The sequence below is a fragment of the Blennius ocellaris genome, assembly GCF_963422515.1.
Source record: "Blennius ocellaris genome assembly, chromosome: 18".
NCBI classification, from domain to species: Eukaryota; Metazoa; Chordata; class Actinopteri; order Blenniiformes; family Blenniidae; genus Blennius; species Blennius ocellaris.
The window spans coordinates 6,611,402-6,752,804 of record NC_137667.1 but is presented as its reverse complement, the minus strand read 5'-3'; the positions used below and the strand labels follow the sequence as shown (position 1 = coordinate 6,752,804).

At 41.6% G+C, this 141,403-nt stretch overlaps 11 protein-coding genes across 18 annotated transcripts; 5 read left to right on the top strand and 6 right to left on the bottom strand.

The window, feature by feature from the left end:
• Nucleotides 1–3,074: 3,074 nt before the first annotated feature.
• On the bottom strand, nt 3,075–10,778 carry stx7l (syntaxin 7-like). Its single transcript, XM_080514331.1, has 10 exons — nt 10,724–10,778; nt 8,234–8,326; nt 8,055–8,124; nt 7,798–7,888; nt 7,523–7,660; nt 5,803–5,852; nt 5,601–5,691; nt 5,397–5,469; nt 4,749–4,831; nt 3,075–4,209 (listed from the first exon to the last, which is right to left on the bottom strand). The coding sequence occupies exons 2-10, from the start codon at nt 8,316–8,318 to the stop codon at nt 4,114–4,116; spliced, it is 777 nt and encodes a 258-aa protein (XP_080370457.1). The 5' UTR covers nt 8,319–8,326; nt 10,724–10,778; the 3' UTR covers nt 3,075–4,113.
• A 3,238-nt stretch (nt 10,779–14,016) lies between these two features.
• On the top strand, nt 14,017–16,222 carry LOC308143260 (protein LEG1 homolog; the record flags this gene model as incomplete). Its single annotated transcript, XM_080513999.1, has 8 exons — nt 14,017–14,314; nt 14,439–14,525; nt 14,637–14,710; nt 14,865–14,969; nt 15,191–15,309; nt 15,421–15,562; nt 15,660–15,756; nt 16,071–16,222. The coding sequence occupies 8 exons, from the start codon at nt 14,017–14,019 to the stop codon at nt 16,220–16,222; spliced, it is 1,074 nt and encodes a 357-aa protein (XP_080370125.1).
• A 5,880-nt stretch (nt 16,223–22,102) lies between these two features.
• On the bottom strand, nt 22,103–44,407 carry dpf3 (double PHD fingers 3). Its single transcript, XM_080513692.1, has 12 exons — nt 44,337–44,407; nt 35,985–36,145; nt 33,400–33,507; nt 29,904–30,037; nt 29,032–29,127; nt 28,845–28,917; nt 28,390–28,431; nt 27,384–27,521; nt 26,798–26,926; nt 23,375–23,487; nt 22,343–22,424; nt 22,103–22,195 (listed from the first exon to the last, which is right to left on the bottom strand). The coding sequence occupies exons 1-12, from the start codon at nt 44,366–44,368 to the stop codon at nt 22,128–22,130; spliced, it is 1,176 nt and encodes a 391-aa protein (XP_080369818.1). The 5' UTR covers nt 44,369–44,407; the 3' UTR covers nt 22,103–22,127.
• A 517-nt stretch (nt 44,408–44,924) lies between these two features.
• Nucleotides 44,925–50,500, top strand: wdr21 (WD repeat domain 21). The gene is made up of 13 exons (XM_080514472.1): nt 44,925–45,321; nt 45,908–46,077; nt 46,315–46,472; nt 46,786–46,868; nt 47,284–47,386; nt 47,515–47,658; nt 47,756–47,805; nt 47,993–48,072; nt 48,347–48,439; nt 48,945–49,042; nt 49,155–49,331; nt 49,778–49,892; nt 49,981–50,500. The coding sequence occupies exons 1-13, from the start codon at nt 45,209–45,211 to the stop codon at nt 50,223–50,225; spliced, it is 1,629 nt and encodes a 542-aa protein (XP_080370598.1). The 5' UTR covers nt 44,925–45,208; the 3' UTR covers nt 50,226–50,500.
• A 121-nt stretch (nt 50,501–50,621) lies between these two features.
• zfyve1 (zinc finger, FYVE domain containing 1) lies at nt 50,622–57,547 on the bottom strand. Of its 3 annotated transcripts, none has more exons than XM_080514579.1 (13): nt 57,430–57,527; nt 56,465–56,574; nt 56,055–56,298; nt 55,709–55,969; nt 55,373–55,587; nt 55,171–55,277; nt 54,263–54,371; nt 54,088–54,185; nt 53,830–53,947; nt 53,383–53,553; nt 53,014–53,194; nt 52,804–52,917; nt 50,622–52,089 (listed from the first exon to the last, which is right to left on the bottom strand). In XM_080514579.1, the coding sequence occupies exons 2-13, from the start codon at nt 56,534–56,536 to the stop codon at nt 51,857–51,859; spliced, it is 1,923 nt and encodes a 640-aa protein (XP_080370705.1). In that variant the 5' UTR covers nt 56,537–56,574; nt 57,430–57,527; the 3' UTR covers nt 50,622–51,856. The 3 variants fall into 3 exon arrangements, with proteins under 3 accessions (XP_080370705.1, XP_080370704.1, XP_080370703.1); XM_080514578.1 differs by lacking the exon at nt 57,430–57,527 and adding an exon at nt 56,719–56,843 and having other exon boundaries at nt 56,465–56,638; XM_080514577.1 differs by having other exon boundaries at nt 56,465–57,547.
• A 615-nt stretch (nt 57,548–58,162) lies between these two features.
• pigh (phosphatidylinositol glycan anchor biosynthesis, class H) lies at nt 58,163–60,750 on the top strand. The gene is made up of 4 exons (XM_080513715.1): nt 58,163–58,545; nt 59,673–59,882; nt 59,962–60,045; nt 60,156–60,750. Exons 1-4 carry the CDS (start codon nt 58,369–58,371, stop codon nt 60,228–60,230), a joined length of 546 nt encoding a protein of 181 aa, XP_080369841.1. The 5' UTR covers nt 58,163–58,368; the 3' UTR covers nt 60,231–60,750.
• An 11,968-nt stretch (nt 60,751–72,718) lies between these two features.
• Nucleotides 72,719–75,235, bottom strand: rhov (ras homolog family member V). The gene is made up of 3 exons (XM_080514475.1): nt 74,937–75,235; nt 74,784–74,842; nt 72,719–74,461 (listed from the first exon to the last, which is right to left on the bottom strand). The coding sequence occupies exons 1-3, from the start codon at nt 75,139–75,141 to the stop codon at nt 74,015–74,017; spliced, it is 711 nt and encodes a 236-aa protein (XP_080370601.1). The 5' UTR covers nt 75,142–75,235; the 3' UTR covers nt 72,719–74,014.
• Nucleotides 75,236–76,023: 788 nt separating this feature from the next.
• Nucleotides 76,024–81,170, top strand: vps18 (VPS18 core subunit of CORVET and HOPS complexes). Its single transcript, XM_080513664.1, has 9 exons — nt 76,024–76,377; nt 76,465–76,606; nt 76,733–76,824; nt 77,457–77,707; nt 77,794–78,147; nt 78,239–79,501; nt 79,615–79,824; nt 80,062–80,298; nt 80,393–81,170. Exons 1-9 carry the CDS (start codon nt 76,275–76,277, stop codon nt 80,687–80,689), a joined length of 2,949 nt encoding a protein of 982 aa, XP_080369790.1. The 5' UTR covers nt 76,024–76,274; the 3' UTR covers nt 80,690–81,170.
• Nucleotides 81,171–82,413: 1,243 nt separating this feature from the next.
• ino80 (INO80 complex ATPase subunit) lies at nt 82,414–116,145 on the top strand. Of its 6 annotated transcripts, none has more exons than XM_080513797.1 (37): nt 82,414–82,533; nt 83,534–83,597; nt 83,818–84,009; nt 84,309–84,463; nt 84,626–84,693; nt 84,902–85,048; nt 85,150–85,270; nt 85,344–85,549; nt 85,656–85,709; nt 85,809–86,012; nt 86,181–86,385; nt 87,014–87,081; nt 87,157–87,384; nt 87,492–87,572; nt 88,425–88,520; nt 89,223–89,282; nt 89,372–89,514; nt 90,200–90,284; nt 90,396–90,513; nt 90,909–90,994; nt 92,082–92,249; nt 92,661–92,794; nt 93,154–93,221; nt 93,356–93,449; nt 93,704–93,908; nt 96,588–96,728; nt 97,275–97,500; nt 105,121–105,248; nt 109,260–109,354; nt 109,845–109,917; nt 110,058–110,216; nt 110,454–110,556; nt 110,663–110,751; nt 110,965–111,120; nt 111,514–111,685; nt 112,867–113,082; nt 114,750–116,145. In XM_080513797.1, the coding sequence occupies exons 3-37, from the start codon at nt 83,858–83,860 to the stop codon at nt 114,956–114,958; spliced, it is 4,713 nt and encodes a 1,570-aa protein (XP_080369923.1). In that variant the 5' UTR covers nt 82,414–82,533; nt 83,534–83,597; nt 83,818–83,857; the 3' UTR covers nt 114,959–116,145. The 6 variants fall into 6 exon arrangements, with proteins under 6 accessions (XP_080369923.1, XP_080369921.1, XP_080369920.1 ...); XM_080513795.1 differs by having other exon boundaries at nt 111,475–111,685; XM_080513794.1 differs by having other exon boundaries at nt 84,309–84,469; nt 110,968–111,120; nt 111,475–111,685.
• Nucleotides 116,146–119,930: 3,785 nt separating this feature from the next.
• Nucleotides 119,931–121,646, bottom strand: chac1 (ChaC, cation transport regulator homolog 1 (E. coli)). Its single transcript, XM_080514608.1, has 3 exons — nt 121,032–121,646; nt 120,873–120,908; nt 119,931–120,758 (listed from the first exon to the last, which is right to left on the bottom strand). Exons 1-3 carry the CDS (start codon nt 121,200–121,202, stop codon nt 120,375–120,377), a joined length of 591 nt encoding a protein of 196 aa, XP_080370734.1. The 5' UTR covers nt 121,203–121,646; the 3' UTR covers nt 119,931–120,374.
• Nucleotides 121,647–125,747: 4,101 nt separating this feature from the next.
• On the bottom strand, nt 125,748–135,385 carry dll4 (delta-like 4). The gene is made up of 11 exons (XM_080514372.1): nt 135,082–135,385; nt 134,664–134,924; nt 134,197–134,254; nt 133,275–133,538; nt 130,743–130,803; nt 129,544–129,674; nt 129,133–129,302; nt 128,825–129,044; nt 127,612–128,350; nt 127,331–127,439; nt 125,748–126,859 (listed from the first exon to the last, which is right to left on the bottom strand). Exons 1-11 carry the CDS (start codon nt 135,133–135,135, stop codon nt 126,854–126,856), a joined length of 2,073 nt encoding a protein of 690 aa, XP_080370498.1. The 5' UTR covers nt 135,136–135,385; the 3' UTR covers nt 125,748–126,853.
• Nucleotides 135,386–141,403: the final 6,018 nt, after the last annotated feature.

Here is a 141,403-nt window from a genome sequence, read left to right as displayed (position 1 = left end):
TCACTGTTTATCCCAACGGGCTATAGGTATAGGCCTAAAAACAGTGACGCTGTGCAGCTACAGACAAAAAGGTAAAAACAGGAGAGAAGAGAGGAGACGAGGGGAGAGAAAAATAATGATGATATGCCATTCTCATGCCTTTCGTCCTCCATCAGATAAGAATCCTTTCTGATTTGGCCCTTGGAGAAAACAGGGATGCATTGTCTCAATCAAGGACACTTCAAGTTCAACATGACCCCCTGAAGGACTTGAAACTGAGCAGCCACATTGAGGGAAAGTCTGGACTTTGATCGGAGGCATTCCCCTTAAAATCACATTTAAAGGTACTCCTATCAAAACAGGTGTATTCCAAAAGGACTTGTGTTATTGTTATTCAATGTGTGTCAGTCAGGAAATAAATACCTGCAGTAAACAGTGATCAGCAGAATGGATGCCGTGATTTCCTTTCCGAATAGTCTATCAAAGCATGTTATGTACATTTCGACATGTGCATTGTCATAACAGACAAAAACTGTAATAGCGTAGAGCGTCAAAGGTGAAAACCTGCGTTGTTGGTAATTCAACACTGCCCCCTAACGGCAGCAGAGATTACCTGCTTGTGATCTGATTTGAAAAAAAGGAAAGAACGAAAGATCAGTTTACAAAATATTCAACAATGTGCAGTTTTGAAAAATGCATTTCAACATTTGGCTCACAACACTACCCATTCTGTTTGAACAAGCCTGGAAGAGATGTCAAAGGGATTCTATGATTCAAATATGAAACATTGATTGATAGAGCATTTATTCATCTCGCAAACTGAGACATGTATTATTATTTATTATCTTTATTATTATGAGGAAAAAACAATTAAAATTGAGGGCATGGAGTTTGAAAATGCGTCTTTTCTCAGCAAGTGTGACAAACTATGCAAGCCAACTGGTTCATGAATAAAATAAAGGTTCATTTAAAGCATCATTTGAGCTTTTAGAGCTTTTTGTTGAGGGGCTACAAACAGCAGCAAAGCATCATGACAAACTGATAAACGCAGAGGGTAAAGTATCACTGCAGTGTAGTGATCCATCCATCCATCCATCCATCCATGTCACCAGTCCAGCATAGAGCAAATAGGGAGACATTCACCCATCATCGTTTGCCTCACATGAACCCAGACTACTTGGAGGAGACCCATTCACACCCTGGGGAATACATGCATGCTCAACACAGAACTGCCTGGCCCAGATTTGAACCCACAACATATCAATTACAAAGGTCCCAAAAAAATTTGCATTTTTTTTCTTCTGAATTTGATTCCTAATTTTAATGAAAAGATATAAAACAATATTCTACAAATATTTACATTAATTGAACTGTTTACAAAACTTAAATATAAACAACCTGAAAAATCAAATGTTTCCATTTGAAATCCCAGACTGATGCTCTCTCCAAATTGATGTTAAAAAACCCCGTCTTTTTCCTTGACTGCAATCTCTACAGCTTTTTGTGTGGATTTTTGCACAAATGGATCCTCACAATATTACAAGCAAATACAATTTCAGTAATAAGGTTTGAGCTTTGTTTTGCTGTTGTATTGCTGCCATCTGCAGTTCAGGTCTGGCTGAAGTTTTGTGTTGTTTTCCTTCTATCAATATTGAAAATACTGTAATACTATGCAAACATCTCATTAAGTTTGATTGAGAGACAAGAATGGACTTGGATCTACAATTGACTTCTTAATTGTTTTTGTTCAAGCTACTTTTCCAAAGCCACTCAAAATTACGCTGAGAATTCCAACACAGTGTTCCTCTGAGACTTTGAATTATTGCTATAATTTGTAGGCAACATGTAATCCATTTAAGCTGCTTAAATTGAAAAAAAAATTTCCAACAAGCAATTTCTGGCAAGTGAAAAAGAAGCCAGCATTTTAAGTGTCAGCCTTTATTAAAAACTGCAAGTTACTAATAGAAAGCAAAAACAAGTGCAGCTTGTTTTCCCCCCCTTCTATTTCCAATGACGCACCAACAAACCTGACTTCAGTGTGCTCATTGTTTGCACAGATGAATTATTTTTTCCTGAGTAATTCCCATCATCGCAGACTTTTAATGGCTGTGTGAAGGAGAAATGAAAATCCATGTAAACACCTGGTTAGTCAAATTTCAGTTATTTTTGGACTGCTATTGCAGAAACCCTCTCTACGCTTCAGGCATATTGAGCTATTAAAATGAGAAGTTAGGCAGAGTTCAACCTCTGTTCTTGTGATTTCAGATACTGTACAATAATGAGTTTTTATCTGAAAAGCATCCTTAATTTTCAGTGTCGACCCATCTGCATCTATTTTTCACCTGGGCAATCTTTCCTCCACCACTGCGGCATTTTTGTCAGGAGGGAAAATCCTGCTCTGCTCCTTGCAGAGCAGGATTGCCTGTCACTTTCTGTGAGTAAGCAAGCCCAAAAATACCTACTGTCCCACTGACGTTGGGTTCAACCCATTCCTCGCAAAGCCAGTGTCCAACTAGTTTCCCCCACATCTCGCTCACTCTGCCAAGGAAACTTGCCTTCTGCGTCACAGCGGTGTGTTACTTCCACATCGCCATCCAGCCCCTGAGCTGTCTGCTGTGACACGTAAGAGCTAACTCCTGTCTGCCCGCTGATGTCATTCTCCCATGGATGTTTTTTCCTTCACTTGACACAATAAACAAGGAGATGACTCACTGTGTTTGCAGGTAAGATGGAGAATGAATGTTGTTGGTTGTTTTTGTTTTTTAAACCCAGAATATGTAGATAAACCCCACAAAGGCAAAAGTAGAACATGCAAAAAAAACAAAAACAAGAAAAAAATTCAGTCAAATCAAATCAATCAAATGTATACATTAAGTTTAACATATCAGATCTTCTTCACGGTGCTGTAGTGGTTAGTACTCATCCCACACTGAGAATATCCCCACTTTTTACCTCGGCTGGGGGATCAATATTAAAATCCTAATTATTTTTTTACTACATTCTTTGAACGTTTTAAGCTGAATCTTCTATATAGACATGGAGCAACAATATAACTTCACTGAAGGTGAACAAAAAGCTCTTTTCTTGCTTTGGTTTCAGCAATTTATTCAGCAAGTAGCAAACAATTAGGTCTCAGTATCAAAAACATACACATGATCATTTTACATCTGCGCAAAAGCATTTTGTCAAAAAGCAGTATTAGTGTTTGCTCCAATAAGCAATACTGATTATCGTCCTAACTGTGCTTTATGTTAGTATGTTTTGGTTTCTCTTCTGGATTCTTTGTAGGTTGTGACAGTGCAAGCATAATAATATCACAAGCTCCTTTATCACAAAAGGCTGTCCTGTTACACAAGCGATTGACACACAGCTTTCAAATCGATTTACCCACAGATATCTCAGGTTGTCAGGTCATGTCAATGAAAGAATAAAAGAAACACTAAACTCTTTCACTGTCTTCTCTGTGTATTTGATTATTTATGTCATGATCGATTCAATACAATAACAAAGTTGGTTGCTCACAAACTAAAATAAGCATCACTTCATCAACTTCTAATTCCGACATGTGTAATGATTGACAGCTGGAGTGTAATTTCATGTCATGAATGCAGTTTTTAAGACTAAGAGAAACTGAAGTTCTTCACAGATAATTAGAAAACAAACATGAAGGAAAGGCAGCCCATGAGTTATCAAATGCTACTAGCTCAACATTTGATAGAACTTCTAAAAAAAAGAATGAATCTCACAATGGATCGAATCTGCATTTTGTTTCTTTGCAGTCAAGTGGATTTGTCAGGTTTGTCATCGTCATGACTGCCACTGAGGACAGTGATCCAATTGCGTTTCCTCCTCCATCTAACAGCCAGGCGAGCATAAAGCGCCTCCTTCTGACACAGATCATATTAAAGCTGACAATAACAATATCAATAACCCTACCAGTGCTACTTTCTTTCAACAGTGAAGGATGTCCAGTGCATCCAGTAATATCAACAACAGATTATAATCAAAGACAAACAGTCACCTTGATCTCTCACGTGATGTGGGATTCAGAAAAAGAGGACAACAGAAAGAGGTTCATTCATCATTTGTGCAGGTTGACGGTCAAACGGGAGACGTGGCGGTTTGAAGAAGCCCTCATTGTTTGACTGATCCCCAGATGATAAGTCCGATTACAACGCAAGCTATGGCGAACAGTATCATAATGATGCACATCTTCTTCCGGGAACTCCGCTGAAGGAGAAAGAGAAACAAAGTTGGAATAAATTATCTGAATAAACTACTACATGCAGATTCTGATGGATGTTTGTGTCGAGTGACTCACACTCCCAACCAGAATCCCATCACATCCTTTGTAAATAACTTCAACCCATTTCCTGTACTTTTCCACGACAATCGTAGGTCATACAAGTACTATAATTTGATAAAGAATAGTGTTCAAGCATTGCTGTACTTAAATTATGCCCATAGCTTGTTTCTTGGTTTCCACCAATAAAATGCAGTCTTTCCACATCGGAATAACTACAAAATTTAGATCATTAGATTTGTGGGAGTGGAATGTTTTTGATGCAAAGCAATAGAAGTACACAAAAAGAAAACCCAAAATTTGGTTAAATTTTAATAAGTCAGTTTATGCGCAAGAGATGAGCAAGTCAAGCACTTTGTAAGAGAAGCCTGAAGGGACCCGACTGCAGAAAAGACTGCTTTGCTCATTCACGCGTTATAACAACACTTGTACAATCGAGTCTACTTCCCTCCATATCATACTTCACCTGGTAGTCTGCGGCTCGTGCAAGCTGCTGCGTGGCACTCTGGACGTGCACGTCTGCATTCTCCACATTAGCTTCTATACTGTCTGTGTGAGAAACACAGAAAAGAAAATGTGGATGCGGCATAAAAAGAGCAGGCAGTGGAGCTCGTATTTTACTACTCCGCATATTCTTGTTCACCCAGCCTTAAACCAATAACAGCTGGAAGGATGTGTACACATTTTTGAATGTAATAAAAACTATTCTAGTACTGAAAAACAGAGTTTTGACACCTGTACAGCAAAAGTCTGCTAAATTTGCAGGGGTTTTTTTTCCATCCAAAACATAAAGTCATTACACCCACAAAAAATTATAAATACTTTGCACTATGTGGATTTGTTTTTTGTGGATTTTTCTCTCACCACGTGAGAGAAACGAGGATCACGTCACATCCAGCTTGATAGAAAAGCAAAATATGCACACAATTCTAAAAAAAACAAATTTTTACAAATGTTCCCTTGAGTTTAAACAAAGTAAATTGAAAGAATTAAGTGAAATACAGAATCTCCAAATATAAAGTCTCTTAAGTTGTTTTTATGTCTGGACAAATTCCATGTAGGTAGAAACCCTTAAGACAGATAGAGATTCATAAAGTCAGTGATAAAAGCTCACCTATCATGTCTCCCTGCTCATGGACCATCATTCCCAGATCCTTGAAGATGTCATTTATGTCTGTGATATCGGACTGATAAAAAAAAAAAAATATGAAGAGTGACAGGTGATATAAAAGTGTGGCAGTCTTTGTGCTTTACGATGACACGCAGCCTTGGAGCGCCACAGTCGCACAACCTTGGGCCACCTGATTCATACTAATACCTCTAACTGTCTGATGGCGGATTCTCTCTCCTGGATCAGCCTCAGGTCCTCTTCAGTGATGGCCTCAGCCTGGGCCTGCACTTGAGAATCACTGCAGGGACACAAAAATGTATGTATGGATGTATGTATGTATGTACGTGTGTATGTGCGTGTGTGTGTACAGACGAGGAAGGATGTTCATGATCACAAACAGTGACCTTACCTGAAAAACGGGGGAACATGTTGTTCAAAGCCATCTTCAGCTTGACCTCCCTGTTAAAGACATCTATATTTTTAATAATGTCAAGCTGAAGAAAGTCTTTTTTTTTTTTTTATACAGGCATAGCAATGATTCGGTATGTATAGGGTGTGATACCATCTGTGCACCTCATTAAATGGAATTGTATTGACTGTATGCTGAACAGTTCACTGCCAAAATGAATGTATGACAGCAAACAAAACCGGCAGCCAGTTCTTTGGTTTTTTTTAACAGCAAATATATGTTCCTGTCCAGCTTTTTCCAGGAGAAAGTCACAGTTCCTGCTTATCAGCATGAACGCAGCAGATACAGAGAGTTTTCTGAGATAAGTGGTGAGGGAGCAGAGTTGCCAAGCAATCGGCTTCTTATTTGGGAGGCAGTCAAAAACGGTCACAATTACAAGGCACAGCGATGGGATCATGTGAATACTTACGAAATACTGGCATCTGATGACGTGACCAATTAAAGTGAAGAAGGATGATTGCACTACAAATGCACTGTTTTATAGTAATAGAAGCAATATATAAGCATATAAACATTACAGATTTACTACTCGTCCCTAAGGTTTGCACTACATTGATTGTTATCTCATTTGTCTTGTTTTCTCCGATGTTTGTTAACCTCTGCTTTGTACAGTCTGTTTGGCCACATGAGGACCTTTGACTGTCCCAGACAGCCTGTGAAGGGTCAATATAAGTTAAAAATCAATAACTAATTGTGTACATAATGCATTTAGGACATCTGCCATGCTTTCATTTTGGAGAATGTATTCCAGGCTTGTGTATGCAGCTCCACTGTGTCTTGTGAATCCCCATAATTAGACAAGTATAGAAATATATAGACAGATAAATATTGTGATAACATATTAGTGGTCTCACAAATTCACAAAAAAATTGTTAATTTTAAGTATTTTTTTCCCTTATCTTGGTTGAAGCTGATACACTTTTGTTATATTTTACATCCAGTGGTGACTGGTCATGAGTGGCAGGTGGAGCTGAGCGCCACCTGGTGTCATCAGAAAGGACTGCATGCAAAGTATGCTGTTAATTTTTTAAGATAATCTACAATATTTTCTTGTTTGTGAATAAAACTTCCTCTTACATAGTAAATAACCACTGTGTGAGGACTGGACTCTCTGGTTATTGGTCTCCTCTTGCTGCTTCAGGCTTTGTTTTCTACCAATCCACTCCGATGGTTGAATGCAGCGTGTATTGCACGCAGTGAAGTATAAATGCGCATGCGCCGGCTGTGGCTCCATTCATTCAGATCACGTGATTTTGATGCCTCGTGGGGCTTGAAGCCCGAAGCCCCACTAATAATGTCATGAGATGCTCAGAGCTGATTGACTGGCACTGCTTACAGAACCAGAGCGAGTCGTCACAAACACTTTTGTTTTCCCAAAGGAGGTCATAATTATCACAAATTAAACTTTTTAGTTCATGTTATGAGTTAATGCGGGGCCTTATTGTGAGGAGTTTGGCTGTTCTCCCTTTGTATGCATTGTTTGTTCTTTTCCCCCCTAAGTACTCCAAATTCTTGTCACAGTTCAAAAACATGTTTGAGGCTAATATGTGACTCTGAAATTGTCTGTGCATGTATGTCTCTATCCTGTTCTGGTCTGGTGGAGCCGCTGATCAGCTGATCTACCTGCCGACCTCAATGGATGATTCTGGCTGTTACTCACCGACACCCTGGAGTTGGCTCTGACTCTCGCCACAAAATCCCTCTCCTTATTGGCCGCTTGTCGCTGCGTCGTCTGGAAGCTGTTCAGGGCGGCAGAGAACTCATTCAGCAGACGTTCTTTCTGCAGCTTTCTCTGCCTCTGAAAGGGAAACAGGTATGGTCCAAATATCACATAAGTGCACGTTGAAGCTGTGGTCATTTAATTAATCTGGTGTGGGACACGTGTGAGGTAAAGGGTTTGATTGGCAGTGACGACAGAAACAGGTAGTGCAGTACCTGGTCAAGGCCAACAGGAAGTGCGCTGAACGCTTTGATCAGCCGGTCAGTCTCCTTCGCCAGCTGGTTGCCTTGTTGCTGTTTCTGCTGACTGGAGCCAAAACACATAGCCATGAGGTTTTACTTTTCTTTGGGGGGGGGGGGGGGGGGGGGGGGGGGGGGGGGGGTATAGCAGAGAATTACCATCACTGAGAGGGGATGTGGTATTTCCAGTCAGAAAAGATAAATAATATAACTATGGAGCCCCGTTCACTCACAGTGTGTGTAGTAGCTGGCTGCTGTCCTGCTCCGTTCCCAGCAGAGACACAGCCCTTTGAAGCTCAGAGGCTGAAAGTACAGAAAAAGCACTTACAGTTTGTTTATTTGGATTGAAGCGTCTCAGACATGCTTCACATAGTGGACTCCCATCAAGTGGGTGGTGTGTCGTGTGCATTACTCAGTAGAGTGAGTCTCTGGATGTTAGCGCTGATGTTGTTGACCAACACATTGGGCTCCCCTGGAGACCCGGCTTGGTAGGCCATGATGAGAGCTGCGAGGAGACACAATAACAGCCTGTCATGACGCACTAAAATCTAATAACTATAGTTACTGTGGTTAGGTCACCGGTCTCATGACTGGCATGTGAAAACGCCTCTGGGCAGCCAGGCAAACATTACTGATTTTAGAGATATACCCCCCCCCCCAACACTTTAGTGGGGGTCATTGATTTCAGTATTGGTTTGCCACAAATCAAGTTATTCTAACAGGCAGGGACAATGAAGATAATGCCACAAACAATTATCATATTGCGTTGTTTTAAACCTTGCTTTTAAATGTGCTTTGAAAAAAAAAAAAAATGTGCTTTGGCATTCGCAGTGCTGATAAGACAATTGATCCTTTCGATGAGGGATGTCAAACATGTGACCTATGAGCCAGGACTAGACAGTCGAAGAGAGGACGACCTTTAAAACTAACTACAGTTACATTGATTTGAACTCACTGGTGATCAAAGGGTGTTCTAGTAAGATAGATCAGCGAGTGTTGAAATGTAGCCCCTGTTTCACAAGTAGCAATAACACCAAAGCCATACAATAAGAGTGGGTTTGTGAAAACGAGCCACATTTCACTATATTTTGTACAAGAAGGCATTGCAAAAAATGACACAATGGCATCTTTAAAATGTCAAATGTCTTAAGGTTTAGTGGAAAAGCAGTTTCATAAATGTTAACCTCAAATAATGAGAATTTGTTAAATAATACTAGTAGCCCAAAAACATTTATGTTATTATGCTAAAATTTTCCCAGCGAAAGTTGAAATTCATCTGTATGTGGGCCTCTTGACTAAAATGATTTTGAAACCATCAACTGACAATTGGAGTCCGGAGTTAGCAAACCTCAAGTCCAATCAATGAAATTGTAATAGAGCCATCTGCAGAGTGACTGAAAAACACTTCAACCTTTGCACGTGCTGTTTATAAGGACAATCAGGTTATACGAACCATACATTTAACCAAAAAAAAAGGATTACCGGTATGCATCGGAATTCCTGATATGCATAGAAGATGTCACACAGTGACATGTATGAGCAAGTGATCCTTCGGTCCATCGTTACACAACTGTCCTCAAAAATGCTGATTTAGCCATGCGAGAAAGATTTGTTCCAACGGTTCTGCATCATGTTCAGCAGCTGCTGAAGACCTTGGTTTTGGTTACTGTTATTGCCAGAAGAGGTTCAACCAATTGAAACTGAGTGTTTTACTCTTTTGGGTATTCTTATCTAGTTTAAAATGCTTTGTTACAATAACGTTTTGTTGCAAACTTCTCAGTTCTTCACAGTCATCATCATAACTCTGCATCTGCTGCCTGCGTCTTTAAGAGTCAAGGAGTTATGAAATGCATGCAAAGGGGCCCACATTCATTGGAATGGTTGTTTGCAACTGAAGTTTCATTGGTAGAGCTTTTCATGGGCATCATATGTCTGCTGTGCATATTTGTGCCAAATGTAGATTTTAGATTTGAACACATCAAAGAAAACTAAATTAACAAAACGTGTTTCTCAATTTTCCCCACGGTAATATTTGTTATCAAATCACACATCATAGACAGGATTTTAGCCCATACAGGCAATCTAATGGGACTACAAGGAAATAAATGACCACAAATACTGGTGGCATGCATGTTTTCTTGTTTGGATTGTTTATGGAGCAATATCTCATTATGCAACGTGTTTGAGAAGGACAATTACAGGTGGCAGATACCGTATTACAAAATATGTGACGAAAGCAGCCATAATCATCACTACACTAGTCCAGATTTAGTGTTTACTTTTCAGCCTATCCTAACACATGAGACATTCCCCTCTCATTTACAGCTTAAGAACCGGCAGGGTTGGGTCAGGATCGACTACAAACCAGTCATGCAGACTTCCTGCGCAAAGTCACAGAGTAATGAAAGCAATCCACATATGCAAAACATCACCTGTCACTACACTCATCCATGTATCAGGGGTTGTTATTTAATCATTTATACACAATGACAGTTAATCATGCCTCTTATAATCCGACCTGTTGCAAACCTGAACGTTTGCCATGCGTATTTGTGCCAACTGGGGGGAAAAAAATGCGGAAATCACAGGAGTTGCCGGATGACAAGAAATTAATCGCAACAAATGACCACCAGTCACTAATAACATACGCGTTTTTATCCATTTAAACCTTTTTTTTCACGTGATCTTCCGACCAGCTCTTCATCCAAACATGTACCGAGCGCAAAAGTCAGTAATTCCAACCAAAGTCGCGGCGCACTTTCATGGAGATCCTCTGTTTACAGGAGTTGAATCTCTCTTACAAGCTCACTGACACCGCGAGAAAGAGGTAAGCATGTTAATGTGCTACTTCGGATGGTGGATAAAAGTACATGGCAGCTATATTTAAAAGTTTGAACGTTACCTTTTTTTTTCTAGAGATTTGCAGCCGCTGTTGTTTCCTGATATGGAGCCACTCCTCCGTCACATGATGCGCTGCGCCGCGCAGAGGGCAGACCATTCTGCAGGAGGAACTGAAAACAGGACAATACTACTACAGTTTTTTTTTTCTCCAGTTGCTAAAACGCAATTTGAAACTAGTGTTGTTTTATCAAAATACTTAACCACACACCCAAACTGCACCCAATACCTCCTATAGCCTGCAAAATTAAGCACTGCAACCAAAACTGCATCGTCAAACTCAAACGTTTGCACCAAGTGCGTCATGCATTTTACAAGATGTTCGTCTAACCAACTACACACTGTTGGGCATAATGTAAAGCACTCTCATCTTTGGTATGCTTGCCATAATACTAAAATATTTCAACTTATATAAAAAAAATCCTCAGATTGTTCACATGCACATACATATTTGCAGATAGGCACATGCTGTTGAAACATTTTATTTTTCCCCTAACAGGACAATGCAACATATGCACAGCAGATATATTTACATTACATGAAAAAAAAAACATGCTCACAAAAAAAAAACAGTAAACCGAAAAAGAAAATTCTAGAAAGTGCACATTGTGACGTTCCCACCTCTAATGTCTCTGTGGCCAATGGTGTTTCTTCCCCATCTTCTGGTCTTTGCTAGGTTGAAGCCAGCCTCATCTATGAAGATAAGTCTCATCTATGTGGGACTGCATGAGCATCCATTTCCAAAACTCCCTGAAAACAAAGAACAAAAAGTCAATATGGTTCCAGTACACTGGAAAAAATGTTGCGTGTAGTGCACTGCAGTCAATATTGTGCTTGCATTCACATATGCAGATCTGAGCTCTTTGTTTCTTTGAGAGTTTCTCTCAAAAGACACCTTATAAAGTTGTTTCAGTCTGATTTGGTTTCGCTTGAGAATGCGAGCCAATGTGGACAGACTGACTCGTTGAATGTTGTTGGAATGTTATCGTTGGAAATGTTCATTCATCCTACAATCAAGGAACCTCTAACTACTAATGTTTCTTCTTTTAGTTAAAAGCCCAACTAAATGTTCCCTCATGTGATGCAAGCTATTAAGAAACACAGACAGACAGCTACAGCTGCAAGAAATTGCACAAGGGACAATCAAAATTAAAAATTAAAAAATTAAAAAAGGTACGAAGAGATGCAAAGAAAAAATACCAAATGGGAAACAAAACAGCCAGAAATATGTGCAACGTCCACAAAAATATACAAAATAATCACAAAAGGACTGAACCAAACGAAAAAAGAGAGAAGGTAAAGAGAGGTTGCAGGAGGCTTAGGCTCCAAGGAGATGGAAAATCACCACTTTACAGACACAAGTAAAGCAAACAGAAACCTAAAAGAACATGAAATAGACACATGGTGACTTAAAACAATGTGGGAAGATTCTGGGCAGAGGTCAGGAGATTTTTGTGACACAGCTCATCTTATCTTGAGAATAGTCTGCAACACTTCACAAGTTCATTTTTAGGCATGCACCATCAGTTGAGAGGAATGGCTGGATAATGGAGAGGTCATTTCTTTTTATTTATGGATGTGGCTGTGCAAATGCTTCTAGAATCACCAAAATGAGAATACTACCGAAACAAAAATTGTGCAGAATGGAGTAGAGGTAGCCAATACAGTGCATGTGGACACATGGTGACTTATTTACAGTTCTTCCATCGACATGAGACTCACAAAGTGAAACGCAATGAGAGTACTTCAGAAAAAGTATCAAACCTGGGCAGATTAGTTCCCTAGTCCATAGTTATTGGGTCAATTCTCTTATATTTCAGTGCAGGATATTTGGTCAAAATGCATTTTATACTGATATGCTGGTAGTTTCTAACCCACTTCCATTACATCCATCGGTACACCTCTATCATAGACCAAACACAAAGAGGAAGACTAGATCCCTACATCATCCTGATAAGCATATATTGTGAACAAAAGCCATTGAAATAGTGAATAATGTGACACTGGGACAGGATATGAGACATCACCCCACAAAAATGGTCCCAAACCGGAATTGAACTGGATCCATGTTAAACAGTCTTTTCCTACTTAAACATTTGTTCTGTTTCTTTATGTGTTTGGGGGTCGTTGTCCAAGATCTTCTTCCTCAATCCAGCGTTCCGATGCTGGACACCACTCTTGGCCCAATAATGGATCATCAGGTTTCATCATCATTCATCTGATACAAGGAGTCTCTCTGGTTCTTTTACTTATTATTATTATTATTATTATTATTATTATTGCGAATGAAAGAATCATTGTTGTATCCCTAACGCAGGCTTCATATGCCTATAGAACACTTTTCCAGAAAGGCCATGGCTTATCTATGGCGGTTTATGTCAACATTTGTATTGACTTTTTTTTTTTTTTTTTTTTTTTTTTGGGTAGTGGTGTATTCACCCATCATGTCCCGCTTGTTTTAGTGTGCAGTTTAAGGTATAGGTTTAAACCACTAATGTAGATTGTTCAAGCTGAGTTTGAAACATTTAAAATGCTTGATGTGTTTTTAGAGATATTTTATAGCTCCATGTTCCAGTAGCATTTTGATAGGGCACATTTCCGTCTTTGTTTTTCTTTTTTTTATTTAACAATAGAAGAGGGTTTTGTGTCAAAACCTTGGCTCATTTGTTTTTTGATATCATCATCAAACAACATTGGTTAATATTTGTAACCGTATTCTATATTGTGTGTAGGACAGCAACAGTCCAAAAGAGAGCTTTTTTGGTTTGTAATTTTGTTGAGATGTTATTCAGGTTTAAGATGTTGATGTGTTCACACTTTTTAAGTTAGTTAATCCATATGTTTTACAGCCCTCCTTATTTTTTACCATATTCTGAGTCCACTTTGCGCATTTTGACAATATTGGCTTATTGGCTTGTATCTGTACACATTATCTTATCTGTCTGTCAGAGCAGGTCCAATGAATCAAAGGTCATGTCACGTGACATGTTGCACATTACATGATATATGTTATTGTATTGTTTGTTTGTGTGTGTGTGTGTGTGTGTGTGTGTGTGTGTGTGTGTGTGTGTGTGTGTGTGTGTGTGTGTGTGTGTGTGTGTGTGTGTGTGTGTGTGTGTGTGTGTGTGCGTGCGTGCGTGCGTGTGTGTGTGTGTGTGTGTGTGTGCGTGCATACGTGTGTGTGCGTGCATGCATGTGTGCGTGTGTTTGTGTATATAACCAGTCTATCTCTGCTCAGACGTCAGTCCAGTACACGTACTTGGCTCGGTTGTTCTCTGCAGATCCGGTGAATCAACCATGCTGCGACCGGCAGTCCTCGGCCTTCTCCTGGCTTGTGCAGCCACCCTCAGTACCTCTGCTGTGGTCCTGGAGAACGGCATCCCCCTCCTTTGGGCACAAACATTTAGCGAAGTGAGTGAAATTCCGAAGCAGGGAGAAACGGTGAATCCAAACCCATGGCTCTACCTTCACCGCATGAGCTTGTACCGGCTGATGATCGCTTCAACAGATCCCTTCATGGGAAGCATGGGATCAAAGGCAACAGACAGTCCGATGTGGGGATTGCCGCTGCAGCTTTCATGGCTACTAAACTCAGGTGGGAATTGTTTTTTGAAAGCAGTAATACTTCTGTAAACAGCACGTCTTAATGTCAGAGTCATAGCCACATAATCATATTTTTATTCCTTGTAATTCAAAAATCCCAAAATACATTTCTGTAGGCCGTCTTGCTGATCCAACTGGTCAAACAAAATGCGGGGTGCAATCAGAGGAGCCCATGTGTGTTTCTCCTAATAGCTGGTGGGCTTGTAAGTATGACAAATCAACAACAAACATATACATACACATACAGCACTCATTAAGAAAAAAAATGTATATATATATTTTTTTTTTTCTTTTCTTTTTTGTCTCATCTTTAGGCGAGAACTACTATACCTCTGTTATACCATTCCTGTCTGCCGCACAGCAGGGCATGCTGGGAGATGGACTTCTGGTACATGTGCAGCTGGATTAATCTTTAGACTGTTTTTGGAGAGAAAAATATGACATAAAAGCAAAAGAAGATTGGGAAGAATTCTGTCTGCTGGTGCGACATAAGTCATTAATTTGAATGATAATGCAGATGTCTATAATGATGAATCTTCCAGGTTGAGATGCAGAAACCCGCAGGTTTCGAGGAGTACTGTACTACCTATACTGAATGCTCAACTAGGTACCCTGACGCCATTGCTAAGTGGGACACCTTCTATCAGGTATTTGAAACTGGACACAATTGTAAAAGGGGGATTTAACTGATCATATAGAACATGATCAGATAATATTTTCCGGCATGGTACTGATCCCAGGCCGCATTTTACCTGATAATTCCAAGTGGGTGTGGGAAACTGTTATCCACCAATATATCACCATGACGACAGTCAGAAGATTGGAATCACATTGTTTAATGCGAAGCTGTCAATACTTGTGTTCGAAGGGTCTCAAGGCTTCAACTGACTCTCCTCTTCCTGACAACGAGAAGAAAGACATTATCCTTGGGCAATTCTGGGAAGCCCAAATGGCCTCAATTTATGCTTCTGCAACATGCCAACCCAAGTACGGAGTTGACCTCTTGACCTATGTATAGCTGCAGTTTAAGAAAATAATACAAGATAATATTTCCTAAAATGATGAACTCTGGTTAACCTGTCCTCTTCTTACCTTCAGGCAGAGCTCCTATTCCTCTGTGGAGGTTTCTTTCGCCAGCAGCTGGATGAACTCGGCTGAGTATGTAGCAGCTGCGCATTTCCAGTCTAACCTGGACAATGCTGCCATGTTTATTGCTCCTCTGCCCAGTCGAATTCTTCAGGTAAATAATCCTCTCACATTCCTAAGTTACGGGTTGCATTTCTCCAGCCTCTCTACCTTTTGAATTCCTCTCATTCTGGTCTTCTATGCACCTGTAGGAGGGCGATAATCCACCTGACATTGCTGATCTTACTACCGAGGAGAACCACACACTAAGTACCTTCTCCTGGATGAAAAGTATCAACAGTGTCCTTGGTAAGACACACACACACAAATTCTCATAGCAAAAATTAAACACACAATTTAGTGAGGAAAATATATGTGACGGTGTCTTTGTTGGGAAATTAAACAACATACCACCTATAAAGCTTACACACATTTGAATTTCACACTGACTGATTCGACTTTTGGTCCCTGTAATGTTTGCTGTCCTCACCACTTAATTGTGTACTAAACATGTCTAAGTCCCTATAAGTACAGCAATACCAGCCCACCTGCTCACACACACAAACAATACAATAACATGTTCCAATGTGTGATCATTTATTGAGATTCCTGTCGTCTCCCAGGTGGATCGCTGGTGCGTATGTGGAAACGTGCCATGTGCTCTGTAGGCACAAGAGAGAAGGGCAAAGTAATGCTGCAGCAGCTCATGCTGAACCCCGACTTCGCCACGGGCACTTTCTTGTCCATCATCAGTGAGATGACAACAAGCTGCTGAGAGAAACATTCATAAACCACAAGGCGGCGTCTCTTCATAGATAGTGGCTGTCACATATTTACCATCATTTCAAAGCTCAAGAGTACACCTGCTTTTTATCCGTGTATGTCTTTTTACCTTGTCTTTATACAATTCTGTGCCAGTAAACAATAAACAAACCACTTTTTCTGCCATCATTTACCTTTTTGAGACATCATTTCATATCATTTTCATGTGATTGTAAAGAGCAAGTAGAGCTGTCACAGTTTGTTTTTTTCAATTGATTAAGCGCGATTTTGAAAACTGATCCCGTTGCACACAATTAGCACGCCAAACACCTAAATAGCAGAACATCTCAGACCCTTTGCGAAATGAAGCACTCTTGTCAAAACTATACACCAATTGATTAAAACGGATTTTGTCACCATATGAAACACACACACGCTTCATATTACTTAATTCTGTATGAACCAGTTAAACACGGCTGTTCTTAACCTTAAACACTTTTCGCAATTCTACTTCTCAGTGACTTGAGTACTATAGTACACAGATGAAGTGCAAATATACAATAAGTTCACCAAAACACTGGACAAGATCAATGCTGCAGACTGAGGAAAATATTATTTATTTCTCTCCATACACTTAAATCAGTCAACGTGGAGAAAAATGTGAATATGTGAGGTGTATTGTAAAGGTCAATTTTTTATTTGCTCAGCATCCATCTGTAGAAATCTCCGTAATACAGTGAGTGACAACATCTTGTCGTTCAGAATAGATCTAGCATACAGTAAATGTACATGTTAAAAGGTCATGTGTGCAGTATGCAACACCACAGTGCAAGAGTAAAGTCAAAAATGCATACCTCCACATACTCGTGCCGCAACCGTTTGACCCTCTCTGAGTTCCACTCAAAAGGCACTCATTTTGTTAAGGCAGGTGAGCTGACCTGCTGCATTTTTATAGTGCTTGAACATGTGTTTGAGCATCTGATGGCTGTGTTTACTGTTTGGCTCACAAGGTGTGGTAATTTCACGGTCAGTGCTTTGGAATTGCAAGGAAGTGACTTCATGAAATACTTGTGTGTCTAATATATACAAGTGAGTGTTTTGCAAATCACTGTGTGTATTGTTTTGCAAAAAGTGTGAGGCTGAAATTGTGCTTACAGTGGTGCACATCTGGGCCATGTTTTGCTTCTTGCGTGTAAGATTTTGATCATTTTGTACTACTTTCAATTTTAGTGCTTCAGCAATCGGAATAAAACTGTAAAGTGGAAAGAATCAGAACTATCTTAATAACCAAAGTACGTTATTCAAAAATATATTGCAATGTAATGATGCCTCCCAAAAGTCTTTCACCCTCTGGAGGTTTTTTTCCTACTTTCCTCTCACTATTTAACATTATCTGTCTTCTGTAAGAACAGCGCCCTCTAGTGTCACAGAAGAGTAAATTGCATAAGTAGGTCAGTCTAACCTTATTTTGATGGCTTCCTCCCTTCTCAATTTTTCTATTGCACATTGAAAGTGTTTGTTTTTAGAAGGCCTGCATAAAAATGAATCATTTTAGTTACTTTAGTTCCTCCAAAGGTATCCCCCTGCCTCTACAAGGTCTCTGAATGTTTAAACACATCGCAAACTTAATAATAATAATAATAATAATAATAATAATAATAATAATAATAATAATAATAAAGATATTATACAGGCAGACAGACATCTGTTACTTTTATACCAAATTATGAAAGGCTCAGTTTTATTCAACTACTTTTTAAAGATTCAACTAGTAACTGTAATCAACAAATGTTCTGAAACTTATGTAACACAGCTTGCAGCAATATAACACTAAAGGTTTAAGACTGCACAACAAACTGATGATACAGATTTTCAAGCGTTAGTTTGAACCATCATATAAATAGGCTTTTTTTTTCTTTTTGTTATATTGACTTACATTTTTGGTAATTCATTTTTAGAAGTGTTGAAAAATAACACAACAATCAGACTACACACAAAAAAATAATAGCCAACACTGTGCTACTGCATTTTTTTTTAAGGTAATGTTGGCAGCCACTTTACTCAGACGACAAGGTTTTGCATGATCCTGTTGCACACATACTGTTATGTGACTGTAAGGAATTTAGAGGTATTGTGCCCTAAAGGGGGGGGGGGGGGGTTAATGGGGCAGGGGCCATTACAAAGGCTCTGAACATGTGTTTTGGGAAAGAAGATACATACACAAAGGACACAAGGTTAAAAACATCATTGGTGGTTTATTTTTGTAGAAGGTGCAGACATGCATAAAAGGAAATAATGTTGGTAAGATTGCTTTGAAAATGCTATTACCTGTTTGTTTTGCCTCTGTTGGTGTGGGAATCTGCCTCAGCTCTGCTTTGTGCCTCCAGACCGCCCTCGTGCTACTTTGACATGACAAGTGTCACAGTGACATTTGGTTCAAAGAGGACAACCAAACATTTGCGCGTTTACCTTCTCTTAGTTTGTTTTGATACATTTAAGAGCTTGTCATTCATTATCACATTCAATACATGTGCTGACAGACAAAGCCGGACTCAGAATGGACACCAAATTCAGTTTCTTGAGGCTCCTGCAGAAAAGACGGAAAGTCACTATTTATTCTGCATAAAGACTAAATGGTTAAAACTCATTTGGATCTATGATCTTAACCCTTGTATTGTGTTTTTAAAAAAAAATTATTAACTATGTTGTGGGTCATTTTGACCCCTACTGTGTAAATCAATTCAAATCAGTCAGAAAGTCAGGTTAACCCTTGTATTATGTTAAGGGTCATTTAGACCCGTTTTAGTTTTTGTGTTGACTAAAGTACTAGTTACCCTTATTTTTTCTCCATGTAAATTTGTGACTTTTCCAGTTGTGTAAAGTCTGTACTTTGTTTTGACTGCCTCTGAATAGCCATTTAGAGACCAGAGACCCAGGTGCCTGTTTTCTCACCTGTCTTTCACTTTTCTCATGGCATTTCTTTGACGAACACAAAACAATGAACTCCAGATGATTTGCAGTCAAAGAAAGTCACTCTTTGTTTGATATTACACAGATTTGAGGGAACATCCACACAAAGCAGCTGGAAAAAAAAACTGAAAAGGAAAGTCATAGTAGACATCTGTCTATTTCAATTAACATGAAATTACATATTTTTAAATGTAGTCATTTAGAGCGATATCTGAAAACCTTGTTTTTATATGAAAATACAGGAAAACAAGAATCATAGACATGTTTTTATTTCAACATAAATTGTAACATTTACCTAAATACAACACACAACAGGCATCAAATAAAAAAAGACAAAAATTCCAAGGACGGCGCAGAGCCATTATACCCACCATAGAAAAAAAGCACAACATAACCCTTGTGTGTTATTTACAGAATGTATCTATGCTACAGGCAAAATGATTGTCGATGAAAAAGCAATATCAAATACGAATTCACAATAGCAAAACATAAATGCAGAATGGGATATTTTATCAAGACTCACACACATTGTGATCTAAGTTGTTCTCTTTGTGTCTCCTGAGCTTCGTTTTAGGCTCAAACCACTTTATGAAGTCTGTTGAGTAAGTAACACGTTAAGCAAACAAAATGATGCATTACATTAATGGCTTTTCACAGGTTTTAGAATTTGGTTTTCGACCAAACCACTAAAACATATCAACCTGCTTATCTATTTAAAAAAAAAAAAAAAAAATGTAATTGCCAACTGTCCAGCAGATGTTCATAAAGAGACTTTAAGGGGAATCACAGCAAAAATAATACTGCTTCCTCAGGCGTGTACCAAAGAGATATGCATGGAGGTTGAGAACACCCATGTTGCAACAGTGGTTCCCAAACTGTGGTATAGGGCCCTCTCTTGGAGTGCTGAGGTATTGCATGAATAATGACTAATCATGATAACTAGAGACGATTTCCAAAGCAGATTAGAAAAACAAAAAACAAAAACAGGTGTGATTGACACCATTAACTGCATTTCCTCTTTATGGAGGTACAGCTGACCTGATGAGTTTTGAATAATAAACACCTGAAGTGATTTCAATAGAACTGGTATTTGGAATACACAGGCTAAGGATGTGTCCTTTTATTTGTGTTTTTGAACTCTTGTTTAAGACCAAAAACAGAGGAGCAAATTTTCAAGTAACTGATCAAACAAGGCATTAATCCGCTCTGCAATGAGATGCTTAACCTAGAGTTGCTTTCAGACTCCAAAACTATATGATCAATTGTGTTGAAAACTTAAAAATATATCAAAACCTGTTGAGGATTGTACATGTATAAGTAGGAGCCAAGAAAACATTAACTCATGTCACTGTAATTCATAGATGGGTAATTACAGATCAAATGAAATCAAATGACATAATAAGCCATAATATGAAAAAAAATTTTAAATGTTGTTGAAAATTTACATTGCCAGATTTATTTTGTTGCACACCTTTAATTATGTTCTCGCTTGCTCAGCTTTACTGAACCACTCGCTGAATGAAAGCTTGAAACATGGGTGCTTTGACGTGAGTTTGTCAAGTAAGATAGCAAAACACCAACGAGACAAACATAATCTGCAACAAGGGAGCTGTTCCTCCTCACAATATGTGCAAACGTTGCACTTTAGTTCACTATTGATTTTGTATTTTGTTTTGTTTTGTGACAATTTGGGCACAATGTTTGGGAACCACTGGTTTACAGCACCGATAAGCCTGGACCTGTAATGCTGGACAAATTGGTGTATTAGGATTATTGTTCAATTTGTAAAGAAAACAGAAGATCGGATGTTTTTGATGGATGTATGGAGGGGGGGGGGGGGGGGTGTCAGATAAAAACACATTTAAGTGTAAAAAATAAACAAAAAACAGAATGATTTACAACTTCATGTAATAAGAAAACTGTACGTAATAAATATAATGATGGAATACAGTTGAAACAAAATGTAAGAACATAAATGTTACATATGGACCTTTTGCTGTTGTGAAACGGTGTGAGTTTGACTATAAGACATTTATTTTATGGAGGTTTTTTTTGGATCAGTCTGCTGGTGAAGTACCTTTAATGACTGGAGGGAGATGAATTTTATCTCCGACCCAAAGGTAATTCAGCAGAGGGGATTATAAGTAGGCCAGATGAGAGGGACTACAACCCCCCCAAATCCCTCCCTGCATATCGTACCCCGACGAGGATATGGAAAAATACACAGGCATGGAGGAGAAATTACACCATGCGACACAGGGAATGATAGCCAGGCCTACTTTATAGCCCCATTTCCTTTTAGCAGTGGCGATAAATTTCACAGAGCTTGACAAAACCTTTGAAAGATGGCATAACTAACACGGAGTCTGTCCAGATATAAAGAAGGAATGTCACTGTAAAGTCTAAACAAAAGAGAGGAGCAGAGCGGCACGGAGAAACTCAAACAAACATCACTCAAACTCGTTTGCTTTCTCTCACTGGAAATCTTCCGAGAACTAAAGAAGGAAAGTGGTGCACCTTAATAATCACCCTTGGATGATTTCAAATCAGGATGTGGGCGTGTTTTAAAACAAACGTGTATCACATACACGTGTATCACACAGTGTTGGCCAATATCAGTCTCGCTTTGGCTTTTTAAACTTTTTTTTTTTTTTGCCGTCTGCTAAATGGTGAGGTAGAGAAATGACTGAATGGCAAACTTGCTGTTCGCTGACTTCACGCCAGGATTTCGCACTAATGGCATTTGCATGTGTTTAGTGTTGCGCGGTTATATGAGAGGTAGTGGATGTCTGTGCCTAAAACAGGAAACTGCCCTGAGCCTGCTAATGCACTGGAGCATGGGTGAAAGTGTTTGACGGTCTCAAAGAGAAAGTCTCTGCGGATGGCAAAGAATTTATGTAGAAACATATATGTGTGAGTGTGTGTGGAGATGTCTTTCCAGGGTTTCATTAGGCCTCTCCGTAGGCTGAGGCCTTGTCTTTCAACAAGTCCAGACACAAGTGGCAGCTCCAGCTCCCTGCAGAGAGAAAGACAGAGGCTCAAATCTTTGCTTCTTCCATATATAGCCTTCGTCTGTAGTCATCCTCACACTTACAGAGCGCGACATATGTATATACGTAGTGTCAGTGCAGTGATGTTTAATAAAACCTCTGCGCTGTGGTACCTTCAGGAGGCTGGGTCATCGGAGGTTTCAGGCAGTACATGTGGTATCCTCTGTCGCAGTCGTCGCAGAACAGCAGCTGGTCCTACATGAACAGTACGGGACAATTCAAAGGAGGAGTACAGTGAACGTATTAAAATCATGTGACGTGTGATAGTGATAATGAAAATACTGCATGAACAACTTAGGTCTTCAAAAACCCAACATCAAGTCAATCACAATCCTCACAATAATTAATCATGATTCATTGCTTAATATGCAAATTTCTAAATTCAATGCACAGGAATTGTCTTTTTTGGAACCTTTTGGCTTAAGCGGACAGTGAAGGACCTTTTTCTGTTACGCCTGGTGAGGGGATGCTTGTTTCTTTCATATTTCATTATCATAAAGAAGCTGGTCTGGTTGTAACTCGTTCAAACTAGGAAATACAGTAATCACTGTGAGGAATGATCATGGTGGGATATCTGAGTTCAAATTCTGAAATATTGATCAGCTTCATTTGACATGTGTGAATAAGACATTGACGTCTGAGCTGAATTCATTGGAATTACATTTCCCTATGCTTTGACAGGAAGACTTCTATTTTGGATTTAATATTTTGGAAAAACCAGATTAAAGTCCTATATGACAAAAACAAATTCTACCAACACAGAAAAGCTCATTGTCAATAAAATCCTCATAATGATATTGGTTTACAAAAACATTGTAAGAGGAAGATTAAACCAAACTGAATTAAATATGCATGACAAAAACAGAGCAGATCTTTAATTGAGCAACATCAGACAAATGTTTTTTTTTTTATGGTTTCTTTTTGCTGTGATTCACTGTGTGAGGCCGTTTTCTTTTTTCAGATGACAAGGTTTACCCCAAAAGTTCAAGCAAAGGAGGTATAATATTTTCTTTGTTTCACCAACATGCATGTTGGTGAAAGGTCATAAAAAGCAGAACAATTCAGATTTAGGTTCCAGAGCTAATCCAAAGTGAGCACTGACATGATGTAAAGGAACAAACAAGATCTCTTTGTCTGATACGTACATCGTTCTCCGAGGTGCCGCACAGACTGCAAGACTTGCACTCGATGCACTGCCACTGGTACGTCCTCACTGCCTGCATCATGTTGTCTGTGAACTGCAGACAGGTGGGGTGTCCTGTGAAGGCACGATGTGGGAGATCTTTAAGACGGTTCATCCTGCAAGGATTTAAATGCTGCTAACTTATTAATAATATCTCAGGAAACATGTTTTCTGAAATATTCCCACTTATCAGGAAGCAGTTATTCCCCAAACCATATCAGCCTCCATTCGAATTCCTTCGTTTCAAGGGGCAAAGTCATTTACCCTAGTCGTATAGCGAAGTACATGTGTGTGTACATCTCGATTTGTGTATGTAAATGTATATTTGTGTGCGCACAATAACATTTGTGTGTCTGTGAGGATGTTCGTTGGTGAATAATCAAATCAGTGCCTGCACAAATTGTGATGTGCAAGTCCAGATTTGAATATGCCATGTGCATTTGAATGTCAGTGAGTGATTTCACTCATGCATTTACGTGTGATATGGTTGGTGTGTGTGCCTTCGATAAATGTCTCTGCCTTCACTTTCACCTCACTCCCTGAGGTGGAGGTGAAGAGAGAGACTCTTACAAGTCCCAAACATATTTGTAGTGTGTGGATTGGGGCACACTTATATAATTAAATAGACAGACTTTGCAATGCAAATTTGAGTACTAACATGACATTTGAGGGAGACACTTACAAATCTGTGAAGGTTTTCTAATCTACAAGTCAAAGTGTAAACAAATAACCTTCTGTAGAGACACACAAATATCAACCACAATTATATATATATATATATATATATATATATATATATATATATATATATAATTGACACACGTGCATACATGCACAGACATACACACAACAATAGCAAACAAGTATATAATAAGCAGTTATATACGATCTAAAACCTGTGACAACACAAAATGACACTTGGTATATTGAGGTTAATATGCGATATTATCTTCTTCTATTTCATGTGTACAACAGCAACACAACGCTGTCACTACAGTTATCCCAGTGCTGATATCAATGGGAAGTCAATGAGCCATGAATGAGCCACAATCAACGATTCATGTCTGGAAAGAAGCCAAAAATACTGATCAGCCTCTAATGAGTGAATAAAAGAAATGGGAGTGGAGCACAATTAGAAAGCCGAGATGGTCAAGCTGCTGCTTGCAGAGATTACAGTTGAGAGGAAATCGGTTGTGGCAGTTTTAATAGATTAACTTTAATTGTTGTTCACTGACAGCAGGCGACACGGTGGGCATTTCTCGCCAGCATCTATGGATAAAAGTCATCCAGATAGACAGAGAGGCGCAACAGAGTGGCGACTGGCTCTTACCTCTCGGCTCCCTGTCCTCTTGAGCCAGTGGGGTGACTCAAACGTCACTTCTCCCTGTCATGCCTTTATTTGTTACGGAAAAGTTTTGGTTGTTGCTCCTTATTTTGTGGTCCCTTGTGCAATGTTCCTTTCCAGTCCAGCCACAACTAAAATGTGGCAGCTGTGTTTAGTCTGTGAGCTTGATTTTCTGACGCGAGCAGAATATCTCTGTTTATTATTGATGAAGACAAATGTAATATTATTAAGCATTAAAGTCTTTGAGTCCAATAAATAAAAAATATTGCTGTGTCCAAAAAATGTCCAAGAAGAAAATTTGTGTACAAACAAACAAAAACAAAAAAAAACCTCTTCCAAAGGATAAAAATAGTCCGGTGACTCTTTAGAAATGTCTTCAGGATGAGTCCCTGGAGTCCATGATGTGCCTTCAAAGTTTTTGTTCCCTCAATAATAACCTATAATGAGAGAATGCCTTTTCTCGCCACAAGGACGTCCCATCGTCAGCTGTCTGATAACCAAAAGTCTTCCAGCTCCGCATCTTCGAAGCCATGAAACGTGGAGGCCTCGCTGTCTGACGTGTTGCCGAACAACTCTTCGAGAGCAATCGGCTTCCTCCCATCCTTCTTCACTCCTCCTCTTCCAGCTACCATGAAAACATCAGCGTCAGAGCAACACAGACAAGGCCACAAAGTCAATCCAAAAACATCTCGCTCAACTGAACACCCTGTGATCTGACTGCTGGTGATTCAAGAGAATGCTTTGCTGAGATTTTCCGTTGATGCGTCTTTTTGGGGTGGGGGGGCAAGTGTGCGGAGAAAAAAAGGGGGAGGGGAAAAAAAAAAAAGAAGAAAAATACAGGCAGTTGTGCCGTAGGGTGATGCATGAAAACCGAGCAACAAAAGAGTGAAGGCATGTCGTCTAAAGGTAGAAGTCCTTGCCGATGGGCGAGGCAGACATGGAGAAGCATGCAAGATGGAAGCAAGCAGCAGATTCTCTGAAGTAATGTCAGAGATCAAACATGGCAGGTCTGGAAGTCTTATGATGCGCGAGGCTCATTGAAAACCCATTGAAAACACACAGAAGCAACCTGGATGCTTCCTTCACTGCAGAAATATCCGATAGCATCCATCAAATGAGCTAAAGACACAGCATGGTTTACATTTGACAGCATCTGGCTAATGTTTAGAGTTTAAAGATCGCACTAGATGTTTTAAATGAAGTCCATTTTTAATCATTCCAAAGCATACTCTCTGTGATTATTTTCTGAGTGTGTGTTTGATGCACAAACTTCATTACTTTTATAGCAATTTCAGACACATGGTAAAAATTCACAAAGAAAAGATAAACAACTGCAAGAAAGCAGAGAACACACAAAAACAAGGCTGTGGACAAAAAAGAAGTAAAGAAAAACAAAAATGAAATGAGTAGTAGACACAAAGTATAGTATGAGTCTGGCAGACTTTTTTCCTGATTTCATTTTGTTTGATTTTAATGGAATCGTCTTGCAATACCGTTGTTTCTTTGCTGCAGGAAGCTGTGTGAAGACCCCGATAGAACTCCATGCAATGTTTCCCACTTACCTTGTCCACAGTAATATGGGGACATTTAACTTGGTTCGCTGCCATCCACTTACTTCACATTATACTTTTACTAAAAATAAGCTCTTGAAATAGGTTAATTTAAAAATTGAGGATTAAAAAAAAAAAAGTTTTTCGGGCTCTTTAAAGTATCCAAATCCTTCCAGCAACTCTCTAAAGTTTTGAAAAAATTTGCAAAAAAAAACCTCAAATGAAAACCAAATTATTGTTATCTTCAGACAATTCCAAGCAAACTACTTTCAGCTGTTCCTAGCATTTGGATGAAGCTAGACTAAGCTGCTGGTTGACGTAGTTCTCTTCGCTATGCTGTGACAATTCATATGAGTGGTGTTGAAAGTGAATAAATACATGCATATCACGTGTGTATTTTACCACCTTTCTGAATTGGCATCTTGACGGGAAAGAAGACGCGGCCACCGAATGCAGAGACAATAACATGGTGCAGTAACTGGGCACTCACCAGAACGTCCACAGTCAGAGCAGGACACCAGCTCCTCGGCCTGCCCTGTTTTTCTGTTGGAGTCCTGGTCTCCCAGGCAGAAGTCACAGTAGTCATTGGGGATAATGGTGCCGTCTGGGGCTTTCTGGGCTATGAGCAAGAATAGGAACACGTAAAGGGAGGTACTGTATACACAATCTGGAACTACTTTCTTTGGACAGTTTGAGGTCAGCTGGGTTTATACTTAATAGGACAAAGTCATGGCGTGGAGTCTGATTTGTGAGGGAAACCATAGGATAAGATGTTTGCATCTGGGCGAAGAAATTAAAATATACGGATGAAATGGACCTTAAAAATAGTCCTTACATTAAGACAGTAATGTAATGAATGTTATCTAAAACATGCCAATTGCCAAATGTATTCTTTTGTGAAAATATAAAAAGATAAATACTTGTCATGTGAGTTCAGAATTATTTCATTGGACTATTACTCACAAAATGCCCTAATATCACTTTACCACTCCATTCCCACTGCAAATTGCAGCCTGGAGACAGCATCATTATATTAAAGTTATATATTAATGATTAAATAGGACCATAGATCTTACGCTTGTGGTTGTCGGAGCTCTGTGGAGGAGATGGAGCCATATCCGTCTCCTTCTCTTCCTCACCCTCTTCCTCTGCCAGGTGAGTGTGGGTGTAATGGTAGCTCAAGCCCGGCCGGTTCTTGTAGCGCTTTCCACAGACTACAGATAAAGCAGCACACGTCCATCACGGCCACACAAATCATTTGACACAGGAATCATCGACTTTCTTGTTGAGAAACCAAATTACTAGTGTACGTTTAATGATCTCCTTCATGTTTGACAGTGAGTGAGAATGAGTTAAAATAAAACTGATCAAGACGATACGAGAGACACACGGCAAAATGTAAAATCAGGCATTTAATTGGGTAAAACTATTCACCGGCATATTTCTATTTCACGAGGAAATCTTGAGTAACAACCAGTCCTATTGACAGTTAAATCACAGCGGTCACAATGTAAAATAAACTAAAAGGAACAAATACGTGTTTGGGATAAGAAACTCTTGTCTTGTCTCAAATTAATTTAAACACATTTTACAGAGAGCACACGGGGCTGTAGCCATTATAGAAGTTCTCCGTCACACAGATCACCAGCGCATTATTTTTGTCAAACCTCCACACAAAAACAGCTCATATTGATTCAATAAGTGTCTAGTTATACTTCTCAAAGATGACTAGCTGAAGTCCTCTCAGTACAAACACTTCTACAATGGCTACACATGAGAGTCACACCACATAGTGGCCTACAGGACATGCACGTCTCACTGCCGTGTTAGCTGAACTGCCGCTGAAGCATCATTCGGCGCATGCTTTGCGATGAGAGCAAGCATGGAGGCACATAGCGTAGCGTTAGTGTCATGCAGTGCTTGCGCTGTATTCCTGGACTAGCACGAAGCATCTAAAGCATTGCACAGATCCAAAGAATTAGCATTCAGGCAGCCATTCCAACAACAGGCCCCCTTTTTTTGCAGAAAGACAAAACGATGTGTTTCCTCCTAAAAAGACAAGATGGCGATAGGTGCAGATACCTTCTTCAGTCTTTTTTGAGTTAAACTTTTGTTTGTATCTATCTGGAACAGAGAAGACACAAAAAGCAAACAATAACGGAAAAAGACAGATCAAGGCACAAAATGAGGATGGGATCGGTTTGTTGGCGGCTCAGTCATCCAGTATCTCTATCACATCCCCATGGCAATCCATTCTTTTTGGATTCTGTCCAAGTATATAAGTGGCATGCTAGTCAGGGCTGAAATAACAGCAAACTCTTTCTTCATGCTGCAGAGGACTGCAGAGGAACAGACAGAGAGAAGGCTGTCACTGGAAGATGAAAGAAAAATACTTTATCCTCGCCTAACCATCAAAACCGAAGTATTCCTTCTATTTCAGGAAACTCTCCGGCTTTCGGTACACCAGGTGAAGAACAAGCTAATGACACTGATCACAGCATGGCACTGTAAACAGAACAAAGTTAGTTTTGCCTTACTGTCACAGACGTAAGGCTTATCCTGGTCGTCCATGTTAACAGGTTCCGTCCTTCTACGACTTGATCCTCTGTTCTGGGACGGAACACAACAATGAATATGTTTTCAATTACATACTTTCATGAATTATATGGTAATTCTGTTTTCTGATTCACACTAAAAACTCTGGTTCGAGTGTTTGACACTCACTTTGCCTCTGTTTCTGTTCTTTCTCTTCGGAGTATCTACTTCAAAATCGTCCTCGTCGTGGTAGCTGTCCCCATTTTCTTCTGCCTCCAGGACTCTCTGCAGAAAAAAAATACAATTATGCGAAGGTATCAGGCCACACAGTGGTGTAGTGGTGAGCACTCTTGCCTCACAGTTGGAATTTACAAGTTTCAAGTCTAGGCTTGGAATAGATCGACACATGATCAATACAGAGAAAATCAAGATTCACTTTCTTATTCTTTTGGAGGACATGTGGAACTGAGGTATCAATTAATAAAAGGATGTTGTATGTTGACCCTGTGAATACATGGGTAGTCAGATTTCCTCACACAGTCCAAAAACGTGTGGTAAAGGTAATCTGGGACTCTGGATTTCCTATAGGTATGCATGACTGTTCATCTTTCCATGTTTGCCTTGCTTGTCCAATGATGGATAAAAGGTATAAAAAGCTATAAAGATTTAGTGATTCACTTAAAGTTTTGTTTCAACTGAAAAAAAGTAAACTGAAAGAAGTTAAAATGCTAAGAAATGTATATTATATATATATATATATATATATATACATACATACATACACATTTATATATATACATACATACATACATACACATATATATGTATACATACATACATACATACACATATATATGTATATGTATATGTGTGTGTATATATACATATGTATATATATATATATATTTGCACAGATTTAGACAGACTTGTGAACAATATTTGAGCGAAACAGGCCTTTTGTCTCTATAGAAAATGTTTTACATCATTGAGTTAAGCTCATGAAAAATGGGAGCAAAAACAAAAGTGTTGTGTTTATATTTTGGTTCAGTGTATATACTTACTTGTATTTCAAGCAACGTCTCCTCTTCCTTGGTGATGCTGTTTTTTTTCTCCAGCAGACTGTCGGCCCTCAGGAGGGCCTCCAGGGCTGTGGCCTCCCCTGGTGGTCCCTCGCGCTTGGGGGCCAGCTCTGCTTCTAAAGAGAGAAAACAGGAGAAAGTAACAGAATGAAAGGAAAAAGAGCACTTGCGGCGTGTCTGTGTATCTCCATATATCACAAGCTGAATGTGATTTCTTCAAAAGCTCGTGAATCGCAGAGTTTAAGATTGTTCAAATCAAATAGACACTGCTGAAGTTGGACTACGGAAATACCTGGAAATGAACTATTTTCACACGGACACTGCACAAACCGAGGACACTTTTGCTCTTTGATACACCAGAAGAAAGAAATATATGAGAAAAATCATGCCGAAATCTTGTTTTAAACGTTACCTAATTTTCTTAAATATGATTTTACATTACGATGTAATTGAGCTGCTCAACTTTCATGTAGTTCTGTGTGTAATCCTGGTTGCTGCTGACACCTAAATTTAGCATGCATGATACAATGTTTAAATGCTACCTCATAAATGAAACACATGCTTTTAAAACCTTGCAGAAAACAAGGAGACAGTAAGTGACTATTTGACGTTATGTCCAGACTTATTGAGCTTGCTCATGACAAGTCAGCCTACTTTTATGGCTAAAACTCTGAGCATATGGGTTTTTGCAGTTATTCTATCAAGAAAGTACTTTCAGAAGTCTTGGTTTTTCATGAGCGGCCCAGTAATTTAGACATAATTACCATAATTTGACTGCCAAAGCAGCCAAAGCAGAGTCAAGTTATCAGCAACAGTGTGGACATTGTATAAATGTTTCCCCTCCATGGGTAATATGGGGACTTTTGGAAAAAGTGGAAAGTCGGGAAAACCAGATTGAACCTCAGCAAAAGCCAACATCATGTCAGGTGTAAAGCAATATATACATTTTGATTAATTTGACTATATTCCACTTATTCTTTATTTCATATTTCTTTTCTCATTTCATTTCTGTAGGGATGAACAGGCTGTAGCGCTCACTCCCTTTCCTCTCCTTTCAACTCTACTACGAAGATGAAAACAGAACGAAAGTGCAGATGAGATAAGAAAGGCAGCAAGCAGCAGCACGTCCGCAGAGAACAGAGGAAACGTATTGAATACAGAGCAGCCTCTTCCTCCTCCTCCTCTCATTTCTTTGTGGTTTTGACTTCTATACTTTGTCAGTCTTTTTGCTATTCATTTTAGTTGCTCCCTTTTGTATCCTCTCCTTTCACACCCTTTGAAATTCCCCATGATTTCTTTGACAGGTTTTTTCTTTTCTTTTGCACCACCAGCATAAAAGATTGTTGAGCACTCCACTTCATATCAACAAACACAGACGCTTATGTGAACCCTGTTGATCTGAATTGAGTTTGAGCTTTTTAGTAGCAGGCTGCAGTTTTTTGGGGGGGGTTTTTGCAGTTGAGTATATCCCTCATATTGATTTATCTTCTTTGTTTTTCTACAATAGAATTAATGTTTTTAATTTATTTATTTTTTTTACAAATAAAGCTCATAACAATCAGGCATTTGTCTCATTGTTCTTAGAGTGTTGCTTATTGGAAGTTTCCTATAGTTTATTAAAGTAGAATCATAGCTTCCAGATATCAGGTTTCTTTCATGAGGAACCATTTTCCATGAGGAAACCATTAGGCTGCTATAGGTATAGGCTGCTGGGAGACCTTCTTCATTGCACTGAGCTTTTTTCCTTTTGTCACCCACCATGCATTTATTAGTCACCAAATATCACTATTATTCTGTCTCTCATGTAGTCTGTGCTCTCTTCTCTCAGTCCTTTCTCTGTTTCTTCCCCCACAGGCATCTGTTTGTGGAAGTGGAAGTGTGGTTTGTGTTTGGAGCCTCCTCAGCGTTTTATTTTTTTATCTTGCTAAGAAGTGTAATGAATTAAAACAACATTTTCAATATGAATTACTCAGCATGTTAAAAACAAAAATACAACACTGGTGATGTCATACTTGTGTTTTTAGTGATTTAGCGTTTTAATATTCACAATAATATCATGAACTTAAGCTAAGAATCTCTAGTTTTAAAGTTCACCTTTCAGAGAGAGACACTTCATCGTAATCAAACGTAGAATCACGACTCTGCTGATCATGTTATTTTCAAAATGTGTTTATTGCGAGTCCTTTACCTCTTCTTATTCAACAAGGGCAAACATAGGTGACTCTTTAAAACATGCATATTTCACTTTCCTTTATCTTGAATTTAAAGCAACTACAACAAGCTGCTTTAACATGCTTAGGAAAGCAAAATGGCTTCTGACAAGCAGCTCCTGAAGTGAACTGGAACATGGAAAAAAAAAGTGAAGGGTCTATGAAAACAAGGAAGCCAATCGTTGCATCAGATTCTTTCAGGGTAACCTTGTGGCACAGCTTGAGCGTACCCACATGGAGACAAACCTCTCTTTTCAGGAAGCATTAAATAAACATAAAGCATTTGCTAAAGCCAGAGAGAACAGAAGTCGCATTCCTCTGCCATTTTATGATAGATATCTAGGCCAAACTGCGCAATTGGATGTCTGAAAAACCAATCTGAGGAGTTTTTTTTATTTTTCACTTTCAGTCTTTTTAACTTTGGTGTACTGCTTGATTTCTTTTTACGCCCTTTCCTTTTCAGTAGATTCAGTAGTTGGTCAGTTGCTTATTTTTCAAGGGACTCCCATCCCATCTGTTTAAAGTGGAATCAGTCTGAGCAGGAAAACTCTGCAGTATTATATTGCATCTGGAAGACAATGAAAGGGACACAATGGAGTCGAAAAGCTGAAACAAATACCAGCCTATATTTCAAGTTCTTGGGGCATTTCTGTCTTAAAACCACCCTCTATAACACACATACTGTATGCATGCACCTTTTTTTTAAAAAGCACACACTTCCACCTCATAAGACTCACTTACATTGTAATGCCTCATGGACAAATGATTATAGAGGCCCAGTCAGGGTGCTTCTGTGCTGCAGCGGGGAGCGGGAGTCATGTGTGGGGGGTGTTTGTGTGTGTGTGTGTGTGTGTGTGTGTGTGTGTGTGTGTGTGTGTGTGTGTGTGTGTGTGTGTGTGTGTGTGTGTGTGTGTGTGTGTGTGTGTGTGTGTGTGTGTGTGTGTGTGTGTCTCACAAAACAGTGAGAGAGGGCATTGATTCAAGGAAGAGAATGAACCTGGAGACCTGGCGAGAGAGAGACTGGCTAACCAGAGCCAGATGGCCAGATAGTGAGCATTAAGCTTTGTGCAGCTACACAACAGCCCCAAACAAAATATATCACATATATCAGAGTCACAAGTAGACAACTGGAACCTTAAAAGTTGAAGAAAAAAAAAAGATACATTAGTTGCAGTGACGTTTAGTGTGCAACTGTGGATCGATACTGATGTGTCCGCTGTGCTTGTGACTGCTTGGCCCTCTGTGTGTGTCTGTGTTGTTTGTCTCACCGAGTCGAAGCTCGCACAGACGGAGCTGTGGATCCAGGGGTGGGTGGAGTCGCCTCTTCTTTCTCCAGCATCGAGCAGGGTAGGTATACATCTGTCCTGCTGCCTGACCTGGATGTAGACCCATACACACATACCCATATATAATATGGAAAGACACAAAAGCATACAGGATGAATTTAACAACCATGCAATCAGCCCCTTATGTGCTCCAACACACTGACACAGAGGCCTCGATTGTTTTCCAGATTTCCTGACACCCAATGATCTGACTTTAGCTGAGCTTATGGTACCTATATGTTCAGAGAAATCCTGCTCTTATGGTCAGGTTCCCGTTCATCCCTCATAAGCTGGATTCTGATGTTTCCAGGAAAACAAAGTCAACTTTGCATGTCATTTGGACAGAAGACGTGTCAATATTCTAGATCATCACCATATGATCATACCATACACATTTACTTTGTTCCAGTCATTGCTGTGGCCTTTACTCATATTCCATCATTAGCGTGGGAGAAGACAGCGATGAGGGTAAAGGGGAGTTTTTATGTCTGCATGAGCAGAGAAAAAAAGAAAAAAAAATCAAAAGAGGGAGGGGGCAGGGATAAGCCCAGAATAAATGCATATAATGTGTGTTAGGTCTGCCACAAAGTATAGGGTGTGGCCTGAAGGGCTTTGCATACAAGATGGAGTGCAGGCTATTTGTGTCCAGCTCTCGGTAAAGAGCGGATTGTTCCCTCCGGCTGAACAGACAAACCAGATGTGCATAACGCATTCTGACTGCTTGTTTCAGGATAAATCAGCAAGTGGTAGCTCATAAAATATACAGAGGAGGGGATGGCAGGCTTTTTTTTAATTGAGGAATGATATTCAGAGAGTTTGTCCTTCATGTCTATTGTATGCTTGCAAAATCATTTTCTAAATGTTGTTATTTACTTTCCTATATCCCTTTTTTTGCTTGGAACGATCGATACCACTCTCAAGTCCATGCAGTCCATGTAAGGTACGAACCAGCACCTTGTTGGCTTAGTTTCGCTTAACTGTAACACAATGGGACTAAAAGGACGTGGTTGTGTTCAAAGGGAAAACTAGGAAGCTTGTAAAATAGCAGTACTTCTGCAATTCGTGAATTAATATGTCACAAAGTGACTTTCTGGAGTCAACTCTGCTTTCTACCCAAGCTCATGACATCTATAAAAAATTGCTGTAATTCTAAAAATCACAAAATGTGAGGCAGAATTCCAGTTGCGGCAGGAAGAACCTCTGGTTTAAATAGTAGCCACAGTGGAAGTTGCAAAAGAAAGCAGTAAGACTAAAAATAGAGGCTGGTAAAAAAACAACAACAACAAAAAAACAAGCAACCTCTGCAAAATACTAAATAATTAGTATTTTGACCCTTTCGCGTGTATGTTCATTAAGGACTCAATAACGTTTAGCATTGTGATCACAACATGACGTTCAATGAATAAATAAACACTTGAGTATATGATGCTAATTACTTTGTGCATTGGGATTTGCACTTGCAGATTTTACCAGCTGCAACTATGCCATGTTTGTTTCACTTGTATATCAAATTTGGATTCTGAGTAGTGACTTTGAAAAATCCTACAAGTGTTGTTCAGCCAGCAGAAAGGATAAAATATGTCAAAGAACCAAGGTGAGGCTAACTTTAAGGTTAGGATATGGTATATTGTCCAGCACAAACAGGTTGTTGTTGTTTTTTAACTCAATTTATGAAAATATCTTGTTTTTCAAAGTTTTTCAAATGACTGTTCACTAGGTATTTCAAGTGACAGGAACTCACAGAAAACAATGGGACTCTGTTGCCTTGCTCCACTGCTATCACAAACACAGAGCAGACGCCGCAGGCTTGTGAGAAGCCGTTTGAGCATTTAAGGATATGGAATAAATGCTCAAAGAGCTTTCCATAGAGGCTCGGAGCAGGACTACTTCTAATCTGCCCATACAATGTCAAAGCATAAATGTTACTGTCTGAAGGAACTGAAGAAAAAGACGAGAGTATACTGAAAGTAAAATACTTATGAGTTGGAATAACGACTAAGAACATTATGTCACATTGTTTATTTTGTCATTTGCTGAATAATACTAGATAATAGAAGATATTAAACTAGAAGAGAGAGATTAAAGAACCCGAACTGAATGTTCTGCTTATAACTATACTAAAAGAGGTGTAATTTGAATATGTGAAATTCATAAGGCATTTGAGGAACCTTCAAGTATCATTTAAGTATCAAGAAACCAGTACAATAGGCCTCTTTTTAAAAAATCAAAACACGGTGAGGATGAACCCTCACCAAAATAGCATGGGAATACTGCTGCAAATATTCCATTTTTGTTAATTTCACAGTTTTTCATTCAGAAATATGGAAACAACTCCAATACCTTTGATGAATAAATGTGATAAGTTTATGTACGTCAATATGAAAGATATGGAACACGCTTAATTGGTCTATCTTGTCATATATGAGCACAATCTGGCTTTTTCTCTCCACTCCAGGCCAACTGCACCAAGCTAAAAAGCCACAGTCTCCTAAAATGTTTGTTGGCTAGTGTTCAGCGGTGTTTCTCACCTGGCTGACGGTGGCGTTTTTCCATCCAGATGTAGCAGTTGTTTTGTGCCACGCCGGTCTGTGAATCCAGGAAGGGCATGCGCACGCTGCGTTCGGCACAGAGTCGGGCATTGTAGTTACGGCAATGTTCGATGGCTTCCTGGTAGAACTGATCCCCAAGCCTGAGCACAGAAAGAGGAATGGGAAATGATCATACGCAGGGTCAAAGACAATGGCAAATAAACTGTGGGACGCTCCAGAACTAAAACTGTTGTGATTTTATTGCAATGCATCAGAATTATTATTTAATTCTGCAACAACTGTTTCATGAATTCAACACTTTAACTAATGCAACCCACACTCCCATGTATGTCAATCATGTCACAAATGAAGATATAATATTCTTTTGCAATAAGTATTATTACAACTAGGAAATGTTTTCTAATGTTTATTGGGGTTTTAATACCAAAAACAAGTACAAATGGGGCAATAATTTGACATGACCTTGAAATTGTCTCTGGAAAACACAAACTACCCATGTTTCGACCCTGACCATTGTTTAATGTCTAATGTCGTTGCATAAATCAAATGGCAGCATGAAAGCTGCTGAGCTGAAAAGAAAATGCCAATACAATATGAGAACAATGTGGGTAAGCCCTACAGGAAATGATGATGATGAATCGTAACAATAGGAGAATTGCTTCATCCTCTCAAATTGATAGATGAGTGCGGGCAGCCGATCGAAGCCCGTGCGACAAATGGGGAGCACACAGTCGCGCACACACACGCTGTCAACTGACAAGGTGGCATAAATCAGGACGCGAGCCATCGATAATCTCAGCGGTCTCAGTCTGGAGGCAGGATTGTGCAGCTTAGGTCATTAGAAGCAGTCAAAACAACCCCAGATTAGCTCATTTTTACAAAAGATTAAAAACCCTGGCAAATGAGACATGCTTAACGGAGACATTCTTCTTGTGTAGCATTTCTTCAGTGATAAAGAGGTTGAACATGTTTTACTCCTTTCTAAATACCAGAGGAACTGCAGTTCACCCAAAGCAACAGGATCATACCTCATTCTCTGTTTATGTGTTTCCCTGCCCATCACCCATCTCTTTCCCTGACTGGGCGGTCTCCAGATACTCCGCACAGATATGTAAAGAATGCCAGGCTGGACAAAGACCGGCACTCTGGTCATACTGAATCTCACAAAGATGTGCAGTGTTTGGAGATGGAAGGAGCAGAGAGTGGATGGAGTATCATAAGGGTAGGGGGAAGGGTGAGGGAGTGAGGGGTTGAGCAACGGGGGAGTGAAACAGGTAGGGCATGCACAGGATGAAGGAGGAAAAGGGGCTGAGAGTAAAGGAAACACAGAACTGAATAAAATGGAGTGTTCTCTGACTCACACGATAGCGCAGCTCTTACAAAGGATATATTCCTGTTAATTCTTTAAAAGCTCAACCGTGTGAACATTTGGAAATGAAGGAAACTCACTCTGAGGAGTTGTTCAAAGATTAAAACACAAATGTAATGATTTATGAAGCAAATAAACAACATGTGTTATTTCCATACAAAACTGACCAAAATCATACTTTTTTCCATCATAACTTCCGAATACAAACCAATCTCGGTTTAGTTTAGACTTCTAAATTCTTAAGCAAATTCTGTTATTTGAGAAAACTATTCTTCACTAGTCACTACCACATGGCTCTGCAACTGTGTTGCTTTAACCTGACCTCCAGTGCAGCACAAATGACTTCAGACTGATGTTAGAGAGAGTCGCCTCTTCAAAGGAAAAGGCAGCCAGGTGTGATCCCTGAAACTCACAGGATCTGGATTAAAAAAATAGTTCCTTGGGAAACTCCTTCGAGGTATTAGGAGACGTTGGCACGTTTGTACTCAACGGTTTGAACCAAGTTGGTTCCTTTCAAAACTGCTGTTCTTTTTCTTTACTGTAATTGACACTCAAATCTACTTTTGACTTTGAGTGGTAAGAGCCTGGGTTCAAATCCCGCTTGCAAGTCCTGACACTTAAAGGTCCATGACACTTAAAGCCATTTGATTCTATGATACACAACCCGGTGATCTAATCCTCACAGTGGTTAGAACCCAGCTGAAACACTAGTAGAGCCACAGCAACTGCTGTCTCTGTGTGCACCTTTAGGGCCACAGTGTAATGTATAATGTCTGGGCTTAAATGCATGTGGCAGTGCTCGCCGAGGTTTGTGCCAAGAGACCTACAGAAATGAAGAATGCAGCTGGTGCTTTTTGGTAACACGTGTTTTTACAGACCAGGAGTCGTATTAATCCAGCCAAAGTCAAATCTCCAGAAGAGACTTCCTGTCACATAACTCACATTCCCAGAGGTAGAGTCCTATCTCCGCTGTCACTATTTGTTGCTTGAACTGGAGCATATACGTATGTGTGTGTGTGTTTCTGTGTGTGTGTGTGTGTGGACCTGCAGGCATTTGTCCTCATCTTTCCTCATTTTCTTCCCGTCCCTGTGTCATCCTGTATTGCATGTATGTGTCTGTCCCATTTCCAACAACAAAGCGTCTGCATAACGTCCCCGGGCAGCTTTATAAACTCTTACATAAGTGCGTTTGTGCCTGCCTGTTCTCAGTGCATTGGTCTGTGCACCGTATTCATTACATGAGAGTCAAGAAATGGTCGATACGAGTGTCTCTAAGACCATCGGTGCATGGCAAGAATGTCTTCTGCACCAACAAGGCCATGGAGGCAACCATGGGAAATGTTACTGTGCCCCTGTTTGTACCCATTAGTTGACTGCTGATCTCATTGATGGAGCTTACATAAGTTGAGCTTTGCATGTCGGGGAAAGGGGGAACGCATTCCTGTTGGACAACAGTTTCCTGGATACTGATGGAATCTGCAGTTGCTGTTCGCGCGTGTGTGTGTGTGTGTGTGTGTGTGTGTGTGTGTGTGTGTGTGTGTGTGTGTGTGTGTGTGTGTGTGTGTGTGTGTGTGTGTGTGTGTGTCTGAATTGCTCCCATACTAGTACAGAGGAGCTCTGTGTGCAATAGTTAATCACTGGACTACAAAATAAGGCTATGATAGGAAGGACAGCATTTTATCAGCTCAGGAGAGGAGAGGAGAGGAGAAAACCTCAGCATTTTAGTCCCCATCATTTGCCCCCTTTTTTTTTGCCATTATTCATACAGTTGTCCTCTAATCGTTTATCAAAAGAAAACACCATTCAACAATGTAAAAGGCCAACCTCATTTGCTTTGAACTTCAAGTACTTTTAGTCAAGAAACCCCCCCCCCCCCAAAAAAAAAGCCTCTTCAATATTCAAACATTCAAACATATATTTCTTCATTATGCCATGAACCCATGATCCATCAGGTTCACACCTATTGGCTCTCTGTCTATAATTCACAGGCCTTCCTCTTACTTGTTACCCAGGAGAATAATAAATCACTAAGGCCCACAAGTGGAAGCATAAACCAGTCGGGTTTTTTGGTTTTTTTTTTTTTTTATCTTTCGCCTCCCTAATCTTTTCCTTCCCGTTGAGAAAAGTTAGTTCTGACAAGTGAAACAGCCTGAAAAGAAACGGCTTGTTGATTAGATTTAAAACTATGTCCTTTTTCAAGCATAAACATTTAAAAGTGATGTCTTCTGAGATATCCAGAATAAACACTTCTTTTTTGTTCATCACAGCATAGCTATTAAAACATCATATTTAGTTCCTGTCTGAGACTTTTTGGCTGACAAACATGTTTCGGCATTTTATATCTGATCTTCCAGGCTCCTCTGTCTCCTGTCTCCTATTCCTCAGTCCAATCACTGGCATCAACCATGATTATTTTTCTTAATTGCGTTAAATAAAACTAAACTAAAAAAGCACTTTCCGCTACGTCCTTCCCATTTGAGAAAATTCATCATGTTTTTGTTTTGTTTTTTTGAGGTGAGGGCTCCTTTGAGAACATCACAGTAAGTTTATGTGATAATACACCACAAACAATATGAAGCAAAAATAATAATCACGTAAAGATATCAACTTGGATTATACCTGGTACAGGAAAGTCTTAGGTGCACAAAAACCAACATATAATTTAGTTTCACATGGCTCACCACAAAGTGATGCCACAAGAACTTGGCTTTCAGTAGAGCGTGTGTCTGGGAGCTGGCATGTTTGCAGGCATGCGGCCAATGTGGTTGGTCAGTGTGGAGTACAACTTAGCAACTGTTCAATTTTGCTCTCTGTTGCTGCATTTTTCCACCATAAAGAATCTTATGATAAAACTATCCATATTATGTTAGCACTTTGATCAATCTCTTTACACTTTCTCCTTTCCGTTTTTTCTTTTTACCATAAGAGCTCCATAATTCATTTAATATGGCTCAAGATTTGTTAATTTTAAGCCTTTTGTACAAACACCGAAATGTTCCATTTTCAAAGTTTTCAGAGTGGTTATTTTAATTATATTTTTAAAATAAATGAAAAATAAATATGACACTTACACATTCACAACAATGGAGAGACACAATAGCATGAATCAGCCTATTGTAGTAAATCATATTGAGTGTTGGAGAAGCTGCACAATATTATGGCGTCTCTCTGTCGCCGTAGTTCCCCTAATGTTTCTTTTGCAATGTATTTTCTTGGCCAGTGACACCTTGTGGTTTTTACAGAGAGACAGTCGTACACTTACATTTATTCCTACAGGAGACAACAATTAACCTCAAAAGCATGTAAATGGAGTAAAAGAAAATGAAGTACCTAGAGAAAACTGACATGCACACTGGGAAAATACACAAACTTCACAAAAAAGGCCCCCCCAAACTTGAACTAAAACTGGGGACACTTTGGCTGTGAGGTGAGAGCATTTGACTAAAACTCCACTGTGCAGGTTCCTGCAGAAATATACAATTCATGTTGAATTGAGAAGAGTTTTCTCTCGACACTAGAGATTAAATGCAACATTTTGACCGGCTGTTTTGATGTTGACTGTATGACCTCATTGCGACCGCTGAGCACGAAGTAATGGAAAACAGTATAAACAACTCAGTCTTTCTCCAAGCAGCAATCAGGATGACATGAAGGGCTTCCCACAGATGCTTATTTTCTGAGAAAGCTCGCAGATCAGCCAGCTGCAAATACATACATCTCTGAAGGAAATTTAAGTGTCATAGAATCATGGGGTTTGATCAGATATTTGATATAAGATTGAAAAGAGAGACGCTGCTCGGCTTCGGCTCGGATTAAGTAGAGACGCCTGAGAGGAAGCGCAGGGGAAGGGCAACAGCATGTGGGTACTGATAGGCGTCTTTTGTGGCACTTTGTAGGCTGAGCATGAAGCAGAGCGGGGTTAGACGAAGAAGGAGGAGGGGCCCAGGAGACAGAATGGGAGGATAGTGAAGAAGGGGGCGGGGGGGGGGGGGGGGGGGGTTCTGATATGTCCTGGGGCACACGTGTTCCCTTTCAAACCCTGTCACACTCATTTTCTCTCAAACACGCGGGTGTATGTACGCACGAGCGCACTCACACACGCACCCTTGTCTGTGCACAAACAGACACACAAAAGGGCATAAAAGTGAAAGGTGCAGAGAGCAGCCCAAAACAAGGGGGAAGGAGAGAGGTGGAGCGTGCAGCTGAAGAGGAAAGGGTGCTGTGGAGGGGAAACCCTGATTCAGATCCTCTTGCTGTTTTTGAACTGGTGGAGGGAGGGGTGAAGGAGTAAAAGCTGCAGACAGGGGGCTGAGCAATAACTCATTTCAAGTCAGCAAAGAACAGCAAACCCCCCCCCCCCCAAAAAAAAAAAAAAACCCTGCATAAGATCATGTTTTATAGATGAATGCCATATATGCTTATCTGTCTATGCTTCACAAGCAAGGGGTGCACATCAGCATCAGTAAATAGAGGAACACTGTGCCACTTCCACGTGCAGAATGGAAAATAAGATTGATCACTGCATGGAGCTTTGCGTTTAAAAAAAAAAAAAATGTTCCTGGCCATTTAATTCCCCGTGCCTGGAAACCATTCCCGGACATTCCCATTCTTCAGGCTGAGACAGACAAAGGCCAGGGTTCGCTGCTGTGCTGAGGCTGGAGTATAAACGTATGCAGTCGGCCTAGAAGCAGCCAGACAGACACTCCTCCTTCACCCCCCTCCAACCCACCTCCATCATTCACTCACGCTCACTGACACACAAATTGGGGGAGGGGTGCACATCTATGCACGTCTGCAACAAACACATGATTGAAACACACAACCTCAAATACATCAATACCCCCCCCCTTCCTCCTCCTTCCTTCTCCACATCTCCTTTACATTCCCCCTAATCTCAGCCCACGTCTTCTTCATCCTTGTGCAAACACAAGCAAACCACTTCCCACCTGAGCTCTTATTCAACATGAACCCAAACCTAATGATAGGAAAGAAGGTAAGTGGGTGTGTAACAGATTATGCACGTCTCTGCATATGAATTGCAACGCTTATTTGAATACCTCTCATGTCAGCTTCTCATTAGGTCCCATCGCACAAGCCACCCCCGGGTTTCAATTGCAAAGAAGTCTTTGCAAAAATAAGTTTTAAATCATTCAAGTAAATATGCCTGGCCAACACGAGCAAATAGGCTCAGAAAAACGTATTTACTGCCAGTTGCTGATAGTTATAATTCATCTTTCAGAGCTGAGCACTGGCAGCAGAGCAGGGTTAGATTATTACCATGCCCTTATTGAGTGCATATGATTTACCGGCCACATCCTGAGGACAGATGAGAAGTCAGGCCTATTGTTTCAAACATAGTGGATTCAAACAACTGAGCCGAGTGGAAAGTAGACCACAACACTTATTCCCATGGCTGCAAGTCATCTGTTACATGATATTGGCTCTTGCATTCCTACGGTATTTTATCATACAGTTTTCATTACAGTTCTCTCTTGTTTAACTTTTCTTTTTTTCTTTTTTTGTTCTGGGTTCATGCACATGCATACAGTATATGCCTGTTTTGGAGAGAGTGTTGCCTTCAGTTGACACACATGCACATTGTTTTCCCTTTCCGGAGATATGAGAAGGGGTCTGACTGAGAAAGCCCCTGCTGCACGTGAAGGGCAGATGGGACTCCTTCTATCCCTCCCTCTGCCCCAGCATCAGTCTGCCTTTCTTTATATGCACCTCTCTCTTAACAGATGGACCCAGGAAAAATACTGGGACACTCCTAATCTGCTGCTCTACATGCACAGCAGCAGACACACAAAGCCAAACACATATACCTACATTCTCTCCAGCCTAATCTGTTTTGATATACAGCAGCTTAAATCCCTTTCCCCATCAAGTGCAGCTGTACTGTAAGATTTTTGTTTGTCTGTGCAGTCAACAAAGACTTTTACAAAATGAGAGCTCTTAGAGCACTGTGGACTAAAGGAAATGCTGAAGTAGTATTTCCAATCGTATTGGCACAAAAACCAATATTATGGATGTTCTGCTGATGAATGCTTGATGTAAGGTTAAGTAATAAAAGAAAGTACACATGGAAAAAAATACTGAAAATGAAAATAGTTCGAAATTACACGTGCTATTTGCCTTATTTATCAGTCTGATGTGTAAGATGAGCGTCATCATCATAAAAGCATGTTCTTTTGCGCAATCAATTGTTGAAATAACTGTGAAATACCGCACATTTCACATAGCCAATGGTAAAATCTGATGACAGGCAGCATGAAAATGAAAGTACATCCTGAAACATGTTCTGAAATACATGTTCAATCAAGTAATCCCATCTCGATTCCATTAAAATCCCATTGCAGCATTAACAGCAGGGGATAAGCTATTATACTGGATATATATCTATGTGTCGATCGCACAGTAAGGAGAAATGTGTCTGTACGTTTCATCTAACGTGTATAAATCGGGGTCATTCTATAGCGTCACACACAATAATGTGCTGTGCATTGTGTACATGAATTTGACAGACGCTCAGCAGCGCGCGTTCAATGCGCGCTTTGTGGCAAGACTTGCACGAAAAATGTCCCAGCAAATGGACGGTGTCGAAACTGACAAAGAGCACCGCGTGCAAACTTCCAATACGCGTATTTCCAAACTAGATGGATGACAACTTTTCTGGTTGAGCAAACCCAAAGGTACAAATGTGAATGTGGTGAGATTTACGCGCGGAGCCGGAGATGCTTTCTCTGCACACCGTGCGCGCTCCTGCGCTTTAATTGTTACTACTTAACGACACAGTGAAAGCGCCGTGATACCTGAAGATACAGTGTCCGAGCGCAATTTGAATGGTGTTGGATTAATGTTTCATCTCCAAAAGCGCGTTCAACTCCATATGTACTTAATTTTCAGTGGCACAATCAAATACACCGCGAGGGTCATTTTGCACAAAAAGATAAATTACTTACGATTTTAATGGATTATGAATGACAGTCGCCATTTTCCAGCAGGACTGTAACGTAATATTCCAAATCTCAGTGTAGTTTTGGGACCCCTATGAAAAAACCCACAACAGCCAATGCGCTCCTGTGCACTGTGCTGCCTACCAATACAAATACAGCATTGAGACATTAGGCGTGGCTTCAGATAAATCTGTCAACATTACCTTCCCAGACCCCAGACCGTCATACAACTACACATAAACCTAAATTGGCTTCATTTCATTCATTATAAGCAGTGCAAGGTGTTTCATACCAATTGGTATATCCTTTTCATGGTTTTGTTTGGGTTTGAATGGATATTCAGATTGAATCCGAATTTAGATTATTTATTTTTTCTTTTTCATTCAAACAGCAGGTAGTAAACGTATTCACAACTAGTTTAAAGGTTATTTTGTTAAAAAATAATAATAATTCGCCAATATTCAATTCAACACGAATATTTTACGTCGCTCTTGAAAGAAACAACAAATGAACGTCTGGAACGTCACGAAATATTGTTTAGCATTGACCAATGAGCAGCGCGTGTAGGCGGGACAACGGGGCAGCAACTATTTGTACAGCAGGTACCTCACGAGGTTTCGTTATTTTAACTTTACTCCTTAGTATCAAATCAAGTCGATAATAAAGTTTGAATTGGGTTTTGTTGTTTTTGGCCCATTAAGCCTTCGTTACTCGTGCTAAATGTAAAGCATAAATAGAACACATGTTCCATGAAGATGTGTAGCTAACGTTAGCCACGGAGTGCTAAAGCTAAGTTGCTAAGTTAGCCGAGACGTAAACACACTTCGGCGAAGTGGATGAAAGACGGAAAGACAACGTGATCCGAACTTAAAGACGGAATGAGGAAGTGGAACTGGCGAGAAGGACAACGACCGCACAGGCGACAAGGTGCTGGCCAACGCCAGGGATGGTACAGAGGCTCCAGACAGAGATCAGCACGGGACGACCAGTGGTAGGTTCAACAAGTACCGACACACTAGTGCTTAAAACATATATCAGGCTCTGTTTCACTTGGGTGGATTTTGTCTGTGATTTGAGAGGAAGTTCTTTATTGTCATTGTTTTTAAATATAATATACAAGGAGTGGGGCTGTATTTACAAACACTGACACAAACACATGCAGGCTATTTAGGTCTATCACAGGTTATGCCAGACAGGTGACAACCACACACACACTCTCGCTATGAAGCAAGGGCACTAACCACTGCACCACTGTGTGACAAAAGGAAATGATAATACCCTCTATTTGTTTTGCACAGTACTGTAGACGAGTTGAATTTCAAGAGTGCTTCATCATCCCTCGATCTTATAGAGGAGTTTATATACCTTAATGAAAAGCAATACAGACAATAACAAAATCCCACCTGGCTTTGGTCAGCAGTCTCACCTCGCAAAGGTGAGAAAAGTCAGGTAGAATTACCCCAGTTATTTTTCGACACTCCTTTACGATCCTCTGCAGTCTCGCCTTATTCTTGAAGGACAGTGTTTCTGTTACTAATCGAGGTCACTCACCTTGAGTGTTCTTGTTTGGATCACAGGTATGGAGACGATGATGCAGGGCCGTCCTATAGAACGTCTCAGAGGAGACATCATAACCCGTCTTCTGCCGCATCTCTTCCCCCTCCTCCCTCATCTTCCTCAACTGCTTCATCTTCCTCAACTGCCGCATCTTCCTCATCTGCCTCTAAATCAAGCAGTGCTGCACCAGGTCAGTATTAGGCACCAGTACTCCTCCAGTTGCTAACTTCATTACCATAAACCTTGATAGCATACCAACACAGAAATTGAACATGGACTAATTTTCTTTTTGCAACAGTTAGATGAATACATTAAAGGTAATTTGTAATTGTGTTGCCTACTGAACACACTGACAAAAATGATTCCATTCCATTTAAAACTGAGATCAATATTGTGGACTCAATTATCGTCACATTCTTTCTGCCAGAGCTGCCAGGCTTTTACTTTGACCCTGAGAAAAACCGGTACTTCCGCCTTTTGCCTGGACACAACAACTGTAACCCACTGACCAGGGAGCAACTGCAGGAGAAGGAAAGAGAGAAAAAGAGAAATAAGATGCTCGAGGAGGACGAAAAGCCCAGGAAAGTAAGTCATTATTGTCGTCCCTCTTTATTTTACTGCATTATGCTGTATGTTGCACGCGTGTTCAAGTCATAGAAAGTCATTTTGGGTAAAGAGGCAACTGTAATAACTTCACATCTCACCGTTTTGAGAGGATAATGTCTATCTGATGTTGAGAAACGCTCAAGAAAAGTCACCCTCACATCTTCATCTACACCAAATTGCATAAATAAATTTCAACGTTTTCTTTACTTTATTTCGATGCAGCAAAGGTTTTTCTTCATTAATTTCAGCTTCACGTTTCTTCTGATGGAACATCTGTCGTCTTCTGTTCTAGAAAGCGCCACGAACAGGACTAAACGCCTCACTGCTGCTGCAAAAAAGACACCTTGGCTTGTTACCTGAGAACTCCTACTGCAGGTAATGCACGCTGGTGTGTAGTTGAACCTGTTTTTTTGTATCCTTACACTTCAGTTCAATACCCACAGCTGTCATGCATTACAAGAAACAACCTCAGCAAAAAGACCAGCTTCAGTGCTAATGAGTTCTGTATGTTCACAGTATGTGTATTGGGGTTGTTTTTCGGACCGTTGCAGTCCCCTAATAATGATGTTAATCAATTTTGACATTGGATTGCAAGTAGTCATGAAAACAGAAAACATTTTTTTTTGTCAAAATATCCTGCCTGACCTCAGTGTATGGACTCGACTCGTTTATTAGGCCAGGAGATTTCTGTTCATCCTCAAGGCAACTAAAAGAAGGAATAGTATAAATACATGTGTCAGTTGTTATATGAAGTACATTGCTTGTGGACGATCATTACTGTTGTTTTCAGGCTCATCCACGAGGTGAAAGTCAGTGGGATGAGACGCCACAAACTCGAGATCCAGAGCACAGACAACAGCAGCCCGAACACTGACAACTTCAGACTCATAGTGGTGAGAACAGATATTTACACGCATAAGCTCACGCATTTATTCTCACTATCAGTTGTGGTTTAAAACATGTTGTTTCGCTGCACCTGCTGTTGTGTAGAACTGTTTGTTCACTTCTCATCCGACTTTAGGGGGATTCAGCGTGCGAGCGAGTGTTTACTGTAAACGACGTCTATCACGGCGGCTGCAAATACGGCATCATGAACTTCAGCAGCAGCAGTCGAGGCTCTCTGTCTGTGGAAATGTGCGACAACCTGTATTTCACCAATCGCAAGGTGGCCGTCACTTTACTTTGTGCACTTGGCTGACATTATTCAAGTGTTTGTCTGTCCTTGATATTAACAGCTTTACTCTGATTGTATATTTTTCTAGGTTAATTCAATCTGCTGGGCTTCAGTCAACTATCCCGATTCTCACGTTTTGTATCCTTCCTCAGCTTTTTGAGAGCTGTAAATCATAAACCTCACTTAATCAACTGTAGGATTTGTGTTGGGTTTTTTTTTCTTTCTTTTTTTTTAAAGACCCCGACAGTTTTCCATGTGCAGTTTTTTGTTTGTTTCTTTTTACAAGCTTTCCCATATATTGTTCCTTGACTGAAGTGGCTGTCAGGCTCTGTCTGGTGGGAGTGGCAGACACTCCTGGCTGTGTCAGTTTGCTTCCTGCTTCCCTTTTTAGCAACTCCAACCCAGGTTTGTCCAACTCATTGTGCAGTCCATTGCTTCAGTTCAACTAAACAAATGTGCTAAAACATAGTTTCAAAGGATTTGTAGTCCTACTGCTGAAATCCTCAGAAGGCTGTTGTTTTTAAAACATCTTTTAAAAGCAACTATATCGGCATGAACACGATTCTCTTTAAATGCGGAGCCATTAGTGGGTCGGTCATGTTTTAATTTGCTGGCTGACTGTAATCAAACTTCTTATTTTATTACTTCTATTCTTATTTTTCTCACCCTCTCTCCTCAGATCAGCCTGGGATGCTCTGCAGCTTCAAGATCTCCACAGCTTGGTCGTGTGCCTGGTGTCTCAACCCTCAGTTTGACAAGACTTTCAGCACTGGTCAGTTTCATTCTATTCAAGCCACATCAGTTGCTGCAGTGCTCTTAGAAATTGACCAAGAAGAGCTGCATTAAAGTCACATTAAATAAGCATGATGTAACTGATAATATCAATGGCAACTAGGAAATCTTTGACCGTTTTATTCCGTCACCACTGATGGGATTCTCAATAATAATAATTCCTACACTGTTCATGACTTCTAGAAAGTTTAAAAGCTACCAGAAAGCAGACAAATAAAGCTTTGTGCTCATATACTAGTTGTTACAGTGGCTCCCAGGATTTCTGCTGTGCAGTCACAGACGAGACTTGAAACGCGAGCTTTTCAGTCGCATCAAAAACGCATACTGATACTGAAGAACCACCAGATATTAATCGTTTAAGTTATCTTGATAAAGATGGCAGAAGGACTCACTCAATTCACATTTGTGACAATATCTGCAGCCTTAGTGTCAAAATTCATCCAGGTTGTGGAGCTAAAATGATGTTTTTATGCACGTGTGGGCAGGCCTCTCTCGCAGAGTCATCATAAAGGATGCAGAAACGGGCCGAACACAGACTTACAGTGTCGGCAGTGATGTCTTGGCTCAGCAGTTTGCCCTCAGGGTGAGTTATTCTTCACTTCAGAACCATCTTCTTATATTCTGTTTCGTTAAGATGTCATTGATGAAGAAGAGCACAGAGCTGAAGGAACTAAATGCACTTTTAACATCCCCAGGTCCCCGTCCTGTTTAACGGCTGCAGATCGGGGGAGATCTTCAGCATGGACCTGCGGCAGCGCGGCCGCAGAGATCAAAGCTGGAAGGCCAATCGCTTCCACCAGGAGTCGGCCATCACTTCTGTGCGCGTCCTGCAAGATGAGAACTACCTGCTGGCTGCCGACATGCTGGGCCAGGTCAGCTTATTTCTTGAAACATGAACATTTAAAAATAAATGGTTTTGGTCCTGAGGTGATGGATGAAAGTGGAAAAGTGACAGATTAAACTCCTAATCAAGGTTTAAAAAATATAAAAAATGACGAAGAATTGGTCAGATTGGTTGGTTGATAAAAAATGAAGAGTACAAGTGTTGAAAGTTTCTGGGATGAAACATGACAAACCAGATCAGACAGCTTTTTCAATATTTACTAGAACATCATCAGTTATTTTTAAAAAGCAACTAAAAACATTTTAACTCTCTCTTCGTAGTCCTTAATCTTTAATCACGTCTCCCAGTGGTTTTCGTTTACTTTTCTCTTTCCCGGTGAAATACTTTGAGCCGTATTAAATGTGTATCAACAAAGTTAAGGTTCAGAAATTCAAACTATTCTAGCAACTTCAGCTTTCTTTCTTTCATATGCAGATCAAGCTGTGGGATGTGCGAGTATCAAAGCCAGTGCAGGAGTACCAGGGTCATCACAACGAGCACGCCTACCTTCCCCTCCACGTCAATGAGCGTGAAGGTCTCCTGTTGGCAGGTACCAGAGAATCCAAAGTTGTATGAGTGCCGTCAAAAAGGCTTCTTTTGCTGAAGTCTGACTGTGTCCCTCACTGGCTTTTCCACAGTGGGTCAAGATTGCTACACAAGATTGTGGAGCCTGAAGGACGGCCACCTACTACGAACCATCCCGTCTCCTCACCCGGTTGCAAACGACTCGATCCCAAGCGTGGTTTTCTCCTCTAACCTGGGCGGCTGCAGGGGGCTCCCCGGGCTGCTCATGGCCGTCAAACACGACCTCTACTACTTCCCGTACAACACCGACTACCAGGAAGGCGGAGAGCCGAGAGCTGGCTCCGAGGGGAATGATTAAAACATTTCTCACATGAAAGTTTGATTTTAACCGAACAGCCACTATACATACGGTCCATTTACAAGAAGCTACCTTTTATTCTCAGGGGAATATTCTTTTTGTTCATTTTTATCCACACACTTTTACAATTACATTGTGCATACCTTTTGAACAGAAGTGCACTTACTTGAGATATGATTACCTTTTATTTTTATTCGTCATAAGAAAATTGCTGATTCGCTTTTCAAAGGGCAGTACTGCATTTTTTTTCTCCATAAAATCATTAGTTTTTTCTAATTCCCATTAAATCCCAGTTCTGATAATGAAGATTTAATAAACACTGAAAACTCATTTGCATGTTTTCCTGAATGACTCGTACACCAATGTTGCTTGCATTCTTTGCAGTTTAATACATACCGTATGAGCGTGTACAAAGACAGGATAGTGATTGGTTTCATATTCGTAGATCAGACTGACGCATTGAAACATTGTTCTGATTCAAGTCAAAGTCTGACATTTTGATAGTTGACATGGACGTTCCAATCCATGTCACAAATGCAGTCAACAGAAAATCTTGACTACTGTTTCAATACAAGCACCCTCAAACACAACTGACCTGATGCTGCAGCTTATTTCAAAGCTCTGCAGTTTTGAATTGACAAAAACACACTTGGTTTAATTGGCTCCTGTTTTGAGGGCCCAGCCTCAAAGATGAAATCTTAAGCTACTGTGAGCCAGCCACTCTAGAAAAGCTCTTACAATATCTCCTTCAGTCATACTACTCCTGTTAATATATAGTTTTGACATTTAAAGACATGAGGCAATTTAAAAAAATGTCCCTAATAAAGTAAACTTTATTTTTCCCATATATGTATTATATGTATATCTTGAGTAAAATTTAAACACTTACTCTGGACAGCGTTATTAAGGCTGTTCTTAAATCATCTGCCCATTCAAGCACGCACACAACCACAAAGGATCAAGGGATTATGTAAGTAGCAATTACTTAATTATTATATAAGTTGGAATGCATCTCAATGCTACTGAATGGCTTCTGATTGTTCTGGGATTTTATTCTTGAAGCCAAAAATCACAATCTGGACTGAATAGGAAGAATATGATTTAAGAACCATTTAAAGGGGGGAGTTGTCTTTCCCTGATATTGCATCAGTATAAAATCAGTCAGTACTTGCATCCGAAAAAGGTTTTGACGTGTACCCCAACTCAGATGAAAAGGTGCATATAATACAAGTATGTCACATCTGGGAGGATTGTCAAAGGGTCAGGGGTTTCGTGTGCATTAGTGAATTGGGTCTAAAAGGGCACGTAGAATTACCTGCGCTCAGCTGTCACTCAGCCGGCGTAACACTCGCTTTCATCATCTCTGCTGTTTCATCTTCTAGATATTCAAGTCTCATTCCGACTGGTACTCTTCACAGTGTAAATTATACGCATATTAAAGTGAAATAGAATAAAAGGACTGAAGTGACACGAGACCAGCGTTAAAAAAACGGAACAAATTGTCTATCCTGCCATAGTCTCAAAGCAGCAAGAAAACTCTTAGTTAAACCTCTTAAGCCAGACTCAAAATGTCAGTTCCAGTTTTTCATGGAGGTTATTAAACCATCCCCACGCTTCTCCTGCTTCTGCTGCTAGAGGTCCCCGGGCTTTTGATTGCAACCGTTGCAGACCCTCACGGGGTGATCCCAGCCGCGGGACGGCACGGAGCGGCGCTCCTGGGAGCAGTCGTCACACACGCCCTGTCCACAGGCACGGCAGTGGTGGATGGAGAGACGCGGGGTGAACTCCCTTTGGCACTCGCAGCAGGAGTGGATGTCCTGGTCCGGGACCCAGTAGGCCGGTCGAGCCGCGTCCTTCACTAGACCTGGACAAAACAGATTGAAAGACACAGCTTGTTGATATAATACCGAGTCAAAACGAAGATAAACGTTGACGGTTAACTGTCTGCGGTTGGTCACCAATTGTGTTTAATCAGTGATGCATCAATTGCCCAAAAACAACAGGCGGATTTCAGGAAGAACTTGCTCCCTCGTGTAATCTTAACCAAACGACTTGTAAAGGTTGTACAAAAGCACCTCGGCATCAAACCATCATCTGCTCCGTGTGAGAAATCCAACCACTTTTTCCTGTATGTGATAATAGAGTTCACTTTGACCATAATATTATATTGACCTCATGGTCACCTTAAAATTAGATCCCAGCACATTGTGTGAATTTTCTTTTTAAACATAAGTGAAAAAAAAGTGTGGAATAGTGCCATTATACATTGTATATTACTATTGTAACAACACATCAGTAAGGTAAAATTCACCAGTCTCATGATGGTCTAAACCCATCTCACGTTCCCTATTAGTGGGTGAACAACCCAACGCTTGGCGAATTCTGCTTCACAATGATAGGAAGATGTATCGTTCTTCTCCACCCTCTTAAGTTGCTGATGTGAGGCCCACACACTTCTGGTGACTCATTTATTCATGTCCCGTCGCTCCCCTGTGCTGCTTCGTCATGTTAGTAGGTGGATGCGTGTCTGCGGGTCTCTATTCACACAAATTGAACCAGAGAAAGACCTTGCGCTCACCGAGCGGTATGTCGATGGCACCAACGACAGCTCCTATAGTGTTCTGAACGGCCTCTCCAACTTTCCGCGCTATCAGAGTGCCTCCCTCCTCCTCCAACGCGGCGTCCAGCAACTCTACAAGACATACACATCAAATCAGACATTCACGGTTTGCTGTTAAAATAACTATTGTCGGGTGTTGAATAAACATAGAGGGACTAATTTCTGTACCGGTTGGGATTTCCCTGTTGTGGAAACAGGCATCGCAGACTCTAACTGGAGCGAGGCCCCAGCCCCTCTCTGGGACTGGCCGGGTTTTGGAGGAGCAGGCGTGACAGAAACCATCCCCACAGGCACGGCAGTGGTGCTTCGTGTCATTTGGCTGGAACTCCTCACCACATTTATGGCATTTCTACAACACAGTTAAATCAGACTTTACTTTCAATGAAATACATATGGAGGACAATGGCATTTTTCCCGACATCCTTTGGCTGAAGAATCCAATAAACACAATATTATAGACACTGACACTTTGGGTTTCGTTACATGAGATTAGCACTTTATGTGCTTGTGATATTCTACACTAGTAAAATCCTATACCATGATGAGGGAGTTGGGTTTCCAGTAGGCAGGAGCAATCTGGTCTGTGAGCCAGGAGGTTACAGCTTTGGCAGGCTTCACACTCAGTTCAGAGACAGACTGAGAAATGTATTTGACTCCATCCAACAGCCTCTGTGCAGCATTGTTGTTGTCCTTCAAAAAACCATCCGACTGTGAAGAAGACACAAAGAGAACAATAGATTTCAGATACATTAAAGACAATTTGTGTAAGTGTAAGTCACGGTTTTCACTGACTAAAACATCCCCTTAACATTGGACCAGGCAATATTTCAGTTTGACAGCATTCATAAATGTTGTATTACACACTCACTGCTTCTTTCCTTTAATCAGCTTTCAATATGACTTCATTCTTTTGACTAAAAACCACCAAAATCATGGCTTCCACATTTCTTTAATTGATTTAAAAAGAATGTATTTATCTTGTACCCCTGGCCAGATGTGCTGGATCTCAGTTCTGACCACTGTTTCCACTGGATCCTGGTTTCCGTACCAGTACTGCCTGCTTCTGTAGATCACTGCACAGTTGGGACACTCGATAACATATCTGTACAAAGACAAAAAGATCACAGTTTGGTGTCACATGGACAAATAGCGGTTCACATCTTGTATTGTCACTTAGTTTTTCCATCTCACTTAATGGGAGCATATTCAATTTTTTGGGGGGGCAGCAGAAGCTGGACTCACCCAGACCAGGCGTAGATAGCCAAGCCAAACCACGGTGAGTCTGATGAGGCCGTCGTTTTGGGAACCACTATAACCTCTTTTCCTCCCTCATAGCAGGCCTATGGAGTCCAACACAGACACTCAGAACCCAGTCAAAGAGACACACCTCTACATGTGCAGAGCGTTTTGCACTTGCCTTGCAAGTATAGATGCGGTTGTCGTACTGTGCAGAGTAGCGACAGCGATGTTTGGCTTCGTGGTCAAGTCCTTCTTTCAAGTGATTCATGCTTCTCTTACAGCCGGACCTGAAAGAGGGAGCGCACAAATCAGAGGTAAAGGACCGGCTTACTTTCTTTGTATATATCAACATGAACAAGATAATAAGTTTGTGAGAATTTGACTTTGGACAACTTACAACATAGAAATGCATGTGCATGTGCCCACAAGCAACCACTTTTCTTTTCTTTTTTAACAATGATGGGATTGTATAGCTGTATGCGTATCTACATGTTTTTTTTAAGCAGCGGGGAATGACAATAGGAGTCATGTAAACTGACTTTACTCATATGGTGCATTACACCACAGTCTCAAAACTGCTTTGGAGTTCAGGTTCCTCCCTAAGCTCAGACACATGAGGGTTCAAACTGTCCAACTCCAATTGGAAAACGATCCTCGACACGAACTGAGCTTCAGTCACATTAGATATTCTGTGGACTGTTTCAAATTAAAAGCTTTCTAAAAGAAGAACGAGACACTGCAGATGTTATATGCTACAGACATGAAGATAATATGACGACTTCACATTACATCTTTTATTTGGCTATCAATACAACTCTGACCAAGAATCAAGGGAAACTGCATTTGTAACATATTTGCTGGTTTGCACAGGTTTTTAAGAGTTTATGTGAGTAAAATATACACCTCGTATCATCATTTGAGCTCAAGTGGTAAAGCAGTAGTTCTGCTATAAAGCTGATGTGTCACCAACAGTTTTAGCACAAGGATTCCTACAAAATTGGGTATTTACATCTACAGATAACCCTGCTGTATTCATTTTTTTTTCTGATGTAAATGCTAGTTTCATTTTTGCATATAGACACATACCCGCAACTGAGGCAGATGCTGGAGCAGGTAAAGTACTCATCAGGAAAAAAGGAGTTGGTCGTCATGTGCTCATCTGGAATATCCCCACTAAAGCGTTCACTCAGGGCCTGAATGAAAGAGGTGGGAGAAGATCCGAATGACATTCCAAAATGTCCATTTCTAAAACAATCCATTTACGTATGTTAAAAATAAGCATTGCGACCTGTAGAGCTTTGAAGATGACACTCGCAGAACGAGGTGAGCGAGTGGTATTGTTGTCCAGCTGTTGCTCCAGGCTACGCAGCAACCCGCTGAAGTCTGTAGGAGGGTTGAACGTCCGAGTCCCACGGTACTGAACGGAGCTGAACGCTTCAGGAAACAGTCCCAGCTTTCTGAAACGCTCCTGGAGCAGGCGGTCGGCTGATTCAGATGGTTTGTCTTCATTTGGGGAACATGTAGCAGACAAAATGCACACAATGATGACATGAAGACAATTCAACAAAACTATGAAGCGTTGTTTAGTAACTTCCTAAAATAAGTATAGACTTCTTTGACGTACCTGAGCCAAGCAGCTTGGTGTGAACAGTTTCATGGAAGATAATCACAGCAGGGCCAAGGGTGGACAGCGGTACATCCAGACCACAGCGGGTAGTGGTCGCCTTCAACTCCCTAGTGAAATATTTGATGTAGGCATCTGATGCATCACCAAGGAATTTGAAGAGATCATCATGGAGACGGTCAGCGTGCGTTCGATAGATGACAACGTCAGAAATAGCCAGGACCTTGAGGAGCAGGCGGGTACGCTGACCCTGATTGACTCCTGATAGATGAAAATATTGTTATTTCGAGAAACAAAAAAGCCACCTTGATTTCTTTTTTTTTTTTTATAATGGCTTGTCACATACCAGCTCCAAGCAGGCCCTCTGTGTCGATGACTACAACCCAATGAAGAGGGTCCATAGCTGCCCAAACTCCTACAGTACAGGACTCTTGAGTGGGAGACGTCTTGAAAACTTCTCTTCCAAGAAAGAAGGTGTGGTTGAGGGTGTGGGATTTTCCCTCCCCAGTGTTTCCAAAGATGGAGACGACTTTCAGGAGTTCATCTGGTCTGCAGCCCAATCTGTCGACAAAGTCCTCCTCATCTTTTACCTGAGAATCCACACAAAACCATCGAAATCATTACAACATGTCCTAAATCCTTCTTTGAGAACTCTGGCAAGTTATGCCACCATTCATTCTTGTCTTGAAATACAAGCAGAGAAGAAATATGAATTTAGGTGTTGAATGTTGAAGTGTGCTTTCTCTGGCATCATACCTGCATCTCCTCCTTCTCATCCACTAACAGGAAGCTGCACACCTTCTCCAGCTTGGCTTTAAAGAGCTCCATCTCTGCCTCCCCAGCACCTACACTGTTCTCTTGAGGAGCTTTGGCAGGGGGATAAAGTGTCAGTGGGTGCTTCCTCTTGTTGACTCCACCATGGGTGCGTTTCTGGCAATCCAAACACAGGTTTATCTTACAACCCTGGCAGCGCACCACCGCTCTGAGTCTGACAGAGCAGCTGCTGTCACCTTTACACGAGTCACAGAAAGGAACGTGGCCCGGCGCGATCCGGACCCGGTCGTGATTCCTCATCCGCTCCTGGCGATGGAGCTCCAGCTCGCAGCGGCCACACTGCAGACTGCCGCATTCATCGCATTCAAACGCCGCCTCATCTGAACCCCCGCAGGCGTAGCTCTCCTGGCACACCAGGGCTGTGCTCATACCTTTATCTACAGCCGATCCCTGACCACTCATGTCAGATCTGACGACACAACCCCTGTCGCTCAAGAGTAGCAGTAGCTAAAGTGGGATGTTGCGAAATGAAGTGCAAGGCAGGACACCAAGTTATGGCACGGTGAGGTAAATATCTCTGACCAGATGTCATTTAACTCCTTTGGCTCAGTTTCACTCTTGAGCAAAGCTGCTGAAATCACATCAACTGAGCACCTTGATACTACTTAGAAACAGAACTGTCTCGAAATCCAAACAAATATTAAAGATGATCTCAAGTAAACAAGATCAGGTAGTAATTGATTACCAGATCTCGTTAATAACCAATAGCTGCCCTTTATATATTTGTAATTGTAGCAAGTTATTTATAGCAAGTAAGATTCCACTCAAAAGTAGCCCGATGCGCTGGCCATTGTGGAAGTTCAGTAATAGCCTGCCGTTAGCTCACAGAAGCTACACAAAGAGACACACTCCTGAAGAAACAAACAACCTCATTTCAGTCCACTGACCTAGCAGATGCTACCAGTCCGCCGAACGACGACTAAGCTGAACGCCGCCTGGCCACGATCCAAAACGGGACTCTGTACTGTACAACCGTACATATATGTAACGCTGCTGACAAAGTTATCTGGGTTATTTTGTGTTGGAACCCTGGAGATGTTGTCGCTTTTACATCAGCTGATCGGCTTGTTTTTATCCAGAGGTCAAGGGTCATCTGAAACCGCGGAGCATTCTGGGAAAAGGAGTTCTTACGAGTCATACGAGTCGTTTTAATGTCCTCGAAACACCAGTAGCGACTGATATTTATATGTGAATTTTTATATTATTTATCGCTTAATTTTTGAAGTTAATCTTTATGGAGTGATATTGAAAAAAATGTAACTAAACGAACATAAAATTTCGACAGCCATCACCCATAATGCTTTGTTCTTTCCAGCTGCTGGAGGATTCACTTGAATATGACACCGGCGTACACCAAAATCACAGTTAAAGGGGAGACAACTAATATAGGCACACTGCTTAATAAATGTATTTAATGCATCATATTCCTTTACCCGTGTCTGGTTGTCGTGATTGTTTCGTGACATCGAACACACTTGTCAGGCACTGATCCAAAAGCAGTTTGGAAAACTCCTTGCAACCGGGACACTCCGGTGTTATTTACTAACCACCCCAATGGACTATCGAGAGTTGATGGTGCTTGGTGTTGCAAGTCTCTGTATTTAAAGTTTAGCCGTTTCTTGCTTCTTTTTTTTTTAACAATTTGTTTTGAAGCCCGGATATACATATGTCATTTCATCTTTTACGGTGATTTTTATCTTTTTTTTGTTTTAATTATTATCCTCACAATCTGCTGACCTCTGCCGTCGCTCCACCACGTTAGCTCGAGGCTAACGGCTACACGCTCGCCTTTCTTGACATTTCACAACGTTTTCGGTGCTCACACGATGGAGGACGAGACATACAGTGACATCAGTGGCAAAACCATCTCTTTGGACTACCAGAAACACTCCAGCTTCTGCAGCGAGTTCACCGTGAGCTCCCCTAAAGTCTCCATCGGTAAGGTGATGGTGTACACCTGCTGCGTGTGGCTGTTGGCTTACATCGTGTTCTTCTTCACAGAGGTGAGATACACTTATCATGACAAGTCAATTATTTCTAGAATCATGTTGTTTCACATACTTTGTATGGCATGGGGTGCCGATCATCGCACTCACTGTCACAAACTGTAAAAATAACTACCTATCAATGTTTTGATGGTATATCAATCTCAAAGATCACCACTGTTTGTATTTAATGTATCAGACATCATAATAGACTCGAAACTGAATACATGCATGATATATCAATTCCTATTGTTTTAAATCTTTTGACCTTTATTCTTATGATCTCAGGAACACGAGTTTTATGAATTTTCACTAAATAATATGAGACAGATCTCTAAACTCTAGCTATGAAGCAACTATTGAAATGAGTGTTCTCTTATTTTATATATTTGATTCATGTGTTTCAAAAGAACCAGGAGTCATCCCTACCGTAAATACTGATATCAAAGTGTTGGAATTTGTTGATCCAGGAGTGTAATGATAAGTTGTGCATGTTAGATGGCAAGGTAATGCTTTCCATGTTTTATTAAAAACAAACAAACAACAGTTTTGAAGTTATAAACATGTTCCAAGAAAAAGAAACAAACACCCTCCTACAGGCTTGAAAGAACTAATGATTTGTAAAGTATGGTGATAATTACTGATTCTGACTAAATGGAAACCTTCTTGTCAGCACAACCTGTGCTTGGTAGATTATTACTTTTTTGTAAGACTCGTCCTTCTTTTGGTAACACACTTAACACCGCTGAAACACTGATTACACTTGAAACACCACCTATATAGGTAACATGCACTTGTGAGATGAGTAGCCTGGCTTTTATCATCACAGCCACCAAACCAAACGAGAGGTAATCGCAAAGAAAAGTAGATTCTCAAATAAATCCTCTACCAAGCTTAATTTCCCTTACTTTTTGTGTTTGGTTCATATTATTGGGGGTTAGGTTAATAAATACAATGAGGTTTGTTCTGCAATCTGATAGTGATTAAAATATCATCATGTTATATAATCTTCACGTCACCATAATATATTTTGATTTGCTGCTGTCAGAATTATTTATAAAGTAATGCTTTCTTCAGTGAAGATTAATGAAAGACACAAGCATGTCAGGACTTTTCTAAGGAGGTTTTTTCTGCTTCTTTTTCAGAACACGGCTGTCCTGTCCGGCGCCATTATCGTCACCCTCTTGGGGATGATGCTGTACATTCACTTTGTGAAGGTGGACCACGAGTCGCTCCTGGTTATCGGCTCTTTAGGCATCCAGGTGTCGTCCAGTTACGCTTCAGGACGCGAGATCACCACCTTCATCGAGATGAGCAAGATCAAAGACATTGTCATCAATGAAGCTATTTACATGGTACGTGACTCTGCAGTTGATTTGTTAGTTGTATATGCTTTTTGAGTGTTGCCTTATCTTTCTTTATTTTTTATTGTAGCATCAAATCATCTACTACCTTTGCGTACTGTTGAAGGACCAGTCAGAAGTGGATACAGTGTCCAGTGTTGTCCCCTTGTTTCAGGTGAGGATTCACGCTCCCATGTCTCAGGATGCAACGCAACGGGCAACTTGCTCCTGAAAACCTGAATCTAATGAACATCATCTCTTTTTCTTTTCTTTGTTCTTCCCCAGAGTTCAAAGCCGAGGCTCAATTGTTTGGTGAAAGTATACAAAAGCTGTCAGGAGATTCTCTCTAAGTGCCAATGACACATCTCCAGTTCCACATACAGAAAAAGTTGGATTAGTTATTAATCAAGCAATTTTAGCATTTGCATTGCTGACCTGTAGAGTAAAAATAAGAAAGATTCTTTTATAACCTTGCTGATATGTGGGAATCGCAGTCGATGACGTACAATGTAGGCTTTGCAAACAACTTTCTACTGAAAGTAGTTAATGCGAAGACATAACGTATGACACATCATTTTTGTAAAAGCCAGCAACACTGTGTTTTTGTATTTATTACAAATGTATTTAATTTCCTAAAGACCAAAATTAATAGAATGTATTTTGTTGTGTAGCAGCTTAAATCTCAACTCTGGTGTTAAATCACTTGTTTAACCCCACAAAAAATTAACTAATATTGTCTTAAACCAGAAAAAACATTTAAGTATCTGTGTTTTTGTAACTTATTTGTATGTCATTGTTTCTATTTTAACTAAATGTGTTTTTTCTATTTGGGGAAAAATATAATTCTACTTGTTATTTCAATAAAATGTGTTTGATAAAACCTAACGTCAGTACTTCTTTTTTTTTGCACCAGTGCAAGGACAACTTTGTACTTTGTTTATTGTGTGTTGGCTGAGATAGATCTTGGAAACATGCTGACTTGTTGCCCGAAAGGTTTCACAGCTGGTTGAACAAGATGTTTGTCTTTCAAGAGTTGTATTTATTTCTCCCAGTAGGGGGCGGCACTCCTCACGAAGCTGTTGCAAACAGTGTCCACAAGTCAATTGAGGTACAATCAAGAGCCTCTCAATGTAATAGACAATCCGAACAGAACAGCTGTGTTAAAAGTGCCGGTTCCGAAATGTTATCATAGAAAGGTTTTCAATTTTATTGGGGCGATTGACAATGGATGTATAAACTCCAGAGGCATTTCTTCTATTCTTAATCATGTTTCCACTTCCTCATGATCAAACCTTCAGTATATCTCGAGTGTTGATGCAACAGACCTGTTTTCAGGAATGCCTTCTTGGTTAGCTCACAGACCAGTGGTGATGATTACAGGGAGTGAAGAGTCGGTTTCAGAATGACCTCCTCAGTACAAAATCACTTGTCTGAACTACTTTTGAGTAATCGTTTCTATCCGTCTCCTGCATCTGGAGCCTCCACTCAGACCGGTGTGTGAACTCCGCAGGTCAACAAAACAAGCAGAAGGGTGTGACTTTTTCAGGAGCAAAGCTTCCACTGATGTGAAGAAGAGTCCTCTGACAGGATAATAGCCCCTCCTGGAGGTGTGAAACGGCCATTAACAGGCCGGAGGGGGGCGAGTAGGGTGTGGCTTGTAGTGGCTCCTGACAGCTTCAGAATAGGCCTCATAAAACAGAAGCTGCAAACCCCCACAGGTAGGTTTAAGCCCCGTCAGTGTAAAAACACAGCAGGGCTCTCTTGTCTCAGAGCTGTGGACTTTTAATTACTATTGTTCGAAATAAGGATGTAATTGTCCAATGATGTGTGGGTTTTTTTCTGTGGATGTTACCAAAGAACATTTATCAGGAAACAATAATAATGCTTTAATAAAGTTTTAGTTGTCTATCAAGCAAATGTTTTATATAGGATGTATGGAAGTGAATGTGTTTTTCTACAGGGGAGCGGGAACCTTGGGTTTTATGGGATGAGGTGGGATAGTCGACCCCCCGAGAAGCATAGTCACTCCTTCGCCACCTGTGGAGCAAACACACATTGAAGCTTACGTGGAGGCAGTGAGGCTTGGTAATGGTACATTTCAATATCACTGTCTCGCAAGTCTTGAGCTACTCCACACAGGTCTATTTAGATAAGTCTACAGTGGGCTGCCCTATTATTTACTTCAAAACCTCAAATCAATGAATAGATAGATATTTATTAGCATTCAAGGTTTTTAAGTGTATAAAATGTTTATTAAGCAATGTAGTTGTTTTCGCGGACTTTCTCACTCTCAGTTGAGGCCAAAAGAGTGACACAATCATCATTCAAACTTGGGTTTGTCTATTTTGTATTCAGAAAATGTAGTTGTGCCTTGACATAAACACTGTGGTCATTGTCTGAAAAGACTATTATTAAACAAGGCAAGGCAACCACAACAATGTTATCCATGAAGTCACAACCAGACAAGACAATGCATCAAATATCCTTAAAATATTAAACTGAGTTCAACAAAATATTTACAAAAAAGGCCAATTTCAGAGCACAAATCTCCATCCAGGGTCCACATGTAAAGTATCTGATATCAGAAAATATGTCCCAAACTAAATTAGGTCAACAATCACGACTGAACTTTAATTCAAGATGTGGCCTTTTGAATGTATTTTTATTTTCATAGACCAATCGCCACGTCTCATAAAGTGAGTGATAATTAATTTTGGGGAACTGTTTCATCAGTTCCTCCTGTGCTAATGCGTTCCGGCTTTCCTTTATTACAACTGTAGTCTAGTAAAGTAAAGGTGTGTCATATGACACATACAATGCCTTTCTTCGAGGTGACGTTGTGTTCTTCCTTTGTGGTTTTGGTGCGTTGGGTTCCCGGCTGACAGGTGCTGAAGGAAGAAACCATGATGGTATTGTTTGAAATGCATCAGTTTATCCACTTTGCCTACTCGTCTAAACAGGCAGAAGTAACATGAGATCTGTTTGGATTTGAATCGAAAAGAGAAAAAAAAAAAACACAAAACAGGAAAGACAGAAAAGCAGGTCGCTCCCGGAGTGTGTGTGTGTGTGTGTGTGTGTGTGTGGGGGGGGGGGGGGGGGGGTTACTGGTCACTTCTTTCAGTAGCTAACAAACAGAGGTTTATTTTTCTCTGAGGCAGATATGCAATTACATGATGGAAAAAAATGAAACATTATGACAACACAAGAAGTCTGAACTCTAAAAAAGAAAGTACAATTGCAATGCCAAAACCTGAACTTTACATTCAAATAATGACTAAGAGATAACAGTAAAAACTATTATTTAAAGACTTATTCATTAAATACTATATAAGTCTTGCCTGCCCACAAATCATTGTAATGCAAAAGTCCTTATTGAATTCACTGGTACTTTAAATCACACTGACAAACACATCGATCCACTGACAGCGTCCATGGTAGAAAATACAGGTTGTGGTATAATAAGTGCTTTCCAACACTCTCTAACTTCTACTCTTTCCTTTATTTATCATTGACCATTCCTGAGTTTCTTCTTCAGTGACACCACAAATCTTTTTAGGACGATAAACAAAAAAGTTGATAGAACGTCGTCTGATAGAACGATGCAGCTGCAGCTCCATTGTGAATGAATTGAAGCAGGGTGTGTCTCCACTAATGTTTGTCCTCATCCAAAACATGAATGGTGTCTCAAAACGGCTCGGCAACAGTGAAATACTCCAGCACTTTCATCAGTGGTGATCACCTGCTTGTGTGAAGTCATTCTAGGAAACTTATGGTATTTTTATGAACATCTTCCACCAAATGATATCATTTGACTGGGTTTGAATGGGGATTATAAAATGTATTTACCCAAGGTTCAATCAATTTTGATCTTAATATTTTACTGGGAAACTGACCATATCTGGTAACCTCTCTAAACTTTTCTACTTTTGAATATAAATTGATAGTCAATCACAATTACATATCATACAAACACTGCAAAAAAACCATAGAACAAAATGTTCTATGGTTTGTTTGGTTTGAACCACATTATCCTCTTGTGAGTCATGCTTTTAACTTTTCATTAAATACACAAGCACTTAGAAAGCCACAGTTATGGTAGTTATAGTTTCTTTGCATATAATACAACATATGTTTGGAAAATCTTGCTTAATAATATCTCAACATCTTCCTATAGAAATCCAGTGAGAAAAGTATCCAGTCAAGATAGTTTTTCAGCTATGACTGGCAAAATATGTGTGATTATTACGTAGAAGTATCACATGGTTTATACTTCTATACATATGTGCACTATATTGGCATGTTGGGAATTAAATTGACAATTCTCACGTGTTTTAACGAGAACCCTAGAAAAGCTTAATAGTTCTGAGTCGTGGGTCAATGTTAAAGCTTTTTTGCACAGTAACAATCAGATTCATCCTCTAATGTACCTCGCATTTTAAATGCAAATTACTCCTTTAAAAAAAAATTTATCAAATGAACTTGACTCTTTACAAGCCACTCCCCTGCAGCGTCACCTGGCCGACGTGAAGTAAGTGAGGCAAACTACCAGTCAAACCAGGTGGCAGCAGATAAGAGAGCAGGGAGCCTGCTCTACTGGTCTGTCAGGGGAGCAGACGGCAGCCAGCTACCTGCAAACACATCCGTTTTTGTCTGTTTGTGTCTTTTGAATAGAGCTAAACACCTGTCGCTGGTGTGTAGGGGCAGGTGGTTTTGTGTGTGTGTGTGTGTGTGTAAACGCAGGTCTTAACAGACCCGTTCAGGCCCAGATGGGAACATTTGCATGTTCAATTGGTACAAACTGAGTCGTGTCATTGTTATATTGTACATTTCTGCCATCTAAGTCATATACCATTACTGTATGATGACAACCTCCCACTTTCTTTAGTTTCGGTGGTGCCGCACTGTCTGTGACTCTAGTTTCTTGCAAATAAACAATAAATTAAAGTGGGACAGCTTATGAATAAGTGTTGCTTTGCAATGAGATTACATAATTCCCAAAGAAGGTAAATTTAATAGTTAGAAGACCTGAAACAACCCGACCATGTTGCGTAATCATAATGATACCATTTATTAGTTAATTTGAATGATTGACAGTCCTCCTCATCTCAAACAGTTTTGTTGACACTCCAACACCAAAAGCAACCATAATGACAGACCTCATGCGTGACAAAAAGCACTGGCATGCATAGATACTGTAGATGTGTGAGGAAAAATGAAGGTCACTCTGTAATCAATGTTGCAAAGATGCAAATTATGAAGGTGCCGTGTCACTTGTGTCGGAATACCCCCGTGGCGTCTGCGCACGTAAAATGACATCATAAAAGACAATAGACAGGATGAGTGGGTGAGTACTAAACACACAGCCAAGATGATAGATAAGATAGGGTTTTTTTGTAATTCAGATTTATTCAAATAGATGTTAATAGATAGGAGCAACTGAAATGTCTCTTTATTCTTGTTTTAAATTTAAAGAACATCCTGCTACATTTACTTTTTGTTTACCAATGACTAAAAATATCTATTGCACAGCCTCATAAAGCTTGTGTCTGGAAAGCCCTGCAGCAAGTTTCTGTTGCATCATGTAAGCGTGACACATCCATACTACCGACCCAAAAGTCTTGTTTATACAAAAACAGTGAGAAAAAGCACCTGAATGGCTTTTGCTCTTGTAACTTCTCCAGACACAACAATCTCATCAAATTAAACATTCAAATTGTTATTGATGGTTCAAACAGCTAAAAGAGGAGTGAAGGATGCTTTTTATGGTTTACCACATGTCTCCTGCTGTTTTCTGGCCACATTATTATTGACTTGTTAATGTTCATTATCTAATATTAAATGACAACTGTGTCCTGAATACCTATGTAGTTTATCTTGCATTGTTTTTGGATTGCTACGACTTCATGTATGAATCTTTTATCACATTTGATTTGATTTAAATTCACGTGTCGAACATAGATCAGTCCAATACCTTTTTAATTAGCATTGCATCAGTCAGTGGGAGATCTCACGTGTTCCTCCATCTTCTATACCAACTTTACCAGAAGCCGGATTAAAACCCAAATGTAACACAAAAAGTATGATATATCACAGTGCAGCTGCCATTATTTCCTTTATGACTTGTAATTAAAAAAAAACAAAAACATTAAGCATCCACTTAAAGTTACTTTGCACAAACACATAAAATACTTCCACAGCAATAAATAAAATGCCCAACATTCAGATGATCAGATTGAAGCGTGGGTTTATACGCACCTTGATAATGAGTGAGTTCAGTCAGTAGATCAGTCACAGAATGTTTTGTACTGTGAGGTTGTTTATTTATGACATGCACATATAGTCTTACAGCCGGCTTTATATATAAGTCTGCAAGTATTGAAGATTTGTTTTCCCAGACTAATCAGGCTTGTTGGGATGATTTTGCGCTCGTTGAACCCGATATGTAAAATGTCATGGAGCGTTGTTGCGTAACTCTCCTACGGGCAAACATTCAACTGAAGGATGCAATCCAATATGCTGTTTACAATGTAATCCGATCGAATCATGAACAGGGTTGCAGCACTTCCTCACATATGATTGTAATTTCAATCAGATAGGACCAATCTAGTCAGATAGACATGTTTAGACGACGTGTGTGACTTGAATCGGATTACTTATACACGGCTACCGAGAAATATACTGGCGTTTTCAAACGCAAAATCTTATTAAAGCCTTTTTTAATCTCTTTTTGTTATGTGCTGAAGATGCAGCGGCCACGTAGGCTCTCTCCAGTAATGCTGGTGACACAAACAGGCTGAGTAAGCCGCTTTAAACTTGGCGGTGAGTAATCAGATGTCATCAAGTCACTCTCTGCTGAACAAGTTCAGACACAGTTTATTGCTCTCCCAGAAAGGTGACTGAAACTTACAATGTCTATTGTCACGTTTTATGAGCGTGTTTTTTTGTTGGTCGATGTCAGCTTTTCTAACAGCAATGGATGTTCACTTACTTTTTTGTACACAATGTTGTGTTTTCCTGATATTTAATTTGGTTCAGTTGTGTATCTGTAGATGTGCATGTATGTGTGCACATGCAGAGGAGAGGAGAGCGTGCTCAGGTCAATGAGGGTTGCTTCATTGCCGTCGTGTATGTCGTGTGGATGTTACAACACCCCCCAGCCTTCCCTCCTGTTCTCACCCCCCCTTACGCCTCTGTGAGAACACCTCACCCCCTTGATTCCCAGACATGGACACACCCAATATACAAACTCATATCCAATCAAAGCGCACACTTTCCATAATGCAAAAGACAGTCTTTTTTTTCCTTTCTCTCTCTCAAACATGGGTAACTGTCACTGTCACAATTTCAAACGAAAAACTGTGACATGTTCATCGTTCATAACAAGTCTTGTGCTCATATGTTTCTCTCGTGTGTATATGCGTCCCAGTGATCCCAACGTTAAACATATAATCTCTAGATAACTAAATTGTCCAGGCATCAGAAGATATCGATACAAACAGTCTCGATCAGCCAAAATCGCTTTTCCTCGATCACGTTACTCTTGGAGGAACTCACGTCTACCATCAACTTTATGCCGTTCTTGAACAGACAATCGTTTCAAAGAACCTTTGGTCTCAACAACTGAGATCCTCTTGGCTGCTCAAAGCCACAATCAGTGTCTCACGCTTGATAATGATGCTGGGATGTGTTACAAGACACAGCCCTCCTACCAATACACCAGACTTCTCACATAAGACGGTCCCTGATCATATAGTAGTGTGAAGATGTCATTCATTCATTGTTTTGGAAAGCCAATAAAGGCCCTGATTGGTCACTGCTTATAAGACTGTGTTACCTTTGATCAATCAGCCATTACAGAGACTTCTGATTACAGTACATCTGTGTCTACTTGAACACACCATTGATTTTCAGAACCAAAAAATTAAATTGTCCAGCAAATAAAAAAGTGCACAAGAAACTGCAATCAAAATATTAGATTATATATTATAATGTTTATAATATGAATCTACTCTTAAGCTTTGCCTGGCAAAGTTTATTTGTTTATTTGCTTATAAATTAGTTCATATCATAGTCTATCAGTGAAGTTGGACAGTTAGTTAGTTCGTTAGTTAGTTAGTTAGTAATGTCATAAACTTTTTGAAGAGAGATTCTCAAAGGGTATCAAATAATGCAAAGAGCTACTTTAAAGTCTTTAATAACGCTCAAAGTCCCTGCTCGTGGAACTTGTTGGCTTTTGATGTAATAAGCATTAGGTGCCACTCAATATGTCTTAATTTCATGAAAGCTCAGAAATACGGCGACACAAAAAAACAGTGTTTATTTGAGTGCCCAGATCAGATAGTCAAAGCAGACTTTTATTTATCAGCTTTGCTAAAAAAAAAAAAAACCCTTGAGGCAAGATTTGTTTGTAAAAGCTTTGTGAGTCTAATCTCAAACGTTGGGAGTTCTTCAGATTAGCACTGGTTCAGCTATGTGTGATTATGGATTGTCATTGTGAAGTCATCATCTCATCAATGACGAATGTGGATTGAGGTTAATGGAATTAGTGTCTGATAATGAGATGGACAGCTCATGTATTGATTGAACCTTCGTGTATATCTGTCATGCAAATTGAGCAATTGTTTCGTCGCGGTTTGTGCTGTTGAAATGTATTGTTTTCATTTTAGACACCCTGTGTGTTCGACTGCGTGTATGATAAGATCAGCAGATTTATGGCGCAAACTCTCTCTGTTGACTGTGAGAGAGGAGTAAGCGTTGTTGCCTCCAGGCAAAGCCACTGTCGGGAACCGGGACAATTCATGCTGGCTTTGCTTCATGTCGAAACTGACAGTTTTTGTTTTGACAGAATTAACAAGAGGTTTTGCTATTTTTTTGAATCCATAGATCTGCACAGCTAATATGAGTGACAGGTGACTATGTTTTTAATAATATATTATTGTAATATTACCATGTTTCAATTGTGTTTAGTTAAATACGAAACGAACCATTTTGTGAAATGTACTTTTGGGTGCAATTGTTTACACTGTCGAGCAGCTTTGGTGTTGCGTGCGCGCGCACACACACACACACACACACACACACACACACACACACACACACACACACACACACACACACACACACACACACACACACATGCTAATGAGAACAAAAGAGGGGAAGCAAATCAAAACGGACAGTTTTTTTTTTTTTACTCTGTGTGAAAAAGTTGCTGCGAGTTCTGCCAAGTCTTCCCCAAAGCACAACTGTTCAAACTGTCAATTTGGATGGCTGAGAAGGAACAGCCCTGAGCCAATCAGCTTTGTCCTGGGCCAGGCAGACCTGTCGGTGCACCTGCTGATTCCCAGGCCTCCTTGCCAGCCTTTTGACAACAGTGAAACCTGGCAAGAGTGAAACTGGCCTGGAGCCAGAGGAAGAGCTGGATGACAACTCCTGACACAATCGCTTTGGAGCAGGGGACCCTGGGAGGAGGACCGGCCTTCAGTGTAGAGATGAGAAACATCGATGACTAACCATGAGAAGGAAAAGAGAGGAGGAGCAACTGTTCACTGTATTCCTGGGAACATAAAACCTGTCCAACATGGCCTTGAAAACTGCATCAATTTGAGCACAACTGCACAACCTTGATTGTGTTTTGCCATTTAGTATTGACAAAAACTGACAAAAACTTCTAAATTAGAAAATAAACAAACAAAAAAAACAACAACATTCATATGTTTGTGCTTTTCAGTTGATCAGTTGAGCCTTGGGTGCCACAACTTGACCCAACTGACCACAGTGTTCCCGACCTGCAGCTGCCGTAGCGTCATGTCAATGTTCCTTCACTTTTTCAATCCGCAAACACAGCGAGTGTAAAGTAATGCCACAGATTTAGCCAACCTGAATGGACTGATTACATTTCAAAAGGGTACTACCACACCTTCAAACACTGATGAATAACACAGTTGAATGAGTGTTTGTGGATTTTTTTTTTGTTAATTACAGCTTTGAGGTCCAATTGATCTCATTTTGTACGACAAAATATCAATGAGGACAACAATGCGCTGTGTGAACACCGTCTGGGAACACGCTGATGGTGCTGCTGCCAGTCTGCTGGAGCAACAAACATAAATAATCACATGATCAGACTTGTTATGAATTGGATAATTGATTTTTTTTTTTTTTTTTTTTGCGCATTATCTTTGCAGATGTATTTGAAGGTAAAAGCACACTGGATAGTATGGACCTTCCCCAAGAAGTTAGTGCAATGATGTGTATTTTTTTATCTGCTGCATGCAACCTAACCAAAGAAGAATTTCATAAAATGGGTTTGGATTCTCTCACTTATGAACAAAACACATAATTTCTTCTCCTATAAATCTTTAACTGACTCAAAATGTATCTAACGTCCAGGTCTCCAGGGTTTCTCCAGAATAGAGCTGGCTTTGCTGACCAGTGTGTTCAGCCTGCTCCTGTCTCTCTCTGTCTGATAAGCTCCAACAGACCACTGCATAGAAGACAGCAGATGCTTCTACCGTATCATAAAATGTTCTTAACAGACTTCCACAGATTTTGAAGGACTTCAGCCTCCTCAACAGGTGAAGTTGATTTTGGCTCCTCTTCCACAGGGCGTCTCTATTAATTGTCCTAGTCAGTTTGTTATTAAGGTGAAAACCCAGAGTCCACTGTTTTAATATCCAAACCATTGGATGTTCACCAGTGTGAAGTCTAGCTGAGAAGTTTTTGTCTTTGCTGGCATTGATCTGGAGATTTTTCTCAAGCTGGCGGCTCGTCTGAGTGGTTGGTGGATGTCAATGTATTTCCAGCCACCTCATCTGAGATGCAGCTGTGAAACCCCACGTACTGCAGTCTGTCGGCGCGGTAGGTCAATAGTCCATGAGGTCAAGGCACTGTCGACATTGTTCCCCAGACATTTTGAAATTGTCCCCAATCAATACTGAGGTGAAATGCTTAGATGTCACAGTAATTAAACTGAACATTTTCATAAAAGCACAATGATATCTTCAATGCACAAAGTAAAAACAGCAAACATAAATACATTTTGTTTATGTATTAGCTGCTAATGCATGTTCCAACCTTCTTTGTCCCTGTACCTGGAGAACACCATGTGTTTATACCTTTTTAAACTGCGTCATGTTTCGACGCTGCCTCAGCTCCTCGTCAGTCTGTTTCACAATTTCTCTCCACAAAGAGAAATATTAACTTTTTAGAGTGTTAAAAGTTAAATAAAACATGAATGTTAGATGTTTTCTGCATGGACAGTCTCAGCTCCTTGTCAGTCTTTTACGCTAGTCGGTTCAAACTGCCTGTGTAGAGTTTTCATGTTTTCTTGTGTTTTCTTTGAGTCTTGCAGTTTTATCTCACAGCCCAAAAACAGGAGTTTAACTGGTAATCCTATAAGCCCATCAATGCAAATGTGTGAGATTGTCTCTTTCTTTGTGTTTGTCTTGTGCCGAGCTGTGAAGGATGAACCATTCCTTTTCCCGGGTGTGTGGGTTAGTGTGCTGGAATTAGTTCCAGGAGCCTGTGACCCTTAAAAGAATAAAGTAGTATTTAATTTGGATGTAATGAATCAATCAACTAATAAAGTGAATACAAGGATATAGAAGTGATTGTATCATGCAACCCTTATTTCTACAGACATGCAAATTATTTCCTCTTGATGGTGAAAACTTTCCCTTTTGGATTAAGAGGATATTCTCATTTCAGATGAGCTTTTCTCTACAACTTTCTCGACAAGTTGCAACAACAAAGGGAACCCTCAAATGGAGGTTGCACAAAAACCTGCACAAAAATGTCATATTCTCATTATTAATCAACCAATACAAAGGAGTTCAAATAAATGTTTGCAAATTTATCGGAAGCAGTGTTGAGGGTTTTTATTTTGAACATGTACTTTAACATTACATACAGTTAATTGACCCACTGTCTATTTAGAAAGGCTGCTGTAATTTACAGGAGATATTGATGGACCGTGTTGTAAACAACCAACAGGTTTTGTACTGAATAGATTTAGTGAGCTTTAACATGAAACAATAATGTGTTCTGAGTATTTTGGTGTCTTCTAAGAATGTCAGGCTAACATCTGTTCAGAAAGGTCACGGCTAGGAGCAACTGGCCCTCGAAAGCTAAATCTGAGTTCACCCAACGTCCACCTGGGTCAAGGTGTCAAATGACAAAACACCCAGTGCCGAATGCGACCTCTTCATTCGGGGTCAGCAGACAGAGACGTAACGTGTTCCACTTTGAGCTACTGATAACAGACGGTCAAGCCGGTCCCCGACACAATGACTAACGGCCAACAGATTTTGTGATGAATCGGGGGTGACGTTGTGTTTTTGATCTCATTTATCCGTGACTCATCCACCCGGTTTTAAACAAACGCGCCAGTGAGATGTCAGGTCTGACGATTGTTTTGTAGCTCGCCTCCGCTTGTCTGCCCCTGCAATCTTCACCTGTTTATCGAGTCCTGGGACACATAAACAAAACCCACCAATTCTGCCAATTGTCAATCGGTTTGTCTCAAGAGTCCTGCTGGGAATGTCACCGTCCTGTGTCTCCAGTCACAATTGCACTCGGCAATCAGTCCCAGCATGGGCCGAATGCCATCAGCAGTCACGTGGACGGCATTCGAGCCGGCCCTCCCTAAGAACCGCAGGAGGCAGAGGGATATGTGTATACAGTGAGGTGCTTTAAGAAATGTACCTGGTGTGTCTGATGAATTGAAAAAATTTTGTTTTTCTTCAATCTTTCTGATTTAATTGTTCTACTAGACGTGATAAAAAGGTAAACCCTGCAGTTGATACACTGCGGCTATTAAAACATACACAACAATGAAGCTGTTAGTTGCACTTCATTTATTCACATCACATCACTTTGCCAAATAAAAAAAGCCAAACAGATTAGAGGAGAAGGCTGGTTTGAGGCTGGCGACATTAAAAAAATGCAACACAACCAAAATATATAGCACTTTGATATTTCATAAACATCCATTTGACAAATAACAAAACCCTGTTTAACAAACAGATTTGAATATAAGTTACTTCCACGAGAAGCATAGTGAAGCCTTGGTTATCGCACAATAATAAAACACTGGAGTGCTGTCAGTTGTCAAGGCGTTTTGCATTTTCTTACACAGTCATTCACAGGAAGGCTGTCCTCCCGCACACATGCAGGAGGACTCCTGAGGTGATCGGGAGCATATTGACCTCAGAAACAAAGAAGGGAGAGTAGGAAAGCCAGTGAGTTGGTGGCGGTGGGAGGAGGATCTGCCATGTGGAAGTCGGGACTCCTGCAGTGCTTGCTTTTACAGATGCAGATTAATGAGGGACGGGGAACAAAAAGCCAAAGGTTACCACTCTGCTGCAACTTTTCACGTCAAACAGGAGAGAATTTGAAAAGTACTGTTTTCATTTGTCACAGACACACATTTTCCACCATGGTGATAAAAAAAAAAAAAAAAATGACAAAAGTGTTGACGTAGGCGACACGGGCTTTACTTCACGAAAAACCCAACCAAACCAGCCCGGGAAGCTTCTGACAGGTAAGAATGCGGCACCTCGGATCGCAACCTGGACGCACGTCTGTTGAGTATAAATAGACTGATGCACCCAGCGAATAACGCCCATCTGCTCAAACACAGCCAGGGCGCTTTCCGTTTCTCCTCACCTTACAATATGAGCAGCAGTTGGTGGCAACACCAGGCATGCAAATGTGGAGCTTTTCTATTCTGCGGCTGTGCTCAGCCAGTAACCGCGACGAGGTTCACTCAACGTTTGAAGTCTCTTCTCATGGCTAAAGCCTCATATCAGTGAAGCTTGAAACTCGAAGCATACGCACAGTATGCCGACGGGATTGTCTCAGGTTGCTCTGGACTATTCAAACATTTGAATATAGTGTAAACAAAACTGCAGTTGTGAGTAAAGCCTGACCAGAGTGTGAAATCAAACACATGAATCCTCTCTGAAGGCACCGTGGGTGCAACTTCCCACTGCTCATTGTTTCTCATGTCTTTGTTTCCCTTTTGCAAATTGTGTCTGTGGACAAATACACTAATGCAAACACAGATTTGATGTGTTGGGCATGAAGGGAAAACGACAGTTTCATAAATTAAAAAGTTCAACCCACAGGGCTACAGTCTGTGTTCAGATGAAGCAAAAGAATTTCTTCCAGCTACATCTGGAGAACGCTTTGGTGCGTCGGTCTGAAAACCTCCTCTTCTTGTTCTTGCGCGTTTTGTTCTTAATGGCGGCAAAGATGGCGGCGTCGAACGCCTCCTTCAAGTTCTTCTGCGTGAGCGATGAACACTCTATGTAGTCTGTGGCCCTGATCTTGTCCGCCATGCTGCGGGCCCGTGAGCTCAGGACCGGCTTGACATTTGACCGGTCCAGATTAATGAGGACGTTCACATCCAACATCAAGTCCAGTTGAGTCCCAACGAGAACGATGGGCGCGGACGGGTTCGACGCCCGGATCTCCGGAACCCACTTTTTGGTGATGTTGTGGAACGAGGTTGGGTTGACCATACTGAAGCACAGGAGGAAGACGTCCGCGTGAGAATAGGACAGGGCTCTGAATTCATCAAATTCTTCCTGTGTGGAGACAAAAAACAAGAGTGGGCATCAATCGAATACATGGCTGAAGAATGAGCAAGAGAGTGACTCACTAAGGTGTCAAGGAATAAGCATCCATTTACATTCATGATGAAATCTGGCTACTGAGTCACATATATGATTGAGCAATGTCACAATTTGTACTTTCAAACCTCATGACGTCAAAAACATGGATATCAGTGGTGAGTTTGACGTGTCAAATTTAATTCATAGTTCATACTTTCACACTCTACATTAAATAGTTAAAACAGCAAAAAAAAAAAAAAAGTTTCCAGGTTAAAAACACAAACTATGATCTTACCTGTCCAGCAGTGTCCACAAGCTGAACTTTGACTGGGGACCCTTCCACTTGAACCTGACCTGTTTTAAAACATCAACAGGGGTCAAAACACATCACACACACTGCAATGTAACTCAAAGTCACTTTTCAATAAGTTAAAAAAAAAAGACCCACCGGAGAAGACATCAAAGCCTGTCTGTTGGTACTCCGAGGGGTATCCGTTGGTGGTGTAGCTGACCACCATGCTGGTCTTGCCCACGGCTCCGTCCCCAACCAGCATGCAGCTGATGGCCCCGGGGTCGAGCTCATCCTCCGGGGTCAACGCGCACGCGGAGGGGACTCGGGACTCGTGGTAAAAGTAATCCATGTGAGGTGGCATGTCGGGAAAAACATGAAAACACTGCGGCTGAAAGCTCTCTGGGAGTAGGTACTGAGTAGCAGACGGGAGGTGGATGTCTCTCTGTCTCTCTCTCTTGCTGTCTTTTCACAAACTGTGGAGAGATGAGCTTCGGGAGCTGACTGCACACACGTGCGGGGCGGGACGGTCACGGGACGCTCCCATCTCAACCAAGCTCCACAGGCTTGGATTTACATAAACACTCCCACAGAGAGACTGGACTACACTTTAGTTGTTTTGTTAGTTTGATTGTAATAAACGAAACATGGGATTTAATATTCACCCACTATTAAACTCACCCACGTGCTGTATCTTTGTTAGACATATATTATTGTTTAGTTGTTTTTTTTTTATTGCATTGCGAGACTCAACGATCAGTCTTCAAAAACTGTAATTTCTCTGTTATTCACAATGATAGATAGATAGATAATTTGTAATAGCTTGTAAACTTCATGTTTGTTTGTTTTGTTGTCTCGATAATCAATGTTTTGATGATGAAAGTACAGACAGATACAAACAAAATTTTCATCTTGTTTCTCTCCAATCATGACGGTGTTGATTTGAAAACGTAGTGTATTAATGTTCAAATTCTGCGTCTACTTTCATGAAAGAAAACAAAAAATTATTTAAAGTCATTAAGGTCGATGCAAATATACTATATTCACGTCCTACCAATGATTTGAAAAAGAAATATTCTGTACTTTAATAGAAATATAACAAAATATTCCTGTTTATCCGTCGTCACAATACAGTGTAATTGTGGGCGAAGTGCGCCCCCTGCCGGTGACAACAACCTGCATCTGAAGTCACGTGAGCCGCGTGTCACCTGACTCAGGATACACCCTGTGCTGTGTCCAAGGAAGCTAAGCTAGCTGCTATGACTTCGCACGAATGATTGAAATTTCATCCATTACCAAGCTTATGTGGCAGCATATAAATTCAGGAGCGTCTTTATTATTCGACGGTTTGGATAGAGGAAGGAAAAAACGTTCTTTAGCGAAGTAGCTGCCAGTTTATTTGTCATGTCGTTTCAAGACTGAATCATCGAGGGTTTTGAAAAAGAAAATCTCGATTGTTTTCATTTATTTACAAAGTAAGTTACTGTGCATTTAACGATGGCTTCAATCCTGGATGAGTATGAGGACTCCCAGAACATCAGGCAGAGCTTGCAGCAGCACAGCCGCCTGTCGTCCACCAACATCGGGATCACGCACTCCGGTAGGTGGCCCTCCTCTCTGCGCACCACCACTGTCTTATTTGTAATGAAGCTCAGGTGTCCAAACAAACTTCTCATCTCTTCCCAAGGCTTCGTCAATGTGAGACTGGAGGAAGAGAAGCCGATATTCAACAAGCAGAGGATCGACTTCACGCCACCGGAGAGGATAAACCACCTGGCAGTCTGCAACAATCAGCTGTGCATGAGTCTGGGAAAAGATACCCTGCTCAGGCAAATATGACATAAAGCACTTATGTTGATCGTCACTCGTGTTTGTGTTCATGATCGTTGTTTCTCTGGATTTTGCAGCCATTACCAGATAGTTAAGTTGGGTTTTTTTATGTTCTCTTTTTGCAGGATTGATTTAGCCAAGCCAGATCAACCCAACCAGACTGATTTAGGAAGGAAAGATGACAGCAAAGTGCACAAACTATTCTTGGACCCCACAGGTGAGAGCAGCCACTGTCGTCATTAAAAAAAAATTATTATACAAAAATGTCATTCATAAATGATAAGATATAGTCCATCTTTGATCATATTATTGTGTTGTAGTTCAAGATGTGTGATTTAACCTGGTTTGCAGCAGGAAGGCCATCCAGTGAGTCTACAATGCAGCGGCGTAAAAGAATAGCTGAATAGACACTTTTTCTATTCCTTTTGTTAGTTTGCTTGATAAATGCATGGTGATATTTACTTTTAAGCATTTGATGGGTTCATGATTATACTTCAAATGTACAGGGATATTGCCAAGAAGCCGAGTAGATATATTTTTCTAAATTGGATTCATGCATTTTTTTGTAGGTCGGGATTTAGTGATGGTCACTGTTTTAGTGAGTAACTAAAATTGAGAAAGTTGTATGTGCATCAAAAGTTCCATAAAAATTGTATTGGGAGTAATGTATATGTTTATGGTTTAATAGAGTGAAAACTCTGTTCATTTACAAAATTCAATCAATGGAAAATTAGAAACAGAATTATTGCTAACCCAAATTTCTTAAATTGTGCTCTCAATTCTTCGCCGTGTCATCACTATGATATCAACAACAACATCCGTGACCTCCTCCACATTTTCCCTCTGCAGGCTCCCATCTGCTGATCAGCCTGAGCACCAGTGAGTGTCTGTACCTCAACAGAAACACCCAGAAGGTTCGCAGTCTGTCCCGCTGGAGGGGCCACCTCATTGAGAGTGTGGGCTGGAACAAGCTGCTGGGCAACGAGACCAACACAGGACCAATCCTAGTAGGAACCAGCCAAGGCATCATCTTTGAGGCGGAGATCTCTGCAACCGAGGGCAGCTTGTTCAATACCAATCCAGATCAGTACTTCAGACAGGTCAGAAAAAGTGAATTCATCGCAATCATTTTATTACTGCCTCTCAGCTGTGAGCAGACCCATAACAGTATTGTTTTCTGTGGTAGGTCCACTCTGTGGAGGAAGACGGCAGGCCTGCACCGGTGTGCTGCTTGGAGATAGAGCGTGGCCTGGAAAACAAATACTTCATTATCGCCACTACTAGAAAACGCCTGTTTCAGTTTGTTGGTAAAGTGGCAGAGGGATCAGAACAGCAAGGCTTCAGCTCCATCTTTAATCAGAACCAGGATCTGCTGCCAAGTTTCCAGGAGTTCCCAGTCAACATGGGATACAGTGAGATCACCTTTTACACCTCAAAGCTGCGAAATTCTCCGAAAGCGTTCGCTTGGATGATGGGAAATGGAGTTCTATATGGTCAGCTGGACTACGTTAGGCCCGATTCTCTGCTGAGCGATGTGCAGGTAAACTTATTTCCATGTTCCCAAACACAGTTGTTGATGTTCTCAGGGTTTGACCGACTCTGTTCATGTCTCCTCTTTCACAATGAAACAGGTGTGGGAGTACACCCCGGATATTGACCTCAGTCTCAACAAGCCCATCTCCATAGTGCTGACACAGTTCCATTTCCTGCTGCTGCTTCATGACAGAGTGAAGGCCATCTGCACTTTGAATGGACAGGTTGTATATGAGGATGTATTCCCGGACAAATTTGGGACCTTGAAGAAGATGATCAAAGATCCAGTCGGTGGCTTGGTTTGGATCTACACTGAAAAGGCAGTTTTTCGGTACCACATCCAGCGCGAGGCCAGGGATGTTTGGCAGATGTACATGAGTATGAATAAATTTGACCTGGCCAAGGAGTATTGCCGGGACCGGCCCGAGTGCATGGATATGGTGCTGGCCAAAGAGGCCGAGCACTGCTTCCAGAACAAGCGATACCTTGAAAGTGCCAAGTGCTATGCTCTGACCCAGAACTATTTTGAAGAGATTGCGCTCAAGTTCATCGAAGCCAAACAAGAGGAAGCCTTGAAGGAGTTCTTACTGAAGAAATTGAACAACCTCAAACCGAGTGAGAGAACACAGATCACTTTGCTGGTCACTTGGCTGGCAGAACTGTACTTGAACAGCCTCGGTCAGCTGGAGAGTGACGGCAACAGCATCATCTTCCAGGAAACCCGGGATGAGTTTCGCCAGTTTATGAGCAGCTCCAAGAACAAGGAGTGTCTGTTCAACAATCGCAGCACCATCTATGACCTGCTGGCCAGCCACGGCAACGTGGACGACATGGTTTACTTTTCAGTCGTCATGCAGGACTATGAAAGGGTGATCTCACACTACTGTCAGCATGACGACTACAGCGCCGCTCTGGACGTCCTCGCCAAGCACTGTGATGAAAAACTGTTTTACAAGTTCTCCCCAGTCCTAATGCAGCACATTCCCAAGAAAGTGGTAGATGCGTGGATTCAAATGGGCAAAAGGCTGGACCCAAAGAAACTCATTCCAGCTCTGATGAACTACAGTCAGATGGGCAGCACCCAGCAAATCAATGAAACCATCCGCTACATGGAGTTCTGTGTGTACGAGCTGAATGTGACAGAAGAGGCCATCCATAACTACTTGCTGTCACTTTATGCCAAATACAAGCCCGACTCTCTCCTGTTGTATCTAGAACAGGCTGGTACACATGCTTCGGAGATCCATTATGACTTGAAGTATGCCCTCAGGTTGTGTGCAGAGCATGGCTACCTCAGAGCCTGCGTCCTAGTGTATAGGATTATGGAACTGTATGAAGAAGCAGTGGATCTTGCCCTTCAGGTAAGTCAGATAGCATATTTGTGTCAGTGGTGCACAGAAATACATGTTCATGGTCAACCTTTGACTGAATGTAGGAAGTGCCACTAATGTCCAATGTGTTTTCTCGATTGTAGGTGGATGTTGATCTTGCCAAATCATGTGCCGATCTGCCTGAGGATGACGAGGAACTGAGGAAAAAGCTCTGGCTGAAGATCGCCAGGCATGTGGTACAGGAGGAAAAGGATGTGAAGAAAGCCATGAACTGTTTGTCCAGCTGCAACTTGCTCAAAATCGAAGACATCCTGCCCTTCTTTCCAGATTTTGTCACCATTGATCATTTCAAGGTGCGTAGAAGAAGTAATTGGCTTGTTCTATTCTAGTGTGAATAACAGATCATGTATCAAAATGGCTGTATATTTGGAACTGGAATTAGAATCATTTATTGCAATCATTTGAAATGCATCACTCTATTCAGGAGAAAAAAGTCGCTATTTGCAACTTTAGTAATAATTTTAATGCAGAAAAAAGAAATTTCCCCAAGGTATTAATAAAGTATGAATATCTCTTTTTGGCTTTTTCAGGAGGCCATCTGCAGCTCTCTAGAAGAATACAACCAGCACATTGAAGAACTGAAGCAGGAAATGGAGGAGGCCACAGAGAGCGCTAAACGCATCAGAGAGGACATTCAAGAAATGAGGAACAAGTATGGTGTCGTGGATTCTCAGGAAAAGTGCGCCTCTTGTGACTTCCCATTGCTCAACAGGCCGTTCTATCTGTTCCTGTGTGGGCACATGTTTCACTATGACTGCTTGTTCCAGGTAATTTAATGGGAGCGTACATAACACTGCTTTTTCATGTGGGCATCATTGTGATAACAGTCTCGTTCTATTTTGATTCTCTTCCAACGTCCAGGAGGTGACCCCACATCTGTCAGCCTTCAAGCAGAGTCGTCTGGAGGAGCTTCAGAAAAAGCTGGCTGCAACGGCGCAATCGTCCAAATCGCGCCACCGCGCCGCAACAAAAGATGAAGGGGACACTTCAAGCTTGGGTAAAGGCAACGCAGGAACGAGCCGCGAGCAGATAAAGTCAGACATTGATGACCTCATCGCATCCGAGTGCGTCTACTGCGGCGAACTGATGATCAAATCCATCGACAAGCCTTTCATAGATCCACAGAAATTTGAGGAGGAGAAATCCAGCTGGCTATGAACAATGACTTTTCTCATGTCAGCGGGAAATGAAGACGAACAACTGCCTGCTATCTACATGTTAAAGTGCGTGCATCCAGAGGATACAGACATCTGTTTGTCTGTTAGTAGAGTGCCTACTGTTGTACACATTCTCAGCTTGACGTCTCCTCAAGATACTCATTTCGTTGTGTTTTAAATGTATTGAATGATAATTGCACTTTAAGCAGGAATTGACATTGGGCAATAATCTTTGGGCATGTAGTCCAGTCAGGACTCTACATACACCACATACATGGGCCTGATAGAATAGAGCTGCACTAAACAAATTTCATGAAATATCTGCACTTCTTTGGTTCATTAAATGACATTACACATGCTTAAATAATCAATAATGGGTTTAATCTGTGCTCAGATCAGTTCCTGCTTTTCAGGTTTGTCTTAATCCAATATGGAAAGTTAAACTATTATTTCATAAAATGCAATGTTTTACAGCTGAAATGTGAACCATTAAAAGTCAACAGTTTTGACGTACTTCTGTCTCTGTCTGTTTAGTGTAATTGTTGTCTCGCCTGCTGCATGATGGTGTAGTGAGTAACACTCTCCTCATCAAGACGGGTGTAGGTTCAAATCTGGGCCAGATGTCTTTCTACTACTACTACTGCTACTCCACTTTCCCAACAGTCCAGAAATAGGCATTTGAAGATGATTGGTGACCATAAAAATAATCTAGAGATGTCGGTGTGTGCAACCATCTGCTCCTGAGTTTGCCCTGTGAAGAACTGGTGACCTGCCTGGCCTTGAGCCATAGTGAGCTGGGAATCAGTTTGTTAGACATTTTATAAGGGGAACCTAGATTTTGTTTTACTTTTGATTCAAATATCTTCTGGACTACTGGTAAAATGGTAACAAGACTTCATTTCTATCATCCTTTCCACTGCTTGAACTGTCCCAAAAGTGCTTTACAATGTTAATTACATTCATACACACAGCAATGGAGGTGGCTACCATGCAAGATGCTCAATCCATCCATTGGATCAATTTGAGGGTGCAGTGTCTTGCTCAAGGGCACATTGACATATGGACAGGGAGAAATGGGAAATCAAACCTGCAACCTTCCAACTGAGAGATGGCCACTCACCAACTTTGCCCCAGTATTTTAATAAGCTCAAGCCAGATGGAGTCATGAGTAGTTAAAGAATAATGTGGAAGTTGTAATATAGAGTATAGAATTCATTATTTGGATCACCTTCAGTTTTGTGAGTCTCCTACCATGAAAATATGTCACACAGATGTTTCTACTGTCCTATTTGTAGATATTCTAAGTTATCTGCTTAAATGAGGCACATATTTTGTAATTACTGTTAGTTAATCCCTAAAATCTGGAAATATATGTGTAGGTGTGCAGCTGCCTCACTTTACCTAAAAGAGTCCCTTTTAGTGACGTAATACGTAGCTCGGTAATCTTCGCAGAGGCCAGACGCAATCAATCAACATCGGAAATTCATCGATATGTTTTTATTATTTGCGCACAAACGTGCCAAAACGGCCTTAATAGTGGAATTTCACTTAGTTTTATAAGAAAAATATTAAGCTTGGGTGCATTCTCACTGTAAAGTGTTAACAAAACATCGCAGGATGAGCGTCCCTCTCTCGGTGTTTGATTGAAAGGCCTGCTCCTTGCTGTACCCTCGCCATGGCGTCGTGTCTCTGCTCTCAGTAACAGAAAGTGGCCGCCTCTCCGCTGCTGCTGCCGACTCAAAGCTCACAGACTCGCTCGGCGCCTCAAACCGCCATTTTGGAGTCAGAGAACCGAGAGTCGGCAGCAGCGACGAGAGAGACTGAGAAGGGGGACACGGGGCCGAGGTGAGAGACTCCGTGGTGGTTGTTATGGCGAAGGAGCAATGGGGAAGATGGCCGGGAGGGAGAAAGAATTAAAAGATGGGGATCATACGCTGGCCGGGCAGCCGAGCCTCGGCCCGTGTCCGCGGCGAGGGTACGAGAGACGCGGGCGCCGGGCCTTGCAGCCGCTGCACCGGGATAGCAGACAAGCTTAAGAATGTCCATTAAACAGATATCATATCTTAATACATTGTTTAGGCAGGGAGGTGGCGGCCTTAAAGAGACAGAGCCGATTTGAATACTTCATATTAATGGTGCGAGAGGACGTCTGTGTCAACCAGGACGCCCGGGTGCACGGAGCTAGCAAGCTAACGTGTACAATCACCAAGGGGGTGCTTGTCCGGCAATAAAAGCTGGACGTTAATGGAGAAGGCCATAAATCCCGATGCATTTGATGTGGTAAACAGGAAAGATGTCAATAAACAGCAGCTCCTTGACCCTTTAACATCCCCGACCAGAGGAAGCTGCTAACAGTCGTTAGCCTGCAGGCTACAGTACAGCCAGCACTGTGAAGGTTAGCTAGCAGCACGAGCTAGCAAACCAAACATATCGACAATAAACACTTAAAAAAAACAAATGGAAAAAACCAGTTTGTCTTCATTTCATTAAAAGAAATAAATACTACAGGATTTAAAATTTTAATTGTTGCCCCCATTTCGCGTGAGGAAGTGAACTAATATAGTCAAGTCCAATAAGTCAATATATGTAAATAATCTGGGGGAAAAATCCAACTCTCACATTTACTCAACAGTTAAAGCAAATATGAATCCACCTAAAAAAAACAAAAACAAACCTATATATGTATATGTGTATGGAGAAAAATGTACTCACAAACATTCAAATACTTTCAAACAATAATTTAAACTAACTTATTTAATTACTACATAAAAAAAAAAAACTTGGACTCCTAAATAGTTTGTTTTTAATTAAACAGGTGTGTCTGACTGGGTATCTTCTTTTATAGGGTTTCCCTCTTTGTCTGAGCATTAATCTTGTAATGAAGAACAATGTCATCTCTTACTGACAAGGTAGGTTCACCTTATATAATGCAATTTTAGGAAGTAATGTCACCAGCCACTGCATTAAACAACTTTGAGAGACCAGTTGTGTTAAGGGGTTATGAACCCATTTTTGTGAACTTCAAAAAATTGTACAAAGCTTTGATTTAGATTAATAACTTTAAAACTGGAAAGCTTGTCTCGCCAGTTTGTGGTTTCATTTCTTTCTCCTTCTCCTCTCACTTTGAAGTAAAAGTTGCTGCCCTGTTGGGCAGAGGTGTCTGAGCTGCATGGCGACAGGGCAGGGTGGCCGGCCGGAGGTTGGGGCATCGGGGACCTCTGGCCTGGCCAAGCCTCTCTACCTGCAGCGCTTGGAAAGGTCCCTGAAGTTGGACAGCTTTCTGCGGCAGACTGCTGCTGTCTTCAACAGTGACATAACCAGGTACACACAAAGGACAAGCATATACTATGTGACTCTGATGTACTCCTGAGTCATCAACTACAGCAAAGGAAACATACATTTTCATCCAGCTTTTTCACAAATCTACCATCGGATTAAAAAAAAAAAATATATATTGTTAGTCTTCTTACTATCAGTTTACGCTATACCCGGCAGTATTTTATAGTATTGCTATACAGCATTGTCTCGCTGAAGTTTATGGCTCCACAAATACCCAGAGAAATGTAGTGACACATTGATGGTGACAATGATGATCTGACAGCCTCATATTTCTCCTGTAGTAGTGATGATAGCGATGACAGTGATGGTGCACTGGGGACAGGGTTATCTCTGGACTCCTCCGCTCAGCATGCAGCGTTGACAGTGAAGAGTGAATCATGTGAGCAAGGGGATGGTTTGATGGACAGCAAGCCCCTAAACGGAATACTCCTGCAAGGTAAAGGTAAGATACAAACTGGAAACACATATTTATGTCATTCACAAATTGCTTTACATGTGCACCCTCACCGGTGTTGTTTATCTCACCTTGAAAGATATAGTTTATGTGTAATAAGTAGTTTCAATATGTAATGGCTCTTTCTCTTCCTATGCCCTATAGACCAAAAGACAGACAAAACAAGCCTGTACAATTTTTCCAAGCTTAAAAAGAACAGGAAATGGCTCAAGGTATTTACACAGAGAATTCCTCTGCATTTTCCTTCATGCTTTATCAAATAAACAAATGGCACATACATTGATAATTGCTGCTCCATATTATTGTGTTTTCTCCTTATTCCGCTTTGAATGTGTGGCTGGGTTGTTTTCCCACGCGCTAACACATGCCATTGTATATCACACATCCTCTGCTTCCTTTAACATCCTCTGTGGCCTTCAGAGTATCCTGTTGAGCGACGACACCACAGACTCGGATACAGACTCCGATGACGCTGACTTCAGTTTGTCTCGAGAGGAACTGCATGACATGCTGAGGCTGCATCGCTACACCAGGCAGCATCAGAGCAAGTTTTACTCTGATCGAGAGGTAAAAAGACACACAAGCATCCAATGTCAATGATTCTTCAGAGTGTCCACGGTATGCGTTTTAGACATTCGTGTGTGTGTGTGTGTGTGTATTTCTTCAAGCTTCACCAATATCAGCACTACAGCACCGGACTTCTGTCCACTCATGACCCCTTTTATGAACAACAACGTCATCTATTGGGCCCAAAGAAAAAGAAAATCAAAGAGGAGAAGAAATTTAAAGGTAAACAACTAATAGTATGATCACCTGAGTTTAACAAAGAGAAATACTGACTTGACAACTGATTTACTTGTAGCCAAACTGAAAAAAGTGAAGAAGAAGAAAAAACGGGGAGAGGGAGACTTTCTGGACGAGGAGCGGCCTTATATGACCAAGATTTTTGCAAAGTTTTCCCATGATTCTCCTCTGCCTGTGGTGAAGAAGAAACACCTCACTGTGGAGCAGCTGAATGCTCGTCGACGAAAGGTCTGGCTCACCATCGCCAAAAAAGAGATCCCCAAGGTTAGTGTGCAGGAATGGAATGGTCGCACGCATTTTCGTTTTTCACACTTCTGGGTTTGTGTCACTTTGATGATATTCTGATTTTCCCGATTTTTCTTTTTGCCAGTCTTTTAAGCAGAAGACTTCTGCCAAGAACCTTGTACTGACCAATGCTAAAAAGGTAAGAAACTGAACAGTTCCTGCTTTTGTCCGTGTTGCTTTTTGTTGCCAACTGTGCTCATAACCTTTAGTGCGTTAACTTCTCATGTGTTTGCCCCAGCTGGCTCACCAGTGCATGCGAGAAGTCCGGCGTGCAGCCATTCAGGCTCAGAAGAACTGCAAGGAGACGCTACCCCGTGCACGGCGCCTTACCAAAGAGATGATGCTCTACTGGAAGAAATACGACAAAGTAGAAAAGGAGCACAGGAAGAGGGCTGAGAAGGAAGCTCTGGAACAACGAAAACTAGACGAGGAGATGAGAGAGGTCAGTGGCATGGAGGCTATTGCAAACTGGGACTTATCAAGTTGTTGCTACAGCAGATCATGCGATCAGTTACAAGCATGCTTTCCTAATCCCCGTGCCATTTCAATTAGGACTGCATTTACACTTCATTCTCTGAGATGTTCTTCTCATGAGTTTCTCTTCCCGCAGGCCAAGCGGCAGCAACGCAAGCTGAATTTCCTCATCACTCAGACGGAGCTCTACGCTCACTTCATGAGTGGTAAAGCGAGCGCCGGGGGTCCGGGAGGAGATTCGGCTCAGGAGGAAATCCTGAGAAAACTTGACGACACTGCAGCCCAGAGACAGATAGACATTGGAGGTGGAGTGATGGTCAACATCGGGCACGAGGACTATGGTATGAACGGCTCAGTCCAGTTTAATATGTTGGTTATGTGATATTGTTTTTAATTTACCAGAAAAGCTCAAAGTAAGTGACCATAGTAACCTGCTCAATTTTTCCTCCGTCTTCAATGCTACTAATAACAAAAAAAGAAATCATAGAAAAATAGTTGTTGGACACTTTATGATTACGTAGGACTTTTAGAATGTGTGTAAAGAATTAAAAAAAAATGTTGTATGCTATTATATGCTTCCATGCACTGCACAAGTTCATCTGATTCAGCACCCATAAAATTACTTATAAAATACATGTTGGGTTGATGTTCAGCAACATTTCATTGTAGATAACATATGACATTGTTGGACTGGACAGTGTAGGAGATGTGTAAACTATTTATAGCCTCTTGTGGAAATTCAATGAGAAATACATTTCAGTCATCTAAACGTTATAATTAATGAAATATACATGACTCTTGCCAGTTCTACACTTTATCATAATTAAATGCTACACACTGATGTTATTTATGACTTTGCAGTCTTAATAGAGTTTGGACCCTCCGGCATGCTCAGAGGCTTGCAAAAGTATTTTGACTTCAGTTCAGTATTTATTCTGTCCTGATGATCTTAATGTCTTGCTGTTACAGATAGTGAATATTACAAATCCAAGGCCCTGAGGAATGCCACGGAGGCCTACCAGATTCACCAAGAGAGAGTAAGTAAACGTGAGCTCGCTCTCACTGATGCTCGTCTATACTGTGGCTCATCTCTAAACCTTTTCATGTGGTAGACTCGGATGTTTGATGAGGAGGCTAAGGACAGTCGCAGTGCATCTCTCCATGCAGCTGCTGGGCTGCTGTCAAGTGGTGGTTGCGGTTCCGGGTTTGGAGAAAGCTACAGTCTTTCGAATCCTTCCATCCACGCAGGCGAAGAGATTCCTCAGCCTACTATCTTCAATGGGAAACTCAAGGGTTACCAGCTCAAAGGCATGAACTGGCTGGCCAACCTCTATGAGCAGGTACCTGCCATCCATTGTCCCAGAGATCACAGCCTTTTCTGACCAAATGTTGTGTCTTCATTATAGTAAGTATTGACTAATTTGTGTTGTTTTTAATGTTTTTGCAGGGAATCAATGGAATCCTGGCAGATGAAATGGGACTAGGGAAGACTGTTCAAAGTATTGCCTTGTTGGCTCATCTTGCAGAGGTGAGAGAGATTGTAGACCTCGTACAATATTCCACCACCGTCTCTCATTGTGGACTTGTGACAACATTCATCAGACAGCTTACATGTGCACCTGCATTCTTTTTATTTACTGAAAAAGTGCCCAATTGGAGACTTACCAGTAGCATAGAGAATATAAAGAGAGTGAACACAGCAACTCTGTCAAGCATGTTTTAATCACCGGAGAATTTGTGTTTGGTGGGTTAGTTCTTTGTTTCCATAATGCTTCTTGGCAGCACATTTCAGATTGTTGGAAATGCTGTTTATTTTTCTTTTAAACTGCCCTACATTTTTGAGGAACATGCATTTGTGATGAGCACCAGAGCTGAGGATGTCTTCTACACCCATGAATAAATTGTCTCCGCCTCTCTGGCAATGCAAAATCCCTTAAATGATTGAAGCTGAAAGAAACGGGAACTTCTGCTCAGCTCTACTGCCCATCCGATTAATGCATGTTCCTGACTATTCCAATGATACAAGATAAAAGTCAAAATGAACTACACATTTCCTTAGTTGTTATAATTTGTGAAAGCTTTAAAGAGTTAGGCAGACTGAATATTTCTTTGCCAGTTAAATTTGCAGGCTGCAGAAATGTGGTGACGTGAAACACTAAAATATGGATAAAACATAATTATTATTTAATTCTCGTTGCTTCCCCAAAATGATTAAAACCTCATTGTGTCCTAACTACTGGTATGTGCAATTTAGAGGGAATGTAAAATGTTCAGTCAAATATTACAGGTGAGAAGAGTCATACGGTAATCCTGGTGGTTGGATACGTCCTACCGAATGATCTGGCAATGTTACAGTGTTTGCTGTTTTGTTTTCCCACAGAGAGATAACATCTGGGGTCCGTTTCTCATCATCTCTCCAGCATCTACGCTCAACAACTGGCACCAGGAGTTCACCCGCTTTGTGCCTAAATTCAAGGTTAGACTGCTGGCTGAGAATACATTTATATATCGTGGTTGTTTGGTTTTTTTTGGTGTTCTGTTTCTCGTGAGCTGAAATCAAGAATAAGCCGTGCCATAAATGTTCCATAAGGGGGCAGTATTGCCTCATGTCTCGCGAGTGAACTTTTCTTTGTACTTTATTCAGTCCCAAAACATCTAAAAATCTTTTTGCATGCCTCAACTGGTCTTTGACAGACTGTTTGGAGGCTGCAATCATTTATCAAGCCCATCAATATGTCAGCCATGCTGCAGTTCACACACACACACACCGACAAATGTAGCTTGCATACTTCTTTGTTGTGTTCAGCACTCAGCTATTCCCATTTTCTCAGCCAGTTTGGAAATAAATCAATTCCAGTTTGTTTTGCTAATGAGGTGTGAAAAGACCCCATTACACAATTTGGAGATAAGCTTCCTGAACTCTCAAAGCAAGACTGACTGAAAACAATAGAAAACCAGCATGTGTTGAGCGATGTAATGATTTGTAAATTATTCACGTTACACTACACATCAACAAGTGATCCAGGCATGATGTTATGCTGAAATCTTTCTTCTGAGAACATCTTTGTTATTTTGGCATTGGTCAGTATAGCCATGCAGCTTTTTTTTGGGGGAAAAAGACATTTAATGACAAAACATTTCTTTTTCTTTTTTAAACTTTTGCTGTTATGTCCAACAGGTGTTGCCGTATTGGGGGAATCCACACGATCGCAAAGTGATCCGGAAATTTTGGAGCCAGGTAAAGATGAAGACGCGATGAATTCAGAATATGTGTCCACAAACCACCAACATATTCTAATCTTTCGTCTTTTTCCATCCCGTGCATAGAAAACCTTGTACACACAAAACGCACCTTTCCATGTGGTGATCACAAGCTACCAGCTGGTGGTCCAAGATGTGAAGTACTTCCAGAGGGTCAAGTGGCAGTATATGGTTCTGGATGAGGCCCAGGCACTAAAGAGCAGCACCAGGTACAGTGAAGCATGAACATTTTGGTTCCCATGTCAAAACTGTCCCACATTTATAAACATGTTTTTTCATGTCTCAGGCCTGTGATATTTGTCACAGAATTAAAGAATATACAACTCAGTGATGGTCTCCATCAGATAAATAAACCATTCAGGAAAAACAACTAACGAAACTCTGGACTGTTATCGGAACTACACAGTTATAACTCCATTGTGTCCAAGAGAAGATAAAAACAAAAATATGTTTTTCTCTTCATTGGAAGTTTTTTTCATGCAGCTGGAAAATTGAAAGAGCATACCACACTTCATGCTTGTGAGAAGAGCTTTCGGGAATGTTAAGTGGATCTAGTTTGTCATTGATTAGTTAGAAATAAGCAGAATAGTGTCATGAGTCTTTATCATTTTTTTAAATCAACAAAAATTCAGGAAAAGTATCGTTATCATCCCAAAGAGCCGCATAATTCTGCATGGCTTTTTGGCTACTATTGGAGATCGGCCAAAATCCACAAGTCCACTCAGAAAATGTTCTGAAAACGTTCAATCTTGACAACATGCTCAGGCAGTCTGTGATCCCTTTCCCAGTGAAAGTAGATGGCGTGATTATTTTGGAATAAAAAGTTGCATGAAGATGAAAAATGTGCGTGGCCGGTATTGGAGACCACAGCTTCTTGTTTGTGTGCGTTCACAGCGTTCGGTGGAAAATACTCCTCCAGTTTCAGTGCCGAAACAGACTGCTGCTAACCGGGACGCCCATCCAGAACACGATGGCAGAGGTGAATAGTGCGTGCGTGTGTTGGGATTCGCGTGCGTGTGTTGGGATTCGCGCACCCGTGCGAGTCGATGGGAGAAACTTAACTACTGCATGTTATTTTACTGTCTTTCAGCTGTGGGCCCTGCTGCACTTCATCATGCCGACATTGTTTGATTCCCATGACGAGTTTAACGAGTGGTTCTCCAAGGACATCGAGAGCCATGCCGAAAACAAGTCCACCATTGACGAGAGTGAGTACGACGAAAACGAGCGCCTCTCAGCCCCCCTGCTCTTTGTATTCTCTGTTTTGATCATATTAGATAATCTAGTTATTGACTTGCCTCTTTTGTCTCCTGCTGTGTTTTAAATTTTTTATTGTACAACACTTGGTAACACTCTTTCTGACATGTGCAATGTAATTAAACTTTATTATGATGCCCCCCTGTAGCAACAGAAAGGACATCTGTCCTAAAAATCTAAAAATGTCTATAATGCTATGACTTGCTGTGTTGATCCATGTAAACATTAGCAGCCAAATATACAGTCATTCAATCGTGTTATCAGAATGTTTCTCAGTTTGTTTGCACAGAAGAATCTGTGTGATACTTTCTGTTGCTAAATATGACATTCAGGGCATGTTTTTCAGATCAACTGTCTCGATTGCACATGATCCTCAAGCCTTTCATGCTGCGCCGGATCAAGAAGGACGTGGAAAATGAGCTCTCAGACAAGGTAACGTTTTGTGTGACCAGCTTGTACAGGATTAAGTTTGGTGGGTTTAATCATGTTTTTTAGGAGATATGATATCCATGTATGTAAAATTGTGACACATAAAGAGAAGTGGAAGTCCAGTGAGGAGACTCGTGGATACAGTGAGGGAGGACATGAAATCTATTGGTGTGAGAAGGCTACAGGACAGGAAACAAAAAGGATTAGAAAGAGGATCTGCTGTGGCTGAACCAAGAAGAAGGAAGCACTAGTTGCAAAGGCCAATTTCAATTTTCCACAAAAGCATCTATGTGTAAAATTTGTGGGGTTTGTTATTGCAAACAGAACCAGTTCTTTCTCTAGGTCTTCACACTTTTCTCCTATTCCAGTTAATACTTCCTCCATCCACGCCAACGTATGCCTCAGTGACATAATAAGTGTCATAATAAGTCTCTGAGCAATGCTTGTGCTGGCAGATCCTCTCGACAGATGTTGGACTCGGGGTCTCCAGCTGTCACAGGCGCCGCACACATACTCACTCATCCACTGTGGGAGTCTCCATACACAGAGTCGGAGGAACGGCAGAGTTCACCACTCCCCCACATCTGTCTTGTTCACTTTCCTTTGCACCCACATTAAACCCTGCCAGCCCACTTCCTTTACTTCTTCACTCTCGTTGGCTTGTCTTGTTTAGCCAGCGCACTGAAGCGAACCCTCACCGACGAGGTTCGCTCACGGTTCAGTGTCGGGTCGTATGTTTCGTCGTCGTTCATTTTCACTGCTTTTGTTGAAACGAGATACTTGATAAAAAAAAACAACCAAAAAACAACAACATGTTGATGTTTATTTTAACAATGTTTGTCAAACTGGGCACAAGATCTATAACCATAAATGAGTGTTTGGTTCAGTCCTTCAGAAAACACTGTGTTCTCAGAGGGCCATATAGCAAATAGAATCTCACAGAAAACATGCCCTTGGGTCCGTCACACGCCTATCTTCACTCAGCCATGAGAAAGCAGATAGTAGTGAGAACAACTCTCTCTTGGGAGGGTTAGCTCGTGTATGTGTGCTACATGGTGCAGGGCTTTAATTGTGTTCCTGTCTTGTACAGATTGAGATCCTGACCTACTGCCAGCTGACGTCTCGGCAGAGGTTGCTCTACCAGGCCCTGAGGAACAAGATTTCCATTGAAGATCTGTTGCAGTCGTCCATGGGCACAGCCCAACAGTCCCACAGCACCACCTCCTCCCTCATGAACCTGGTCATGCAGTTCAGGAAGGTACAAGCAATACATTTGTACCATATTAAAAAGTTTGAGTTAAACACCTTTATTAATTAAATCCAGATGCAAGACCTGGACGATCAATTCCAATAATCTCTTTATCCAGCCAGACATGAGGATAATGTTCTTTTATCATTTTAGGAAGCCAAAAAACCCAGAATAAAACATACCACAATCTGCAGAAATATCTTTGAAAAAAAAACATGACAAGAGATCATACCTTGAGCTCAAGTAAATAACTATAAAATGATAGACACAACAGTTTCCTCATATCTAAATGGCTTAAACATTGAATTGGCAGATGCAGCATATGCATTTAGAGGTAATGCTGGTTCCTTTTTTACGTTTTACTCATTCCAGCTTTCTGTGTGTGTGTATGTGTGTATGTTTGTGCGTGACTGCACGTAGGTGTGCAACCACCCTGACTTGTTTGAGCGTCAGGAGACGCGCTCTCCTTTCCACATGTCCCTCAAGCCCTACATCATGTCCAAGTTCCTCTACCGCCAGGGCCTCATCCACGCACACAACCAGGCCAAGAACAAGTAAGTCACTTCAGAAACCTTCACAGAAACAGTAGATATCCACTAATATACGGCAAATCCTCAGGAAACAGATCCATTAAAATGTCCTCTGACACTATTTTGAGAAAGGTTGAGTTTCTTGATAAAGTTACAATGTAAACATTGGCAGGTACGATACGTCTTTTTCCCGACAAACTGTTTGTCCTTGTGGACATTTTGCTGATTTGGGACTCAAAAAAGGCAATTACCTCAATTGCAGCCATAATCGTAAGACGTTTGTGGGTTGGACTGGGACTGGATTATGATCCCAAATTTCGTCTGCCCTGCTGCTTGTCATGCTGTGCGGTGTAACCTGGTTTTTCTCCTCTTTTCCTCCCCAGATTGCTTCAAGTGCTGCTGTCTCCCTTTTCCCCAAATCACATCCAGCAGTCTCTTTTTCACAGGAAAGGTGAGCACAGATGCATAAAACTTGTCATGAAAACATGCGCGTTCCAGTACTTCTGTTTTATTTTATTTTTACAGATCATTTCTATAATTTGTATTTTGCCGCTTCAATTCTAACTAAACTATGTGTATTTTCAGGTGACGACAAAGGCAGCTGTTTTTCCTTTTTGCGTTTCATTGATGTGTCACCAGCTGAAATGTCCAATCAGATGCTCCAGGGCACCTTAGTGAGGTGATTATCAAGTTTTCGTAATCTCTATTTATCATGTTGACAGAAATTCATTAATATTAAAGTTATGGATTAAGATGTCGCCAGTATATAAAAGAGCAAGGTTCTGTTGTCTATTGTGTCACATAGCAAGTCAATAAAAGCCCAATAGTGACAAGCTTTACGTGGCACTAATAGAAATGACTAACGTATTTTTAATTAATTTCACAACAGTTTTTTTTTCTTCCTTTTCTGTCCTATGTGATTCTCTCCCACAGATGGTTAGCACTTTTTCTGTCCTTGAAAGCTGCATACCGGCTCCACCACCAGCGCCTGTTTGACCTTCAAGAAGAAGGTCACGAAGTTGCTCAAGACGGAATAAACGAGGAGCCCAGGATGACTTGCCTGTCTCGCAGGGATTTGATCCTGTGGCTAAACAGACCCACTGCCTTCCCCAACATTCGCAACAGTCCTGTCCTGCAGGTAAGAGACGTTTTGAAACTCGCTCACGTGCCATGTACAATGGCAGCCATCTGCTGTAGAAATTACTGTGTGACAGGACACGCGAAGCTCTATTAAAGAGGCATGTGCTGCTGGCAATGCCGAAACTTACCCCAGAGCTTCAGTCAGTGTTTGGCTGGGATACGGTGTGGAACCTAATCCCTCTGTAGCTCTGCTACCTAATAACACTGACTTCCCTCTGTGTATGTTTCAGGAGCACAGATTGACAAGTAACTACTTTGCTCTTCTAAATACTAAACACTAATTTAAGATTTAAGTTTATAAAGAGGTTTATTTAATGAAAAAGACTTTTTGTTTTAGGTCACTGTCATAACTCTTTAGTTATCTCTTCATCTTCATCTCTTCAAAGTGTATTACTATATGTTGTTCTATTGCTATACATTTAAAGACCATCCGGACAAAACAATCAGTGTCATTTATTTTCTGTGATCAAAATGTTTTCTGGAAGGGTTTTGCACATATAGCACATTAAATAGCAACCAAATATTGTTTCACATGATCTTTGCAGTAAATGAACTGCTCTATCTATCCCGACTGCATGTGGATTTGTAAAGTTACATCAGTTGTTTTGTGTCAGCATGATTTTGAATCCGCTTTCCATTTAGCAGGCTCTTTAACTGTTTGAATCTTTGACTCTTTGACGTCCTGTCCTGTCTCTCTGTCCTGCTGTCCAATGGAAACAGTTTGAGTATCTGCTGTTCCTCCTGCACAGACTTGAATCCTAACCAGAAGCTGGCTCTGAGGATATTGGTAGCAGGAGTTGGAGTCAGCGTAGATTGGCACATGGCACCAGTGTGTTGCTCGAGGTTATTTGTAAGATCTGGAAAGAAGTAGTGAATTAGACTTGATCCATCAAAGTATCCTAGTCGCTCAGCGCTCTGAGAAGTTTGTTGTGTTTAGCTACACCCCCATGGTTTCATAAGTGTTGGATTCTGTATCTGAGTGCTACAAGGTTACGCATCATCAGTTTTTGCGTTATTATTTTTTTTAAATAATTTTGCAATATGGGAATTGTTAACTTGGGGAAAGGCAGGACTGTGTGTCTGTGTGGGCCAGTCCAAACATATAGAACACCAGCCTACATATTCTTTACTGAGGAACAGCTGCAAGAATGTTAGAAGTCTTCTTTTAGAAAGATGTCAGAAACACGTCGATCAAGGATTTCAGCAAGCGAACAGCTCAGCTATGATATGCATCAGTGTCACATTCCTACCTTCCACCAGTTCTACCTTTTTTGGGTCAAGAACACTCAGAAGTGAATGCTCACGGTGTAATTCCATCCTCTTCTTCCTCTCTTGGCCTCGTCACGCAGACGTCTCAGATGTTCGGTTCCCCCCAGAGCGGCTTAAAGGAGCAAGCAGAAAAATATAAGAAACGAGTTCAGATATGAGCGAGAAACAGAAACTTTCTGACACCTGGGGAGCGAGTGCCGATCTCCAGACTCCCACAGTTTTTGCAAGATTCTTTCAACTCCTCATTTTTCTTTTTGAAGCTGCGTGGGGCTGGCACACAGTGCCACTTCTCTCTGCTTGGCTCATCTCACTCTGGCTCTGTGCTTGATAGAGTGGTCAGTATTGCTTTCAGCTTTCCTGCTGGTCCTGTTGAAGAATTGAGGCACGCAGAAATCTGAACACCTCCCGTTACTGCTTCGGCTCCGTTCTCTTTTTATTCGTCCATACCATTATAAGATAAGCAGGTGTTAGTCATAATATAAATATAGTATACACTGAGTGTCTGATAAATACAGTGCAAGTATAACATTGTTATATCAGTATTTTCTTCATTCCTGTTTCCCAAATGTTACTCTGGTTTGTTAAGAAAACAATAACCATTTTTGATTTATGGATGCGCTCCGAAGTGACAACTCGTTTTTCCTCACACAACATGTTGACATCCTTTGGTGTATCCACAGTGGTTACACCAGACTATTTGTTGCTTCACTCGAAAGTTTCACGTGAAATACTTGGCCATTGTTTTGAAAAGCTAATATGTTTCCTTTCTGCTGCCAAGAATCCAGTCTCTACTTTCTGTGGCAGTGTTGGCTGGACATGTTATTTTGCGCCTCTTGCCATTAGGTGGCATTGTGTAACTACATTCATGCACAGCACATCTCTAAAGCCTCTCCCTGCTGTATTGAAGTCATCCATCGGGTGTACGCCCATATTTGTATTTCTGCTCCATGTCTTGTGCCCAAATACATGATTATATGGTAAGACAGCCAGTTCATCCAGTGACGTGTGCAATTAAAATTCCATATAAGCTGGATTAATCGTAGATTTTACATAATAGTTTTAGCATTTAGCTGAGATGTTAGATAATATTTGAGAAATACAACAAGTTAAATTTGCTGGTGATAAACCCATGCGCAGTGGACTCGGTAACCTCTGCATGCTACAATTTGTGCGCTTTTGCGACGCTTCGGCTATAATTTTGTGGGTTTTTAGTTTTCTTTTGTTTCTCGGCATTGCAGCAGTTCAAAGTAAGAATGTGTTCAGGAATTGCTGTAATGACAGTGATGGTGTTTATGGAAATTTGAGCTTTTTAAAGCATTTCACCACTTTCAGTTAACACAGCATGTGGATTGAGGTAGCTATGTTAATGTGTACGTGTGTGGCTTTTTTCTTCTTTTTTTTTTTAAAGGACTTGGTGTTCACAGCCTCCAGGCCAGGCATGATGGGACACACAGACATGACAATCCACAGCAGAAGCTCTGCCACCACCATAGTTCGAGCCTGCCAGCCCACACTGCCACCCAAGTTCCTGCTTGCGGCCACACCCAGGGTATGTGCATCAGTAAGACAAATCTCTTGCTCTCATGCAAGCCTTCAGTGGGCTCGCATGGACCGCCAGTGTTGGATGCTGGGACATGTGAGACAGTTAAGTGTTTGGGTGGCCGTGGAAGAAGGAAGTAGTGTGGACGATGCCTTTGTGGGCCTCCAACAAAGAGAATCTCTTATCTATGAATAGTGTGTGTGAGACCGTGTGTGGAGTTGACATCAGTGCCTTCCAGCTTCCAGCTGCACTTAAAACAAACAGAGCCTCTAAAAAAAGAGGGCTCTTTGCGCCGGCTATTCACCAGTTGTTAAGCATCCTCTTGCCTCTCCCTCCTACACCCACACACACACAGATGCAGAACCTGCTGATTCAGCCAAATCATGCAGTGAACTTCCATCTCCAGCATAGATTGTTCTACTATAAAGTCATCAATGGTTGTACTTTTTTTTAAAAGCCATGTGCAAGGCAAATATTTATCCATGTCGGTGTGATGTTCATGATGTTCTCATATTCTGTTATTCCATCACACAATAGTATCTTTTGGTTTCCTAGGTGACAGCGGTTCCCATGGAGCGTTATTGTGACGACCGCAGTGCCGAGTACGAGTGGAGGGTGACACGCAGCGGAGGGGGCATGATTTTCAGGAAGTGTTTCCTGTACGGTTCACCTGAACTCGCCTCAGACTGGGACACGAGAGCCAATGCCTTTCACCCTCCATGCCCTGGCGGTGTGATGGCCCTCTACCCTCGTCATGGCTGGTCCTTCATAAGGATACCAGGTGAGGGATGCATGTTCCTGTGTGAGTCTGTGCATAAGTGTGTGTGTTGTTTTAGTCTCCTTTCCATTGAGGGGTAAATATCAGGGACCAAAACACTACCTCATAACGTTTTGCATTTATTGAAGGCCCGCGAAGTGACACATCTGTGCAGTTGATAGCACTTTTTATTCATTGCTTATTTGAATCCAGAAAGAAAACACAAGGAGGTTCCCCAGTCTTCCTGTCAAGTGACTTGTCTCCCAACAATGCAATAGATTAAGGGGACTTCTGTAGAAGGTAACTCACACAAAACCCCCCCAAAAAACTAGACTCTTAGTTTCTTTTGATTATGTGAGTTTGTTGCCCCTTCAGCCTGTTTGGGACTCGCAGCAGAAAAGCTTGGGTTTGTTGAGGGTTTGACCAACTGTGGCAATGTGGAGAGTGTTGTTTCCAGGGTTCAGAAGACTGATGGATTTCCAAGCTGACAGAGGCCACTACCTTTCTACACACAACATGTCCGTTCTCACTGACCTGCTTGACGGTCGACACCTCTGATAAACTGTCCAAGTCAGGCATTTCTTGCTTAATCAGGTTCCTGGCAAACAATATTAATGCTTGATAAGCCGTCAACGCTATAATTCTTTAATGTTTTAAGTACGTACACATTTTCTTCAGAAAGACCATAGTATACGATGGCAATCATTTAAATTGCTAGTACTTCATATTAGACAAGACACTTCATTTGCAGTGTTACAATGCTAGATTTTTTTTATTTTTTTTTACTTGCACCCATCTGTGTATACATGTGCTTGTGAGAGTGTTTGTGTTTAAAAGTGAGAAACAAAACAAGTATTTGTGTGTCTGTGTGAGAACAGTTTGAAAGCTCTTGTGAAGTTATATGGAGGCAGACAAAGCGAGGAAGTTTAGCTACTGGTCATTGTTCAAGTGCTTAGTTAGGTAACACTAATAGATGGTCCGTCTGTGTGCGAGTGAGCGCGTGTATGTGTGTTGTTTGTGTACAGTCGAGCCCATTCAGGGCTCTGTGCCTCGCTCACACGGGCCCCGAGGTGTTTCTCACCTCCCACGCTCTGAGCCGTTGCCTTTGCTCGCGCCCGGACCGAGGACAAGCTTCACCTCCGTCTCGCTGCCTAACGGACAGTAATGTGAGTGCCGCTGTGAAGTCACTATCTGGCCACGGCCGCTCACTCCGTCTGGTCTGCCACTTCTTTCTCAGCCTCAGTAGGAAGGAAGTGACCCAACACTCCGGCACCCGTCCTCCACTGAACACATTGTTGCCACATCAAGGCTCAGATATGTACAGTAGCCCGGCTGAAGTTTCCCACCCTCACTCTCCTCCGCACTCCCAGCCCCGCACCTTAAGAACAAATGGCCAAGCTGAATGACTGTTTGTTTTGAGCACCATGGCGTGAGTACGGCTGCCCACTGGTATCGATGGAAGAATCTAATCAGGCGACTTATTAGGATTCAGGCTCAGGGGAGGAAAAAACAATTGAGGCTGTAACATTTTGGGCCTTTTTTTAATTTGACAGAGGAATTTCCCAGAGGGAAAGATGTTTTTCATTCAAAAGAAAAAAAGAATTGATCAACCTACATTCAGATGTAAACATTGATAACACGTTTCTGCACTTCTGTAACATCCGAAATCTGTGGTCATCACAGAGAGAGCAGGATCTATGTTGGATGTTGCCATTTCTGATGTGACAGATTATATTCAAACTGTTACACAACTGCTGAGCATGTGTAATGACAGAGTGTTTTGCAATTCAATGCATTTGTAAATACAGTTTTGCTGCTGCTGCAGAGCAGTTGTGCAAACCTAATTGGTTATAGGATTTTCTAGGATCAGATGTATCGATATTCTTCCCAATTCCCACTTTCATGATCAACAATATACCACTTTGTTCATATACAAGCTTCAAAATCACAATCACAATACAAATATCTAAGCATTAAAACCAGGTTTTTGCTTTTTTATAATTTTTTTTTATTATATATCTGCGGATTGTTTTGAGTTTTGTGTTCAATCCCAGCCTTGTGTATCAGTCCAGATCTGTCTCCATGCAGTCACCCAGCCGTTGGCATCAGGCCATGACAAAACCATTATATCAAGCAATTTTAAGGCCTTTTCTCACCTTGTGGATTTGTTCATCCATTCCATATGAGTTGCAGGTGGCGGTACAGGGTGTTGATAGGAGTTGGGAGAAGTTTTTGCAAACAAAGTGACATGAAGGAGATGAATGTGGCGTAAACAGGGCCCAACAATGACAAAGCTTGGATAGCTGTGGCAAGTAGTTTAAGCTTGATATCCTGAAATGAATGTTGCAGGACCTCTCCTTGGAGTCCAACGCCTTCAAGTTGCCACCCTTCCGTAATACTTTTATGTGACTGTTTGCTCTTGGAAAGGATTTTCACACGGCTGCAACTGAGAACCTTTATATTCAAACTGGAGACAGATTCTTAGCCTTCAAAATAAATAGTTCCCCTCTTGCATGCTGCAGGATCACGTGTGAAACATTCCAGTGTAGCTCAGAAATAACTCTCCTCGCTGTTGGTGTGGCCCCTGTCTCACTTAAAAGTAATTAGAAGGAACCCGTCCACAAAATGACAGGCTTCTCACTATAGCAGCAACTCCGCTGTCTCTTTTTCTAGCTTCATTTTGAACTGACAATTGTCTGTCACTGCAACGAGGGACACGGTAAAGAACTCGGTATTTACGCGTCTGTGCTCAACTTTTAGTGGGATATTTGAATTCCTGTGTGTGCCAGTGTGTCTATGAGAGAGAAGGGCAAATGAGCCCTAGCCCTGGTAGCTCCCATTAGACTGTGGGAAATGCAGTTCTGCCTTCCTGCCTCTTCAAAGAAACTTTGCTCTCCAGCAAAATGGCAGGAAGCCTCCCCGGCCCTCCGATAGACGGGCACAAAACAACAGAGACGGCCAGCCTCACCACATCACTGTCTGACTCTGCCCCTCTCAATTTGCATTAAACTGGCACCGCTGACCATCTGCGGAATTTCTTTCGCCAGCAAAAAAAACCCAAAACATCCAGCCAAGTGTGTACAGAGATGGAGATTTCCCCGTTCAAATTACGGCTATTAATGTATCCACAAGAAGGGGCAAAAAAAAAAAAAGACCTTTCTAAAACTTTCACGGCAGACTGAAGGGGGAGACATTAGCCACATTATTCCTTTGTGATCAGATCTTTAACTATGGAAGCCAAGTGATATCTTGTTCACTCTGTCCTCATCCTGTGAGCTTTAATCTGCAGTGTGTCTGAAGTTGTGGCTGGCCAAGAGTAGCTAGCGGTAATCTATCATAATGATAGAGTTCACAGTGGGCTGCTGTGGTGTGGTGAGGTTCCCCCTGAAAAAACCCCGGGTCCTCATCAGACTGTCTGTCTCTTCCCCGCTTAGGAAACCAGTCCCGTTGCCTGCGTGAGTGGACACTGATACATCTGCAAACATGCTCTATTTAGACACACGCACGCACACGCACAAGAACTTACATTGGTGCAGTTCATCACTCAATTTCAGTCACACTTAGTCACCCAGAAAACATTCTGGGTTTATGGGAATGTGTGTTTTTGGATTTGGCTTCCTTCCAGATCTCCAGAGTGCAGATACTCATCCCTTGATATGGACGGATTTTGAAATGGCATCTATACAACGTCATAGAGATTTAAGAGGAAGCTCGTCTCTCCCGTTTTGTGCCAGTCAGCACAGGGCAAAACCTCCCTCTGGCATCTGGCTGTTAGCTGTGCTGATGCTGTCACTGCGAGGGGAAATTAAGTTTAAGTCACATTTTGCCGATACTTGCAAAAGCAGCAAACCACTGTCAGGCTAATATTTCCATCATCAGCGGTGCCGAACAAGTGTTGCTCATTGACTTATTGATTGCACAGTGTAATGTATCATTATACAGTGAGGGGCTGGTGCTTGGTTCGATCGTTGATTCGACCTGTTCTCTGGCCCCCCATCTGTCTCTCTTTCTCACATAACCCTCCATCCATCTTCCTTTACTAACTCTTACGCCTCAGACTTGCTGTTCCCCTTTTCTCGTCACCTCTGGCCCAATTCTCTCTCTGCGTTGGTGCTGGAGCAGCAGCAGCAGAAGGGAAGGGGGGGGGACAGGATAGGACAGAAGATTGTAGTAGCATATTAATGAAATTAGCTGCGTAGTTGGTTTGGGAGTATCAGGCGCCAGGCATCAGGGCTGGGCCGGGGTTAATTAGCTGGCAGCAGGCCTCTAATTGGGTCAGGACCATGTCAGGCCCCTGGCTCTGGCCCTACAGGGATTGGATTACAACGTCAGGGGACAGAGTGGAGGGGAGGGAAAGAGGGTGTGTGGAAGTTGGTGGGTTTGTGCTGGGGGAAGTTTACTGTAGTGGAGAAGGAAAGGATGGTGAGGGTGATGGAGGTTGTTGTGTATGGATCAGAAAGGGTGGGGGCAGTGGAGTGTAGCCTAATCTGCCAGCAGGCGGTGCGGGTAGGAGGAGGTGAGGACGTGCTGGCCGGGTGAATACCACTTTTAAACAGGATTGGATTGAAGCGAGGGAGGGGGGGGGGGGGGGCAGGGCAGGTGGTGAAGCTTGATATGTGTATCCATAGCAACAGCAGAGTAGTGTGATACCACATGGGATTTGCTTGTGTTTTGGGGTGTGGTCTTAACACAGGCATCATCTTGCCAGTTCATGCTTTCAAAGTTATTGCTATTCTTTTAGTGGATTTTAAGCCAAACTATGATGTGTAATGTAGATAACGTTTTACACTTTATTTCTGTTTTGTTCTTGTGTCAGACGATCTAAAGTCATTATCACCTTGTAAACTCTAAGTCTTATAGGCCATTTGCAGTGGATTTGTTGCATGTGTAGACACATTAATTTTAATCTGTCTGAACCCTCTGTAATGTATGGTACATGCATGGCTAGTACATCCCGTTTGCTCACATTTATGACCGTTGGTCAGGCTTCTCACTGGAGTCACATGTAGCTTATAACGTAAGCCATAAGTGTTACATTGGATTGGGACAGCAGACCACCAAAGCCCTCCCAAATCACAATTATTCATTTTCTTGGCTTCCCTTTATATGGCATGGCAGCAATATTTAGAAAGTGGGATTTTCTGCATGCAGCACTAAATGTTTTGAACTCAGCCACCTCTCCATAAGCCACATCGCCTGGTTTTAGGATGTTTAGATGGTTGCAAGAGTGGGATTTTTTATTTTATTTTTTCAGTCTGTGTCAATCTGTTTTTCTTTGAATATTTAACATTTTGTTCCGCGGTGATTATTCCCCTGAAGGTTTAATGCCACCGTGCACTAAATATGTTAGTGATCAGATCATCTCTTGAGCCAGCATGAAAAGATCAGATTTTATGAAATGTCACCAGTGTAGTCAAACATTAGAAGGGTTGCTTTCTTAAGAAGCAAAGCAGCTTCACATTTAATGGTACAGTTCATAATCCAGGCATAAACAAAAGGATTACCCCGAATGACTCGTGTCGACAAACAATAATAATAGTATCCAGCTGCTTAATGTAGGATTTTCAGATTGACAGGTTATGCCCCTTAAGAATTTGTTTAAACACATGTGACGTTTAGTCCCATTTGGCCTCAAAAATGGTCAGATCGGGGCTTTAACCCATCTTCAAACAGAACATCGGAGTCTCGAAGCTTAAATGTAATCTGCTAAGCAGAAACAGATCAATGGCAGAGGTTGAGCAATGTTTCCTTATATGAGGATTTGCATCTTTGCCAAGTGGTGGTTTGCGTCCGCGTGGTTAGCAGTGTGGCCCGCAGTGCTAGTGGATGCCCTTGACTGAGCAGCGGGGCTAGTTACACTGGCACCTGTGGTGAGGAGGCCCCTGTCTGATGGAAACCACAACACCACCACGAGGCTAATACCTTCTGACTAGAGCCGGAGCCACCACAGACCCCTTCCACTCTCCGTCTGCCCCACTCTGTCTGGATCATTTTCTCTGATAATATGTAATCTGCAGCTTGTCTGCCTCCTGGCTACTTTTACTTTTCAGTTAATTTGCTCCCCTTTCAAGAAATGTCAATTGCAGGTCATCCAGAGCACCAATATGAGCCTCGGCTATGTATAATAACCCATCCTTATAAAAAATGCGGTGTTAAGTTGGACCAATTCCAGATGCAGTCTGTTGTCTTTGGCTTTTTGTGTTGAGAATGTCTTTTATCACCGTCCCAATACAACTTCTTTGTTTTATTTTCCATTAAACATTTTACTCAGCTCTTTATATTGACTGCGTTGCAAGATTGTTTTTTTTTTTTTTAAGTTCTTTATGTTGGATTTTTGCATAGAGCAAGTAACAGTTGTCTTGTCCTGACACAAGAAGCAAAGACGTAAAAAAAAACATCACTATGCTGAATCTTTCTAATCACTCGAGAGTGACTTGTATTCTAGAACCCCCTCCAGCATTTTGCCTCTTTAACACCTCGATGGGGCCTGACCTTTTTTTTTTCCGAAGGGGTGGGGGCTTTACTAAAGGGTCAGAGTTCGGGGTTCAGCCTAAGTACAAATTAGCATAGACCCGTGCTACTCAAAAGTTGAAAAAGATCCCATTGGATTTGTTGTTCTTGTGGGGCCACGAAATGATCTATTGTAGCACATGTCTTTATTTCATTAGTATTTGGCGGAAAAAAAACAAAAAAAAAACATTGCAGGACGTTATACGATTGTATCATCGCAGCCTCAGTTCAAATTTTGAGCCATGTGTTTTGAATTAATGGAACGTGATTTTAACACTGATGGTTACGTTACGTTGACAAAGCAAGGAAATAAGACTGGGAAATATTTATAAGCCCCGGTTTTCACTGCACAAAGGAGCTTGGGAACAAGTGGAACAACTTGAGTGCGAGACGGCCAAGTCTGACTCTCCCAAAGGGACTCTCTTGTAACCCTGGTTTGACCCTGTCAGCTGACCCAGGACCTGGTCTTAGGTTCTCCCCTCTCAAGGCCGTGACCCCTCGGTCAAACACCATAGTGTGCCTGTCACCGGGTCGATGGTCATTCGACCATTTCCTCATTCTGCCATTGTGGCAGATGACGTTAATTCCTCATCAGCTGGACTCCGAGGGCACCACTTCAGCAACAAACACAGAGTCAGATTGGCCTCCAGATTTCTCTCTTTGGCCAGTCTTTTGAAGGCCAGTGAACACCTGACATGTTGTCGGCAGAAACGTGACTACGACCAACTGCCAGCCCCGTGTGTTCCTTTGTGTCATTGTGTGAAATTGGGAATTTTCTCACAATTTCTCTTTCGGTCTTGTTCTCTCCTGCTTGTTCATTCTCTCCAGCTCTCATCAGTAGTGCAGTCAATACGGGCACAGGCTTTATTCAAACAATCAGTGGCTCAGGGACAGATTTTGGAGGATTGATCCTCTGACTGATCCACTCTGAGTCCTCAGCCGCGACAATACTCCCCCCTCCTTTTTTAGACTCATATTACTTTAGGAAAGATGTAACACAACCACGAAGAAGTTATTTTGGGATTATGTGCTGACTGTTCATAACTGTTTGAAATGAAAAGGACATGAAGTAGTAAGTCTTCGCCATTCAAGAGGTTTGAGTGTTTATTCTTTGTTTTGTTTTGTTTTTTTCAGATAAGGAAAGCCTGATCACCGAAAGTGGCAAACTCCACACCTTGGATATCCTGTTGAGTCGGCTAAAGGCCCAGGGACACAGAGTTCTCATCTACTCCCAAATGACGCGCATGATAGACTTGCTGGAGGTAAAAATGCACAGACGCACTTCACCAAGCTTGTTCAGCCAGTTATCCCCATCCCTCACGTCCATCCTTGTACACATACTGCGTCATTATTTGCTTAAGACTGTTTATAAACCGACTGTTACATGAATGATTCATGCAATTAAAGCATGCTAAAACGTCATGATGACATATAACTTGAAAACGAGGTGCATCTCTATAGATTTGTCACTGGAGGGTTGTTCCAGTCGTGTAACTGGCCCCCTTCCACAGGCGAGGTATTGAGCTCCAGAGCCTCTAATCAGCCTGCCTGTCCCTTGTTAGTGCTCTCATTAGATGGCTAATTAACAGGTCACGACTAATTAGAGGGGACTCATCTGCAGGGGAGGCAGCCAGATGGGAGAGATGGCTGCAAGTAGTGAGGAAAAGTGGGGAGGTGGAGGGAAAATGGGGGAGATGGGAGTGGCAAGGGCCTTGGGGTTGAAGGAGGAAGAAATTATACATTAAAGTAAAGACAAAGAATTAGTAGGAAATGGATGGAGATGTATAAATGCAATATTGACATGTCGGACAATGCTCTGAGCAGCAGTGAAATTCCTGTTACTTGAAAAATCAATGCAGATTTATAGTGTTTTAAGAGAATTGGGGAAACGTCACAATTCTTTGTTTTTCAAGCCTTTTTTGGTTTGCTTTATGTTGATTTGTGGTCAGCAGCTGTCGGGGTTTGAGTGAAACATTCACCGCAGTTCTGATGTGTGTTGACAACTCTTGTGTGCAGCACTCTATTGTTGCCTCCATATTTGTTGCAAACCTCACGTCGGAGCCAAAAGCCTCTGACATGATGTCACTGGGAATTCCTTCCCCATTCACATGCAGCAAAAGGTGTTTCCACAGCCAGATTCTTTGATGGCAGATGGACCTGGCCCTGGCACTTAAGGACAGGCTTCCTGTGTGTCTGGGTAACAATGAGAATGACTTGTGTTTAAGGCCAGAGACGGGCTTAATTTCCTTCTAACTCATTCTAACTAGTTGTGCCTTTTCACAATGTTTCCCTGCTCTGTTGAGGTTATGCAGCTTGTGTATTACAAAAGTCATTGTTTGTCGGTGACCTCATAACCTAATGAAGGATGGGCGTGTGTCAGGATCTCTGACTGAAGGCCTGAAGACAGCCATGAGTGAAATCATACATTCTCCCAGTCTGGCTTCAGTTTTTCTCCACCGCATTATCTTTCTCTTTCGGAGGGGGGGAAAAAAAACTCCTGCAGACGGAATTGATTTCCAGCAAATACAACCATGAGTAAGAGAAAGAGTGAAGCAGAGGCTGATGCTAATCTCTGTCATTAGCTGCATTGTTATCGTCGCCGGTCGGCTGCCGGTTCTTCTGGTGACATCACGCTGCTGGGTGATGGATCGCCGAGCTCCGGGTGGCCTGAAGAAAAATAACACTCTGTGCTTTCGCTGGCAGCAGCGGATTGTGGAACAGGACCGCCAAATCACTGCCCTCCTACTTTGAGTTGTGTGTCTGTGGCTGCTTAGACGGCACTTTACTGTACTTCAAGTATACGGCTCAGATTACAGAATCGAGGGAAATCATATGTTTTGTTGAATGGTAGGAATTAAGGGATTAAATGTTCCTGTCAGCTACTCCTTTTCTCCGTGAGCCAGCATGGAAGTAGATAAAGTGATTATTCGGAGCAAATTTTGTGTCATTGTGATGGTGTTCTATTATACTATTATCTATGACTACAAATACTTGAGTATCTTTAGCTTCTAATCAACGGTAATAAGGCACATATTCATCAAGCACCTTGGCTAATGATTAAACACTCTGAACTTTGACTGTGTGAGACTGGGACTGCTGTGACTTCAAGGTTCCTGCTTCAAGCAGACATAATGAAAGCCCCATGGAGGGTTGGTGAACTGAGCTCCTGATCCCACACCTACATGTTTGAGTTTGAATGATTTCAGGTGATTCATCAAGCCTTGTTAAGCTTCCTCAGAAGCCCCTGGAGGGTTTAAAAAAAAACAAAAAAAACAACCCTCAAATATTATAGTTCTACTCCCACCAAATCTGTGAACGGTTTGACCTGTAAAATTTGTGGAGTGCTTCTTTTTTCCGGGCTTAGCTTTTCCAGATCTTGTTCATGTTGTATTTATTACGGCCCTAAAGACATTCATGGATTTAAAGATAAAATCTGTGTTGATGACGTCCACGGTTCTTAAGCTAAAAAGCCCTTCATTTATTACATTTATTGTATTCCAGACAGACTTTGATCACTTACTGTGATTTCATCAGCAACAAAAACGCATTTGTCAGCCTGCTTTCTCAAATCAAAGGCTCCCCACTGTTTACTCCATTTTGGAATTATGATCTGACTACCAGGTTGCTCTCAAAATTATAAGAACAAGAATATCAGGCCGTAAATAGGAAATCTGAAAATTTCTGTTTTCCCATGTGCTTCTCCTCCCATATTTGACTCAATGATCGTAACCTAACTGGGATTTTGTAACTTTTTTTTTTTTTTAATATGCTTTATAATGAGCTGTTGACAGTTCAGCTCAGTTTATGATGTAAACATTTGGCCAGTCAGGTTGACCTGAACGGATACCTTTTTGATTTATAACCCTCGACTACACGAGTGAAAAAGTGCAGAAGTATCACACTGTCACCTTCGGTTACCCCGGACTGAAATGGGATATGCGAGAGCCTTGCCAGCTGTTCAGGTTTAGGTTACAGTAAGGCTATCACCATGTTGGAAAACCACCAACCCACTGACGGTTTGTGCTGCAGACCAGTTTGGACAAACAACACGGGAGGTCACACAAAAGGCGACTCCTCGGGCGACCCTTTTCTCACGAGGCGTAGTTTTGTAAGAATGTGGCTTCGATCAGAGCAACGATATCTGCAACATCATGCTGGCAACGATATCAACACCTAATCCAACAAGGTTAGCAGCATTTTGGCAGGAGCTGGGCTTAATGGCCCCTAATGTAGTGTTCACTCGGAGCAGATGGGGCAGTTGGGAACGGAGCCAGGCACTCGCAGAGAGGGAGGAGGACAGACCCTGCTGGGACCAAGGCCTCCGTGTCATGACTGGGGGTTCAAGGGGGGTCACTGAAAACAGTGTGTCAAATCACTGATATCATTGGTAATGACGAATGAGGTGATGGGATGTGATGTGCACCAGTAATTGTGCCCGCTATATCGGTTCAGCGGTACTGACATCGGTCATTAAGGAGGTCGGGGGTTCGGGGAAGTGCTTTAATAGAGATCAGCGTATCACCTCATCACCGCCGCTGTTGCTCTGACCTCTTCGACGCGCAACAAATGCACACACAGAGGAGCTTAGCAGACTTTGGGGACAATAGAATATCGATTTCTGTACTTCTCAATGTCCCGCTGCGCAGGGATTGAGGTTTTAGCTCCAACAAATGCACATTAGTAGTGTGGGAGTTTGATATTTTGGACTTACTCTTGCTGTCAGAAAGAAATTCTACATTAGGGAGGAATATTTCTTGACCCTTTGGAGCTTAGTAAGTACCCTTGCTGTGTTTTTTTGTCTGCTCCTTGGAGAAACAGCTGCAATTTCAGAAGTTAATAAATTCAGTGTGTTGTTGCGGGTGACCTGAGCAGATTCTGAGAAATACTTTTGTGTTCAAGAGGGTTCAGTAGGGCAAATTCTATATTTAAAGTAGTATTTTTTTTATCACTTCCTTGCAGGATATTACTCAATTTATTAAATAAATCTAGTAAAGGTGTAAATCCAAAAAATAAAGGCGCACTTCTCTGTAATATTTCTCACTTACCACATGTGACAATTCAATCAGAGAGTGCACCATTCCTCTCTTATGAGAATAAATGAAGATGAACAAATGCCGTTTAGTTGTGGCTTCATTTAAAAAGGAAATAATCAGTATTTTTGATTGTGTAAAATGTATTGCAAAAAAATCTTCCAAATACAATTTTCCTGACTATTTGTGCTTGAATTGTTATTATTGAGTTGGGATCTTCATTGATTTGTCATATTGTTTCAGGAGTACATGGTCTATCGCAAACACACCTACATGCGCCTGGATGGATCCTCCAAGATTTCTGAGCGCAGAGACATGGTCGCTGACTTCCAGAGCCGGTCAGTAAAGACATGCATGCACTTTTTTTCTTTTTTTTTTTTACATGCAAATCAGCATTTTTGTATGTTGTAGCAATCGGTGAACAGCTCTGTCTTGCATGTATATATAGAAATATCCAAGTAAGTGTGTTTTCTGGTGAGTTCATTTGCTCTGGTTTGCATTAGTGCATAGCTTTCAGGCGCCAGAGGTATTCCACTGACTTGCTGTAGGAAGAGTGGGTTTGAAGTTTATTGAAGCGGGTTTATTGTGTGGGACTTTACCATTGGGATTTAATTTCCCTATGCAATCCCTCACAAAGTTTGACTGTGCCAGGTTTAAGCTGGAGCTCCTTTTTTGTTCCGAGCGTACACTGTAACTGGATTTCATGAAATTGATGTACAACAGTTGTAAATGATATGTTCTGGATTGTAAGCGCGCCCCCCCCCCCCCCCTGTCTTTCTCTCTCTCTCTCTATCCTCCTCCAACTCGTTTCCTGCTGCCTCTTCACAGAACGGATATCTTTGTATTTCTGCTGAGTACGAGGGCCGGAGGGCTCGGCATTAACCTGACTGCTGCTGACACCGTGAGTCACAAACACACTGGGACAAAACACACACTGTTTGGGTGTGAAATAGTCAGTCCATCGTAGGTCCTTTTCATAGTGAGGCCCGTCACACATGAATGGACAAGAAAGTGAAGGAAAAAACATAATTTCTTTTCCAGGTGATCTTCTATGACAGTGACTGGAACCCCACAGTGGACCAGCAGGCCATGGACAGAGCTCACAGGTTGGGACAGACCAAACAAGTCACCGTCTATCGGCTCATCTGTCAGGGCACCATCGAGGAGAGGATTCTGCAGCGGGCCAAGGAGAAGAGCGAGGTCTGAAGCTTTTGCATTCGTTCTCTCTACACACACACAGACTGGTGAAGGTTAATAGATCAAGCAAATTCAGCTCGTATTCTTTTACACACAAGAATGTCGAGCCTTTTCTTTTATGTATCAGCAGCGCCTCTGTTGTTCATTTGTACAGAACTTTGTATTATATCAACTCTTGAAGGATTGTATTGGTCATGCGAATATGAAGAGTTGGCTAATGTTTGTTAATTTTCTGCAAAGATTCAAAGAGTGGTGATCTCAGGAGGCAACTTCAAACCAGACACACTCAAACCTAAAGAAGTGGTCAGCCTGCTGTTGGACGATGATGAGCTGGAGAAGAAACGTGAGCGTGAACATGTGTAGACAATGAGATTTGACCAAAGCACAAAATTAGACTGCCAATGATAAGAAAGAAGGGAAGGGGCTTTGACAACGGTCTCTTCTTGTAGTGCGTCAACGACAGGAGGAGAAGAGGCAGCAGGAGGAATGCAGCAAAGTGAAGGAGCGCAAGAGGAAGAGGGAGAAGTACGCCGAGAAGGTACGACACAACGAGACAAAGCCCTGATTTGAAAAAGCTGTATTGATGGATAGAAACGATAACTAAGTGCCAGTCAACCAAACTGATGTGACATTATAACTCAATAAAGTCAATGACTTTAACACCACCACAATCTTAACTCTGACTTACTTCTTGTTGTTTATGTCTCCACACCAACCATGCTGCCTTTGTCTCTCTGTGTCCAAACCCCAGAAGAAGATCGAGGAGTCGGAGAACAAGAGGAAAAAGGAGGTGAACCTGGTCATCTCACACGCGCCGTCAGCCGACAACTCCAACCTGTCTGCAGATGGAGACGACTCGTTCATCAGCGTTGAAATGGACTCGGCCATGCCAAGTCCTTTCAGTGAGGTGAGGCTGTTTGTCTGAGTGTGGTCAAGAGGAAACACTAAAAGAGGGAGAATAGTTTGTCTGCACTCTCAAGTTCAAGCTCCTACGTTGCATCGTGTGTCCTTAAATCTCCTCACCCATTCACATTTAGTCATATAATTTCTCTGAATGTTTTGTCTTTTGGTTATTTACCCCTCACCTTTTTCTTATTCTTCTCCTTCCCGTTGTCTATCATTGATTTCCCATCTTTTCTCTGAATTTATCCCCTCTCAACCCTCCGTGGTGGTATTTTCTCCTCCCTGTGAAATCCGTCCTTCACCGTCCTCGTCCTCTCTGGTTGGCCCCGGCTGCACCGGCCCGATTCCTGACCCCCAGCCTGTGTGTATGTCTGTGTGTGCTCCCGTGCGTGCCCAGATCTCCCTGAGCAGTGAGCTGCAGCCCGGCTCGTTGCCCCCCGACGCCGACGCCGACGAGAGCAGCAGCGACATGCTGGTCATCGTGGACGATCCCGTTTCCTCCACGCCTCAGTCCCGCGCCACCAACTCGCCCGCGTCTGTGTCCGGATCCGTCTCTGACAACATGAACGGTGAGGCAACAGTAAAATATACCCATATTTGGACTGACTCAAACCCCGACATCTCAGATATTTAAAATATAGTAATATTTTAAAGCACACCACCCACCGTGCCTCTTATCTCACCCCCGTCCTCATTGCAGATTAGCCTTCGCCGTGCAGCTGCCCTTCATTTGAGAAGCCTGAAACGTGCCAAATAAAACCTAACCCGTGCTATCGATGTGACGGTGTTATCATGCTAGAGGCTGATTAGAAAAACAAATCAGTGTGACATACATGGAGGTCACGGCTGCTTCTAAAAGCCGGACTTGTTTTGTTCGTTTTTGTTATCGCGATTTATATTTTCATAGGTTTGCGCCCATCATGACAAGTCGCCTCTTATCTCGTAACATTTTAGATTTATGAGGGGTTTATATTTGTCCAGAGAGATGGCGAATGTATGTTGTTTTTGCTTATATGGCTGTACTTCGGATTTGCTGCTATAAGGTAATCCCCCCTAAATACGCGCTGCTCCACTGAAACCCATTTGAGATTTTGGCTGCCATGCTCAGAGTGGGATTATTAATGGCCCCTGATAACCAGGCCCTGTAAACTGAGGAGATGTCGGTGCCTTCGGAGAGGCAGATGACATTTTAATGAAAGGTTTTCAGGACGAATCGGAGGCTTTGAATGAAAGACCAATTTGGTTTACTTGTACATGGGAGAGGAAGAGAGACTTCAAATCTGAAGTGGAGGGTGAAAGTTTGGGGTTTTACAAAGGTTTTGCCTTGTGTGTCTTGGTGGTGGTGACAGAACAGGCTTATCTGCCGTTTGAGAAAAAAGGCATACCACAGCGTTTAGAGTGCGGCATGTAAAGCGAATGCAGAGCAGCGGAGGGGGGGGGGGGGGGGGCTACCGGAGGGTCACAGCACGTTACCGCTGAGTCAAACACTGGCGTTGATTCTGCAAACACCACGGAAAATGAGCAACATTTAAATTTTTTGCCTGCGCTTGCACTTCTGAGAATGAACAGTCCAGATTAATGTGCAATAATTTTTCATTGGTAGAAATTGACCACAGAAGCTTTGAAGGGATTTATTCAAGGCCAAGACAAACACAACGTGTCTCAGGCAGCTGAGTTATTATGCCTGTCCGCTCTACTTGTACAGATTTCAAGACGATATAACCGTTGTTTTCTGTTCCCGTGTGTTTAGGTGTCTCGGCCTCTGACACGATGAGTGTGGGCAGAGGCAGGTCCGGGCGCAGTCGTGGGCGGCCCAAAGGATCTGGAGGCGGGGCTAAATCTGGAGGGAAAGGTCGAGGCCGGAAGTCAACGGCGGGCAGCGCAGCAGCGATGGCGGGAGCCATGGCAGGTGCAGCCGCCGCCTCGGCAGCGGCCTACGCTGCCTACGGCTACAGCGTCTCTAAAGGTGTGTAAATGCTTTATGAATATACATCCAAGTGAAAAACCCAGAAATAAAAGAATCAAGATGTTTTATTCAAGCATTTATGTGCAAAGAGCTTTGTTACTTTGTTGAGTGCGATGTGATCCATAAGAAGATGAGGCAGTGGACATGAAGATGAAACAGACAATAAAGTAGAATAAATAAACAAGGAGGTCGAATACTAAAATGAATAGATGTGTAAATAAAATAGCGATACTGAAATATGAGATATGAAAACAGGAAAATAAAACTAAATAGTTAAAAAGTTTGTCTTAAGGCTACATTTAAATATGTCAATGTAACTTAGACCATTGGTTCTCTTAACTTTTCACTGTGAGTACATTTTATTCAAAACTCCCCCCCCCCCCTATACACATATGATTAGAGGGAGTTCACATACCATATGTGGTACAGGAACCACAGTTTGAATATCACAGAGTTAAATCACAGCCACTGTTTCATGATGTTACAAGAAATTATTTTCGGCCAAATAAAACATGTTGAGTAACTTCCGAGAAGCCTCTCTCAATTTCATTGAACAGAAATGATATGTTTATACACACACAATGGAAAATGTATTATTGTGTTAAAATCACAAGGCATTGAGTAACCTTGTAAAAATAATATTGGTATCTCAGACGAAGGTCACTCAGAATCTGGTCACCCTAAATTCACACACCACAACACTTCTCAATAATTTGTTGATGTTTGAGGACAGATACAAACTTCTTACAAAACATTTCCTTTTGTATTTTAGAAAAAAATTAGCTAATTTTGCCTTTAAAAAACAAATCTGGCTGAACCAGCCTGGGGGTAAATGTCTTCAACAACTACATGGATGTATTTGGGAAGTTTTTTTGCTTTTGTTTTTTGCACATTTTATTTTAATTGCTTTTTGTTATTATTTCTATAATGATTGTAACTGAGTTGTTTATTATTATTATTATTATTATTATTATTATTATTATTATTATTATTATAATACATTGGACATTTATAAAACATTTTCTATTCAATTTCAATTTTATTCCATTTTTAGGAGGCTTTTTTCTGTTTGTTTAGTTTGTTGCGGTGCCAAAAACACTGATTTTTAAAGCTTCGATCGAGTGTCTGATAAGAATCAACCTCTATTCAAAAAATACATGAAACTGAAAATCAAGCAAGATATTTTGGTACAAATTCCAAGATTCTATCGCAGCCAAGTTGACCAGTCAAAAGATGAAACTTAACTCAATTTCCTTCCTATAGAATTTCTTTTTAGATACAAGGGTTAGGCAATATAAGTTAAACTCCAGCCTAAACTCTTCGGTCTTCCTCTGTTTGTTTTTTCCTTTCTTTTAATTGTCGCTTTTTCTGTTGCTGTTTCTGTATTTGGTTGACCGAATAATATTATATTTATATATTATTCTATTACTGCTGTACATATTCCAAACGTTTAAAAACTGTTTCACTTGTACATATTTGCATATCAGAGCTGAACACTGGGTGTAGTTGTGTAGTTGTTCCTGCAGTCACTGTATTTTTCTGAGTGACGCCCAAGAAAGTCATAATAATAAAAAAAAACATAAACAGCAGCATCGATGAATATACCAGAAATCTTCAGTTATATGGAAAAACGTAACCTTGTCCTTGTTTCTGCCGTTCCCTTCCAGCGGGCCTCCCTGCGTCTGCCCCCCTGCAGCCGTCGCTGGGCCGCTCCGGCTCCACCCCCTCCTTCAACCCCAGCAGGAGCTCCTCTCCGCAGGCCAAAGGAGGCCCTTCTACCGCCATTCCCCACAAACAGCTGGCACACAGCCACCACCACGGCAGCCACGCCACAGCCAGGAAAGGCAAAGGCCCGGGTGGTCCCGGGGCCCGGTGATGCACATCCTCCACATGCACGCAAAACCCTCGCTCTGCCCCCCCCCCCCCCCCCCCCCCCCCTCGCGCCCCCATGTTAACAAATCGAGAGTTCAGTATTCCAGGGAAGCGAGGAGAGTCTCAACCAGCCTGTGTTGTTTTCCGTTTCATTTCAGCGTGTCCGGGTCAGTGGACATTTTCAGCTTTTAGTGTCTGGATTTCCAAGTGCTTTTTTGAGAAGCTGTACTTTTCTATCGGCGACAGGAGTCTTCTTTGAGTCGCCCGCCTCCCAGTGACACGGCGGCAAAGACGCAGCGCGGACACGTGGAGCTAAAAAAGGGCTTTTAAATCCTTGTGTTCACCGGGGTGGTGAAGCGAAGAGGTTTCTGTCAACTGCACTGAGCCATGTCTTCCTTTACCCCCCCCCACCATGTTGTTATGGATCCTCATATATGTACGATAGGTTATTCAAATGGTGGTGAACAAGTACAGAGTCGTTCTCGCCCCCGCACGTTACCAAACAACGTCAACAGTCTTTGTACTAAAGCTCCTATTTTTGTAACGACTAATCCAACTTAACAGATGTAAATGTTTTGGAAAGACTTTGACCAGAGATCTATCCCAGTACAGATGAAAGTCACATATATTTTTTGCGTAATGGGGAAACTAATACAAAATTGATCATTCTAAAAAAAACAAAAGAGAGAGAGAGAGAGAGGGGTACTGGCTGATATAGCAATGCTGCTAACAGAAAAAAATATGAATTGACTCAGATTATTTGGTTGTTTACTATGTAAGTTATTTGATTTCTTTTTTTTAAAAATGGGCAATTTGCAACGATTGCGACTGTATTCACCTGTAAAAGTGTGTCAATTGTGACTTCTGAAGCCATCGTTCTTTTTCTCTGTGACGAGAAGTCTGTGGTTCTCTTTGATGTCATTGATGTTTTAGGAGAGAAAAAAAAAATTATGGTTTGCATCAGCGTCCTGAGTTGAGCACTACATCTGTTCCAGGTTTGTTTTTGTGTTCATAGTGAGATTTAAATATGATGTTCTATATCAATGTACATAATGATGAGAGCAACGTGTCCTCTGGCTTTTCCCTCATTTGCCTGTCTATTTTTATAGGTCACATGTACATATGAAGAAATACATTTGCCATTTTACTAACAGGAGGAGCCAACTGGGAATAAAAGAGTGCTAAATCAGAGTTTTGTTTGATTCCTTTGAGTTGAGTCATGGAACAAAAATAATTATAGCATTCTCTTAACTTCAGACACAGATTTATTGTCTGTTTTGTTATAATTGAAGCTTGTGTCACTCATGGAAGTCACATAGTAATTCAGAATATGAAATGTGTTCACTATTGGATATAATAAATGCTTGAAACTTCATGAGTGTAGAAATGGCAACAAGAGATACCAGTAAATTGCTCACACTAAAATAGTCTTCTTACTATGGAGGAAAACGTTTTTTCAAGAGGATGGCTATACCACATCATAAAAATGCCAACATACTGATAACGTGTCATGTGCCCCTGAACATCAATCATTGATTGACGACGACGTCTCCTCCTGCTGGGGCGTCCCACTCTTCTTGAAGGATGGCCCGCAGGTCAATGAAGTTTTGATTTACAGATTTACAAGCTTCGACACTGCGGCTCAGCTGATCCCGGAGGGTTTTCAAGTCTGGAGAAAAGTGCAGGTCTCTCCATTTGAGGTCCCCCAGTCTCTGGCCGTTGTTCCCTAATGATGTCACCTCCATACGCTGGAGTTCCATGAAGATAAAAATAGGCCTGTTGTTCATGCAGGGGGCACGATGACGGGATTAATTATGTTGCTCGTGTAATTTCAGGGGGTTACTGTAACCCCACCTCCTTCAAAAGCTGCTCTTTTAATAGCGCTGGCTGTTGTATAGCTTTCTCTTTGATGGCTGCCGCCATTTCTCTTCGATGTCGTTCAACGTTGATCAGAGAGCAGAACAGACACCCTCTGATTCCTGCATGACGATGCCTCCTGCGAAGCACCCAGACCCCCGAGGTCCTCAGGAGGAGTTTCACTAAAAGTTTCCATTGTGAGAAGCAAACAAATTGAAGCAGCTTTTAGTTCTTTTTGGTTCAGGCTTTCCAATAAACATCAGATTTTATATTTATATAAATCTATTTATTTATATATTTTATCAACTTGTGCCTTGTAAACCACTGTGAATTGCATTGTGTCTGAATGGTGTTGTATATATGAACTTGCCTGTGCCTGGCGATGTGGTTGAATATCATTGCAGTATGGTCTCGTGCGCCGACCACGCTGATATAAACAGTTCCCAGTGGTCTGATGTGACACTTGGTTTCCTCTCACCTCCCTTTAATGTGTCCTGGAGTTGAGTGGTATTCAGCATCGAGTTTCTGCTGTTTACAACAAAACAGTCAACAGTGTGAGACGTGGCCAAATTACATCCATTTGTTTGTCTTTTTGTGACTCTTCCAGTCTCTCTGTATCTCTGCCGCTGACACACTGAGTTCAGTGGACACGTCCCTCTGACAAACATTGTGTTTGACGTGGCAACGTACTGTTGATCGATCATTAGATGTCATCTTGGCCTCATGATGTCAAAACATAAACAGCACGACGCGGTTAAAGAGGACTGTTTACACGGTCAACTGTCGTTGAACCAGAGCTTTTAGTGGTTGATTTGTGGACCAGACACTTGTGCAATCAATCACCTTTTTTAGATAACAGGATATTAGAATGCAATGAACAAAACACAGAGTATTTGGACACGTGAATTCAGTGAGCTGAATATCACTAATAAACTGATTTCATGAGATACTTCTCATATCTTCTTGATGTCAGTTATCTCTTATTTTTACCTATTTTTTAATAATCAGAACTATTTACATGCATTTAACATCTGTGATGTCCTCATTGCATTTCCTTTTTGTATTTTGGGGGCATCTTTGCATGCTGTCAGTTTAAATATTGAATTTAGAACATGTAACTATGTTGTACTGTCTATCATTGGTATTCAGTGTATCCTGCCTTTTGCCCAAAGTTAGTTGAGATACACTCCCTGCCACAGCGACTTGAATAAAGTAAAAAAAAATAGAACAGATGTGGTCATTGTTTGTATCCATGCAGCCCATTCCAGCCTGTCAGGGGTCAGCGAAAAATTACAAAACAAATTAATGTAAATGAAATCTATGCCTGCAACACAAATGTTTTGCTTTTATTATGATAGTGGCTGCTTTATTATTAAATATCCCACCTTAAATGTGTTGAAAGATTTACAATTTGAATGACTATAATCAGAATAACCTCAAACACAAACACGTGTGACACTGTTTTTGATCAGCCGAGCCCCAGCCAGCGCACACACACACACACACACACACACACACACACACACACACACACACACACACACACACACACACACACACACACACACAGACGCCAACACTTCGAGACATAAATCAGGCCTGCTTGATTTAAAAACAATCTACTGCAATACATTAGACAACATCCCAAACTGCAATCTGGTTTGCAAAAGCATGTCCACGCTCCCATGGGGTCACATTCAGTCCTAATTTCATTTGTAGTCCCTGTTTCAATCTAAAATTACATTTGAAAAATTCAACTTGTAATCCTTCCAGAAGCAAAGTCTCTGCTTCTTGGGATCATTTTTCACAGATGACGTTGTGGAGCGTTTTTATTGGCGTTTCTCAATATTAAAGAAATACGCCTGCTGACATTTAAACAGACATTTCAAAAACATATTCAGAACAACTGAGTTCTTCGAGACGGGTGGTGTGCAATATATTGATGCCTCATTTAGGTCTCATCTGTTCACTAATGGAGTGAGTCTAACAATTTTATTCAGTCAAAATGTGCATTGGATCATTTTCAAATTACATTTGAACTGTATGTCTGATAAACATGCTGTGTTCGGTGAAGTAGTTTCTGTCTTACAGCAAGAATGTCTGCGGCAAAGTTGAGTTTGGGATCCTTTCTGTACAGAGTATGCTTTTTGCTTCTGGTTTAATCCTACAGCCCACAGATTTGAGGTTCAACTGATATCTTGAAATTAATCAATTTTATGTTTGAGTTTGTCTGTGATAACGGCGCTGCTGATCATAATGAGACTCCTGTTGCTGGTTTCCATCAACTTTTCATAGGACCAGCTCAAAAGAGATTAACTATATTAATAGAAATGTCAAAAAAAGAAGAAAAAAAAGAGGCATCTGTCTGTAATCCCTCCTTGTAGATTGAATAAATTCTTCATGTATTTATATTTTGACCTGAACATGCACACTGGATGAGCAGCGTGTTTGTATCGCTGATCTCTGACATGACCTCTCCAGTATACTTGTAAACACAGGACGTCCAGCTCTGGGTTGGTTCCCAGCCCGCCGTTATATAAGCCCGTACACCTAGAATCGGCTCTCGACTTGAACCACATCCAAGGTACAAGCTGCTCCAGTCTCCGTTTGGGCGTGTCCGATGTATGTTTGTGCAATGTGCACTCCGGTGGCCTGCTGTGTGAGAACAGCTTTAGGATCTTGCTGCCCAGCACTAAACTGATTTTACAACCAATTTCAGTAAACCTTTGTTTTGAACAGGCCTCGAGTAATGTATGGTTGAAATGTGTATGTGTACAGATCTTAAGTGAACACTTTACTGTGCAAGTAGCCACATTCGAACGAAACAAAGTGTCTTTTATGGAGAACGATAATGCTTTAGTAGTATTTTTAAAACAGTATGATCCATTATATACATGGAGATTGTAGGATGGTTGTACTCAAATTTGTGTATGCAATATAAGAGCTAAACATAAATGTGGAAGTGTGATTCTACAGTACTTCCAAGTGGTTTCATTGTATGTAGTCAGTGTACCGATACTGGATTAACAATCATGCTTGAGTCTCAGACAATATCTTAAATCTGGAATTTGAGCTTTGTTACTGCCCCCTCCAAAAAAACCCCACTGAACAAAAGTAGCTTCTTTTGACTCATTTTTATTGGCGTTTCACATTACAGTAGATGAAGTTGCCACAAACAACTTTCCAAAAACAGGTTTTGATCTTTGAGAACATGTCACAGCAGCCGTTTAAACAGTAACCACATTTTTAACAACACAACAGACTCCCGTTCCTGTTGAGTGACGTGGACGGAATCTAAACTGTGCAAATAAAAATTGTTCATGCATTTAGAAAAAAAAAACACCACATTTTTTCTTTATGGATAACATTTTAATACAAACGCGTTACCAGATTCGTGTGGTTTTCTAAAACAAGTCATTTCCTTTTTATTCTTGCCCATTCCTGCTGGACTGAGTGTAAACACAAACCTGATGGTAGTTTGTAAAGCGACTGAACACAAAACATGACAGATAAAAGCCTCATTTGTAGTGCATTCATTTATGAGTGAAACAAAAGGGTACGAGCTACTGAGCTGCCAACAGATAGGACACCATGGTCAGCGCTGCCGCCTCGATTGAGAACAGGTGGTGGTCTTCCACGTGCGGGCAGCTGTTCCTCATGAACTCTGCCAGGCGGAGCAAGTACTCGAGGTTGTGGCCCGTCTTCCCTCTGCTCACGGCGATCTGGGCGCCGATCTCCTCGGAGCTGGCTGGCCCCAGGTAACGGGGGTTGTCAGAAGTGGCGATGTACACCAGGGCCTGAACCGGGGCGTGGCTCTCCCCATCAGGGAAGAAGTCCACCATCTTGGTGACGTAGCCACCGCAGGCGGTCTCCCGCACGTTCAGGTAGCCCAGAGACTCCTCCATCTGTGAGCCAGTCACCTCGAAGGCCACACCCCAAGTGCTCGCCTGTGAGAAGAGAATATAAATCATTAATGACTGCAAAAAACCCCAACAAATATCATTTGGTATGGAAACTCAACGGGAGTCCGTGAGCCAATCAGAAGGGAGATTTCCACTTACGTCATCCTCCTCGATGAGCGTCACCACTCTTCCGGGCTGCAGACAAGGGAAAAAATAATCGGTCACGTCATGGACAACGCCTGAAACGGCTACACTCAGCATCACAATAATTATGGCTTTACAACGTAACAAAAAATAAAAACAAAACATTAATCTCACCAACTCGTCGTTCCCCCGGTGGAAGTTGTCTCCGTGCCAGAAACGTCTCTTGTAGCCTTGAATGTAGCCGACCTTGCTCCTCTTGTACTTGAAGTCGGGCCTCCAAACCAGTGACCCGTACCCGAAGATCCACAGGCTGGCCTTCCCGCTGATGATGTCTTGAGGCTTCATTTTTGATCGGTAGTTGTTTACGACGTTCAAATGAATCGATGATGGATCAATATGTTGTCGACTAGCTCTGAGGACTAGCTGGCTAACGTTAGCTTCCTCCGGTCCAGGAGCAGTGGTACCGGCTGGCTCGTGGGTATACCGCGGACGGTACTCGAGCCCAACTGCTTAGCAGTTGCGAAGATGGAGTTTCGCAGTTGATTTTGCCTTGCACGATGCATAGCCATTGCATTACAGGTGCCGCATTATGCCTTAAAAATCCATGGCAGCCGATTCGGCCCGTCGGTCAGTGGGAGAGGAAAAAAATCAAAAGCTGTGACCAGCTGCTACGCCAGCCGAGAACAGATAGTGTGAATTTAAAATCAATAAGAAGAAAGATCGAGGTTTCAGTGATGTTACCGTTTTAAAAACGCGTCGCAGTACGCTGTCGTGCGCCTCCGCCGACTGGCGTTTCCTCGATAACATGGCGAAGCGACGCTTTTCTATTTATACAGTCTGAGCTGGGAGGCGGAACTAAACTAGCGTTCTGGACCAATAGAATTCCATAAGACATGACCCGCCTCACCTTCCAGCCAATCAGATTTTTGTGCGCCAAATAAGGCGGGTTTAAAACCGAGAGCTCGCATATTATTGGTCCAAAGTCTTTCAACCTTATTGGACAATCGACTGTTCGTCTTTTGAACAAAGTGTATGATTGGTTGGCGGTGTTGTCGATCACTTCATGTGTGTCGAGATGAAGGTGGCTGATGCAATTTCTACCAGCGTTTCAGAGCTGGACCAACAACCAAGCAACATACCAAGACGTTGCATCAGATAACGGGAGGAAACCCAATAGGAGCCATACATTTGACTCTATAACATCATTCAAAAAGCAAATCAACAGATTGATTCTAGGTAAAAGTCAGCGCAGTGAAGTAAACACTGCAGTAGTTGAAATCAAGCTGACCACGTTCGGGAGTTAATCATAACAATGTATTAGTGTTTATATGATCCAAAGCATCGATTTTAATCCCACAGCTCAGGGATCCAGTGTTCAGGGAGAGGTCACTAATTGCTGTGAGGATTGCTGATCTTGTGTCATGCTGACCCTCTGTGAGAATATATAGCTGAGTCAAAATCCAGGGTTTTTTGTTTTTGTTTTTGTTTTTTGGCTTTATTTTAAATGACAATTATGAATCTTTATTTCGAACATACAAACAGAAACAAAGGGAAAACAAAAGGAAAAAAATATTTATTTTTAATGTTTCCACCATAAGCCAACCAGCAGGGTTACATTGACACGCTATTTACATCGATCCAATAAGTCGGCCTGTTGTAATCAGGAAACGTATGAAGTTATTCCAGTTTTGTAAACACAAGCACTTGGGCCCTTTTATTTACACTACACTCACAAAACATCGGGCAGCCAAATGTGTGATCGTTATAGGTGCACCAAGTGTTTTCAATCTTCTGAAGTGGTACAGTTTTCTAAACAAAAAAAAAAAGGGAATAAAGGGGAATGCAAGTAACAAAAGAAAGAAAAGGCAAAGTGAATGAAGGTGCACAAAGTCAAAGAGATTACCAGAAATAACTGCTTAACTACTTGTAAATATATATATAAATGCCCATTCCTCTCGGTAGAATTGATGCTGTAATAGTAGAGGCTCATCTGTGCTCAATAAATAGATTATCTATAAATAGGTAGCATTATCGGTCTTGATAAGAGGGCAGACAACTGTACCCGCTACTCATAAGTCTAAAGCACCACATGATCCATGCCTTTGAGCGACAGTGCATCATGCACAGGCTTCCAACACATTATGCCACGGCCTTCCATGTCCATCTTGTTCTCCAGCCTACTGTTGCAGTATCCAGTATCTGCTTTGGCTCAACACAGAATCAAAGTCTCCAATGACTGAATGCCCATAAAGTTTTGTCCTGCAAATGCATCATATATCTTTGGCTATTGGAGTCAAGCCAATTCAAGAATCTTAATCAAGTCACAAACCTATGTTGAATTAGTCCAGATGGAAACTTATTTTAGGCAGTGTTTTCCTTTTCTCGACACAGAATGTTACTGATATGGCTAGGGATTGGGTCAGGGCTGCATATATCACTTCTGAAGCTGTGAAGTGTTTTTGAGGCCAACATACCCATTTGTTTGTGGGTCAGGAGCTCAAGGCCAGATCAGTGTGACGGGTCGGATCTAAAAGCGGATACTGCAGGATGGGAAAGCACTTACTGTATGTGGTGATACCTGCTAAACAAGTTAATTTTAGCCCATGAGAAATGTAAGGGTCTTCTGGGGGTTTATGAAAACTATTATTACAGTTGGTTCGTGGCTTAACTCCCTGTGATATCAATGTAAATGGACAAGTCACTTCATGGATGTCGAAATAATGTGCTGCTCATAAAATAGCTTGATGGCAGCAGGGATTTCAGTTTGGAAAGATAGCTTTTAGCCAGACTGGAGATGCTTACTGACACCTAGTGTTAATTAATGAGACAGCTATAAGGAGAGGGCGGGGCAGGAGGAGGCAAGGCTACTGGAAAGCAAACAGCATCTGATATGTAAACACTTTCATTTTTAAAAGCATTAGTCTTTTTTATATCAGTCGAAATTATGGGAGGTGAACCAGACTTGCAGTTGACAGAGAAGAACAACAAGGTTTAGTTTCGTGATTTTGACTGAGCTGCACAGTTTTTGGATGAAAAAAAAGGTTGCATCAAAACAGTTCCATCGTGCATAGAAATCAAGACAAAGTGGAACATAGCATATGTGATAGTAATTTACAATTCATCATTCCCCTCAAGAATCATAATAAATAATGGTGATTGGAGTGTTTATCTTCACTTGTTTTGAAGTTGTTTCCTGAAAACCAAAGTCTTCCATGCCAACAAGTGCACAACGCAGAGTTTGATGCGTGAGAAAAGTGGTTGGCCTGCGCCGGCATGTTCTGCATTTTTTAATCAGGGAGGAAGCAGGAACTGATGTCACTAGGTCACAAACAGGATGCTGTGATTATAACACAATGAAAATGCCTGGCTATGTTATGGACACCCAGAGGCCAAAGAGCAGAGTGCTTAGCATGTGCGATTAAGTGCGAATGAGGGTGTGCGTCTTGCTTATAGGTGTGAGTCCAAAAAAGTGGGAAGAAACTCTTAAGTGCTGTCAGGCTGGGTCCGGTAACAGACCAAAGCACGAGGGTCTTTAACCAGACGATTAATCATTGTGATAAGGTGTATGTTTTTCCTGAGCCAGGCTGGAAGCTCCCCTTTCCAAACTTTTTTTTTCTCATACATGCACACACAGGCCCTTAGATGAGGAGGCCTAGGTCAACAGGCTGACAGGATGTGTGTGAGGGAAAAGTCAGCCAGATTCTTTGCCAAGTGTTGATTGCTGCTGATTACGGGGTGTTGAGTGTTGCAGGATTTCTGTTAATTGGAGGCAAGAAACATTTTGATAATGAAAATGACAAATTTCATGAATCTAGAAAGAAATGTAATTGCGTCTTGTATGTGGAAATGTATCATAAAAGTAACACATTTCCAAAAGACAAGGAGGCCAAAGGGCATAAAGATTGATCAGAGTGCTCTGACAGGGCAACTTTACTATAATAAAGACATTTTTTATTTATTTTTTTTAATGTGGATTTCGAGCAGATCCACAGCTCCCATCTGGTTCACTCTCTCCTCCACTGCAGGCTGTAGTGCCAGTTCCTCTCCAAAGCTTTGTTAGCCAGAGTGGGTGGTACAGAACCGGGGCATTGAAATATTGCTCTTAACTCTGAAGGGGAGGCAGGCGGGCGGGCGGTTTGGGAGCCGCCGAGTGCCTGAGTGTATTTTTATGGGAGGAGGCCTGTGCACTCTGTGGGTCATGTACATGGGGCGAGAGGCCTGGCATATGCTGCTGTTTTTATGGCACTTGCAGGCTGGCTGTGTGCTTCCCCCACGGCATCTGTTTGGTTTAGCGGTGTGTGTGTGTGTGTGTGTGTGTGTGTGCGTGTGTGTGTGTGTGTGTGTGTGTGTGTGTGTGTGTGTGTGTGTGTGTGTGTGTGTGTGTGTGTGTGTCTGTGTGTGTGTGTGTGTGTGTGTGTGTACGCGCGTATGGATGCTTGTGTGAGCATTATGAGGAGTTGGGAGGCACAGGGGGGAATAGGGGGAGTTGGGGGCGTACCCCTTTGCCCCGCGTGCCTGGCTTTGTTTCACCATTTTCAGCTTGAGGGGGTGGTATCCGTGGAAACGGATTTGAATTTCAAGCCAATTTCGGGCCAGAGAGAGAGAAAACACGGGGTGTGTGACTGGGGGCAACAGCGTTTCCAGGAATTACTGGAGGTAGTGATGCTACAGTCGAGTGAGGCTTTGTCCAAAACATTAGACGCAATATTTAATTAAAACTAAATTCTGACTGTGTAACAAAAAACATGTGTGCAACAAATAACCAAAAAGAATTTTCTTTTTCATTTACTGACAAACAGTTTTCAAAGAAGTTTTATTCTTCAGAAGTTTGGTCCTTATAAATATGCATTATATACAAAATAATATTATAAAACATATAAAGAGCAGTGTGTCATATTTAAATTAAACTCTGGAAATAATCACTTTAAAAAAATTACATTATTGGTTCTGTACTTTTGAAATTTATTATAGGCAGGCAGTGGTGTGACAGTCTCTTCTTGTTTTGAGTCTCTTTGTTTTTCTCAGTTGTGTTGCATAAAAAAAAAAAAACTTTCTATGCGCACTTTTGTTTTCTCTTGGATCTGGCACTGCACAGAATATTGCGCTCCTGCGGTTTTCTCTTCAAATCCCCAATGATTAAAGTCTTCTCCCTGCTGTTTTTTTTCCTTCGGTTTTTTTTTTTTTTTAGTTTTTTTTGTTTTTGGTAGTGCAAATGATCCAAGAACAGACAAGGGCACAAATTTAGCATTCAAACCCCCTCTTTTAAGGCTTCTAGTGAAATTTGGGCTGCATACAATCTTCACCCTTGCATTGACATGTCCAACCGGTCTTTTTCATGGGATTGACAGTCGAAGAATCATTTTCAGACATTCATAGCTCTTCAGCGTTGGTGAGGTTGGATTGTGATGGTGAGTCAGTTCACTCATCTCGACCCTGAGTCTTGCATAGCAGGCGAAGCTGGCAGGCGTGAGTGTGGGGGGGGGTGGGGGCGGCGGATGGTCAAATCTTAGGCACCTTTCGTTACTGATTGGTTGGCTGTCAAGAGTTTTCATGATTATCACACAAGGCCGGGTCAGGTACAAGGGACAATGATCCACGTTCAGCTCCTTCCGCTGTCCAAGATGGCTGAGATTGTTCATTTTTGTTCCACCGATGCTCTGTGGGCTTTTCACACCTCGCGGAGACAGTCCGTTTGCCAGTCCGATTAGCCACTGTCACAACTGAGAGAGGTCCTTCACTGTACATGTTTTGCATACAAACACTCGGTCAACGCATATAGTTTCTCAGTTCTGTTCTTGTTTTGTTGTAGTGTTTTTTTTCTTTGTAGAGCAGAGGTTGTTCTGCCCTCTCCAGTTCTCAAGTGTCCCAGAGCAGCAGTGACCATCTAAGATGATCTCAAGTCTCTTCTCAGCATTTGTAAACACTCCAGAATATTATATTCTGCCATGATTGTGTCTTTTTCCTCAATCTTCCTGGCTTTGTCACCCCTTGCAGTTTTATACCTGCAAGGAAAGAAAGTGATTAGTTCAATATAAATAATTTAAAACAGAAATTACCTCCCCCGACTCTTTGAGTCTTTCTTCCTCAAACGTTTTTTCAATGCAAATATATATTTAGCTTGAAAGTAAACATGTTAAAAATTCACTCTGAATGCCACAGCAGTAAAACATAGCACCTTTGAGACCAAGCCCAACCAAACATGTGCGAGGAATCATTCAAAGTTCTCATTTTAGGTCGCTGAATGGCCAAGACAAAGAACAGCCCGCGTCGTCTACAGAAACCAATAATATATATTAAAAGAAAATTGGCTTTCTACAGCTTTGACTTCAGATTCCGACAAATAGCATTTTCCCTGGTCATGAGTTGTGTTTTTTCATCATAAGGAATGGTACACTTGGGACAAGGTAATGCTTTTCAAACGGAGGATGTGAGGAAGTGCTGATGAAGATATTATTTTTTTTTTTTTGGCTTACCTCTGTTGCTATGACGCATTCTCTCCTCTCCTCTGCTATTACAAATACCGACTGGTACATGGAGTCTCTTGAGGAACATATCGTAGATATCCTACACTCTGGCTTTTCACTGCAAACACAAATCACATTTTCTGTTAACTTAAATGAGAAGCACGTGGGAAGGGGAGCATGAAAGAAACAGTTGTTTGTAGGAAAGCAAAAAGTTAAGTACATGAAAAGAAGAAGAGTGTACGTCTGAAAAAATGTGAGTTAAACGAATGAATAATGTGCTTTTTCCTCACCTGTACATTCTACTCAAGGGCATTTTATTTTCTAAACACTTGTCATAAATAAGACTTTTATCCTCTTGCGACTTTTCATCCTTGAACTCTTTTGATTTTGAGTGGTATGAGTCCAAGTGATAGTTTTTATGGATAAAGTTCGATTTCTCCGAATCACAGTCTACTTCCAGGCTGATTTTCTGGTTGGTGTTTTTCAGCTGCGACGCTGGGATCAGGTTATCCCTCTGTACATTGGACAAGTTGTTCATAGTCTCTGTTTCCCCTCTCTGCCTTTGGGCCTGCCTGTGGATGTGCCTCAAGGCCAAGCCCACCATACACAGGAGCACCAACAGTGCCACCAGCCCCACGGCCAGAGAGATCGCCGCCCACTGGAAGCCATCTTGAATCTCTCCATTGGCTACAGAGGAGGTGACGGCGGCGAAAAAGTCACATCGAGGTCCAGTGAAGCCAGATGGGCAGTTGCACGTCGCCGGGGGCTTGCCTGGCCCACCACCTCCAGTGCAGAGACCACCGTTGAGGCACGGCCGAAGAGAACACTCATCAAGGACCTTCTCGCAGTTGCGGCCGCTGTAACTGGTGGGACAGACGCAGGTGTAGTCGGTGATTCCGTCCTGACAGGTGCCACTGTTGAGGCACGGGTTACCGGCACATTCGTTGATGTTGATTTCACAGCGCTGGCCGGTGAATCCTGCACGGCAGCTGCACGTGCGGACCCCGCCGTGGATCAGACACAGACCGCCTACAAAGGGAGGAGGAGAGTAAGCATCAACAAAATACAGTTTCTGAACACATCCAGATAGAGGAAGATTTCAACGTCAAGTGCGCGATCTCCACAAGCTGTCCTCACGAGGCCTTCTGAGTTCACACATTTCCATCGAATCCAAAGAATAACCGCAAGACTGTGTATTGTTCTCCCGACGCCGAACAATCCCAAAGCCCCCCATGTTTACAGCAGGATAGAAATTGAACTGCACTGGATATTTGTCCCCTTTCATCAACAACCGCAGCAAGCTGTGGTGACATTTACAAGCTGCTGCTCTGAGCTGCCGAGTGTTTATAGGGAGGACAATAGACACCAAGTTCCCACCAATTCCTGTTGTTCCACACTGCTTCCAGTTGCAGGAATTTGAAGGGGGGGGGGGGGGGGGGGGTGAGCGAGGGGAAGTTCAGAAAGGTGGGAGGTGGAGGGGCAAAGAGGAGAGGAAGACCGTACCATTAGCGCAGGGAAGCGACGTGCACTTGTCCACTCTCTTCTCACAGTTGAGTCCAGTGAAGCCACGGGGACACTCGCACATGTAGCTGCGGCCATTGTCCTTCTCCCAGCACTTGCCGCTGTGAAAGCAGGGGGAGTCGGCGCATGTCAGCAGGCTGTGCTCACAGTGGGAGCCCTCAAAGTCTTGGGGACATGTGCACTTGTAGCCACTCTCCAGATTCTGGGTGTAAAGGAAAGGGAGGAAAAATGAGCGAGCACATCAAAGCAACAGTGCGAATTGTAATTACAACAGGGCATTTTTGACTTACTGTGCATATCCCTCCATTCCTGCAGGGGTTGCTGTCACACTCCTGCATCTCCAGCTCACAGTTGACCCCTGTGAAACCTGGCAAACACGTGCACGTGTAACTCCCCTGGCCCGTGTTCATGCAGGTGGCGCCGTTCACGCAGGGATGGTGATGGGTGCAGAAGTTCAGATCTGTGGGGGACAAAGAAGAGTGTTTGTTTACAGGGTGCCTTCAGGAGGATACAAAAAACAAACAAAAACAAAAAAAACGAGACCATCTACCCCGGATGTGTATAAAGCTATGAACAGAACACTTCAGAAGAAACCCAATTCACTAATGCTTTCAATTAATTCAAATGAAAACAGTGAGCAAGTAATATGAGACGATCTTTTAAAAAGGGACAGCAGCAGTGGTCCAAGTTGTCTGGTGTACCTTGGTCACATAATAGGCCTCCCCAGCCCTCCTGGCAGTTACACTGCCACGGCAGCTGGCAGGTGCCATGCTTGCAGGCCGGGTACTTCTTACACTCATCACAGAACGTGCCCTGCCAACCATCTCTGCACCTGAAAGATGAGAAAAAAATATCTTTTAAAACATATTCTAAATGAACATCTCAATAGACCGGATGGAAAAAGTTGGGAACAATATAACATTTTATGATCTTTAATAAGAGATAAGAAAATCAGTGGTCAATCGTAGCACACAGCAATAGTAGCTGCTGTGAAACAGTTGAATACAATTGTTAAATGATCATTTAAAGAAATATGACAAGCTATAAAGTTAGCTATGCATTCAGAGCTTATATCTTGCAAAAATTACATTACATTACATTTAATCCACAAAACACAATTAATGGTATGCTTTTAAAAATATAATGCAAACACTGCCTACATTATGTACCACACGAACAGAGTGACTTCATAATAGAACAAGCCAGTATTAAGTCTAAATGATGAAATAACACAGTAATCATGGATAATGACAATATAAATACTTTTGCTTTAAGAGTTTTTGACTGTAAGCCATAGGCTGAAGTATTTTTCTGAACTTTCTCTGGAATATCTATTTCTCAGCGCAGTGTGCCGCATCCTGAACAAACCACGAGATTACTGGATTTAAGACCCTTTTTGCTTAGTGAGCAAAACACATGAGGGCAGCTTTACTGTTTTGGGTATCCATGATGGTTTGACCTCAATTTGGGTTTGTTTTAGTGGTGGGAATGATGGATTTGTGTCTAAAAAGAGGGTTAAATAAGAATTCGGGAGGAGTTTCTCACAGGAGAATGCATGTGCATGTTATCCTCACTGGTGAGTGAATGAGAGTGAACGAGATGGGCCAGTGACAAGGAGGGAACATGGAAAGCCAAAAGCTCAGTGAGTGATTCAGAGAAAAACAGCAGAGGGGTATGGGCTGGGACTGTGTGTACTTTGTGAACTTGGACCTCTCTTAATGAATCATATACGGACAGAGCTGATGTGAATCCTCAGATGATGAAGCTGATTTAGTCCTACATCAGCATGACTTCAAGAGGCTTTCCGTGTGAAACGAGCTGAAACGGTTCCCATAAGCATCCCTTCCTACACAACAGCTAGCACATATTTCAACACCTCATAATTATTATTAATACTTACACACACTCGCCAGGTTTGGAGCAGTTTCCATTCCTCTCGCTGCAGCCCTCCAGACAGATAGCTACAGGGAAAAGACAAGCATACAATAAGCCTGCTGTTCTTTTAGTGCTGTTGCACATCAACATGTTATCAATGTTTATCAAATAAGGAGTTAAAATACTGTTGATTTATTTTAACCCTTTAACTTCCTTCCTCTGCTCTTCACAGAAAACAACCCTACATTCTTTAAATGAGGCTTTGGTTATTAAGCCCACAACTGATTAGAATTATTTTATAAACTTTCTTAAAAATCAAACCTGGGTTCTTTAACAGTTCAGACAACCCCTGTGTTCAACAAACCACACCTGGACTTTTTTTTTTTTTTTTAAACGACAGTGCTTTCAGATTATTTAGACAAAAAAAACCTGAATTCTTCCCAGCCCACCCAGACTCTTCGAAGTATCCCCAGACCATTGAGGCGACACACTTTAAACCAACCATTTACATTTACAACATTTATAGTAAAGACCTCATCACTAAATTTGTTCGTCCAAATTGTTGACCAGCACATTAGAGGGTTGAAATACGTCAAACACTTCTTCCTCTATAGGAACGACCAAGGTTACATAGTCCTCGTTTTCTTGAAATAGCCAAGTGTGTTGAAGTACATGAGGTCTTCGTCTGTCTCAGTTTTCCACCGAAACCTTCATGTGTTCTAAACCTGTCCGCCACACCCACAACTGCCTCGCAGGGGTAAAAAAAAAAAAAAAAAAAAACATGGCTGAGAGTTTGTTTGTCCTGTGTTTTAAGTGTACCGCTTCTTCCATGACACTGATTCGCAGGACAACATATCAGCCGACTGACAGTAAGCGGCCGGTTTAGTCCAGAACAGATGCTTGCTCTCAATAGCAGACAGCTGTCACTATTGTTGTTTGTGGTCTGCCAGAACCATATTTGCAGCTGCCACTAGTGCGTGCCTGACAATGGAGGGGACTAAACATTGATGGCGCGTGGCAGATAATAATGCCACGATTAACCTTGGCGCGTGCAGTCACTCGAGCTCCTCCTATCAATGCTCGTGCGCTCCCCCTCCCTCCCCAGATTAAGTTACTGGTCACGCGCGTCAGCTACACTGCTTCTGAGGTACAAAAATACAGATTTAGACATCCAATTATTCATGAATATCTATATTCTATATATAGCTGAAGAAAGCACAAGGTTTCTTGTTTAAATTTTTACAGATCCGCATCCTTAAACACAAACATTGTATGATCAGCTGGAATGAATGAATAGCGCCCAATTGAGCAGTCACCTTTAACCCTTTATGGAGCAAGTGACCATATTTAGCAAGTACTCGTTTCCTCCAAACTCACACAGGTGGGTTAAACTCTGAAATGGGTTTAAATGGGTAATTCTCGATTTGGGGGTAATAGAAAATATTCCCAAATGTGTGAAAGTTCAATAATGTGTGAGAGTTCAATAATGTGTGAGTTATAGAACATGTCATTATTTTTTGTTTGGGAAGTTCTCAAATGTTTTGAAATGTACCTGAACATCACACTGGGACGTAAATGTCCATTTAGTCAAATATTTTAACGAGTGTCCTAGAACGGGTTACACTGATGTATGGGAGTGAAAGAGTAAGACGGGGGAAATTATGGCACCTGAAAGATGTTCAATCTGTCTTTCTCATGTATATTTTCTGTAGTCAGTGGCGATTGATGTGTCTGTAATTGCAACACGTGAGCCCATCTGGTTAGAATTTGGCGCCACAGTCAAAATAGCACATGCCAATTTCTCTTTCACCGCCAAGTGACATGGATGACAGATCCGCCATCACCCATGTGGTCACATATCGAGCACATGGTAACTATTACTCTCCAATCTACTCTTTGATTAATTTGTTTTGGTGAAAGGGGGCCCTTGGTATTATGGAGCCAAATGGCATCGGGCCTCTTCATAGGCTCATTCAGAGCTTTCCAAAACATGCAAGAGTTGCTCTCTGATTTGGCCAAGTGGGGTTTCCCTCAAGTATAATGCGTCTGTTGTCATGCTAAGCCGTCTGTCCCACAAAACCCATATCCAGTGTGTTTGCAAGACCGCAGCCAATTACAAGTCAGAAATATATAATTACAAATTATATGATGACATTTGTGAGAAATGCAGTCCTCACCAAAATCGCCCGTCACACTTGCCAGAAATCCTTAGGTCATGTCTAGTTATACCACTTAACAATCTGTCGCCTTAATGAGGACGGCCTATGTTTGAAATGATTTGCCTCGTTAGATCTGCAATTTCTGCTTATCAAAAGTCATCACCCTCTTTCAGCACAAATGATAATAATGAAGACCACAGTCGGGAAACATATTATAGCGTCAGAGCATTATCTTGAGGTGTCCACCAAGTAGTTTAGTGGACATTTACAAACATCTGCATGAAACCATAATAAACCCACAACACTAGCTCACATGTTTTGGGTGACCATCTCTAAAACAGACTATTTATACAAAATGAGCCAGAAAGATATGAAGTTTTTGGAAGCTGACTGCTTACGTTCTTCACAGTATTTCCCCTTCCAGCCAGGCAGACAGGATAACTGCCCGTCTCGGGTGCAGGTGTAGTGGCCGAATCGGTCATCCCGCGGCGTGCATTTTTTGGAGCAACTTTCTCCATAGTAGCTTTCATTGCAGATGAACCTGTAGGAATACTTCAGCTCTGTCTGGTTTTCATTTTGTGTGAACTGAGACCATTCGGCTCCTACACCCAGCTGTCTTTGGGTGGCAAACAAGCTGATCAGAAGGTCTGGGTTGGTGGTATCTGGAGGAAAGAAAAATAAGGAAGAGGAAATCAGATTTATTGTAGCGAGTGCTTATGTTCTGTGATGATTATGTCAAGAATTATATCACAAATGACTTATGGGTTCAAAAGTCAACTACTTTTGGTTTATTAATCTGCTCAGCACCAAGCTGCATCCCTTATCAAATCCCATACAGTTTAGATGAAAGATAAACTCAGGTTGAAATTTCCTCTTTCTTTCCGTCAGCAAAAACATTCCCAGGCCCAGTCCCCTCTTCCAAAGGGCGGAACAGAGTAAGGTGTAAAATACAGGAAGATGTAGTCAGGGGTTTTGGCAGGCAGTGCGTATTCTCACCAAAGCCCACAGCTCTTTCCCACGCCAAAAATAAACTAGAGGAAGTTCAATTGTATTGGGTATAAGAATGAAAAAGGTGTTCTGAAGTTCATAACAAAGGAATGAATAGGCGTGAAAATTGTCTGAAAGTATGAACAATTAATGTGGGGGTGACGAGGGAAGTTGTGTGTGTCTGAAAATCGTTGAATATCTCAGATTTTACCAATTTTTTGGGGTGTTTTTAGAGACGGTGTATACATGGTAAACTGCCTGGAGTCTCCTGTGTAAAATGTACAGAGCTCCCTCCTGTGGTAAAAAAAAAAAAAAAAAAAATGTTCCACTTACCGACAGGTAGATTTCCATAAGGTGAATGCCAGGCTTCAATTATTAATGAAAACGACCCCTGAGAAGAACAGAAAAGACAGACAATTAGTGCAACTAATCAGACTTAAGACATGTATTGCTTTTGAAGAGCGCTCCGGATGTTGGGAGAACATTTTTGCGCTTTTTTTTCTCTGGTATATTTAATGGACTTTTTACGCATTGAAAAGTGGAGTTTCAATATCACTTATGCGTGCATTAAAGAACACTCTGGTCAGTGCATGGCCTTCTGGATTTTGAAACGAACTACGTCGCATCAGCCCAATCTGTTTGTCGGCAGAGTATTACCTAATGATGTGGATTAGAAGCGCGCTGACCAATAACCGGTGCGCTCCCAAAATGCATAGCAGCCATCTGTAAACAACCTAACAGCGGAGCCGCTGGAATAAAAACAAATTAAAGTGCATGTCCTTTTGCACTGACGCCCTTACCGGCCATCCAAAGTTGAACGGTATCTGAATCGGTCTAGGAAAAGTGCCACTGCCCTTGGCGCTGAAAGAGTTTGTCCCCAGCACTGGTGTCATTGTACTTCCAAAGATGCAGTCACCTGGCGACACCACAGCCTGATAGTTCTTCAAGCAAATTCTGAAATATGTCCTGCAGTTGGGTTTGCACGCGTTTCCGTTTGCAAGCAGACCTCTGTGGTTCTTAAATTCGTGCAGATCGAGCTCAAAAACTCCGGATCCAAATACCTAAAAGACAAGAGATATTATTTATGAAGACGTGGTGCGGCTATATCATTCTGCTAAAAGAAAAAAGAAGGGAAAAAAAACTATAAATAAACTGCTTTTCCATCTGCTTTCGCCTCGGTTTCAGGACCATCAGGGAGATGTAGATTCTCCTTCATACCTGTGATATCAACGTGGTGCTGAAGGCGATGGTAAAGGTGAACCAGGCTGCCATCCTTCTCGATTCTCCAGGGCAGCCGCGTCACCAACCAACAAGGCAGCAAAACCTTCTTATTCCGAAGTATTCACTCCGAGGAGAAACAAATGAAACATCAAATCTCTGAAAACACACATAAATCCTCCACTCCCCGGGAGTTCCCAGTAGCTCCTTGTTGGTGTGCGTCAAAAGCGTCCGGGGGAAGCGTTTCCAATCTCCCAAGTTATCCAAAGGTGAGGGAAGACCTATATCCACAGCCGTGCGTCTTTCTGTCAGCAGACGTCCTCTCCTCTCATGGTACTGTACTCCACAATGGTCACTCCGCTGTGTGAGAGCGGCTCGGAGCTTGTTTTGGTGCTGAACTCAGTGCGTCAGTGCGCCACGGATGTTCATCACTCGTCTTATTACTAGTGAATGAACCGTAGTGTGCCTTCTCCCAGATATATAGACTTCCACTGCGCTGCTCATTACATAAACTGTCACTCACTCTGTTGACCACGCCCACTTTACATATTCAACCTTCTCTTCCACCCCAACAACAATTATCCAGATTTAATACCCACTGGCACTGGGATAACTGACCACCATGGATACTGGGCGATTATTAACAAGCCCCAACATCTGTTGACTTATTTTTAGCGCACAATGCGCCTGGCACACAATCACACGATAAGAAGGGACAATGCAGGAGGGATGAAACTTTAAGAATACAAGGGGAAATCAATTACAGTCTTTCTCCGTGCGCGCATTCGCCCTCGGTTCCACTCAATTGCACGCTTAATTAGCCTTACTACTGCGTCGGAGCCGTGCGCACTGTCCTCTCAAGACGCGTCACTCTCAGTGGGATCATATGTGCGTCTCCCCCGGGATGCACCTTTCACAAACAATGAGACTAGAAATGCGATTACAGAGGGAATCTTTTCAGTTCTTTTAATTGCCGATGGATCAAAATTTCACTTTCTTCACGATTTACCCACGATACAGTTATAATAAACAACAAATACGTCAAAACAATACATTTTGACCATGATTTGAAATATGCTGGATAGAATAAGAAATAAAATGACACTTCGCAATGTGTGCGGAGGCCTATGTTGAGTCAAAGCTCAGGTTTTATTCTAACATATTGGTTTGGGTGTGCTCCATCTCATTGGTGGCGTGTGCCCCTTCATGGCCACCCATACGTTTTACGGTTAATGGCAGCGTGCCTCCTATTGTTGCGGCGCGTGTCCCACTCTCGCCCTCATGCGGGTGTAATGTGCGGGACTGGAGCAATAACTATTCAGCTGTATGCAAATTAACCTCCCCCCCTCCCCCCCGCGCGCCCCCATCCCTCTTTCTCCCTGCGCCCGTAAATGCTGTTTTATTCTACCCTTGGCCTTAAGGAGCCAGCAGCAATGACACCGGGCACGAGGTTCCCATGATGGAGGTGGAAGGTTTCATTTAATGGCTTGAAACTGAATAAAAGGATCACAATACCTCCTCCTTTAGAAAAAATATCCACGTTGGAAGAATAACGTCACAACACAAAAAGAAAAGAAAATTCCCTAAATTGACGTAGTAGTAGTAGTAGTATTAGTAGTAATAACAACAACAATAATAATAATAATAATAATAATAATAATAATAATAATAATTTATATTTACTTTTTGAACAATATCAATAGCTAATGAAACAATTAAGTTCTATATAGACATTTTGCTTTAAGAATTGCATTGTGTGGTTTCTTTTGGCAAATAAAAGCCTTTCCATACGGTTTCCCCCTATATACATTGGCTTGTTTTTGACCGTCTGATTGGTTGTATTTGTTATTCGATCGCCCGTGTCTCTCTCATTTACCATCTGGTGGGAGACTGGCAGACCGACGCACCGTTTTCTGTCGTCTGTTCACGGATGGGACAAGCCAACTTTCTCCAACCTGTTCATCTACATTCTGTCTGGCTTGAGTTGTGCGTTTTAGGGGAAAAAAGGGGCCTCTAGTATATGTTAACAACATTATATTCCAGGTGGTTGTGAGCGCTGGAAATCCACCAAAAACACAAAGCCTCTGTGATATGACCAGATCATTGCAGACATGAAAAAAAACCTCTGAGTACTGCAATTAGAAGTATAGGTGTAAGTATTTTATTTACCTTACACGTGAACAATGTAAAAAAAAATAGTTCAAGGGAACAATTCAGTCTCAAAATCTTCTATCTTTTATCACATTGCTAAATTTCCCAATCATGTTCATTTTGTACCTATTGATTAAACACAGGGACTTTCCTCGCACAAATATTGGAGAGGAATGATAAGAGCAAAAAAATTCCAGATTCACAAATCTGTTTCCAGCTTCCTGCTTATATTTCTTTCACGTTTGACTTATCAAATGTAATATTACATTTTGTAAAATGAAGCCATGCGAGAAACTGAGCGACAAAGATTGCAGTGACCAGTTTAACAACTGAAATAGATTAAATGGACCATAACTGAAGCTGTTCAAATAAAGACAGTAAAAGTGGAAATAACACGCATGTATCTATGTTCTACTGCTTTTATCTAACATTGGTTTGTAGTTGATGATGGGTGAAAGCAGCCTAGATGGTTCATCAGTCCATTAAAGGGGAAAGACAGAGACGACCACACCCAACAGGCAAGTCAATTAAATTGACCTGAAATAGATGTTTTTTGTACTGGAGAGGGAAACTGGAGTAGTTTAATGAAACCTGCGCAGAGAAAGAATATGCAAACTCCATATAGAAATGCTTCCATCCTCAAATTGGACTCAAAATAAGGACATTCTTGGGACAAACTGAGAATACTAACCACTAACACACACTGCGGCCCGTAAATGAACATATACTTGCGTAAGTTGTTTTTCCTTCATCATAATGATAATTGTTAAAAGGTAGCATACAATATTACAAAACAGTCGTTCTATTTTAAAACACCTGTTACCTGTTTTAACTCAATTGAAATAGTAAGACTCTTAATTTTGCTTGTTTATGCTAATTTGATAGCTATAAAGATACTTGCAGAAGATGTAATTGGAAAAATTTGCAAGTATATGCCTGTATGCACAAAAAAAAGACATGAAAGCCAATCTTTCCATAGGAGTAAATAGTTCTATTGCCTTTCTCTTTGTGATTCTCCCTTGAACTCCGCATGATCCCTGAGTATTTGCATTTCATCTGTTGTTTTCATGCGGTGGCTGTGCACTGCTGAGAGTGAAAACGGAGAGCATCTATATTTATTCAGTGTTTATACGAAGTAGACACAAAGGATCTGATGAATGCTTGTCATATTGACACACCTGTTGCGTCTCTAAAGGGTCCACGGAGACACAATGGCATTGGCTCTATCGGCCGTATGCCATGCAGCTCACCCCATGTGTCCATATGCCTTCAGCTGCTAGTTCTGTTACTTGTTGGCATTACGATGTTGGCGATTCTTTGTGATTTGATGAGGTGATCAAAGACATATTCTTTGGGTATTGCTGCCTGTGTGCTTTGCAGGGTGCCATATCCATTTGCTCTTTATATGTTTGCGTTGTGCCCTGGCTGATTGTGATTCCAGGGTTGCCTTCACCACAGCGTCAAATGTCCAATCAATAACTATGGAACATCACGCCGCTTATCTGGTTTTATAGCCATATGTCCCCAGTCCTGCTAACATGAAACAGCAATAAAAAATGTGACAACTGCAGTTTATATGAGGCTGGACAGGTGAGTGCAGCCGATAACAACCAGCTCTCTGCATTGTGACGACAAGAAACTGTCATGTGGGTTGTATGTTGTTTTTTTTTTACACAGCTGGCACAAATCATACACACCAGATGTACCTTATCATAATACTGTCAGTGATCTTTAGCTTTATTACCGTAAGCTGCACTAAACACACATTTCACATTTTGATTTAACACAGAATGGCTCATTCACTTACCGGGAACTATTTATTTTGTCAAAAGCAGTTAAGAATTGCATTATTTAGATGATAATGGGGAAACTTGTAAGGCGTTTTTAAAAATGTATACACAATGTCATGCGATGACTCCAGCCACAAACCTCTCCAGCAGGGAAGCTGAGGGTGAGTTAAGCTGCTGTCAACAAACGCTTTCTGTGGTTTTATTTATATCATGCCGTGCCGAAAAAGCATTGTATTCCTACACTCTTATGCAATGCCAGGCAACAACTGGAGCCTGCAACAAACCAATTGCTTTGGTGCGGGCCATAACGGAGCTATTTAGACCGATTCTCTGAACCTCAAGCTGGGACATTGCATCTATTAAGACGTTTGCATCAAAGGCCTATACTTTCCAGCAACACAGCAGGGTGAAACTGTCCAGACGAGTTCACGTTCATTGCCTTCATCCGACGGCCTTGATGTTTGCATGTCTGTGACTTCGACACGTCGCGGGAGTTGAGGAAAGCCTACAAGCTCATGTCTACTCTGCTTCCCCTTTGCAAGGGGACTCGTTCCTCACCCGAGAGGAGACGAGGGTTTTTTTTTTTCTGGTGCGCTTCACGTGGGTTTTTTCTGTCCGCTTCTCGGATTCCTTTCCAGAGGTTGTTGTTTGCAAACTGGACGGGACAGTGTGGATAAACCACAGTTCCTGTTCTCACCATTCAGACCAGTTTTCATGAATAAACCATGATCTGACAAGGAAGTGTAAACAGGTTGATTGTCAGAGCGGACATGAGATATCTATTGTTGTCGGTGGAATGTGAAGAATGCCATTTTAAATATGAAGCAAGAACGCAGCTCTGATGTCAGCTGCTGGTTTTATAATATGCACCACCCCCCCCCTCCCTCCTGCCATTAAATATGCATTTTACCCAGAATGCATTTGGAGAAAATAGTGGCATTTTGTCTGTAAATTGTCATTTTACTTTTTTGTAATGTTTTGCATGCATCAGTCTCTCAAAACATTTTGGGGTTTGATTTCTTACCTGGTCCCTGGTTTGTGAGTTTGAAAACAAAGAGTGAAAGCTGCAGTATGCGTGATTGTATGTGTAAATATAAACATGAACCATAAAAACCAAAAAACAGGTTGTGTGTCTGCTTTTTCAGGGTTATGGAAATTCCTAATTAAAATATGTTACTTTTACCTAAATGAAGTGACAACTTTTCACAAATTACTTAAAAAAAAAAATCATGTATTGCACTGCACAGTTTGCACCAACACAATTAACATCTTGTAGGTCAATCACAGGTTTTTTTGCTCCAGTCTTACCGTTGATCTTTGGAAGTACCATTGGAAGTACCATTTGCAGCTGTCCAGAAGTTCAAAGCACTTGCGTTGTTGTCTTGTAACTGAAAGCAATTAGTCAAATCCTGTTTGCCCAAAATGTTTCTGTATTTACTTAAGCCATTAGCTATTTTGAATTGCTTTTTTTTAGAAGAAGAAGTTTCCGCAACAAATGAAAACCGTTTTTCATGTGGACAGCAATGTGCTCAGATTTTCACTTCAGATTGTCAGGAGAGGAAAATTCAAGAAGACACGTGCAGTCATTTAAAGCTCTCAGCATTTTACACTTCTTCAGAGAAGCAGCAGTACTCGAGGTACATTGGGTGAAATAGATTTAGATCGCTGGATAAATAAGAGCAGACTTAGCTGGTGTTACACTACACATGTACTTGGTTGGTCATATTTATCTGACCCTGTTAAGCTGCTTGATGGACCAGCTGCTATATTGATCATGAGGCCCCGGTCATATACGCTGTCCTCAGCGCAGCTCATGTTTGAAGTCCAGCTGGGCTTTATCGTAAATGTATCATAAATCTCGTTTTAAGTGAAAGGAGGCCAATATGTTGCAGCAGATTGACAATGACGTCTGCAGCTAGGAGGGAGTCAGGAGTTGGGAGGGAGGCAAATTTACGACCTGCTTCTTGGAGGTGCAGGTTCACATCCCGGCTGCACCTGAAAGGGCTCCTTTAAGGAAGTCGCATGTGACCCACATAAAAGAAAGTCAAGCAAAATCAGTCAGCGAATTGGATTTGTCTGGATTTCTCATTTTCTCCAGTTGCAGGTTAAGGAAATGACCTGCAGAGGCTAAGGAGTTAAGGTGTGTTAGTCAGAGTCACCTATTATCAATTCATTTAAAAGTTTTTAGTTTTTTTTAAAAATGTGGACTTCTTGCAGAATAGTAGATGCATACTTTTTCTTTGGAACACAAATAAGAAATTGTTGGATGTTCTGTCAAAATCACGTTCTCCCTCTGACATTTGTGCTTCACCGGAGCGTAATGTCTCTCTGAGCTCACCTGTCTACGTTGATAATGTTCTCCCTCATGGTGTGTTTTGGAA

Coding starts and splice junctions, on each gene's coding strand:
- dpf3 (XM_080513692.1), bottom strand. CDS start 44,368: ATGGCGACTGTCATTCATAATCCATTAAAATC. Junction 26,927..27,383: donor GAGCTCCGACAACCACAAGC/GTAAGATCTATG, acceptor TCTTGCTCATAG/CCCAGAAAGCCCCAGACGGC. Junction 22,196..22,342: donor GATGACCCAGCCTCCTGAAG/GTACCACAGCGC, acceptor TTCTCTCTGCAG/GGAGCTGGAGCTGCCACTTG.
- rhov (XM_080514475.1), bottom strand. CDS start 75,141: ATGCCACCTCACATGGATTACTTTTACCACGAGTCCCGAGTCCCCTCC. Junction 74,843..74,936: donor AGGCTTTGATGTCTTCTCCG/GTGGGTCTTTTT, acceptor GTTTTAAAACAG/GTCAGGTTCAAGTGGAAGGG. Junction 74,462..74,783: donor TTGTGGACACTGCTGGACAG/GTAAGATCATAG, acceptor GTCTCCACACAG/GAAGAATTTGATGAATTCAG.
- chac1 (XM_080514608.1), bottom strand. CDS start 121,202: ATGAAGCCTCAAGACATCATCAGCGGGAAGGCCAGCCTGTGGATCTTC. Junction 120,909..121,031: donor ACCGGGGGAACGACGAGTTG/GTGAGATTAATG, acceptor CCTTGTCTGCAG/CCCGGAAGAGTGGTGACGCT. Junction 120,759..120,872: donor CGCTCATCGAGGAGGATGAC/GTAAGTGGAAAT, acceptor CTCTTCTCACAG/GCGAGCACTTGGGGTGTGGC.
- pigh (XM_080513715.1), top strand. CDS start 58,369: ATGGAGGACGAGACATACAGTGACATCAGTGGCAAAACCATCTCTTTG. Junction 59,883..59,961: donor TCAATGAAGCTATTTACATG/GTACGTGACTCT, acceptor TTTTTATTGTAG/CATCAAATCATCTACTACCT. Junction 60,046..60,155: donor GTGTTGTCCCCTTGTTTCAG/GTGAGGATTCAC, acceptor GTTCTTCCCCAG/AGTTCAAAGCCGAGGCTCAA.
- zfyve1 (XM_080514577.1), bottom strand. CDS start 56,944: ATGAGTGGTCAGGGATCGGCTGTAGATAAAGGTATGAGCACAGCCCTG. Junction 54,372..55,170: donor AGCATCTGCCTCAGTTGCGG/GTATGTGTCTAT, acceptor TCCCTCTTTCAG/GTCCGGCTGTAAGAGAAGCA. Junction 53,195..53,382: donor AACCCAACTCCCTCATCATG/GTATAGGATTTT, acceptor ACTGTGTTGTAG/AAATGCCATAAATGTGGTGA.
- stx7l (XM_080514331.1), bottom strand. CDS start 8,318: ATGGCCTACCAAGCCGGGTCTCCAGGGGAGCCCAATGTGTTGGTCAAC. Junction 5,470..5,600: donor CCGCCATCAGACAGTTAGAG/GTATTAGTATGA, acceptor TTTTTTTATCAG/TCCGATATCACAGACATAAA. Junction 4,832..5,396: donor TGAGCAGGGAGACATGATAG/GTGAGCTTTTAT, acceptor TTTCTCACACAG/ACAGTATAGAAGCTAATGTG.
- wdr21 (XM_080514472.1), top strand. CDS start 45,209: ATGAGGAAGTGGAACTGGCGAGAAGGACAACGACCGCACAGGCGACAA. Junction 45,322..45,907: donor TCAGCACGGGACGACCAGTG/GTAGGTTCAACA, acceptor TTTGGATCACAG/GTATGGAGACGATGATGCAG. Junction 48,440..48,944: donor TGACAAGACTTTCAGCACTG/GTCAGTTTCATT, acceptor ACGTGTGGGCAG/GCCTCTCTCGCAGAGTCATC.
- vps18 (XM_080513664.1), top strand. CDS start 76,275: ATGGCTTCAATCCTGGATGAGTATGAGGACTCCCAGAACATCAGGCAG. Junction 79,502..79,614: donor CAGTGGATCTTGCCCTTCAG/GTAAGTCAGATA, acceptor TCTCGATTGTAG/GTGGATGTTGATCTTGCCAA. Junction 80,299..80,392: donor ACTATGACTGCTTGTTCCAG/GTAATTTAATGG, acceptor TCCAACGTCCAG/GAGGTGACCCCACATCTGTC.
- dll4 (XM_080514372.1), bottom strand. CDS start 135,135: ATGGCAGCCTGGTTCACCTTTACCATCGCCTTCAGCACCACGTTGATA. Junction 134,255..134,663: donor CGTTCAACTTTGGATGGCCG/GTAAGGGCGTCA, acceptor TGTTCTTCTCAG/GGGTCGTTTTCATTAATAAT. Junction 129,303..129,543: donor AGGCCTATTATGTGACCAAG/GTACACCAGACA, acceptor TGTCCCCCACAG/ATCTGAACTTCTGCACCCAT.
- ino80 (XM_080513793.1), top strand. CDS start 83,858: ATGGCGACAGGGCAGGGTGGCCGGCCGGAGGTTGGGGCATCGGGGACC. Junction 84,470..84,625: donor AATACTCCTGCAAGGTAAAG/GTAAGATACAAA, acceptor TATGCCCTATAG/ACCAAAAGACAGACAAAACA. Junction 89,283..89,371: donor TCCGGAAATTTTGGAGCCAG/GTAAAGATGAAG, acceptor TCCCGTGCATAG/AAAACCTTGTACACACAAAA.